A 144,179-nucleotide genomic window follows, 5' to 3' on the forward strand; every position below is an offset into this window, starting at 1 on the left:
GAGAATGCAGGAGGAGCCAGCACCTGATTTTCAAAACAACCACAATTATTTCCTCAAAAACAGGACCTGTACAGCCCAATTCAGGTTCTTTAATTTGTCAACAAATGATCTGAATAACATTGAATAGATAAATGTGTGTGAATGGGAATCCACCCAACCACTTATTTATTTATATATATATATATATTAAAAAAATACAATTCAAACACTTATGCATTTAAATTTTGCCGCATGCTACATGAAATTGTTTGTTAGTTAGCTATTGTAGCCTACCTATATAATGCACAACATTAATATATAGATATTATATACCCTTTCGATTTAGGCTTCCTCGGTTGACCTATTGGTAATTGATTGGTGCCATTTTTTAAATATTTTTTTTACTGTATTGAAAGAAATGAAAAGCCCAATTTACCAGAAGTGTTTAATAAGGGTTTTATTGTTTATTCCTCATCAGTACACTTTATGTCCGAGAGCTCATAGTAAAAGTTAAAATTCCTTCAAGTAGCAAACACCCAGCGTGGGTGTAACTCATTTCAAAACCTATCATTATTATAAAATTGATTGCACAAGTCATTTTGTCTCTCGGCTCAATTTACTCAAGTGTCAAATGGTGTATGTAGTTTTACACGCCTGAATACAATGCAGAGCTGCATGATAAAGAAAGCAGGTGTGTGTGTGTCCCACGCTGTCCTCCATGTAGTCCGTGCTCTCTACTTTTGACCACAGCCCTATGAGCCCCTATGGGCTCTGGTCAAAAGGTAGTGCGCTATTCAGATAATGTACCAGTGTTCATGAATGATGTTCATTTCAGATAATGGACCAGTGTTCATGAATGATGTTCATTTCAGATAATGGACCAGTGTTCATGAATGATGGATGTTCATTTCAGATAATGGACCAGTGTTCATGAATGATGTTCATTTCAGATAATGAATGATGTTCATTTCAGATAATGGACCAGTGTTCATGAATGATGGATGTTCATTTCAGATAATGGACCAGTGTTCATGAATGATGGATGTTCATTTCAGATAATGGACCAGTGTTCATGAATGATGGATGTTCATTTCAGATAATGGACCAGTGTTCATGAATGGATGTTCATTTCAGATAATGGACCAGTGTTCATGAATGATGTTCATTTCAGATAATGGACCAGTGTTCATGAATGATGTTCATTTCAGATAATGGACCAGTGATGAATGATGTTCATTTCAGATAATGGACCAGTGTTCATGAATGATGTTCATTTCAGATAATGGACCAGTGTTCATGAATGATGTTCATTTCAGATAATGGACCAGTGTTCATGAATGATGTTCATTTCAGATAATGGACCAGTGTTCATGAATGATGTTCATTTCAGATAATGGACCAGTGTTCATGAATGATGTTCATTTCAGATAATGGACCAGTGTTCATGAATGATGTTCATTTCAGATAATGGACCAGTGTTCATGAATGATGTTCATTTCAGATAATGGACCAGTGTTCATGAATGATGTTCATTTCAGATAATGGACCAGTGTTCATGAATGATTGATGTTCATTTCAGATAATGGACCAGTGTTCATGAATGATGGATGTTCATTTCAGATAATGGACCAGTGTTCATGAATGATGGATGTTCATTTCAGATAATGGACCAGTGTTCATGAATGATGTTCATTTCAGATAATGGACCAGTGTTCATGAATGATGGATGTTCATTTCAGATAATGGACCAGTGTTCATGAATGATGGATGTTCATTTCAGATAATGGACCAGTGTTCATGAATGATGGATGTTCATTTCAGATAATGGACCAGTGTTCATGAATGATGTTCATTTCAGATAATGGACCAGTGTTCATGAATGATGTTCATTTCAGATAATGGACCAGTGTTCATGAATGATGTTCATTTCAGATAATGGACCAGTGTTCATGAATGATGTTCATTTCAGATAATGGACCAGTGTTCATGAATGATGTTCATTTCAGATAATGGACCAGTGTTCATGACTAAACGTAACAATTCCCTTAATGTATTTGTCTGATTGTTTGTACATGTTATTACAATGGAACTGTGAATCTATATTTTTAGTTTAAAATAGATTCTCAACATTTTACCTGCTGCTACTTTGTTTTCACATTTTCATGTTGTCTAATATGAAAATCAAACCCGTACTCAAGAATAGATTATATTTATTCTTCAGTTGAACAGAATTCTGTATCGCCAATTTGTATTATTTTATTTGATGAATGCATTGTTACTTGATAATGCATTTAATAATGCACTACATTAACTATTCAGTTAACCCATAGCCTCTAGTTAGCTGCACAACATTAAGTTCAAAATGTATTTGTTTTCTTTTACAGTTGATTTTTAAAAGGGGCAATCTGCTGTTTCTAAATACATTGTTAGATTTAAATGAGTGTCAGCTGTTTCCAGACATCAAAATGAGTCTAATATTAAGATGAGTCCATGACATCTCATGTGATCTATTGTGATTTTTAGAGTGACCAATCACAGGAAATGTGAATTATTATGTGGATTATAATTAATGAACTTTTTTTTTTTCGTTGGGGGGGTTGATACATTTTTCGTTAGGGCAACTTGAGTCTGAAATTTCAAAGTGGAAATGACAAACTTTAGAAGCATTTTTAAAACGTTTGCATTTGCAGGAAAATTCTCAGCAACAAAAGAGTGATCAAATTAAGAGACTACATCTGTAGTTGATTGCCCAATGTTTGCCGTGATTTGAAAGTGTCATGCATTCTATATTACCACATTTTTCTTTGATTTTTAGTTTTGTACACAGAATTATTTGTAGCCTGGGTACCAGTCTGTTTGTACTAACATTCCACTCCTTTGTACTCCTTGTGGAATGTTGTAATGTTGGCATAAAACAGGTCTGGATTTCAGGATAATTTGTACTGTATTCCATATTCTTATGCTTTTGGTGTTTTAATCTTACAGCTCCTGCCATATATTTGAGTGTCTTCTAGCTTTATTTTATAGACCTGATTGCCATGGTGTACTGTTGTTACACAGCATCATAATCTGCTGTATATTGATAGTGTAGTTTTAATATTTCAATTTCTTGTTTGTTGTAACGCCTGTATTTTAACTTAGCACTTTGCTTTTATATTACTGGATATATATATATATATTACTTTTTTTGTCCTCCTGAACAGTATTTGATCAAACGAATGTTTATCTAGCTGATATTGCTGTCTTTTGACTGCTACAGTACTGAGTAACTTGGTCAAACTGCTACAGTACTGAGTAACTTGGTCAAACTGTGTTTACCTATGTTTCATGTCTCGTACCTCTTCTTCTATGGTCTAGAGACTCTAGAGGGAGAAATACACAGTCAAATACTTAAATAGAATACAGTAAAAACCTTCAATAGAATACAGTAAAAACCTTCAATAGAATACAGTAAAAACCTTCAATAGAATACAGTAAAAAACCTTCAATAGAATACAGTAAAAACCTTCAATAGAATACAGTAAAAAACCTTCAATAGAATACAGTAAAAAACCTTCAATAGAATACAGTAAAAAACCTTCAATAGAATACAGTAAAAAACCTTCAATAGAATACAGTAAAAAACCTTCAATAGAATACAGTAAAAAACCTTCAATAGAATACAGTTGAGAAAAAGAGAAGCATCAAGATGTTACATTTAATTTGGATATGACTATTTTTTTCTTTTATGTGTACAAAATAATACCTAAGGCTATCCTGTATTACATTAAATAATCACACTAAACATGACTCATGTTTCTGACTCATCCATTATTGTAAATGGTAATTTTAACGATCATTTAAAGGAAGTTGTTCACTATTTTACAACTAAACATCTATGGAAGTGATGGGTGGATGTGAGCACGAAATATACAATTTTATGAAAAACACAATTTTGACGGTTCATGACCACAAAAAAAATACAGTCCAAATCACCTGAAATCAACTCATATTTGGTTTGATTATACTTAAAGGTGATTTACAAAAAACGTGATCCCCCCCCATCACTTACATAGATTTGTAGCTAGCGTTGCTAAAGTTATCTGAAGTTTGTAATTCTGCGGCCCAACGCAGGTACAGGGAATCAACCATTTAATACAGACGGACATGGAACAGGAACAGCGTCTGGACAAAAACACGACAAACAATACTGGGAACAACACAGACATACAGGGAACAACACAGAGGAGTAGACATACTGGGAACAACACAGAGGAACAGACATACTGGGAACAACACAGAGGAACAGACATACAGGGAACAACACAGAGGAACAGACATACAGGGAACAACACAGAGGAACAGACATACAGGGAACAACACAGAGGAGTAGACATACAGGGAACAACACAGAGGGACAGACATACAGGGAACAACACAGAGGAGCAGACATACAGGGAACAACACAGAGGAGGAGACATACAGGGAACAACACAGAGGGACAGACATACAGGGAACAAAACAGAGGAGGAGACATACAGGGAACAAAACAGAGGAGGAGACATACAGGGAACAACACAGAGGAGCAGACATACAGGGAACAACACAGAGGAGGAGACATACAGGGAACAACACAGAGGGACAGACATACAGGGAACAACACAGAGGAGGAGACATACAGGGAACAACACAGAGGAGCAGACATACAGGGAACAACACAGAGGAGGAGACATACAGGGAACAACACAGAGGAGCAGACATACAGGGAACAACACAGAGGAGTAGACATACTGGGAACAACACAGAGGAACAGACATACTGGGAACAACACAGAGGAACAGACATACAGGGAACAACACAGAGGAACAGACATACAGGGAACAACACAGAGGAACAGACATACAGGGAACAACACAGAGGAGTAGACATACAGGGAACAACACAGAGGAGCAGACATACAGGGAACAACACAGACATACAGGGAACAACACAGAGGAACAGACATACAGGGAACAACACAGAGGAGTAGACATACAGGGAACAACACAGAGGAGTAGACATACAGGGAACAACACAGACATACAGGGAACAACACAAAGGAGTAGACATACAGGGAACAACACAGAGGAGTAGACATACAGGGAACAACACAGACATACAGGGAACAACACAGAGGAGTAGACATACAGGGAACAACACAGACATACAGGGAACAACACAGAGGAGGAGACATACAGGGAACAACACAGACATACAGGGAACAACACAGAGGAGTAGACATACAGGGAACAACACAGAGGAGTAGACATACAGGGAACAACACAGACATACAGGGAACAACACAGAGGAGTAGACATACAGGGAACAACACAGAGGAGTAGACATACAGGGAACAACACAGAGGAGTAGACATACAGGGAACAACACAGACATACAGGGAACAACACAGAGGAGTAGACATACAGGGAACAACACAGAGGAGTAGACATACAGGGAACAACACAGAGGAGTAGACATACAGGGAACAACACAGAGGAGTAGACATACAGGGAACAACACAGACATACAGGGAACAACACAGACATAATGGGAACAACACAGACATACAGGGAACAACACAGACATACAGGGAACAACACAGACATACAGGGAACAACACAGAGGAGTAGACATACAGGGAACAACACAGACATACAGGGAACAACACAGAGGAGCAGACATACAGGGAACAACACAGAAGGACAGACATACAGGGAACAACACAGACATACAGGGAACAACACAGAGGAGCAGGGAACAACAGAGGAACAGACATACAGGGAACAACACAGAGGAGTAGACATACAGGGAACAACACAGAGGAACAGATATATATATATAGATATACACGGGGGCAATCAACAGTGAGGGAGTCCAGGTGAGTCCAATGAGCGCATGTCACGTTCTGACCTTAGTTCCTTTGTTTTGTCTTTGTTTTAGTATTGTCAGGACGTGAGTTTGGGTGGGCAGTCTATGTTATTTTTTCTATAATTTGGGATTTCTGTGTTTGGCCTGGTATGGTTCTCAATCAGAGACAGCTGTCAATCGTTGTCCCCGATTGAGGACCATACTTAGGTAGCCTGGTTTCACCTTTGAGTTGTGGGTGATTATTTTCTGTTGTGTGTCTGTCACCTTTCAGAACTGTTTCGTTTCGTTCTCCTTTGTTATTTTGTTTACTGTTCTCGGTTTAATAAATATAATGATGGTCCTCACCTCATTCCAACGACGAGCGTCACAGCGCAGCTGCGCGTAATGAAGGTAACAGCTGCGTATAATGGGGAGGGCGCCAGGGAAGGGGAGCAGGCGTGACAGTAATGGCTGGCGCCCTCGAGAGCCAGGGAAGGGGAGCAGGCGTGACAGTAATAGCTGGCACCCTCGAGAGCCAGGGAAGGGGAGCAGGCGTGACAGTAATAGCTGGCGCCCTCGAGAGCCAGGGAAGGGGAGCAGGCGTGACAGTAATAGCTGGCGCCCTCGAGAGCCAGGGAAGGGGAGCAGGCGTGACAGTAATAGCTGGCGCCCTCGAGAGCCAGGGAAGGGGAGCAGGCGTGACAGTAATAGCTGGCGCCCTCGAGAGCCAGGGAAGGGGAGCAGGCGTGACAGTAATAGCTGGCGCCCTCGAGAGCCAGGGAAGGGGAGCAGGCGTGACAGTAATAGCTGGCGCCCTCGAGAGCCAGGGAAGGGGAGCAGGCGTTACAGTAATAGCTGGCGCCCTCGAGAGCCAGGGAAGGGGAGCAGGCGTTACAGTAATAGCTGGCGCCCTCGAGAGCCAGGGAAGGGGAGCGGGCGTGACAGTAATGGCTGGTACCCTCGAGACAATTCCTTCGACCCCATGGCTTGGTTTTTGCTCTGACATGCACTGTGGGACCTTATGTAGACAGGTGTGTGCCTTTTCAAATCATGTCCAATCAATTGAATTTACCACAGGTGGACTCCAATCAGGTTGTAGAAACATCAAGGATGATCAATGTCGTCGGAAAAGAAGGCTGCCGTTTTACGTGTCCCCAACCGATTGTGTTTTTTTGTTTGTTTATTTGCATTGTTTGTAACTTATTCTTTTACTTATTTTATACATAATGTTGCCGCTACTGTCTCTTATGACCGAAAATAACATCAGGACAGTGATTACTCACCACAAACTGGCAGAATCCTTTTTTTCCTTTAACGAGTCTGATGAGCCCGACGTGAATGATATACTGCTGTCCCGGGAACAGGCCCAGATCCCCGTGATTTGCGTGAAGAGGAGGCGGAGAAAAAGGGGCCAGAGGGCGGGCTGCCTTCTGAGGCGATTGAATAAACCTCCATTTCCTTCCATTCTGTTAGCAAACGTACAATCTTTGGAGAATAAAATCGATGACCTACAAGGAAGATTAAACTACAAACGGGACATTCAAAACTGTAATATCTTGTGCTTCACGGAGTCGTGGCTGAACGACGACAATATCAACATACAGCTGGCTGGTTATACGCCGTACCGGCAGGATAGAGCAGCGTCTGGTAAGACAAGGGGCGACGGACTATGTATTTTTGTAAATAACAGCTGGTGCACGATATCTAAGGAAGTCTCGAGCTATTGCTCGCCTGAGGTAGAGTATCTCATGATAAGCTGTAGACCACACTATCTACCGAGAGAGTTTTCATCTGTATTTTTCGTAGCTGTTTACATACCACCACAGTTGGCTGGCACTAAGACAGCATTGAATGAGCTGTATTCCGCCATAAGCAAACAAGAAAAGGCTCACCCAGAGGCGGCGCTCCTAGTAGCCTGGGGACTTTAATGCAGGGAAACATAAATCCGTTTGGCCTCATTTCTATCAACATGTCATCAGTTTTACATAATTTCTACCAGCATGTTAAATGTGCAACCAGAGGGGAAAAGAAACTCTGGACCACCTTTACTCCACACACAGAGACGCATACAAAGATCTCCCCTGCCCTCCATTTGGCAAATCTGACAATAATTCTATCCTTCTGATTCCTGCTTACAAGCAAAAATGAAATCAGGAAGAACCAGTGACTAGGTCTATTAAAACGTGGTCAGATGAAGCAGATGCTAAGCTACAGGACTGTTTTGCTAGAACAGACTGGAACATGTTCTGGGATTTATCTAATGGCATTGAGGAGGACACCACATCAGTCACTGGCTTCATCAATAAGTGCATCGATGACGTCCCCACCACAGTGACCTTACATACATACTCCAACCAGAAGTCATGGATTACAGGCAACATCCACACTGAGCTAAAGGCTCAGAGCTGCCGCTTTCAAGGAGCGGGAAACGTATAAGATCCAGCTATGCCCTCCGACAAACCATCAAACAGGCAAAGTGTCGATACAGGACTAAGGTCGAATCGTATTACACTGGCTCTGACGCTCGTCGAATGTGGCAGGGCTTGCAAACCATTATAGACTACAAAGGGAAGCACAGCCGAGAGCTGCCCAGTGACACGAGCCTACCAGACGAGCTAAATTAGGTCTATGCTCGCTTCGAGGCAAATGACACTGAAATATGCATGAGAGCACCAGCAGTTCCGGAAGACTGTGTGATCACGCTCTATTATTCTTATTCTTATCCATATCTTTTAAACTGCATTGTCTGTTAGGGGTCGTAAGTAAGCATTTCACTGTAAGGTCTACCTACACCTGTTGTATTCGGCACATGTGACTAATAAAATTTGATTTGATGATCAATGGAAACAGGATGCACCTGAACTCAATTTCGAGTCTCATAGCAAAGGGTCTGAATACTTATGTAAATAAGGCATTTCTATGATTTTTTATTTTTATTTTTACATTTCATGAAAAAAAATCTAAAAACCTGTTTTCGCTTTGTCATTATGTGTTATTGTGTGTAGATGAAGGGAAAACACAGAGGAGTAGACACAATGTGGAAAAAGGGAAGGGGTCTGACTACTTTCCGAATGCACTGGAGCATTTGAGAACGTCATGCCTACCGAATGCACTGAGGTAAACTGAATGTTTTTATCATTTAATTAAGACAATAATAAAGTGAAGTGTCAACCTGGGGTTTAATCATTAGTCCAGATAGTTGCAATTGCAACTAAACCGAGAGTTTCTATTGGAAATATTCAGGTAGGTCTCTCCCCGTTTCTTTCCGTTTAAGAAACGTTTTACAACGGAATCTGCGTAATGAATATGCCCCAGGCGTAAACGCAGCAGCTCCATTTGCATCTATATTTTCGCAACTCGTGATGAATGGCTACATTGTAACTGAAAACCTTTCCACCATATACCAACTGTTACTTTGTAATCTTTACCCAGTCTGTCCATAAATTAACTTGCATCATGGCACGAAGTCTTCTCACATGATAGCTTAATTGTTCATCAACGTGTGACTTGCATGCACTCTGATTTGCTGACTGGCAACTTGACTTCCTCTTAGTGAAACATCAACAAATGTTAACTAGGTTCCTCCTTCCTACTCACAGCTGCATCATGCGACTGCAGCCCACACAGATCACTTTATATAGACTGTTCAGACAGGTTTTTCTGTAGAATCGTCCTGGCCACTGCAGATATGAGGTCTGGAGGATTCGTTTCGGTATCCAGACCGGTCATAACGTCCATCGTTCTCATCTTATCGCTCTATTGTTTTCACGTGTTTGCGCTCAAGTCGCAACTTTTGACGAGGCATGGCGGGGTTACAGATCTCAATGCTCAGGACACCGTCATCAACTATGAGACATGCTATTTTGACCAGAAGGTACGTTTCTTTTCGCTATAATAATATCATAAAGTTATTGACGGCTGTCATGATGTCTGTCAACAATCACTGTCTAGACAAGGAACGAGACTAATCAGCTTTGTAGATTATCAGGACATTCAAGCTATAGTCTAAACAAATACACACTGCATGTTTAGTTTATCTGACAGATATGTTATGAGCTTTAAAACTTTAACAAGTTTTAATAATGTTATAACGGTTGAGTTGATGCATTTATTTACCTGTGCACCAATTTGTTCAGTTATGTATGTTTTTTTGCAATGATTATTCCAATTTAAACTGTCGTTCATTATTTTACAACTTAATGTTAGATGGCGTCTCACCCTGAAAACAGTCTATGGGCCAGGAGAAACTGTAGTGCATGGTTCCGTCTTTTTCAAACAGCCATGACAAACTTCAGCTAACTTTAGCTAACTACAAATCTATGGAAGTGATGGGGAAATGTGAGCATGAAATATAATCAAATTTCATGACAAACATGATTTTGACAATATTAAAAAGATAATGCCTAAATCACTTGAAATCAAATCACTTGTCACATGCTTCGGAAACAACAGGTATAGACTAACGCCCCATGTCCACCAAATGTATCAAACTCTTTGCGTTCCGGCGGAAGTCATTCATTTTTAAATGAGCAGTCCAACACTCTACGTTGGCGGTGCGTTCTGTGTACCTCATGCGTTCGATATTTTCAACACTTGCGTTGCTTTACCGTGCGGTGGTACAAACGGGAACATCAAATCAAATGTTATTGGTCACATACACATATTTAGCAGATGTTATTGCGGGTCTAGTGAAATGCTTGTGTTCCTAGCTCCAACAGTGCAGTAATATCTTAACAATTCACAACAATACACACAAATCTAAAGTAAAATAATGGAGTTAAGAAATATACATATATATTAGGACCAGCAATGTTGGAGTGACATTGACTAAAATACAGTAGAATAGAATACAGTACATACATATGAAATTAGTTAAGCAATATGTAAACATGATTAAAGTGACCAGTGGGGGGGGGCGCACAAAAAAACATTGGAATGGTGACATTTGCGAAATCGGTTTTCTATCGCTCATTTGCGCGTCACGTGACATCTTGAGCCAGATCCAACACGTGACCAAGCTGATGCCGTCTCCCAGGATGCATGTGGATGTTGCAGTCAGTCAGTCTTCTCAGAAAGACAGAGAGAGGTCTCTACAGGGCAGCGGGCTTTATGACTGTTCAAACGTCAGCCAAGGATACTTGCGAGGGTTTGAATGTTGAGGCCGTTCCACAACAAAAAAGGCTTGAGGTCCACAAAGTGGACACTTTTCATACGAATCATTTGATGAGCCTTTGAGTGATGCCCTGAAGAAGCTGGAGGTGGAAGTTTGTCAATGTCGTTGTTGATGCTGCAACCTCAGCCCTTCAGGAAAGATTTTCCATATTGGAAACTGTGGGAGAGAAGTTTGGAGTGCTGTCAACCTTCCAAAGTCTCTCAAATGAGGAGCAATGTGAGGCCCTTAGTTTGATACTGCACTATAAAGAACACTCAGACTTGGATGGCGGAGAGCTGGCACAGGAACTGAAGAACTCTCCGGAAGAACATCGGAAGACCATGACCCTGCTCGAGCTGCTGACATTTATACATGAAAGAGAGATCTCAGAAATGTATCCACATTTTGTGGACTGCTCTCAGAATTTCCTCTCAGAATAACTCTTCCGGTGACTGTAGCTGAAGCAGAGAGGAGCTTTTCAAAGCTGAAGCTCATCAAATCCTACCTGAGGTCCACCATGTCACAGGAACGCCTTAGTGGCCTTGCTGTCATCAGTATTAACCATGCAGTAGCTGGGCAGGTTTCTTGTGACGATGTAATTGATGACTTTGCATCAAGGATGGCAAGACAGGTCAGGGTTCAGATGGAAGTTGTGCAATTTAGTTTGTGTTTCTTCTTTTGAAGTGCAATAGTATAATAATCAGGCTCTCTTCTTTATAAGTGTGTTATTCTATTTGTATATAGAATATATATATATATAAGATTTATGCAATTTAGTTGTATTTATGTTTTAAAGGGGGAGTTCGCCCAGGGAGCCATACAAGCTAGTACCACCACTGTGTGACAGTGACTGACTAGCTTTGATGCACCTGTACTGACCTCACCTTCTCGATGATAGCGGGGCGAACAGGCAGTGGCTTGGGTGGTTGATGTCCTTGATGATCTTTTTGGCCTTCCTGTGACATCGAGTGGTGTAGGTGTCCTATCCTACACACACACACACACACACACACACACACACAAAGTCCAACGAGCTATCTTTTGAAAAGCGAAGTAAATGTGGGTTAGACATGCTTACTTACGGGTCCTTCCCAACAATGTAGATAGAAAATAATGATAAATAATATAAAAATAATAACACGAGGAGCTGTTAGCAGTTAAGAGAACTTGACTGGTAACCGAAAGGTCACTGGTTCGAATCCCAGAGCTGACTAGGTGAAAAATGTGTAGTTGTGCCCTTGAGCAAGGCACTTAAATCCTCTAAGTCGTTCTGGATAAGAGAGCATCTGCTGACTAAAATGTAAAATAAAAATCACAATGAGTACCGATAACTTGGCTATATACATGGGATACCAGTACTGAGTCGATGTGCAGGGGTACGAGGTAATAACTTGGCTATATACATGGGGTACCAGTACTGAGTCGATGTGCAGGGGTACGAGGTAATAACTTGGCTATATACATGGGGTACCAGTACTGAGTCGATGTGCAGGGGTACGAGGTAATAACTTGGCTATATACATGGGGTACCAGTACTGAGTCGATGTGCAGGGGTACGAGGTAATAACTTGGCTATATACATGGGGTACCAGTACTGAGTCGATGTGCAGGGGTACGAGGTAATAACTTGGCTATATACATGGGGTACCAGTACTGAGTCGATGTGCAGGGGTACGAGGTAATAACTTGGCTATATACATGGGGTACCGGTACTGAGTCGATGTGCAGGGGTACGAGGTAATAACTTGGCTATATACATGGGGTACCGGTACTGAGTCGATGTGCAGGGGTACGAGGTAATAACTTGGCTATATACATGGGGTACAGGTACTGAGTCGATGTGCAGGGGTACGAGGTAATAACTTGGCTATATACATGGGGTACCGGTACTGAGTCGATGTGCAGGGGTACGAGGTAATAACTTGGCTATATACATGGGGTACCGGTACTGAGTCGATGTGCAGGGGTACGAGGTAATAACTTGGCTATATACATGGGGTACCGGTACTGAGTCGATGTGCAGGGGTACGAGGTAATAACTTGGCTATATACATGGGGTACCGGTACTGAGTCGATGTGCAGGGGTACGAGGTAATAACTTGGCTATATACATGGGGTACCGGTACTGAGTCGATGTGCAGGGGTACGAGGTAATAACTTGGCTATATACATGGGGTACCGGTACTGAGTCGATGTGCAGGGGTACGAGGTAATAACTTGGCTATATACATGGGGTACCGGTACTGAGTCGATGTGCAGGGGTACGAGGTAATAGGGTACGAGGTAATAACTTGGCTATATACATGGGGTACCGGTACTGAGTCGATGTGCAGGGTACGAGGTAATAACTTGGCTATATACATGGGGTACCGGTACTGAGTCGATGTGCAGGGGTACGAGGTAATAACTTGGCTATATACATGGGGTACCGGTACTGAGTCGATGTGCAGGGGTACGAGGTAATAACTTGGCTATATACATGGGGTACCGGTACTGAGTCGATGTGCAGGGGTACGAGGTAATAACTTGGCTATATACATGGGGTACCGGTACTGAGTCGATGTGCAGGGGTACGAGGTAATAACTTGGCTATATACATGGGGTACCGGTACTGAGTCGATGTGCAGGGGTACGAGGTAATAACTTGGCTATATACATGGGGTACCGGTACTGAGTCGATGTGCAGGGGTACGAGGTAATAACTTGGCTATATACATGGGGTACCGGTACTGAGTCGATGTGCAGGGGTACGAGGTAATAACTTGGCTATATACATGGGGTACCGGTACTGAGTCGATGTGCAGGGGTACGAGGTAATAACTTGGCTATATACATGGGGTACCGGTACTGAGTCGATGTGCAGGGGTACGAGGTAATAACTTGGCTATATACATGGGGTACCGGTACTGAGTCGATGTGCAGGGGTACGAGGTAATAACTTGGCTATATACATGGGGTACCGGTACTGAGTCGATGTGCAGGGGTACGAGGTAATAACTTGGCTATATACATGGGGTACCGGTACTGAGTCGATGTGCAGGGGTACGAGGTAATAACTTGGCTATATACATGGGGTACCGGTACTGAGTCGATGTGCAGGGGTACGAGGTAATAACTTGGCTATATACATGGGGTACCGGTACTGAGTCGATGTGCAGGGGTACGAGGTAATAACTTGGCTATATACATGGGGTACCGGTACTGAGTCGATGTGCAGGGGTACGAGGTAATAACTTGGCTATATACATGGGGTACCGGTACTGAGTCGATGTGCAGGGGTACGAGGTAATAACTTGGCTATATACATGGGGTACCGGTACTGAGTCGATGTGCAGGGGTACGAGGTAATAACTTGGCTATATACATGGGGTACCGGTACTGAGTCGATGTGCAGGGGTACGAGGTAATAACTTGGCTATATACATGGGGTACCGGTACTGAGTCGATGTGCAGGGGTACGAGGTAATAACTTGGCTATATACATGGGGTACCGGTACTGAGTCGATGTGCAGGGGTACGAGGTAATAACTTGGCTATATACATGGGGTACCGGTACTGAGTCGATGTGCAGGGGTACGAGGTAATAACTTGGCTATATACATGGGGTACCGGTACTGAGTCGATGTGCAGGGGTACGAGGTAATAACTTGGCTATATACATGGGGTACCGGTACTGAGTCGATGTGCAGGGGTACGAGGTAATAACTTGGCTATATACATGGGGTACCGGTACTGAGTCGATGTGCAGGGGTACGAGGTAATAACTTGGCTATATACATGGGGTACCGGTACTGAGTCGATGTGCAGGGGTACGAGGTAATAACTTGGCTATATACATGGGGTACCGGTACTGAGTCGATGTGCAGGGGTACGAGGTAATAACTTGGCTATATACATGGGGTACCGGTACTGAGTCGATGTGCAGGGGTACGAGGTAATAACTTGGCTATATACATGGGGTACCGGTACTGAGTCGATGTGCAGGGGTACGAGGTAATAACTTGGCTATATACATGGGGTACCGGTACTGAGTCGATGTGCAGGGGTACGAGGTAATAACTTGGCTATATACATGGGGTACCGGTACTGAGTCGATGTGCAGGGGTACGAGGTAATAACTTGGCTATATACATGGGGTACCGGTACTGAGTCGATGTGCAGGGGTACGAGGTAATAACTTGGCTATATACATGGGGTACCGGTACTGAGTCGATGTGCAGGGGTACGAGGTAATAACTTGGCTATATACATGGGGTACCGGTACTGAGTCGATGTGCAGGGGTACGAGGTAATAACTTGGCTATATACATGGGGTACCGGTACTGAGTCGATGTGCAGGGGTACGAGGTAATAACTTGGCTATATACATGGGGTACCGGTACTGAGTCGATGTGCAGGGGTACGAGGTAATAACTTGGCTATATACATGGGGTACCGGTACTGAGTCGATGTGCAGGGGTACGAGGTAATAACTTGGCTATATACATGGGGTACCGGTACTGAGTCGATGTGCAGGGGTACGAGGTAATAACTTGGCTATATACATGGGGTACCGGTACTGAGTCGATGTGCAGGGGTACGAGGTAATAACTTGGCTATATACATGGGGTACCGGTACTGAGTCGATGTGCAGGGGTACGAGGTAATAACTTGGCTATATACATGGGGTACCGGTACTGAGTCGATGTGCAGGGGTACGAGGTAATAACTTGGCTATATACATGGGGTACCGGTACTGAGTCGATGTGCAGGGGTACGAGGTAATAACTTGGCTATATACATGGGGTACCGGTACTGAGTCGATGTGCAGGGGTACGAGGTAATAACTTGGCTATATACATGGGGTACCGGTACTGAGTCGATGTGCAGGGGTACGAGGTAATAACTTGGCTATATACATGGGGTACCGGTACTGAGTCGATGTGCAGGGGTACGAGGTAATAACTTGGCTATATACATGGGGTACCGGTACTGAGTCGATGTGCAGGGGTACGAGGTAATAACTTGGCTATATACATGGGGTACCGGTACTGAGTCGATGTGCAGGGGTACGAGGTAATAACTTGGCTATATACATGGGGTACCGGTACTGAGTCGATGTGCAGGGGTACGAGGTAATAACTTGGCTATATACATGGGGTACCGGTACTGAGTCGATGTGCAGGGGTACGAGGTAATAACTTGGCTATATACATGGGGTACCGGTACTGAGTCGATGTGCAGGGGTACGAGGTAATAACTTGGCTATATACATGGGGTACCGGTACTGAGTCGATGTGCAGGGGTACGAGGTAATAACTTGGCTATATACATGGGGTACCGGTACTGAGTCGATGTGCAGGGGTACGAGGTAATAACTTGGCTATATACATGGGGTACCGGTACTGAGTCGATGTGCAGGGGTACGAGGTAATAACTTGGCTATATACATGGGGTACCGGTACTGAGTCGATGTGCAGGGGTACGAGGTAATAACTTGGCTATATACATGGGGTACCGGTACTGAGTCGATGTGCAGGGGTACGAGGTAATAACTTGGCTATATACATGGGGTACCGGTACTGAGTCGATGTGCAGGGGTACGAGGTAATAACTTGGCTATATACATGGGGTACCGGTACTGAGTCGATGTGCAGGGGTACGAGGTAATAACTTGGCTATATACATGGGGTACCAGTACTGAGTCGATGTGCAGGGGTACGAGGTAATAACTTGGCTATATACATGGGGTACCAGTACTGAGTCGATGTGCAGGGGTACGAGGTAATAACTTGGCTATATACATGGGGTACCAGTACTGAGTCGATGTGCAGGGGTACGAGGTAATAACTTGGCTATATACATGGGGTACCAGTACTGAGTCGATGTGCAGGGGTACGAGGTAATAACTTGGCTATATACATGGGGTACCAGTACTGAGTCGATGTGCAGGGGTACGAGGTAATAACTTGGCTATATACATGGGGTACCAGTACTGAGTCGATGTGCAGGGGTACGAGGTAATAACTTGGCTATATACATGGGGTACCAGTACTGAGTCGATGTGCAGGGGTACGAGGTAATAACTTGGCTATATACATGGGGTACCAGTACTGAGTCGATGTGCAGGGGTACGAGGTAATAACTTGGCTATATACATGGGGTACCAGTACTGAGTCGATGTGCAGGGGTACGAGGTAATAACTTGGCTATATACATGGGGTACCAGTACTGAGTCGATGTGCAGGGGTACGAGGTAATAACTTGGCTATATACATGGGGTACCAGTACTGAGTCGATGTGCAGGGGTACGAGGTAATAACTTGGCTATATACATGGGGTACCAGTACTGAGTCGATGTGCAGGGGTACGAGGTAATAACTTGGCTATATACATGGGGTACCAGTACTGAGTCGATGTGCAGGGGTACGAGGTAATAACTTGGCTATATACATGGGGTACCAGTACTGAGTCGATGTGCAGGGGTACGAGGTAATAACTTGGCTATATACATGGGGTACCAGTACTGAGTCGATGTGCAGGGGTACGAGGTAATAACTTGGCTATATACATGGGGTACCAGTACTGAGTCGATGTGCAGGGGTACGAGGTAATAACTTGGCTATATACATGGGGTACCAGTACTGAGTCGATGTGCAGGGGTACGAGGTAATAACTTGGCTATATACATGGGGTACCAGTACTGAGTCGATGTGCAGGGGTACGAGGTAATAACTTGGCTATATACATGGGGTACCAGTACTGAGTCGATGTGCAGGGGTACGAGGTAATAACTTGGCTATATACATGGGGTACCAGTACTGAGTCGATGTGCAGGGGTACGAGGTAATAACTTGGCTATATACATGGGGTACCAGTACTGAGTCGATGTGCAGGGGTACGAGGTAATAACTTGGCTATATACATGGGGTACCAGTACTGAGTCGATGTGCAGGGGTACGAGGTAATAACTTGGCTATATACATGGGGTACCAGTACTGAGTCGATGTGCAGGGGTACGAGGTAATAACTTGGCTATATACATGGGGTACCAGTACTGAGTCGATGTGCAGGGGTACGAGGTAATAACTTGGCTATATACATGGGGTACCAGTACTGAGTCGATGTGCAGGGGTACGAGGTAATAACTTGGCTATATACATGGGGTACCAGTACTGAGTCGATGTGCAGGGGTACGAGGTAATAACTTGGCTATATACATGGGGTACCAGTACTGAGTCGATGTGCAGGGGTACGACGAGGTAATAACTGAGTCGATGTGCAGGGGTACGAGGCTATATACATGGGGTACCAGTACTGAGTCGATGTGCAGGGGTACGAGGTAATAACTTGGCTATATACATGGGGTACCAGTACTGAGTCGATGTGCAGGGGTACGAGGTAATAACTTGGCTATATACATGGGGTACCAGTACTGAGTCGATGTGCAGGGGTACGAGGTAATAACTTGGCTATATACATGGGGTACCAGTACTGAGTCGATGTGCAGGGGTACGAGGTAATAACTTGGCTATATACATGGGGTACCAGTACTGAGTCGATGTGCAGGGGTACGAGGTAATAACTTGGCTATATACATGGGGTACCAGTACTGAGTCGATGTGCAGGGGTACGAGGTAATAACTTGGCTATATACATGGGGTACCAGTACTGAGTCGATGTGCAGGGGTACGAGGTAATAACTTGGCTATATACATGGGGTACCAGTACTGAGTCGATGTGCAGGGGTACGAGGTAATAACTTGGCTATATACATGGGGTACCAGTACTGAGTCGATGTGCAGGGGTACGAGGTAATAACTTGGCTATATACATGGGGTACCAGTACTGAGTCGATGTGCAGGGGTACGAGGTAATAACTTGGCTATATACATGGGGTACCAGTACTGAGTCGATGTGCAGGGGTACGAGGTAATAACTTGGCTATATACATGGGGTACCAGTACTGAGTCGATGTGCAGGGGTACGAGGTAATAACTTGGCTATATACATGGGGTACCAGTACTGAGTCGATGTGCAGGGGTACGAGGTAATAACTTGGCTATATACATGGGGTACCAGTACTGAGTCGATGTGCAGGGGTACGAGGTAATAACTTGGCTATATACATGGGGTACCAGTACTGAGTCGATGTGCAGGGGTACGAGGTAATAACTTGGCTATATACATGGGGTACCAGTACTGAGTCGATGTGCAGGGGTACGAGGTAATAACTTGGCTATATACATGGGGTACCAGTACTGAGTCGATGTGCAGGGGTACGAGGTAATAACTTGGCTATATACATGGGGTACCAGTACTGAGTCGATGTGCAGGGGTACGAGGTAATAACTTGGCTATATACATGGGGTACCAGTACTGAGTCGATGTGCAGGGGTACGAGGTAATTGAGGTAGATAGATATGTTCATACATCTTGTTACGTTACAGCCTTATTCTAAAATGGATTAAATTGTTGTTTTTACTCATCAATCTACACACAATACCCCATAATGATGAAGCAAAAACAGGTTTTTAGAAATGTTTAGCAAATTTATAAAACCTTTAAAACTGAAATATCACAAAAGTATTCAGACCCTTTACTCAGTACTTTGTTGAAGCACCGTTGGCAGCGATTACAGCCTCAAGTCTTCTTTGGTATGACGCTACAAGGTTGGCACACCTGTATTTGAGGAGTTTCTCCCATTCTTCTCTGCGGATTCTCTCAAGCTCTGTCAGGTTGGATGGGGAGCATTGCTGCACAGATATTTTCAGGTCCCTCCAGAGATGTTAGATCGGGTTCAAGTCTGGGATCTGGCTGGGCCAAGGACATTCAGAGACTTGTCCCGAACCCACTCTTGCATTGTCTTGGCTGTGTGCTTAGGGTCGTTGTCCTGTTGGAAGGTGAACCCACTCTGTAGCAGGTTTTCATCAAGGATCTCTCAGTACTTTGCTCCGTTCATCTTTCCCTCGATCCTGACTAGTCTCCCAGTCCCTGCTGCTGAAAAAAATCCCAACAGTATGATGCTGCCACCACCATGCTTCACCGTAGGGATGGTGCCAGGTTTTCTTATGACGTGACGCTTGGCATTCAGGCCAAAGAGTTCAATCTTGGTTTCATCAGACCAGAGAATCTTGTTTCTCATGGTCTGAAAGTCCTTTAGGTGCCTTTTGGCAAACTCCAAGTAGGCTTACATGTGCCTTTGACTGAGGAGTGGCTTCCGTCTGGTTACTCTACCATAAAGGCCTGATTGGTGGAGTGCTGCAGAGATGGTTGTCCTTCTGTAATTTTCTCCCATCTCCACAGATTAACTCTGGAGCTCTGTCAGAGTGACCATCAGGTTCTTGGTCACGATTGCTCAGTTTGGTGGTTACGAACTTCTTCCATTTAAGAATGATGGAGGCCACTGTTTTCTTGGGGACCTTCAATGGTGCAGAAATATTTTGGTACCCTTTCCCAGATCTGTGCCTCGACACAATCCTGTCTCGGAGCTCTACGGACAATTCCTTTGACCTCACGGCTTGGCTTTTGCTCTGACATGCACTGTCAACGGTGGGACCTTATATAGACAGGTGTGTGCCTTTCCAAATCATGTCCAATCAATTAAATTTACCACAGGTGGACTCCAAGTTGTAGAAACATCTTCTGATCAATGGAAACAGGATTCACCTGAGCTCAATTTTGAGTCTCATAGCAAAGGGTCTGAATACTTATGTAAATAAGATATCACTGTTTAAAAAAAATGCAAACATTTCTAAAAACCTGTTTCCACTTTGTTATTAAGGGGTATTGTGTGTAGATTGATGATGATTTAAAAAAAAAAAAAAACATTTTAGAATAAGTCTGTAACGTAACAAAATGTGGGAAAAGTCAAGGGATCTGAATACTTTCCGAAGGCCCTGTATAGGTAGGGATAACGTAAATAGGCAACAGGATAGATAATAAACAGTAACAGCAGTCAAAATAGTTAGTGAAAAAAGGTTCAATGTAGATAGTCCGGGTAGCTATTGGTTAGCTATTTATCCCCACGTTATTGTGATTCTCCTAGTGTTTGAAAATCACATTTTTCTTTTTTTAATGTTTCAACTTTAGACAATGTCATCAGGTAGAACTTTTTGTACTTTTTAAAATATATTTTCACTCAAAACGTAGAAATCTGCAGTTTTCACTTTGTAGACACTGGGCATGAATAGACCTTCAGATACACAGAGATCAAACCCCATAATGACCTGTCATTGATTTAGGGAGGGAGGGAGAGAGGGGGGGAGGGAGGGAGGGAGAGAGAGAGAGATTTATCAGTCTTATGGCTTGGGGGGAAGAAGCTCTTCAGCATCCTGTTGGTTCCAGACTTGGTGCATCGGTACTGCTTGCCGTGCGGTAGCAAAGAGAACAGTCTATGACTTGGGTGACTGGAGTCTTTGACCATTGTTAGGGCCTTCCTCTGACACCGCCTGGTATAGAGGTCCTGGATGGCAGGGAGCCCCGGTGATGTACCCTCTGTACCGCCTGGTATAGAGGTCCTGGATGGCAGGGTGCCCCGGTGATGTACCCTCTGTACCGCCTGGTATAGAGGTCCTGGATGGCAGGGAGCCCCGGTGATGTACCCTCTGTACCGCCTGGTATAGAGGTCCTGGATGGCAGGGAGCCCCGGTGATGTACCCTCTGTACCGCCTGGTATAGAGGTCCTGGTTGGCAGGGTGCCCCGGTGATGTACCCTCTGTAGCGCCTGCCAGATCTCTGACCTCCCTGTCTCATCATTGTTGGTGATATGGCCTAGGGCTGTGGCGGTCACAAAATTTCATCAGCCATGATTGTCAACCAAATAACTGTCTTTCTCACTGTAATTGACCATTAATTAACACATTTTTCATCTCCTGGCTTCCACACAGTCTACAAGTCAAATCAAAATCAAATCAAATCTACCTGACATGATGACTCCTTGCTGTCCCCAGGCCACCTGGCCGTGCTGCTGCTCCAGTTTCAACTGTTCTGCCTTATTATTATTTGACCATGCTGGTCATCTATGAACATTTGAACATCTTGGCCATGTTCTGTTATAATCTCCACCCGGCACAGCCAGAAGAGGACTGGCCACCCCACATAGCCTGGTTCCTCTCTAGGTTTCTTCCTCGGTTTTGGCCTTTCTAGGGAGTTTTTCCTAGCCACCGTGCTTCTATACCTGCATTGCTTGCTGTTTGGGGTTTTAGGCTGGGTTTCTGTACAGCACTTTGAGATATCAGCTGATGTACGAAGGGCTATATAAATACATTTGATTTGATTTACTGTAGGTTCATCAGGTACCCAAACACACAGGCCTTTATAGCGCCGTCTCTCCCTCCTTCGAGTGTCAGGGATTTTTCTGCGGTGGCTCATTTCTGCTGAAGTTTGTAATAGCTTTTTAAAGGAAACTGAACCATGGATTACAGTTTCTCCTGGCCCATAGACTGTTTTCAGGGTGAGAAGCCATCTAACATCAAGTTGTAAAATAGTGAATTTAATGTCGATTTTTATAGTTGAATAATGATGTTCATTTCATGATTTGTAATTTATTCCTAAATAGAAATAACATCAACAAGGTATCAGGAAAAGTTATTTGTGTAAATTCTGTACTTCAACTGATACACCTGGTGCAGAATGTTTCATAAAATAATAATAATAGTTGAATGACTCCTCCACTTGAAATAGAATCATACTGGTTGGCACAGATAGTAAAACTACTGTAGCGACCCGCACAGACAGCTGTGTGTTATGTGTTTGGCTAGTAGCTGGTTGTGTTGTACTTACCAGTTCCCTGTGTTCGCGGGGTCCGACATGCCAATCAACCTGCTATCTGTCAATCACGGGAATGCCTGGAATGTTCTGATACCATCCTGGCGGTTGGCGGAGTGGCGTGGAGGTGGGTTGGGCAGGGGGGTTGGAGCATTGGAAGTTAAGACCAGGTTTAGCCTTTGTTCTCTCTCTTATGTCTGGCCTTCACAAGAGATGGTCAAGGTTGGCTTGTGGGGTATCTTTTATTGATTTGGCGTGAGCTACGGCCAAACAGTAGCCTGTGTAAAGTTGGGTTAATAAACCGTCAATAGATCCTTTACGATCTAGTCAGGTCATTACAATACATAATATTTCTATCTGCAGCAGAATGACTGTATATATGAACGGGAGCATTTGAGAAGGTCTTGCCTACCAAATGCACTGCGTATAACCAAATGAGTTACAGCATTTACAACGATCGTAAATTGACATGTTAACATGGTGTGTAATCACTAATCTAAGCAGACAAATTCAGGTTGGTCCCTCCCCGTTTCGGTTTGTTTGCTTCTGTTTAAGAAACGTTTTGCAACAGAATATGGGTGATGAATAAACCGCAGGTGACATCTGTTATTTTATACCGCAATAGTGTCAACACACAGCAGCTCCATTTGCAGCTATATTTTCGCAACTCGTGATGAATGGCTACATTGTAACTGAGAACCTTTCCACCATATACCAACTGTTACTTTGTAATCTTTACCCAGTCTGTCCATAAATGAGAACCTTTTCATCATATACCAACTGTTACTTTGTAATCTTTACCCAGTCTGTCCATAAATGAGAACCTTTCCACCATATACCAACTGTTACTTTGTAATCTTTACCCAGTCTGTCCATAAATGAGAACCTTTTCATCATATACCGACTGTTACTTTGTAATCTTTACCCAGTCTGTCCATAAATGAGAACCTTTTCATCATATACCAACTGTTACTTTGTAATCTTTACCCAGTCTGTCCATAAATGAGAACCTTTTCATCATATACCAACTGTTACTTTGTAATCTTTACCCAGTCTGTCCATAAATGAGAACCTTTTCATCATATACCAACTGTTACTTTGTAATCTTTACCCAGTCTGTCCATAAATGTTCCACCATATACCAACTGTTACTTTGTAATCTTTGCCCAGTCTGTCCATAAATGAGAACCTTTTCATCATATACCAACTGTTACTTTGTAATCTTTACCCAGTCTGTCCATAAATGAGAACCTTTTCATCATATACCAACTGTTACTTTGTAATCTTTACCCAGTCTGTCCATAAATGAGAACCTTTCCACCATATACCAACTGTTACTTTGTAATCTTTACCCAGTCTGTCCATAAATGAGAACCTTTCCACCATATACCAACTGTTACTTTGTAATCTTTGCCCAGTCTGTCCATAAATGAGAACCGTTCCACCATATACCAACTGTTACTTTGTAATCTTTGCCCAGTCTGTCCATAGATTAACTAGCATCATGGCACGAAGTCTTCTCACATGATAGCTTCATTTTATTTGAATTTTTAAAATATATTTGATATATATATATTTTCTAAAAGTTGTTATTTTTATTACCAATGTATACATACAATAAATACATAAATAGACACTGATAACATCTGCTACGGGGTAGAACAAATGACAGATTATACAAAGACCTTAAAAGGAACACACACATAGTGATTGTTTTCACAGCTTTGTGATTAGAAGAATGTAGAATGGTCTTAAGGTCTTAATGTACTGCTCCAATTCCTTATAGAAAAGACGGAAGAGTGTTTTTTTTTATGAGTGAATTTACATGTATTTTTCCATTAGCACAATTTAGATTTATGAGGTAAAATATTTTAAAACCGAGCAACATATTCTCCCATAAAAAAACTAGTCATCAAGAATATTAACAATTATAAAACTGTGAATATCTTTCCATAATTGTTTTACATGTAGACAATGCCAAAATAAATTGTTTCTGGCTGTTCAACACAAAAAGTACAATCAATGTTAATGTCTTTTTGGAGTTTCTTCGGGTAATGATTCGCAGGGTAATACTTATGGATCATTCTGAAAGAGACCTCTTTGACCTTGTTAACAAGCAGGTATCTGTGTGTGTAGCGGGTGTGAAACGGCTAGCTTAGTTAGCGGTGCGCGCTAAATAGCGTTTCAACCGGTGACGTCACTTGCTTTGAGACCTTGAAGTAGTAGTTCCCCTTTGCTCTGCAAGGGCTGCGGCTTTTGTGGAGCGATGAGTAACGATACTTTGAGGGTGACAGTTGTTGATGTGTGCAGAGGGTCCCTGGTTCGCGCCCTGGTATGGGCGAGGGGACGGTCTAAAGTTATACTGTTACATGTGGTAATAACCAGACTTTTTTCCCCAACAGATATTAGTGACCAATGTATTCCAGTAAGTTGTGACATAAGGAATGGATATAATCTCCCTTTGAAATAAAGCACGTATAGATCTGTTGTTCTGAGGGAGCGAGGAGAAACATATTTTCCCTATTGGAGAGTTAACTGGATTAAGGAGGGAAGGTCATCAAGGTGAGGTCTGGTTACACCTCTAAATAACATGAGAGTTCCAGATGGAATAGTATCAGAGACTATGGAGAACTCTCTAGGAGGGAAGGTCAACAAGGTGAGGTCTGGTTACACCTCTAAATAACATGAGTTCCAGATGGAATAGCATCAGAGACTATGGAGAACTCTCTAGGAGGGTAGGTCACCAAGGTGAGGTCTGGTTACACCTCTAAATAACATGAGAGTTCCAGATGGAACAGCATCAGAGACTATGGAGAACTCTCTAGGAGGGCAGGTCAACAAGGTGAGGTCTGGTTACACCTCTAAATAACATGAGTTCCAGATGGAACAGCATCAGAGACTATGGAGAACTCTCTGGGAGGGTAGGTCAACAAGGTGAGGTCTGGTTACACCTCTAAACAACATGAGAGTTCCAGATGGAATAGTATCAGAGACTATGGAGAACTCTCTAGGAGGGTAGGTCAACAAGGTGAGGTCTGGTTACACTCTGGGAGGGTAGGTCAACAAGGTGAGGTCTGGTTACACTCTGGGAGGGAAGGTCAACAAGGTGAGGTCTGGTTACACCTCTAAATAACATGAGAGTTCCAGATGGAATAGCATCAAAAACTATGGCCAACTCTCTAGGTGTTACAGGGATATTGTAACAAGTTAAAAATTCCTCATTATTGAGAAACAATCCTTCTACATTAAACAGTTGACTCACCAGCAGGATATGATTATTGAACCAGTTCGTAAAAATTAAAGTGGGGAAAAAACATGTTTATATAACAACGACCACGCTATGAATACTTGCCTATGAAAAGCAGATCATTGTGCAGGAATCTTATCAATGTTACATGATAGCTTCATTGTTCATCAATTTGCGACAAGCACGACATCACAGAGTTTCTAAACCCAGAAGCGTAACATCGCGAGATTTATGAGAACGCTTGTGAAACAGACCATGCTGGTGTTTGGGGTTTGAGAGGTCAATGAGAGAAGTGAAACAATTCGTCCTTAGTTGTTAATTTTCTCCTAATCTAAAGGCACAACTTACATTCGAGACAATTTCTTAAGTCGTTGAACATGTTATTACTCCAACCTCGTGAAAGTGATACACTGACACGTTTTAATTTTCGTTAAAAAAACAAATTTATATCGAAGGAGTGCCTTTGATTTTTGACGGCTTGCACATGCGCAGTTCATCGGGATACGAACGTCAGACGCAATGACGTCCTTTTACGCATGAGCATCGCCTAAAAGCCTTATAGGGGATTTCTATTGGAGAAACAGTTTTAGCCTCTCTTCATACTGTACTGTCTTTGCACTTTTGATTTGCTGACTGGCAACTTGACTTCCTCTTAGTGAAACATCAACAAATGTTAACTAGGTTCCTCCTTCCTACTCACAGCTGCATCATGCGACTGCAGCCCACACAGATCACTTTATATAGACTGTTCAGACAGGTTTTTCTGTAGAATCGTCCTGGCCACTGCAGATATGAGGTCTGGAGGATTCGTTTCGGTATCCAGACCGGTCATAACGTCCATCGTTCTCATCTTATCGCTCTATTGTTTTCACGTGTTTGCGCTCAAGTCGCAACTTTTGACGAGGCATGGCGGGGTTACAGATCTCAATGCTCAGGACACCGTCATCAACTATGAGACATGCTATTTTGACCAGAAGGTACGTTTCTTTTCGCTATAATAATATCATAAAGTTATTGACGGCTGTCATGATGTCTGTCAACAATCACTGTCTAGACAAGGAACGAGACTAATCAGCTTTGTAGATTATCAGGACATTCAAGCTATAGTCTAAACAAATACACACTGCATGTTTAGTTTATCTGACAGATATTTAAGAGCTTTAAAACTTTAACAAGTTTTAATAATGTTATAACGGTTGAGTTGATGCATTTATTTACCTGTGCACCAATTTGTTCAGTTATGTAGCTATGTTTTTTGCAATGATTATTCAGCCCAATTTAAAATGTCTAGATTTTAATAGTTATTTTTAGAGAATATATTATCTCATTCCACTATGGCCTTTGTCCACCAAGACATTGACATTTAAATAGCATTGTTTATATTGATGCTTGAAATTTAAATAGCATTGTTTATATTGATGCTTGTGGCCTAATTTACTATTGACCGTAGTTTTTATTTGTTTGTGGTGAACTGAAAACTGCTTCGCTGGCTTTCCTGTGAGGATTTCCTTAATTCTCTGTGTACTTTAAATCACTTCTAAACTGTTTGGGTATTGTGTCTGCAGACAATCAGCGTATCCGCTCTGCTTCCTGGTAGGACGGGAAAGCCATCAATACACTGGGCTGTTTTCCTGCCAACACAACTCAAACCCTGCTGGCATCCTGCCCAGAGGAACTGCAGTGTACTGCCATAAAAGTGAATTTAAAGTAGGCTACTATAGACTAAAGAACATCAAAGATCCTGGAGGTTACAGCTTTCCCCCAAAATTGCATGTGCTAAAGTTATAGGTAGCCTAGTGGTTAGAGCGTTGGATTAGTGACCGGAAGGTTGCAAGATCGAATCCCTATAGCTGACAAGGTACAAATCTGTCGTTCTGCCCCTGAACAAGGCAGTTAACCCACTGTTCCTAGGGCATCATTGTAAGTAAGAATTTGTTCTTAACTGACTTGCCTAGTTAAATAAAGATATAAAAATGATTTGAACTCTACATATCCACGTAGTTAGGTTGTCCATTATAGCTGTGGCTAGATAGCATTTTCAACTGTTTTGTTGATCGTTGTGATTCATGCGAGTTGAAATGCTTTCTTGTAACTCGTGATCTCAGAATTGCAACAAACATGTCATGATGCATTACAAATCAAATCAAGCTTTATTTATACAGTAGTAACTAAAGGCTGGGGCCATAGTAACTAAAGGCTGGGGCCATAGTAACTAAAGGCTGGGGCCATAGTAACTAAAGGCTGGGGCCATAGTAACTAAAGGCTGGGGCCATAGTAACTAAAGGCTGGGCCATAGTAACTAAAGGCTGGGGCCATAGTAACTAAAGGCTGGGGCCATAGTAACTAAAGGCTGGGGCCATAGTAACTAAAGGCTGGGGCCATAGTAACTAGAGGCTGGGGCCATAGTAACTAGAGGCTGGGGCCATAGTAACTAGAGGCTGGGGCCATAGTAACTAGAGGCTGGGGCCATAGTAACTAGAGGCTGGGGCCATAGTAACTAAAGAGGCTGGGGGCATAGTAACTAAAGGCTGGGGCCATAGTAACTAGAGGCTGGGGGCATAGTAACTAAAGGCTGGGGCCATAGTAACTAGAGGCTGGGGGCATAGTAACTAAAGGCTGGGGCCATAGTAACTAAAGGCTGGGGGCATAGTAACTAGAGACTGGGGCATAGTAACTAGAGGCTGGGCCATAGTAACTAAAGGCTGGGGCCATAGTAACTAGAGGCTGGGGCATAGTAACTAAAGGTTTGGGGCATAGTAACTAGAGACTGGGGGCATAGTATAGTAACTAGAGGCTGGGGGCATAGTAACTAGAGGCTGGGGGGCATAGTAACTAGAGGCTGGGGGCCATAGTAACTAGAGGCTGGGGCCATAGTAACTAGAGGCTGGGGCCATAGTAACTAAAGGCTGGGGGCATAGTAACTAAAGGCTGGGGTAATAGTAACTAGAGGCTGGGGGAATAGTAACTAGAGACTGGGGTAATAGTAACTAGAGACTGGGGTAATAGTAACTAGAGACTGGGGGCATAGTAACTAGAGACTGGGGGCATAGTAACTAGAGACTGGGGGCATAGTAACTAAAGGCTGGGGGCATAGTAACTAAAGGCTGGGGGTACTTCTACACCTGCATTGCTTGCTGTTTGGGGTTTTAGGCTGGGTTTCTGTACAGCACTTTGAGATATCAGCTGATGTACTAGAGGAAGGGCTATATAAATAAATTTGATTTGATTTGATTTGATTTGAATAGTAACTAGAGACTGGGGTAATAGTAACTAGAGACTGGGGTAATAGTAACTAGAGACTGGGGGCATAGTAACTAAAGGCTGGGGGCATAGTAACTAGAGACTGGGGACATAGTAACTAAAGGCTGGGGCCATAGTAACTAAATCCTGGGGATGCAAACTTGACAATATCACAACGACTTACAGGCAGTGCTTTACGAACAAGGCCAAACATTTATACAAAAGGAGGATGGGATGGCTGGCTGGTCTGAAGGGAATCAAGTGATCTAGCAGTTATCCAGGAAATCCCTTTGGCTTCTCTCTTCTCCTGGAACAAATGGATGAATGAATGGAGTCCTGTTTTTAGCATCACTTGTGAACTGTACGTTAACTACTGTCCTTTACCATCAGTACAGCAGTAGAGGCTGCTCAGGGGAGTGACCTTTACCATGAGTACAGCGGTAGAGGCTGCTCAGGGGAGTGACCTTTACCATGAGTACAGCAGTAGAGGCTGCTCAGGGGAGTGACCTTTACCATCAGTACAGCAGTGGAGGCTGCTCAGGGGAGTGACCTTTACCATGAGTACAGCAGTAGAGGCTGTCCTTTACCATGAGTACAGCGGTAGAGGCTGTCCTTTACCATGAGTACAGCGGTAGAGGCTGCTCAGGGGAGTGACGACTCACGATAACTACTGTCCTTTACCATGAGTACAGCAGTGGAGGCTGCTCAGGGGAGTGACCTTTACCATGAGTACAGCGGTAGAGGCTGTCCTTTACCATGAGTACAGCGGTAGAGGCTGTCCTTTACCATGAGTACAGCGGTAGAGGCTGCTCAGGGGAGTGACGGCTCACGATAACAGCTGGAACGGAGCGAATGGAATGGATTCAGAAACCATGTGTTCAATGTATTTGATACCATTCCACTGATTCCACTCCAGCCATTAACACAAGCCCATCCTCCCCAGTTAAGGTGGCACCAACCTCATGTGGACAACAGAGTGTGTATGTTCATCAGTTGTTTCCTACATTGGCTTTGAGTCATTTATTTTTTTGCCATTTTTTTCCATACTATAACATTTAGTTGTAAGTAATGTTTACCTCACTGCTTTTCAGAAGCTACAGATTTTTCAGCATTTGACTTGACATTGAATGTTTCAGCAGATGGCACCTAATGTGTTTCCTGTAACTAAATGCTACCAGCATCAACCACAAGGTGGCAGTATTAGGTTTGGTTGGAAGACATGGACATCGAAGCTATGAAGGTTTCAGTCCCCCTACCATATTATAAAACCAAAGCCTCCAGTCCAGATTGGCTTAACACTGAGTTAGAACCACTCGGCCAGAAGATCAGGTTATAGATTTTCAATCTATTTCCTAGAGTACCTTCTTGGCCAGAAGGTCAGGTTATAGATGTTCAATCTATTTCCTAGAGTACCTTCTTGGCCAGAAGATCAGGTTATAGATGTTCAATCTATTTCCTAGAGTACCTTCTTGGCCAGAAGGTCAGGTTATAGATGTTCAATCTATTTCCTAGAGTACCTTCTTGGCCAGAAGGTCAGGTTATAGATGTTCAATCTATTTCCTAGAGTACCTTCTTGAGTGATGTAAAACATATTTTTTGATCATCTAACAGAAGGGGAATTAATATGTAATTGACTTATTACAGAGAATATACTATTTACATATGAAATTGACAAATCATTTTGAGTCTGGATTGTAAATGTGGTTTTCCTGACACACTAGCCAAGCTGTGGAGAGGCTCCAGGAGTGGATGAATGAACACATTCAGGCCTGAAATCTTTTCCCTGTCATTGGCTCATAAAATTGGTGAATCCTTTTGTAGGCACTGGGAAGGGAGAAAGAGAGAGAGAGAGGGTGCAAACACAACAAAAACATTCTTTATCAAGTGTTGGGTGGGTTTCAAGTAGGGGACAACTCGTCTGTGGCCACACAGCGGTGGCATTAGGCTGGAGAGAAGGATGAGTCCCAAATAGTGTAGTGGACTGTATAGGGTTCGATTTGGGAGGCAGATGTGCTAGTGGAACTAATGTGGCATCCCTGGAACTGTCTCTCTCTGGGTTTTAATACAAATTGAGGCTAATTATCCTAGCGTCCTGCATTGGGGTTGTCACCGACTCACTGCACAGTACAAAGTAGTGTATGGCAGAAGGCCAGGGCCACAATGATCAGACCCTAGCGCAGGGACACGTTGGAGGGACAGAGAGGTCACCCTCTGGAGAAGGTGCTACTGTACCTTCTCTCACACTGGAACCTTTACAGGGTGTCTGTCAGAGGGGAACAAGAACCTTTACAGGGTGTCTGTCAGAGGGGAACAAGAACCTTTACGATGTGTCTGTCAGAGGGGAACAAGAACCTTTACAGGGTGTCTGTCAGAGGGGAACAAGAACCTTTACAGAACCTTTACAGGGTGTCTGTCAGAGGGGAACAAGAACCTTTACAATGTGTCTGTCAGAGGGGAACAAGAACCTTTACAGAACCTTTACAGGGTGTCTGTCAGAGGGGAACAAGAACCTTTACAGGGTGTCTGTCAGAGGGGAACAAGAACCTTTACAGGGTGTCTGTCAGAGGGGAACAAGAACCTTTACAGGGTGTCTGTCAGAGGGGAACAAGAACCTTTACAGAACCTTTACAGGGTGTCTGTCAGAGGGGAACAAGAACCTTTACAATGTGTCTGTCAGAGGGGAACAAGAACCTTTACAGAACCTTTACAGGGTGTCTGTCAGAGGGGAACAAGAACCTTTACAGGGTGTCTGTCAGAGGGGAACAAGAACCTTTACAGGGTGTCTGTCAGAGGGGAACAAGAACCTTTACAGGGTGTCTGTCAGAGGGGAACAAGAACCTTTACAGAACCTTTACAGGGTGTCTGTCAGAGGGGAACAAGAACCTTTACAGGGTGTCTGTCAGAGGGGAACATGAACCTTTACAATGTGTCTGTCAGAGGGGAACAAGAACCTTTACAGAACCTTTACAGTGTGTCTGTCAGAGGGGAACAAGAACCTTTACAATGTCTGTCAGAGGGGAACAAGAACCTTTACAGGGTGTCTGTCAGAGGGGAACAAGAACCTTTACAGAACCTTTACAGGGTGTCTGTCAGAGGGGAACAAGAACCTTTACAGAACCTTTACAGGGTGTCTGTCAGAGGGGAACAAGAACCTTTACAGGGTGTCTGTCAGAGGGGAACATGAACCTTTACAATGTGTCTGTCAGAGGGGAACAAGAACCTTTACAGAACCTTTACAGGGTGTCTGTCAGAGGGGAACAAGAACCTTTACAGGGTGTCTGTCAGAGGGGAACAAGAACCTTTACAGGGTGTCTGTCAGAGGGGAACAAGAACCTTTACAATGTGTCTGTCAGAGGGGAACAAGAACCTTTACAATGTGTCTGTCAGAGGGGAACAAGAACCTTTACAGAACCTTTACAGGGTGTCTGTCAGAGGGGAACAAGAACCTTTACAGGGTGTCTGTCAGAGGGGAACATGAACCTTTACAATGTGTCTGTCAGAGGGGAACAAGAACCTTTACAGAACCTTTACAGGGTGTCTGTCAGAGGGGAACAAGAACCTTTACAATGTGTCTGTCAGAGGGGAACAAGAACCTTTACAATGTGTCTGTCAGAGGGGAACAAGAACCTTTACAATGTGTCTGTCAGAGGGGAACAAGAACCTTTACAATGTGTCTGTCAGAGGGGAACAAGAACCTTTACAGAACCTTTACAGGGTGTCTGTCAGAGGGGAACAAGAACCTTTACAATGTGTCTGTCAGAGGGGAACAAGAACCTTTACAGAACCTTTACAGGGTGTCTGTCAGAGGGGAACAAGAACCTTTACAGGGTGTCTGTCAGAGGGGAACAAGAACCTTTACAGGGTGTCTGTCAGAGGGGAACAAGAACCTTTACAGAACCTTTACAGGGTGTCTGTCAGAGGGGAACAAGAACCTTTACAGGGTGTCTGTCAGAGGGGAACATGAACCTTTACAATGTGTCTGTCAGAGGGGAACAAGAACCTTTACAGAACCTTTACAGTGTGTCTGTCAGAGGGGAACAAGAACCTTTACAATGTGTCTGTCAGAGGGGAACAAGAACCTTTACAATGTGTCTGTCAGAGGGGAACAAGAACCTTTACAGAACCTTTACAGGGTGTCTGTCAGAGGGGAACAAGAACCTTTACAGAACCTTTACAGGGTGTCTGTCAGAGGGGAACAAGAACCTTTACAGGGTGTCTGTCAGAGGGGAACAAGAACCTTTACAATGTGTCTGTCAGAGGGGAACAAGAACCTTTACAATGTGTCTGTCAGAGGGGAACAAGAAGCTTTACAGAACCTTTACAGGGTGTCTGTCAGAGGGGAACAAGAACCTTTACAAGGTGTCTGTAAGAGGGGAACAAGAACCTTTACAATGTGTCTGTTAGAGGGGAACAAGAACCTTTACAATGTGTCTGTCAGAGGGGAACAAGAACCTTTACAGAACCTTTACAGGGTGTCTGTCAGAGGGGAACAAGAACCTTTACAATGTGTCTGTCAGAGGGGAACAAGAACCTTTACAATGTGTCTGTCAGAGGGGAACAAGAACCTTTACAATGTGTCTGTTAGAGGGGAACAAGAACCTTTACAATGTGTCTGTCAGAGGGGAACATGAACCTTTACAGAACCTTTACAGGGTGTCTGTCAGAGGGGAACAAGAACCTTTACAATGTGTCTGTCAGAGGGGAACAAGAACCTTTACAATGTGTCTGTCAGAGGGGAACATGAACCTTTACAGAACCTTTACAGGGTGTCTGTCAGAGGGGAACAAGAACCTTTACAATGTGGCTGTCAGAGGGGAAGAAGAACCTTTACAATGTGTCTGTCAGAGGGGAACAAGAACCTTTACAGAACCTTTACAGGGTGTCTGTCAGAGGGGAACAAGAACCTTTACAGTGTGTCTGTCAGAGGGGAACAAGAACCTTTACAGAACCTTTACAGGGTGTCTGTCAGAGGGGAACAAGAACCTTTACAGAACCTTTACAGGGTGTCTGTCAGAGGGGAACAAGAACCTTTACAATGTGTCTGTCAGAGGGGAACAAGAACCTTTACAGAACCTTTACAGGGTGTCTGTCAGAGGGGAACATGAACCTTTACAATGTGTCTGTCAGAGGGGAACAAGAACCTTTACAGAACCTTTACAGGGTGTCTGTCAGAGGGGAACAAGAACCTTTACAAGGTGTCTGTCAGAGGGAAACAAGAACCTTTACAGAACCTTTATAATGTGTCTGTCAGAGGGGAACAAGAACCTTTACAGGGTGTCTGTCAGAGGGGAACAAGAACCTTTACAGAACCTTTACATGGTGTCTGTCAGAGGGGAACAAGAACCTTTACAATGTGTCTGTCAGAGGGGAACAAGAACCTTTACAATGTGTCTGTCAGAGGGGAACAAGAACCTTTACAGGGTGTCTGTCAGAGGGGAACAAGAACCTTTACAGAACCTTTACAGGGTGTCTGTCAGAGGGGAACAAGAACCTTTACAGGGTGTCTGTTAGAGGGGAACAAGAACCTTTACAATGTGTCTGTCAGAGGGGAACATGAACCTTTACAGAACCTTTACAGGGTGTCTGTCAGAGGGGAACAAGAACCTTTACAATGTGGCTGTCAGAGGGGAAGAAGAACCTTTACAATGTGTGTGTCAGAGGGGAACAAGAACCTTTACAGAACCTTTACAGGGTGTCTGTCAGAGGGGAACAAGAACCTTTACAGTGTGTCTGTCAGAGGGGAACAAGAACCTTTACAGAACCTTTACAGGGTGTCTGTCAGAGGGGAACAAGAACCTTTACATGGTGTCTGTCAGAGGGGAACATGAACCTTTACAAGGTGTCTGTCAGAGGGGAACAAGAACCTTTACAGAACCTTTACATGGTGTCTGTCAGAGGGGAACAAGAACCTTTACAATGTGTCTGTCAGAGGGGAACAAGAACCTTTACAATGTGTCTGTCAGAGGGGAACAAGAACCTTTACAGAACCTTTACAGGGTGTCTGTCAGAGGGGAAATAGAACCGTTGGTTAGAGAGGATTGACAGACTGTTGAATCCCAGTTCCATTCCTCCGGACGTCAGAGACGCATTTTAACTGGCTCCATTTAGAGTTCATTTTCAGAGACCTTGAAATGAATTCGTAATACATTGATTCAATTTCTTCTCTTGAGCCTTCATCTCATCTCAAGCTAAATGTAAATGTCTTAGAGACTAGGTGTCATGCTGGTATATTTTATTCGGGAGACAGGCGCAGGAATGCGTGATAGGGATCTTTGTTTTACCCAACGTACGGCGTGTCGTGTGAAGGAAAGGGGACGAAGACCAGACAAACATGTAACAAAACCACAGGGTTGAAACCCAAAATAAAAGAGTACCTCGAATAAATAACACACGAGCACAACTATTATCGCACGGGTCGAGACCCGTAATCATCTGCGCAATCCACAGTGGCACGAAAGCCCAAAACACACAGCACAGGTACTCGCACGCACCAACGGACATAGTTACAATAATGGACAGTCCAATGGAAACCACAGGGCACCACTTATACAAGTACTAATCCGTGGGAATAGGGGACAGGTGTGTGTAATGAAAGTTCCCGGAGGGATCCGTGACAGTACCCCCAGGATCACAGGAACACAGTGCGGGTCGATCAGGACCCGATGCAGCTGCCGAAGTTGCGTCGTCGTGGAGACGGGCCATTCCCGCTGTCTCCCTCAGTGGTCGATTATTCTGTCACGCCGGTATAAATTATTCGGGAGACAGGCGCAGGAATACGTAATAGGATTTTTTTTATTGCGCCCAAAAAAAAGGCACGGGGACGAAGACCCAACAAACGCATAACAAAACCACAGGGTTGAAACCCAAACATAAGAGTGAGGTGCACCTCGAATAAGCACAAGCACACAATGAGTAACACACGGGACGAGACCCGTAATCATCTGCGCAATAGGTGCCAGGTGTGCGTGATGAACGTTCCGGAGGGATCCGTGACACTAGGTTGGGTTTAAAGTAGCAGCGTGTCATATTTTAGCCATCCTCTTGATTTCGTCATGTTTTTCTGATGTATGTCTCTGTCCTTACAGATCGATCACTTTGGTTTCCTGGAGGATGGCACCTTTAAGCAGAGATACCTGGTTAATAATGAACACTGGGATCAGAAGGGAGGGCCTATCTTGTTCTACACCGGCAATGAAGGAGACATTACGTGGTTCTGCAATAACACTGTAATAATTACCCTTCTCTGTTCTGTTCTGTATTCATCTTCTCTGTTCTGTATTCATCTTCTCTGTTCTGTATTCATCTTCTCTGTTCTGTATTCATCTTCTCTGTTCTGTATTCATCTTCTCTGTTCTCTTCTGTATTCATCTTCTCTGTTCTGTGTTCATCTTCTCTGTTCTGTATTCATCTTCTCTGTTCTGTGTTCATCTTCTCTGTTCTGTATTCATCTTCTCTGTTCTGTTCTGTGTTCATCTTCTCTGTTCTGTTCTGTGTTCATCTTCTCTGTTCTGTATTCATCTTCTCTGTTCTGTTCTGTGTTCATCTTCTCTGTTCTGTATTCATCTTCTCTGTTCTCTTCTGTATTCATCTTCTCTGTTCTGTATTCATCTTCTCTGTTCTGTTCTGTGTTCATCTTCTCTGTTCTGTATTCATCTTCTCTGTTCTCTTCTGTATTCATCTTCTCTGTTCTGTGTTCATCTTCTCTGTTCTGTGTTCATCTTCTCTGTTCTGTGTTCATCTTCTCTGTTCTGTGTTCATCTTCTCTGTTCTGTGTTCATCTTCTCTGTTCTGTGTTCATCTTCTCTGTTCTGTATTCATCTTCTCTGTTCTGTATTCATCTTCTCTGTTCTGTGTTCATCTTCTCTGTTCTGTATTCATCTTCTCTGTTCTGTATTCATCTTCTCTGTTCTGTATTCATCTTCTCTGTTCTCTTCTGTATTCATCTTCTCTCTTCTGTATTCATCTTCTCTGTTCTGTGTTCATCTTCTCTGTTCTGTGTTCATCTTCTCTGTTCTGTATTCATCTTCTCTGTTCTGTAATGTATTCATCTACCCAGCATGCCTTGCATCATTTGTTAGAATATTTTGCCTTGTACTTTCTGTCTGTAGGGTTTCATGTGGGACGTTGCAGAGGATCTGGGAGCCATGTTGGTGTTTGCAGAGCACCGTTACTATGGAGAATCCCTGCCGTTTGGACAAGACTCTTACAGTGTAAATGAACCGTTATGCTTTTGCACACACACACACACACACACACACACACACACACACGGTATATAACATTTTAAATTTGAGAAACAACGTTCTTTAAACATGCTTTGTCTTCACAAACAGGACACCAAGCACCTGAATTACCTGACGTCGGAGCAGGCGCTAGCTGACTTCTCTGTGCTGATCAGAGAACTGAAGAGGAAGGTGCTTGGAGCTCAGGAAAGTCCTGTGATCGCCATCGGAGGGTCCTACGGAGGGATGCTCTCTGCCTGGTTGAGAATGAAATACCCCAATGTTGTTGTTGGGTAAGAGATACTGTGTACAGGTCTTCATGGGGCCCTATTTTTATATTTTTATATAGTGAACTACTTTTGACCAGGGCTCATAGGGCAGTGGTCAAAAGTAAGTGTGCTTTATAGGGAATAGGGTGCTATTTGACTTGAGGAAAATCTCAGACTCAGACCGAAACGTCACTATTACAAGGTAAGGAGCTAAAAGGAGTTTAAAACTGTTCAGGCCTCTTTTTGTATTTTTTAAGAGATAAATACCCCCTAAATGTAGCTGTAAAGTGCAGAAATGTATTTTAGTGTCTTTGTGGTTAATACTGTGTTCTAACTGTCTCTCTGTGTGGTTAACAATGCATTCTAACTGTCTCTCTGTGTGGTTAACAATGCATTCTAACTGTCTCTCTGTGTGGTTAACAATGCATTCTAACTGTCTCTCTGTGTGGTTAACAATGCATTCTAACTGTCTCTCTGTGTGGTTAACAATGCATTCTAACTGTCTCTCTGTGTGGTTAACAATGCATTCTAACTGTCTCTCTGTGTGGTTAACAATGCATTCTAACTGTCTCTCTGTGTGGTTAACAATGCATTCTAACTGTCTCTCTGTGTGGTTAATGTGTTCTAACTGTCTCTCTGTGTGGTTAATACTGTGTTCTAACTCTCTCTGTGTGGTTAATGTGTTCTAACTGTCTCTGTGTGGTTAATACTGTGTTCTAACTCTCTCTGTGTGGTTAATGTGTTCTAACTGTCTCTCTGTGTGGTTAATACTGTGTTCTAACTCTCTCTGTGTGGTTAACAATGCATTCTAACTCTCTCTGTGTGGTTAATACTGTGTTCTAACTGTCTCTCTGTGTGGTTAACAATGCATTCTAACTGTCTCTCTGTGTGGTTAATGTGTTCTAACTGTCTCTCTGTGTGGTTAATACTGTGTTCTAACTCTCTCTGTGTACTCCAGAGCTCTGGCTGCCTCTGCTCCCATATGGCAGTTCCCTGACATGGTTCCATGTGGAGATTTCTATAAGATAGTCACCCAGGACTTCGCCAGGAGTGGACTGAACTGTGACATTAACATCAGGAGGTCCTGGAAGGCCATCGACAACATCACAGCAACTGGTAGGATGAATTAGCCTGTCTGAATGACAACATCACAGCAACTGGTAGGATGAATTAGCCTGTCTGAATGACAACATCACAGCAACTGGTAGGGTGAATTAGCCTGTCTGAATGACAACATCACAGCAACTGGTAGGGTGAATTAGCCTGTCTGAATGACAACATCACAGCAACTGGTAGGATGAATTAGTCTGTCTGAATGACAACATCACAGCAACTGGTAGGATGAATTAGCCTGTCTGAATGACAACATCACAGCAACTGGTAGGATGAATTAGCCTGTCTGAATGACAACATCACAGCAACTGGTAGGATGAATTAGCCTGTCTGAATGACAACATCACAGCAACTGGTAGGATGAATTAGCCTGTCTGAATGACAACATCACAGCAACTGGTAGGGTGAATTAGCCTGTCTGAATGACAACATCACAGCAACTGGTAGGATGAATTAGTCTGTCTGAATGACAACATCACAGCAACTGGTAGGGTGAATTAGCCTGTCTGAATGACAACATCACAGCAACTGGTAGGATGAATTAGCCTTTTTTCAAAGCTAGTTTAAAGCCTAGTTAACTCATGAGGACTATTTTCCTCATCTCTGTGCAGATGATGGCCTCCAATGGCTGTCCGGGGAGTTTAGCTTATGTTCCCCACTCAAGAAGACGGACTTGGACGGTTTTAAGGCCTGGCTCCAAGAGACCTGGGTGAATCTGGCCATGGTTGACTATCCTTACGAAGCTAACTTCCTCCAACCTCTCCCACGCTGGCCAATACAGGTACACACATATATATATATATATATATATCAAATTTCTATATCTTTGATAATAATGTATTAAATTGTATTACACAAGTAGAATAAGACATCTCCTAGTATTTTACATAGTAGCCCAATTGTTAATAATTTAATAGTTCATATTTTGTTTAGAAAAGGTTCAAACAAGGGAAGTGAAAAATCACATTAGCAACAAATATTATTTATTATTATTATTATTATTATTAATTATTATTATTGTCTTTCTACCTCACTGAATCCTTTCAACATGTACGACCCAATGAATGTACTGTTTCCAATGAGCTGTCTCTACTTCCTGTAGCTGCCACATCCTCTCTGTCTCTACTTCCTGTAGCTGCCACATCCTCTCTGTCTCTACTTCCTTTATCTGCCACATCCTCTCTGTCTCTACTTCCTTTATCTGCCACATCCTCTCTGTCTCTACTTCCTTTATCTGCCACATCCTCTCTGTCTCTACTTCCTTTAGCTGCTACATCCTCTCTGTCTCTACTTCCTGTAGCTGCCACATCCTCTCTATCTTTACTTCCTTTATCTGCCACATCCTCTCTGTCTCTACTTCCTTTATCTGCCACATCCTCTCTGTCTCTACTTCCTTTAGCTGCTCGGCCACATCCTCTCTGTCTCTACTTCCTTCAGCTGCTCTGCCACATCCTCTCTGTCTCTACTTCCTTTATCTGCCACATCCTCTCTGTCTCTACTTCCTTTATCTGCCACATCCTCTCTGTCTCTACTTCCTTTAGCTGCTCTGCCACATCCTCTCTGGCTCTACTTCCATTTATCTGCCTCATCCTCTCTGTCTCTACTTCCTTTAGCTGCTCTGCCACATCCTCTCTGGCTCTACTTCCTTTAGCTGCTCTGCCACATCCTCTCTGTCTCTACTTCTTTATCTGCTCTGCCACATCCTCTCTGTCTCTACTTCCTTTAGCTTCTCTGCCACAGCCTCTCTGTCTCTACTTCCTTTAGCTGCCACATCCTCTCTGGCTCTATTTCCTTTAGCTGCTCTGCCACATCCTCTCTGTCTCTACTTCCTTTATCTGCTCTGCCACATCCTCTCTGTCTCTACTTCCTTTAGCTGCTCTGCCACATCCTCTCTGTCTCTACTTCCTTCAGCTGCTCTGCCACATCCTCTCTGTCTCTACTTCCTTCAGCTGCTCTGCCACATCCTCTCTGTCTCTACTTCCTATAGCTTCTTTGCCACATCCTCTCTGTCTCTACTTCCTTTATCTGCCACATCCTCTCTGTCTCTACTTCCTTTAGCTGCTCTGCCACATCCTCTCTGTCTCTACTTCCTTCAGCTGCTCTGCCACATCCTCTCTGTCTCTACTTCCATCAGCTGCTCTGCCACATCCTCTCTGTCTCTACTTCCATCAGCTGCTCTGCCACATCCTCTCTGTCTCTACTTCCATCAGCTGCTCTGCCACATCCTCTCTGTCTCTACTTCCATCAGCTGCTCTGCCACATCCTCTCTGTCTCTATCCTTTAGCTGCTGCTCTGCCACATCCTCTCTGTCTCTACTTCCATCAGCTGCTCTGCTACATCCTCTCTGTCTCTACTTCCATCAGCTGCTCTGCCACATCCTCTCTGTCTCTACTTCCTTTAGCTGCCACATCCTCTCTGTCTCTACTTCCTTTATCTGCCACATCCTCTCTGTCTCTACTTCCTTTATCTGCTACATCCTCTGTCTCTACTTCCTTTAGCTGCTCTGCCACATCCTCTCTGTCTCTACTTCCATCAGCTGCTCTGCCACATCCTCTCTGTCTCTACTTCCTTCAGCTGCTCTGCCACATCCTCTCTGTCTCTACTTCCTTCAGCTGCTCTGCCACATCCTCTCTGTCTCTACTTCCTTTATCTGCTCTACCACAGCCTCTGTCTCTACTTCCTTTAGCTGCTCTGCCACATCCTCTCTTTCTCTACTTCCTTTAGCTGCTCTGCCACATCCTCTCTGTCTCTACTTCCTTTAGCTGCTCTGCCACATCCTCTCTGTCTCTACTTCCTTTAGCTGCTCTGCCACATCCTCTCTGGCTCTACTTCCTTCAGCTGCTCTGCCACATCCTCTATGTCTCTACTTCCTTTATCTGCCACATCCTCTCTGTCTCTACTTCCTTTAGCTGCTCTGCCACATCCTCTCTGTCTCTACTTCCTTTATCTGCCACATCCTCTCTGTCTCTACTTCCTTTAGCTGCCACATCCTCTCTCTACTTCCTTTAGCTGCTCTGCCACATCCTCTCTGACTTCTCTACTTCCTTCAGCTGCTCTGCCACATCCTCTCTGTCTCTACTTCCTTTAGCTGCCACATCCTCTCTGTCTCTACTTCCTTTAGCTGCTCTGCCACATCCTCTCTGGCTCTACTTCCTTCAGCTGCTCTGCCACATCCTCTATGTCTCTACTTCCTTTATCTGCCACATCCTCTCTGTCTCTACTTCCTTTAGCTGCTCTGCCACATCCTCTCTGTCTCTACTTCCTTTATCTGCCACATCCTCTCTGTCTCTACTTCCTTTAGCTGCCACATCTCTCTCTACTTCCTTTAGCTGCTCTGCCACATCCTCTCTCTCTACTTCCTTCAGCTGCTCTGCCACATCCTCTCTGTCTCTACTTCCTTTAGCTGCCACATCCTCTCTGTCTCTACTTCCTTTAGCTGCTCTGCCACATCCTCTCTGTCTCTACTTCCTTTAGCTGCCACATCCTCTCTGTCTCTACTTCCTTTAGCTGCTCTGCCACATCCTCTCTGTCTCTACTTCCTTTAGCTGCCACATCCTCTCTGTCTCTACTTCCTTTAGCTGCCACATCCTCTCTGTCTCTACTTCCTTTATCTGCCACATCCTCTCTGTCTACTTCCTTTAGCTGCTCTGCCACATCCTCTCTGTCTCTACTTCCTTTATCTGCCACATCCTCTCTGTCTCTACTTCCTTTAGCTGCTCTGCCACATCCTCTCTGTCTCTACTTCCTTTAGCTGCTCTGCCACAGCCTCTCTGTCTCTACTTCCTTTAGCTGCTCTGCCACATCCTCTCTGTCTCTACTTCCTTTAGCTGCTCTGCCACATCCTCTCTGTCTCTACTTCCTTTAGCTGCTCTGCCACATCCTCTCTGGCTCTACTTCCTTTAGCTGCTCTGCCACAGCCTCTCTGTCTCTACTTCCTTTAGCTGCTCTGCCACATCCTCTCTGGCTCTACTTCCTTTAGCTGCTCTGCCACATCCTCTCTGTCTCTACTTCCTTTAGCTGCTCTGCCACATCCTCTCTGGCTCTACTTCCTTTATCTGCTCTGCCACATCCTGCCACATCCTCTCTGTCTCTACTTCCTTTAGCTGCCACATCCTCTCTGTCTCTACTTCCTTTAGCTGCTCTGCCACATCCTCTCTGTCTCTACTTCCTTTAGCTGCTCTGCCACATCCTCTCTGTCTCTACTTCCTTTAGCTGCTCTGCCACATCCTCTCTGTCTCTACTTCCTTTAGCTGCCACATCCTTTCTCTGTTTCTACTTCCTTTAGCTGCTCTGCCACATCCTCTCTGTCTCTACTTCCTTTAGCTGCTCTGCCACAGTCTCTCTGTCTCTACTTCCTTTAGCTGCTCTGCCACATCCTCTCTGTTTCTACTTCCTTCAGCTGCTCTACCACAGCCTCTCTGTCTCTACTTCCTTTAGCTGCCACATCCTCTCTGTCTCTACTTCCTTTAGCTGCTCTGCCACATCCTCTCTGTCTCTACTTCCTTTAGCTGCTCTGCCACATCCTCTCTGTCTCTACTTCCTTTAGCTGCCACATCCTCTCTGTCTCTACTTCCTTTAGCTCACATCCTCTCTGTCTCTACTTCCTTTAGCTGCTCTACCACAGCCTCTCTGTCTCTACTTCCTTTAGCTGCTCTGCCACATCCCTCTTCTCTACTTCCTTTAGCTGCTCTGCCACATCCTCTCTGTCTCTACTTCCTTTAGCTGCCACATCCTCTCTGTCTCTACTTCCTTTAGCTGCTCTGCCACATCCTCTCTATCTCTACTTCCTTTAGCTGCTCTGCCACATCCTCTCTTTCTCTACTTCCTTTAGCTGCTCTGCCACATCCTCTCTGTCTCTACTTCCTTTAGCTGCCACATCCTCTCTGTCTCTACTTCCTTTAGCTGCTCTGCCACATCCTCTCTGTCTCTACTTCCTTTAGCTGCTCTGCCACATCCTCTCTGTCTCTACTTCCTTTAGCTGCTCTGCCACATCCTCTCTGTCTCTACTTCCTTTCTGCCAAATCCTCTCTGTCTCTACTTCCTTTAGCTGCCACATCCTCTCTGTCTCTACTTCCTTTAGCTGCCACATCCTCTCTGTCTCTACTTCCTTTAGCTGCTCTGCTACATCCTCTGTCTCTACTTCCTTTAGCTGCTCTGCCACATCCTCTCTGTCTCTACTTCCTTTAGCTGCCACATCCTCTCTGTCTCTACTTCCTTTAGCTGCCACATCCTCTCTGACTCTACTTCCTTTAGCTGCTCTGCCACATCCTCTCTGTCTCTACTTCCTTTATCTGCTCTGCCACATCCTCTCTGTCTCTACTTCCTTTAGCTGCTCTGCCACATCCTCTCTGTCTCTACTTCCTTTAGCTGCTCTGCCACATCCTCTCTGTCTCTACTTCCTTTAGCTGCCACATCCTCTCTGTCTCTACTTCCTTTCTGCCACATCCTCTCTGTCTCTACTTCCTTTATCTGCCACATCCTCTCTGTCTCTACTTCCTTTAGCTGCCACATCCTCTCTGTCTCTACTTCCTTTAGCTGCTCTGCTACATCCTCTCTGTCTCTACTTCCTTTGTCTGCCACATCCTCTCTGTCTCTACTTCCTTTAGCTGCCACAACCTCTCTGTCTCTACTTCCTTTATCTGCCACATCCTCTCTGTCTCTACTTCATTTAGCTGCTCTGCCACATCCTCTCTGTCTCTACTTCCTTCAGCTGCTCTGCCACATCCTCTCTGTCTCTACTTCCTTTAGCTGCTCTGCCACATCCTCTCTGTCTCTACTTCCTTTAGCTGCTCTGCCACATCCTCTCTGTCTCTACTTCCTTTAGCTGCCACATCCTCTCTGTCTCTACTTCCTTTAGCTGCTCTGCCACATCCTCTCTGTCTCTACTTCCTTCAGCTGCTCTGCCACATCCTCTCTGTCTCTACTTCCTTTAGCTGCTCTGCCACATCCTCTCTGTCTCTACTTCCTTTAGCTGCTCTGCCACATCCTCTCTGTCTCTACTTCCTTTAGCTGCCACATGCTCTCTGTCTCTACTTCCTTTAGCTGCTCTGCTACATCCTCTCTGTCTCTACTTCCTTTATCTGCCACATCCTCTCTGTCTCTACTTCCTTTATCTGCCACATCCTCTCTGTCTCTACTTCCTTTAGCTGCTCTGCCACATCCTCTCTGTCTCTACTTCCTACAGCTGCTCTGCTACATCCTCTCTGTCTCTACTTCCTTTAGCTGCCACATCCTCTCTGTCTCTACTTCCTTTAGCTGCTCTGCCACATCCTCTCTATCTCTACTTCCTTTAGCTGCTACATCCTCTCTGTCTCTACTTCCTTTAGCTGCTACATCCTCTCTGTCTCTACTTCCTTTAGCTGCCACATCCTCTCTGTCTCTACTTCCTTTAGCTGCTCTGCCACATCCTCTCTGTCTCTACTTCCTTTAGCTGCTCTGCCACATCCTCTCTGTCTCTACTTCCTTTAGCTGTCACATCCTCTCTGTCTCTACTTCATTTATCTGCCACATCCTCTCTGTCTCTACTTCCTTTAGCTGCTCTGCCACATCCTCTCTGTCTCTACTTCCTTTAGCTGCTCTGCCACATCCTCTCTGTCTCTACTTCCTTTAGCTGCTCTGCCACATCCTCTCTGTCTCTACTTCCTTTAGCTGCTCTGCCACATCCTCTCTGTCTCTACTTCCTTTAGCTGCTCTGCCACATCCTCTCTGGCTCTACTTCCTTTAGCTGCCACATCCTCTCTGGCTCTACTTCCTTTATCTGCTACATCCTCTCTGTCTCTACTTCCTTTATCTGCTCTACCACATCCTCTCTGTCTCTACTTCCTTTAGCTGCCACATCCTCTCTGTCTCTACTTCCTTTAGCTGCTCTGCCACATCCTCTCTGTCTCTACTTCCTTCAGCTGCTCTGCCACATCCTCTCTGTCTCTACTTCCTTCAGCTGCTCTGCCACATCCTCTCTGTCTCTACTTCCTTCAGCTGCTCTGCCACATCCTCTCTGTCTCTACTTCCTTCAGCTGCTCTGCCACATCCTCTCTGTCTCTACTTCCTTTAGCTGCTCTGCCACATCCTCTCTGTCTCTACTTCCTTTAGCTGCTCTACCACAGCCTCTCTGTCTCTACTTCCTATAGCTTCTTTGCCACAGCCTCTCTGTCTCTACTTCCTTTAGCTGCCACATCCTCTGTCTCTACTTCCTTTATCTGCTCTACCACATCCTCTCTGTCTCTACTTCCTTTAGCTGCTCTGCCACATCCTCTCTGTCTCTACTTCCTTAGCTAGCTGCCACATCCTCTCTGTCTCTACTTCCTTTAGCTGCCACATCCTCTCTGTCTCTACTTCCTTTAGCTGCTCTGCCACATCCTCTCTGTCTCTACTTCCTTCAGCTGCTCTGCCACATCCTCTCTGGCTCTACTTCATTTAGCTGCTCTACCACAGCCTCTCTGTCTCTACTTCTTTTAGCTGCTCTGCCACATCCTCTCTGTCTCTACTTCCTTTAGCTGCTCTACCACAGCCTCTCTGTCTCTACTTCCTTTAGCTGCTCTGCCACATCCTCTCTTTCTCTACTTCCTTTAGCTGCTCTGCCACATCCTCTCTTTCTCTACTTCCTTTAGCTGCTCTGCCACATCCTCTCTGTCTCTACTTCCTTTAGCTGCTCTGCCACATCCTCTCTGTCTCTACTTCCTTTAGCTGCTCTGCCACATCCTCTCTGTCTCTACTTCCTTTAGCTGCCACATCCTCTCTGTCTCTACTTCCTTTAGCTGCTCTGCCACATCCTCTCTGTCTCTACTTCCTTTAGCTGCTCTGCTACATCCTCTCTGTCTCTACTTCCTTTAGCTGCTCTGCCACATCCTCTCTGTCTCTACTTCCTTTAGCTGCTCTGCCACATCCTCTCTGTCTCTACTTCATTTATCTGCCACATCCTCTCTGTCTCTACTTCCTTTAGCTGCTCTGCCACATCCTCTCTGGCTCTACTTCCTTTAGCTGCCACATCTTCTCTGGCTCTACTTCCTTTATCTGCTACATCCTCTCTGTCTCTACTTCCTTTATCTGCTCTACCACATCATCTCTGTCTCTACTTCCTTTAGCTGCCACATCCTCTCTGTCTCTACTTCCTTTAGCTGCTCTGCCACATCCTCTCTGTCTCTACTTCCTTCAGCTGCTCTGCCACATCCTCTCTGTCTCTACTTCCTTCAGCTGCTCTGCCACATCCTCTCTGTCTCTACTTCCTTCAGCTGCTCTGCCACTTCCTCTCTGTCTCTACTTCCTTCAGCTGCTTGCCACATCCTCTCTGTCTCTACTTCCTTTTGCTGCTCTGCCACATCCTCTCTGTCTCTACTTCCTTTAGCTGCTCTGCCACATCCTCTCTGTCTCTACTTCCTTTAGCTGCTCTGCCACATCCTCTCTGTCTCTACTTCCTTTAGCTGCCACATCCTCTCTGTCTCTACTTCCTTTAGCTGCTCTGCCACAGCCTCTCTGTCTCTACTTCATTTATCTGCCACATCCTCTCTGTCTCTACTTCCTTTAGCTGCTCTGCCACATCCTCTCTGTCTCTACTTCCTTTAGCTGCTCTACTACAGCCTCTCTGTCTCTACTTCCTATAGCTTCTCTGCTACATCCTCTCTGTCTCTACTTCCTTTAGCTGCTCTACCACAGCCTCTCTGTCTCTACTTCCTATAGCTTCTCTGCCACAACCTCTCTGTCTCTACTTCCTTTATCTGCTACATCCTCTCTGTCTCTACTTCCTTTATCTGCCACATCCTCTCTGTTTCTACTTCCTTCAGCTGCTCTACCACAGCCTCTCTGTCTCTACTTCCTTTAGCTGCCACATCCTCTCTGTCTCTACTTCCTTTAGCTGCTACATCCTCTCTGTCTCTACTTCCTTTAGCTGCCACATCCTCTCTGTCTCTACTTCCTTTATCTGCCACATCCTCTCTGTCTCTACTTCCTTTAGCTGCCACATCCTCTCTGTCTCTACTTCCTTTATCTGCCACATCCTCTCTGTCTCTACTTCCTTTATCTGCCACATCCTCTCTGTCTCTACTTCCTTTAGCTGCTCTGCCACATCCTCTCTGTCTCTACTTCCTTTAGCTGCTCTGCCACATCCTCTCTGTCTCTACTTCCTTTAGCTGCTCTGCCACATCCTCTCTGTCTCTACTTCCTTTAGCTGCTCTGTCACATCCTCTCTGTCTCTACTTCCTTTATCTGCTCTGCCACATCCTCTCTGTCTCTACTTCCTTTAGCTGCTCTGCCACATCCTCTCTCTCTACTTCCTTTAGCTGCTCTGCCACATCCTCTCTGGCTCTACTTCCTTTAGCTGCTCTGCCACATCCTCTCTGTCTCTACTTCCTTTAGCTGCTCTGCCACATCCTCTCTGTCTCTACTTCCTTTAGCTGTCACATCCTCTCTGTCTCTACTTCATTTATCTGCCATATCCTCTGTCTCTACTTCCTTTAGCTGCTCTGCCACATGCTCTCTGTCTCTACTTCCTTTAGCTGCCACATCCTCTCTGTCTCTACTTCCTTTAGCTGCTCTGCCACATCCTCTCTCTCTACTTCCTTTAGCTGCTCTGCCACATCCTCTCTGGCTCTACTTCCTTTAGCTGCTCTGCCACATCCTCTCTGTCTCTACTTCCTTTAGCTGCTCTGCCACATCCTCTCTGTCTCTACTTCCTTTATCTGCCACATCCTCTCTGTCTCTACTTCATTTATCTGCCACATCCTCTCTGTCTCTACTTCCTTTAGCTGCTCTGCCACATCCTCTCTGTCTCTACTTGCTTTATCTGCTCTGCCACATCCTCTCTGTCTCTACTTCCTGTAGCTGCCACATCCTCTCTGTCTCTACTTCCTTTAGCTGCCACATCCTCTCTGGCTCTACTTCCTTTATCTGCTCTGCCACATCCTCTCTGTCTCTACTTCCTTTAGCTGCCACATCCTCTCTGTCTCTACTTCCTTTAGCTGCCACATCCTCTCTGTCTCTACTTCCTTTAGCTGCTCTGCCACATCCTCTCTGTCTCTACTTCCTTTAGCTGCTCTGCCACATCCTCTCTGTCTCTACTTCCTTTAGCTGCCACATCCTCTCTGTCTCTACTTCCTTTAGCTGCTCTGCCACATCCTCTCTGTCTCTACTTCCTTTATCTGCCTCATCCTCTCTGTCTCTACTTCATTTATCTGCCACATCCTCTCTGTCTCTACTTCCTTTAGCTGTCACATCCTCTCTGTCTCTACTTCATTTATCTGCCACATCCTCTCTGTCTCTACTTGCTTTATCTGCTCTGCCACATCCTCTCTGTCTCTACTTCCTGTAGCTGCCACATCCTCTCTGTCTCTACTTCCTTTAGCTGCTCTGCCACATCCTCTCTGTCTCTACTTCCTTTATCTGCTACATCCTCTCTGTCTCTACTTCCTTTATCTGCTCTGCCACATCATCTCTGTCTCTACTTCCTTTAGCTGCTCTGCCACATCCTCTCTGTCTCTACTTCCTTTAGCTGCTCTGCCACATCCTCTCTGTCTCTACTTCCTTTAGCTGCCACATCCTCTCTGTCTCTACTTCCTTTAGCTGCTCTGCCACATCCTCTCTCTACTTCCTTTAGCTGCTCTGCCACATCCTCTCTGTCTCTACTTCCTTTAGCTGCTCTGCCACATCCTCTCTGTCTCTACTTCCTTCAGCTGCTCTGCAACATCCTCTCTGTCTCTACTTCCTTCAGCTGCTCTGCCACATCCTCTCTGTCTCTACTTCCTTCAGCTGCTCTGCCACAGCCTCTCTGTCTCTACTTCCTTTAGCTGCTCTGCCACATCCTCTCTGTCTCTACTTCTGTCTCTACTTCCTTTAGCTGCTCTGCCACAGCCTCTCTGTCTCTGATTCAAATGGTTGTGTCAATCAGTCTTGTTGTGTTTCAAGGTGTCGTCTTTTTTTTCTTCTTTTCTTATTATTTTGTTTATTACATCTGTCAATTAACTGCATTAATATTCATGGTAAATTTACAGTACTATGTACCGGTAATATGTACAGGTACTATGTAACAGTACTCTGTAACAGTACTCTGTGACAGTACTATGTAACAGTACTATGTACCAGTAATATGTACCAGTAATATGTGACAGTACTATGTACCAGTACTATGTACCAGTACTATGCGACAGTACTATGTGACAGTACTATGTACCAGTACTATGTGACAGTACTATGTACCAGTACTATGTGACAGTACTATGTACCAGTACTCTGTGGCAGTACTATGTACCAGTACTCTGTGGCAGTACTATGTACCAGTACTATGTGACAGTACTATGTGACAGTACTATGTGACAGTACTATGTACCAGTAATATGTACCAGTACTATGTGACAGTACTCTGTACCAGTACTCTGTGACAGTACTATGTACCAGTACTATGTACCAGTACTATGTACAAGTACTATGTACCAGTACTATGTACAAGTACTATGTACCAGTACTATGTACCAGTACGATGTGACAGTACTCTGTGACAGTACTCTGTGACAGTACTATGTACCAGTACTCTGTGGCAGTATTATGTACAAGTATTATGTACCAGTACTATGTACCAGTACTATGTACCAGTAATATGTACCAGTACTATGTGACAGTACTCTGTACCAGTACTCTGTGACAGCACAACGCACCAGTACTATGTACCAGTAATATGTACCAGTACCATGTGACAGTACTCTGTGACAGTACTATGTACCAGTACTATGTACCGGTAATATGTACCAGTACTATGTACCAGTACTATGTACCGGTACTCTGTGACAGTACTATGTACCGGTGCTCTGTGACAGTACTATGTACCAGTACTATGTACCAGTACTCTGTGACAGTACTCTGTGACAGTACTATGTACCGGTAATATGTACCAGTACTATGTACCGGTAATATGTACCAGTACTATGTACCGGTACTATGTACCAGTACTATGTACCGGTAATATGTACCAGTACTATGCACAGGTAATATGTACCAGTACTATGTACCAGTACTATGTGCCAGTACTACGTACCGGTACTATGTACCAGTACTATGTACCTGTACTGTGTACCAGTGCTATGTACCAGTACTATGTACCGGTAATATGTATCGGTACTATGTACCCGTAATATGTACCAGTAATATGTACCAGTACTATGTACCGGTAATATGTACCAGTACTATGTACCGGTAATATGTACCAGTACTATGTACCGGTACTATGTAATTTGATGATATCAGCTGTATACTTTCTACTTGTTAAAGCTGCAATATGGCACTTTTTTGGGCAACCCGTCCAAATTCACATAGAAATGTGAGTTATAGATCTGTCATTCTCATTGAAAGCCAGTCTAAGAAGCAGTAGATCTGTTCCTATTTTTAAATGTTGTTTTTTGCCTCTTTTACTTCAAACAGCTGGATATATCATATTTTTGATTATGGAAAATATATACCATAGGACCATTTGACCATATGTTCCGGCCCCCTGACCATCCACTCAAGAAAACATGTAGGGTGTTATAGAAGGCTGAAGGACTCAGTGATCCCTGGACTGTAGAGGCTGTTATAGAAGGCTGAAGGACTCAGTGATCCCTGGACTGTAGAGGCTGTTATAGAAGGCTGAAGGACTCAGTGATCCCTGGACTGTAGAGGCTGTTATAGAAGGTTGAAGGACTCAGTGATCCCTGGAATGTAGAGGCTGTTATAGAAGGCTGAAGGACTCAGTGATCCCTGGACTGTAGAGGCTGTTATAGAAGGCTGAAGGACTCAGTGATCCCTGGAATGTAGAGGCTGTTATCGAAGGCTGAAGGACTCCGTGATCCCTGGACTGTAGAGGCTGTTATAGAAGGCTGAAGGACTCAGTGATCCCTGGACTGTAGAGGCTGTTATAGAAGGTTGAAGGACTCTGACCCATCATTCTTTGTACCAGCTCCTCTGACACGTCACATCCCCAACCAAGGCAGCACCATTGACTCTAAACCCTAAACCCTGCTAGTGCTTGCTCACCCTCCTGGGGTGCTCCAACCATTCTGTGAGTTATATGAGATGTCCACTGTTCTGTTACTTTTTCATTAGTAGAAATATATCAACTTTAAAAAATAAATTGTGGTCCTCATCGATATATATAAATCCTAAATCCCCTAGTGGTGCAGCAGGTTAACAGACACGGAGAAGCTAAATGGACATTTGGAGCCGTTGTGGCTCAGTGCCTGTAATGTATGCCTGCCTTATGGGTGGTTTAAGCGGTTTAGCCAGTGAGCTTTTTTAATGACAAAGCTAATGTGATTATGTGAGTGACTGTGGGAAGGGAGTATTGAGGGTTTAAAGGGGGGAAATCTGTTGGCAAAGAGGAATGTAGGAGACTAATCCTATCTGAAAAGTAGAGAGGAGATGCTTCAGAGCTGGACGGTTTTTCTTTTTTCGTGGTATAAATCTGCGGTTCAGACATGCCTGTTGCTCTACCCCTCCTTCTCATATATCCATCGACCTCCTCCCCCTTCCTCCTCAACCTCCTCCCTCCTCAACCTCCCCCTCCTCCCCCCTCCCCCCTCCTCCTCCTTCCTCCTCCACCTCCTCCCCCTCCTCCTCCTTCCTCCTCCATCTCCTCCCCCCCTCCTCCTCCTCCTCCTCCTCCTCCTCCTCCTCTCCCTTCCTCCTCAACCTCCTCCCCCTCCTCCCCTAGCCCGCCTGTAGACAAAAGCCTCAGTAACAGCCTCCATTCTGCCAGAACTCCAGTCCAACGTCCTAACAAGCAGCCACAGTCTCTCCAGCAGCCTTTACAAAGACTGACAGAACAAAAACAGCTAGCAGACAGAACAGGACAGGCAGCAAACTCTGCTGCTACCATGACAACTACCAATACAGTAACTATGTCTGAAAGCAAACCACGAACGATGAAAAACAAAACAAAAAAATCCCATTTTAAATGTATCTCAACTGCAGTAATTGTCACTATAGATGAAACAGTCACTTTTTTGTAAAGTTGAGAAGTTGTCCTGGTAGGGTGAGAATGAGGCGGAAACCAGGTCGATAAATCTTTTAACAACTAAGTATGTCTCCTCGCTATGCTAAGCGCAGAGCTATACATTTAAATGAAGCCTTTAGTTTCATTCCACTCAATTTCATATGTAAATTAGACACTACTATTTTTTTAAGTGAAATGTTTTGAGAGAGAGAGAGAGAGAGAGAGAGAGAGAGAGAGAGATGTTTGTTTTGTAAACAAAGTGCTTTAAAATGTTACCTCTGAAAAAAAACTCTTACTTATTACCTAGTATTACTGTTTAATTAGCGGGAAAAGCATTTTCACTCTGCCGTTGTCAGACGTATTAATTCATTAGTAATTGTTCCATGTTTGTGCCTTGTGTGACGAACACGGACCCAAAAAATCCTGTATTTACTATACTGAGACAATAATTGTAATTTCTAAGCCCAAACTATCTGCCAACTTTAAAAACTAATCTCTACATCCGTGATATCTTTTGTTGTTTTGTTCCCAGGTGGTGTGCAAACACCTTAGCTTTGACCCCAGCAGTGTGTCAGACTACCAGCTGTTAGGGGGTATCTCTGAAGCTGCTAGAGTCTACTACAACTACACAGGAAACTGTCCTTGTCTCAACACCTCCTCTACGGCTACAGGGAACCTGGGCTTCATCGGCTGGTACTACCAGGTAACACAAACTCACAGGTTGTTTCTGAGATGGCACCCTATTCCCTATATAGAGCTCTTGTCAAAGGTAGTGCTCTAATTAGGGAAGAGGGCTCTGGATAAGTAGTGCTCTATAATTAGGGAATAGGCCTCTGGTCAGGTAGTGCTCTAATTAGGGAATAGGCCTCTGGTCAGGTAGTGCTCTAATTAGGGAATAGGGCTCTGGTCAGGTAGTGCTCTATAATTAGGGAATAGGGCTCTGGTCAGGTAGTGCTCTGTAATTAGGGAATAGGGCTCTGGTCAGGTAGTGCTCTGTAATTAGGGAATAGGGCTCTGGTCAGGTAGTGCTCTAATTAGGGAATAGGCCTCTGGTCAGGTAGTGCTCTAATTAGGGAATAGGGCTCTGGTCAGGTAGTGCTCTGTAATTAGGGAATAGGGCTCTGGTCAGGTAGTGCTCTATAATTAGGGAATAGGGCTCTGGTCAGGTAGTGCTCTGTAATTAGGGAATAGGGCTCTGGTCAGGTAGTGCTCTATAATTAGGGAATAGGCCTCTGGTCAGGTAGTGCTCTAATTAGGGAATAGGCCTCTGGTCAGGTAGTGCTCTAATTAGGGAATAGGCCTCTGGTCAGGTAGTGCTCTAATTAGGGAATAGGCCTCTGGTCAGGTAGTGCTCTGTAAAGAGCTAGACTCAGCAACAGGTGGGGGGAGAGGTGTAAATTCACCAGGAATTTAGCTAAAAATGTGTTTCATTTAGGAAATCTGCTCCCAAGTATTCCCACGGATAAAAAAAGAGATGTGATCATGTTTCAATGAGTACGTTTACATGGACAGTAGTACTTGGTTATGAAACTGGTTACGGCATTAGTTATGGCAGAAGGCTGAGTATGGCATTAGTTATGGCAGAAGGCTGAGTATGGCATTAGTTATGGCAGAAGGCTGGTATGGCATTAGTTATGGCAGAAGGCTGAGTATGGCATTAGTTATGGCAGAAGGCTGAGGCATTAGTTATGGCAGAAGGCTGAGTATGGCATTAGTTATGGCAGAAGGCTGAGTATGGCATTAGTTATGGCAGAAGGCTGAGTATGGCATTAGTTATGGCAGAAGGCTGAGTATGGCATTAGTTATGGCAGAAGGCTGAGTATGGCATTAGTTATGGCAGAAGGGAGTATGGCATTAGTTATGGCAGAAGGCTGAGTATGGCATTAGTTATGGCAGAAGGCTGAGTATGGCATTAGTGGCAGAAGGCTGAGTACGGCATTAGTTATGGCAGAAGGCTGAGTATGGCATTAGTTATGGCAGAAGGCTGGTATGGCATTAGTTATGGCAGAAGGCTGAGTATGGCATTAGTTATGGCAGAAGGCTGAGTATGGCATTAGTTATGGCAGAAGGCTGAGTATGGCATTAGTTATGGCAGAAGGCTGAGTATGGCATTAGTTATGGCAGAAGGCTGAGTATGGCATTAGTTATGGCAGAAGGCTGAGTATGGCATTAGTTATGGCAGAAGGCTGAGTATGGCATTAGTTATGGCAGAAGGCTGAGTATGGCATTAGTTATGGCAGAAGGCTGAGTATGGCATTAGTTATGGCAGAAGGCTGAGTACGGCATTAGTTATGGCAGAAGGCTGAGTATGGCATTAGTTATGGCAGAAGGCTGAGTATGGCATTAGTTATGGCAGAAGGCTGAGTATGGCATTAGTTATGGCAGAAGGCTGAGTATGGCATTAGTTATGGCAGAAGGCTGAGTATGGCATTAGTTATGGCAGAAGGCTGAGTATGGCATTAGTTATGGCAGAAGGCTGAGTATGGCATTAGTTATGGCAGAAGGCTGAGTATGGCATTAGTTATGGCAGAAGGCTGAGTATGGCATTAGTCATGTAAACACCATCCTCTGCTCATCTTAACCGGTGTACGGTCAACATCTATAGGAGTAGTTCCCTACCCCTGGAATAGAGAATAGTAGTTCCCTACCCCTGGAATAGAGAATAGTAGTTCCCTACCCCTGGGATAGAGAATAGTAGTTCCCTACCCCTGGGATAGAGAATAGTAGTTCCCTACCCCTGGGATAGAGAATAGTAGTTCCCTACCCCTGGAATAGAGAATAGTAGTTCCCTACCCCTGGGATAGAGAATAGTAGTTCCCTACCCCTGGAATAGAGAACAGTAGTTCCCTACCCCTGGAATAGAGAATAGTAGTTCCCTACCCCTGGAATAGAGAATAGTAGTTCCTACCCCTGGAATAGAGAATAGTAGTTCCCTACCCCTGGAATAGAGAATAGTAGTTCCTACCCCTGGAATAGAGAATAGTAGTTCCCTACCCCTGGAATAGAGAATAGTAGTTCCCTACCCCTGGGATAGAGAATAGTAGTTCCCTACCCCTGGAATAGAGAATAGTAGTTCCCTACCCCTGGAATAGAGAATAGTAGTTCCCTACCCCTTGAATAGAGAATAGTAGTTCCCTACCCCTGGGATAGAGAATAGTAGTTCCCTACCCCTGGAATAGAGAATAGTAGTTCCCTACCCCTGGAATAGAGAATAGTAGTTCCCTACCCCTGGAATAGAGAATAGTAGTTCCCTACCCCTGGGATAGAGAACAGTAGTTCCCTACCCCTGGGATAGAGAACAGTAGTTCCCTACCCTGGGATAGAGAATAGTAGTTCCCTACCCCTGGAATAGAGAATAGTAGTTCCTACCCCTGGAATAGAGAATAGTAGTTCCTACCCCTGGAATAGAGAATAGTAGTTCCCTACCCCTGGGATAGAGAACAGTAGTTCCCTACCCCTGGGATAGAGAATAGTAGTTCCTACCCCTGGGATAGAGAATAGTAGTTCCCTACCCCTGGGATAGAGAATAGTAGTTCCCTACCCCTGGAATAGAGAATAGTAGTTCCTACCCCTGGAATAGAGAATAGTAGTTCCCTACCCCTGGAATAGAGAATAGTAGTTCCCTACCCCTGGAATAGAGAATAGTAGTTCCCTACCCCTGGAATAGAGAATAGTAGTTCCCTACCCCTGGAATAGAGAATAGTAGTTCCCTACCCCTGGAATAGAGAATAGTAGTTCCCTACCCCTGGAATAGAGAATAGTAGTTCCCTACCCCTGGAATAGAGAATAGTAGTTCCCTACCCCTGGAATAGAGAATAGTAGTTCCCTACCCCTGGAATAGAGAATAGTAGTTCCCTACCCCTGGAATAGAGAATAGTAGTTCCCTACCCCTGGAATAGAGAATAGTAGTACCTACCCCTGGGATAGAGAATGTAGAATAGAGAATAGTAGTTCCCTACCCCTAGAGAATAGTAGACCCCTGGAATAGAGAATAGTAGTTTCCTACCCTTGGAATAGAGAATAGTAGGTCCTACCCCTGGGATAGAGAATAGTAGTTCCCTACCCCTGGGATAGAGAATAGCAGTCCCTACCCCTGGAATAGAGAATAGTAGTTCCCTACCCCTGGAATAGAGAATAGTAGGTCCTACCCCTGGAATAGAGAATAGTATAGTCCTCTATATGGAGAATGTTAGTCTGGTCCTCTATATGGACCCTCTAGTCTGGTCCTCTAGTCTGGTCCTCTATATGGACCCTGTAGTCTGGTCCTCTAGTCTGGTCCTCTATATGGACCCTCTAGTCTGGTCCTCTATATGGACCCTCTAGTCTGGCCCTCTAGTCTGGTCCTCTATATGGACCCTCTAGTCTGGTCCTCTAGTCTGGTCCTCTATATGGACCCTGTTAGTCTGGTCCTCTATATGGACCCTCTAGTCTGGCCCTCTAGTCTGGCCCTCTAGTCTGGTCCTCTATATGGACCCTCTAGTCTGGTCCTCTATATGGAACCTCTAGTCTGGTCCTCTAGTCTGGTCCTCTAGTCTGGTCCTCTATATGGACCCTCTAGTCTGGTCCTCTATATGGACCCTCTAGTCTAGTCCTCTAGTCTGGTCCTCTATATGGAACCTCTAGTCTGGTCCTCTAGTCTGGTCCTCTATATGGACCCTGTTAGCCTGGTCCTCTAGTCTGGTCCTCTAGTCTGGTCCTCTAGTCTGGCCTCTATATGGACCCTGTTAGTCTGGTCCTCTAGTCTGGTCCTCTAGTCTGGTCCTCTAGTCTGGTCCTCTAGTCTGGTCCTCAAGCCTGGTCCTCAAGCCTGGTCCTCTATATGGACCCTGTTAGCCTGGTCCTCTTGTCTGGTCCTCTAGTCTGGTCCTCTATATGGACCCTGTTAGCCTGGTCCTAGTCTGGTCCTCTAGTCTGGTCCTCTAGTCTGGTCCTCTAGTCTGGTCCTCTATATGGACCCTGTTAGTCTGGTCCTCTAGTCTGGTCCTCTAGTCTGGTCCTCTAGTCTGGTCCTCTAGTCTGGTCCTCTAGTCTGGTCCTCAAGCCTGGTCCTCTAGCCTGGTCCTCTATATGGACCCTGTTAGCCTGGTCCTCTAGTCTGGTCCTCTAGTCTGGTCCTCTATATGGACCCTGTAGTCTGGTCCTCTAGTCTGGACCTCTATATGGGACCTCTAGTCTGGTCCTCTATATGGACCCTCTAGTCTGGTCCTCTAGTCTGGTCCTCTATATGGACCCTCTAGTCTGGTCCTCTAGTCTGGTCCTCTAGTCTGGTCCTCTATATGGACCCTGTAGTCTGGTCCTCTATATGGACCCTGTTAGCCTGGTCCTCTAGTCTGGTCCTCTAGTCTGGTCCTCTAGTCTGGTCCTCTAGTCTGGTCCTCTATATGGACCCTCTAGTCTGGTCCTCTAGTCTGGTCCTCTAGTCTGGTCCTCTAGTCTGGTCCTCTAGTCTGGTCCTCTAGTCTGGTCCTCAATGGCCTGGTCCTCTAGCCTGGTCCTCTATATGGACCCTGTTAGCCTGGTCCTCTAGTCTGGTCCTCTTGTCTGGTCCTCTAGTCTGGTCCTCTATATGGACCCTGTTAGCCTGGCCCTCTAGTCTGGCCCTCTAGTCTGGTCCTCTAGTCTGGTCCTCTAGTCTGGTCCTCTATATGGACCCTCTAGTCTGGTACTCTAGTCTGGCCCTCTAGTCTGGTTCTCTATATGGACCCTGTTAGTCTGGTCCTCTAGTCTGGTCCTCTAGTCTGGTCCTCTATATGGACCCTGTAGTCTGGTCCTCTATATGGACCCTGTAGTCTGGTCCTCTAGTATGGACCCTATAGTGGGTCCTCTAGTCTGGTCCTCTATATGGACCCTCTAGTCTGGTCCTCTAGTCTGGTCCTCTATATGGACCCTCTAGTCTGGTCCTCTAGTCTGGTCCTCTATATGGGTCCTCTAGTCTGGTCCTCTATATGGACCCTCTAGTCTGTCCTCTAGTCTGGTCCTCTATATGGAACCTCTAGTCTGGTCCTCTAGTCTGGTCCTCTATATGGAACATCTAGTCTGGTCCTCTAGTCTGGTCCTCTATATGGACCCTGTTAGCCTGGTCCTCTAGTATGGTCCTCTAGTCTGGTCCTCTATATGGACCCTGTTAGTCTGGTCCTCTAGTCTGGTCCTCAAGCCTGGTCCTCAAGCCTGGTCCTCTAGCCTGGTCCTCTATATGGACCCTGTAGTCTGGTCCTCTAGTCTGGACCTCTATATGGGACCTCTAGTCTGGTCCTCTATATGGACCCTCTAGTCTGGTCCTCTAGTCTGGTCCTCTATATGGACCCTGTAGTCTGGGTCTCTATATGGACCCTGTAGTCTGGTCCTCTATATGGACCCTGTAGTCTGGTCCTCTAGTCTGGTCCTCTAAATGGACCCTGTAGTCTGGTCCTCTAGTCTGGTCCTCGAGTCTGGTCCTCTATATGGACCCTGTTAGCCTGGTCCTCTAGATGGACCTTGTTAGCCTATGCAGTAAAATGTTTAGATGTCTGAAGAGCAGTAGGTCACCTTGGTTTCAGTCCTTAACAGCTCCTTTCCTCCTCTTCCTCCCCCAGGCGTGTACAGAGATGGTGATGCCACTCTGCACTGATGGGGTGCAGGACATGTTTGAGCCCCAGGACTGGAACTTCCAGGCCTTCTCAGATGAGTGCAACTCCCTGTTCGGGGTTCGTCCTCGGGCTGACTGGGCAGCGACCGTCTACGGAGGACTGGACATCGCGTCTCACAGCAACATCATCTTCAGGTAAACTAACACCTGCTGATTTTACTGAGCGAGGGACAGAAGATTTACCTGTGACCATGTAACTGGAGATTGCGACTGAAATTGTTCCCCGGACACGTCAATCTAACTTGGACCATGCCTTAGTACAGCCCTCGTCATGTGTTATTCACGGTAATCAACAGGTTCTCATGTCTTAATGCTTAAATAATACACTGTTACCCAATATAGGTTCAGCCATCTTAATTTATACACTGTTACCCAATAGAGGTTCAGCCATCTTAATTAAAACACTGTTACCCAATAGAGGTTCAGCCATCTTAATTAAAACACTGTTACCCAATAGAGGTTCAGCCATCTTAATTAAAACACTGTTACCCAATAGAGGTTTAGTCATCTTAAATAATACACTGTTAGCCAGAGGTTCAGTCATCTTAAATAATACCCTGCTGTTCTCTGGATCCAGGATGCTGATTGGACAAGCAGCATTCCAAGCCGTGCTGTTTTGGCCGTTACATGAGCACTATGCCAGTAAACAGTTTCCATCTGAAATGATCACTGCGCCTCCATAAGAATATCATGGTCATAGATGTGGTGAAGGAGTCAGTGGAACGAAGACATTCCATTGTCCAGACGTTCCATTGACCAGACGTTCCATTGTCCAGACGTTCCATTGACCAGACGTTCCATTGTCCAGATGTTCCATTGACCAGATGTTCCATTGACCAGATGTTCCATTGTCCAGACTCTCCATTGATCAGACGTTCCATTGACCAGACGTTCCATTGTCCAGACTCTCCATTGTCCAGACTCTCCATTGTCCAGACTCTCCATTGACCAGACGTTCCATTGACCAGACGTTCCATTGACCAGACGTTCCATTGACCAGACGTTCCATTGACCAGACGTTCCATTGACCAGACGTTCCATGGATCAGACGTTCCATGGATCAGGCGTTCCATGGATCAGACGTTCCATGGATCAGACGTTCCATTGTCCAGACGTTCCATTGTCCAGACGTTCCATTGACCAGACGTTCCATTGACCAGACGTTCCATTGACCAGACGTTCCATTGACCAGACGTTCCATGGACCAGACGTTCCATGGATCAGACGTTCCATGGATCAGACGTTCCATGGTCCAGACGTTCCATGGATCAGACGTTCCATGGATCAGACGTTCCATTGTCCAGACGTTCCATTGTCCAGACGTTCCATTGTCCAGACGTTCCATTGTCCAGACGTTCCATTGTCCAGACGTTCCATTGTCCAGACGTTCCATTGTCCAGACGTTCCATTGACCAGACGTTCCATTGACCAGATTGGCTCACATTCAACAAATCTGATCTAACAAAGTGGATATTCGTCATATGCTACATGATTTGTGTAGTGTAACAGGCCCACAATATGGTTACTTAAGTCCGATTTGGATATACAGTTGAAGTCGGAAGTTTACGTACACTTAGGTTGGAGTCATTAAAACTCGTATTTCAACCACTCCACAAATTTCTTCTTAACAAACTATAGTTTTGGCAAGTCGGTTAGGACATCTACTTTGTAATCTACTTGTACACAAGTAATTTTTCCAACAATTGTTTACAGACTGATTATTTCACTTATCATTCACTATCACAATTCCAGTGGGTCAGAAGTGGCAGCATCATGTTGTGGGGGTGCTTTGCTGCAGGAGGGACTGGTGCACTTCACAAAATAGATGGCGAAAATGATGTGGATATATTGAAGCAACATCTGAAGACATCAGTCAGGAAGTTAAAGCTTGGTCACAAATGTGTCTTCCAAATGGACAATGACCCCAAGCATCCTTCCAAAGTTGTGGCAAAATGGCTTAAGGATAACAAAGTCAAGGTATTGGAGTGGCCATCACAAAGCTCTGACCTCAATCCTATAGACAATTTATGGGCAGAACTGAAAAAGCGTGTGCGAGCAAGGAGGCCTACAAACCTGACTCAGTTACACCAGCTCTGTCAGGAGGAATGGGCCAAAACTCACCCAATTTATTGTGGGAAGCTTGTGGAAAGCAACCTGAAACATTTGACCCAAGTTAAACAATTTAAAGGCAATGCTACCAAATACTAATTATGTGTATGTAAACTTCTGACCCACTGGGAATGTGATGAAAGAAATAAAAGCTGAAATAAATCATTCTCCACTATCATTCTGACAATTCACATTGTTAAATAAAGTGGTGATCCTAACTGACCTAAAACAGGGAATATTTACTGGAATTAAATGTCAGGAATTGTGAATAACTGAGTTGAAATGTATTTGACTGAGTTGTATGTAAACTTCTGACTTAAACCGTTTTTGCTGCATAACAGCTCCAAATCAAATTTTATTACTGATAAAACAGTTGTAGTAGACCTCACATTGAAATGCTTACAAGCCTCTAACCAACGAAGCTGTTTAAAAAAAATACGAATAAGAAATAAAAGTAACAAGTAATTAAAGAGCGGTAGCAAAATAACAATAGTGAGACTAAAAACAGACTATATACAGAGGAAGTGGCTGCTAAATGCTAACTCCCCTCCGCGTAAGCTGGTTAGTATAGCTAGCATACAGAAATCAGTGGTGGTAGTCAGTCGTTTTTTAACTGTAATGCCTTTGTTTGGTGACGATAACATACATGTGTTTGGGTTGACATCCATACAAGCATTACACTCTGATTTTAACCTCAACATAATGTGAAATACACATATACACAATATTCTAAATGTAGGCTAATTTGGGTCGGGGGGAATAAGGAGATTCGGTATCATTCTCCCACAGTATCTTTCCCCCATGCGTTTCCATGGCAATTCCATTGTTTTGATTTACCACATCTACAGTATGTTGCTGTCTGAATCCTCTCGGGTGTTTATCTCAACTCACACATTATTTCCCCTGGCTTCCAGTCGAGTATTTAGTTTGGTACAGCGGGGGTTAATATAAACATTTAGTTTGGTACAGTGGGGGTTAATATAAACCTAGCATTTAGTTTGGTACAGCGGGGGTTAATATAAGCATTTAGTTTGGTACAGCGGGGGTTAATATAAACCTAGCATTTAGTTTGGTACAGCGGGGGTTAATATAAGCATTTAGTTTGGTACAGCGGGGGTTAATATAGCATTTAGTTTGGTACAGCGGGGGTTAATATAAGCATTTAGTTTGGTACAGCAGGGTTTAATATAGTATTTAGTTTGGTACAGCGGGGGTTAATATAAACCCAGCATTTAGTTTGGTACAGCGGGGTTAATTTCAGCATTTAGTTTGGTACAGCGGGGTTAATATCAGCATTTAGTTTGGTACAGCGGGGTTTATATAAACATTTAGTTTGGTACAGTGGGGGTTAATATAAACATTTAGTTTGGTACAGCGGGGGTTAATATAAACCCAGCATTTAGTTTGGTACAGTGGGGGTTTATATAAACATTTAGTTTGGTACAGTGGGGGTTAATATAAACCTAGCATTTAGTTTGGTACAGCAGGGTTAAAATAAGCTTAGCATTTAGTTTGGTACAGCGGGGGTTAATATAAGCATTTAGTTTGGTACAGCGGGGGTTAATATAAGCATTTAGTTTGGTACAGCGGGGGTTAATTTAACATTTAGTTTGGTACAGCGGGGGTTAATATAAACCTCGCTGTCTGACCTCGGAAACAATGTTTAACTTTTGAATTTCGATATCTGTACCATACATAGAATGAATGAATGGTTCCCAGACACGACAACTTTTTCCTGAGCCAGTCGAAATCACACATCGTCATTATCATGGACATATCCAAGTAAATGCCAATAGAAAAAAATGGCTCAAAGAAAGGAAAATGCAGCTAGTGTTGTGTAATTCCAGTTATTTTAATATGTTGGCAACAGTTTTAGGCACACGTCGGGCCAAACATTTAAGGCTATCACGTCGGGCCGAAGAAGGCCATTTTCCTGTGACTCTATTCATGATACAGCACTGCCTCTTACCTGTGACCTTATTCATGATACAGCACTGCCTCTTACCTGTGACTGTATTAATGCTACAGCACTGCCTCTTACCTGTATTCATGATGCAGCACTGCCTCTTACCTGTGACCTTATTCATGATACAGCACTGCCTCTTACCTGTGACTGTATTCATGATACAGCACTGCCTCTTATCTGTGACTGTATTCATGATACAGCACTGCCTCTTACCTGTGACTGTATTCATGATACAGCACTGCCTCTTACCTGTGACTCTATTCATGATACAGCACTGCCTCTTACCTGTGACTGTATTCATGATACAGCACTGCCTCTTACCTGTGACTGTATTCATGATACAGCACTGCCTCTTACCTGTGACTGTATTCATGATACAGCACTGCCTCTTACCTGTGACTGTATTCATGATACAGCACTGCCTCTTACCTGTGACTGTATTCATGATACAGCACTGCCTCTTACCTGTGACTCTATTCATGATGCAGCACTGCCTCTTACCTGTGACTGTATTCATGATACAGCACTGCCTCTTACCTGTGACTCTATTCATGATACAGCACTGCCTCTTACCTGTGACTGTATTCATGATACAGCACTGCCTCTTACCTGTGACTGTATTCATGATACAGCACTGCCTCTTACCTGGGACTCTATTCACGATGCAGCACTGCCTCTTACCTGTGACTGTATTCATGATACAGCACTGCCTCTTACCTGTGACTGTATTCATGATACAGCACTGCCTCTTACCTGTGACTGTATTCATGATACAGCACTGCCTCTTACCTGTGACTGTATTCATGATACAGCACTGCCTCTTACCTGTGACTGTATTCATGATACAGCACTGCCTCTTACCTGTGACTGTATTCATGATACAGCACTGCCTCTTACCTGTGACTGTATTCATGATACAGCACTGCCTCTTACCTGTATTCATGATACAGCACTGCCTCTTACCTGTGACCTTATTCATGATGCAGCACTGCCTCTTACCTGTGACTGTATTCATGATACAGCACTGCCTCTTACCTGTGACTGTATTCATGCTACAGCACTGCCTCTTACCTGTGACTGTATTCATGATACAGCACTGCCTCTTACCTGTGACTCTATTAATGCTACAGCACTGCCTCTTACCTGTGACTGTATTCATGATACAGCACTGCCTCTTACCTGTGACTGTATTCATGATACAGCACTACCTCTTACCTGTGACTGTATTAATGCTACAGCACTGCCTCTTACCTGTATTATAGTATTGTAGGTTAAGCCTGATGTTATTCCATGTAGGTTAAGCCTGATGTTATTCCATGTAGGTTAAGCCTGATGTTTTTCCATGTAGGTTAAGCCTGATGTCATTCCATGTAGGTTAAGCCTGATGTTATTCCATGTAGGTTAAGCCTGATGTTATTCCATGTAGGTTAAGCCTGATGTTATTCCATGTAGGTTAAGCCTGATGTTATTCCATGTAGGTTAAGCCTGATGTTATTCCATGTAGGTTAAGCCTGATGTTTTTCCATGTAGGTTAAGCCTGATGTTTTTCCATGTAGGTTAAGCCTGATGTTATTCCATGTAGGTTAAGCCTGATGTTTTTCCATGTAGGTTAAGCCTGATGTTATTCCATGTAGGTTAAGCCTGATGTTATTCCATGTAGGTTAAGCCTGATGTTATTCCATGTAGGTTAAGCCTGAAGTTTTTCCATGTAGGTTAAGCCTGATGTTATTCCATGTAGGTTAAGCCTGATGTTATTCCATGTTAACTCTGCTTCACCGTTTGATCCTCCTTCCTTATGCGATTGGTTGATCCCTCTCCTCTAAACTCTTACAGTAACGGCGGACTGGACCCGTGGTCAAGTGGTGGGGTGACCCGAAACATCTCGGACTCGGTGGTTGCCATAGTGATACCTGACGGAGCTCACCACCTGGACCTACGCTACAACAACGAGTATGACCCTCACACCGTCCTCTCAGCCCGCATCCAGGAGGTGGAATACTTCAAACTGTGGATCACACAGGCCAGGAAACTACAAATACCAGGTTAAATCAGTCTGAACAACAACTGCAAGGCTAAATCATTCTGAACTACAACTACCAGGTTAAATCACTCTGAACTACACTTCCCATGCTAAGTCACTCTGAACTACAACTACCAAGCTAAATCACTCTGGATTACAACTCCCATGCTAAGTCACTCTGAACTACAACTACCAAGCTAAATCACTCTGGATTACAACTCCCATGCTAAGTCACTCTGAACTACAACTCCCAGGTTAAATCACTCTGAACTACAATTACTAAATCAAGCAGAACTAAAACTGCCAGACTAAATCACTCTGAACTTAAACACCTAGGGTTAGCCTGAAATGTCACCCTATTCCCTATATAGTGCACTACTTTTATCCAGGACCCCCTAGGACTCTGGTCATAAGTAGGGCACTAGATGCAGCCCCAGCCTCTCAAACTACCTGAAGCTGAAAGACCATAGCATATAACATGTGGCTTTGTTGCAATGCCCTCTCTAGCATACTACTAAGAAGGGAGCAATGTACTGAACGTGTATTCTAAGTGATATGCTAGTGTGGACATTGAAACTAAGGCTTTTGTTTGCATCCCAAAAGTGACCCTATTCCCTATATAGTGCACTACTTTTGACCAGAGCCCATATCGACCCTGTTTAAAAAGGAGTGCACTATGTAGGGAATAGGATGCCATATAATACCAATGTTCTCTACCACGAGAATGTACTGATGTATGTTCAGTGGAATATTGTTTTTCAGATGTGTTGAGTTTAAGGAAGATCTACTTACACCAATAATCAGGTTTAGTTAAGTAACTATTTCAATGTTGATTTGTTGATTTCAATGATTGTTTACAGTGTTCTCTGTTTCGTGCCAAAGTCTCTTTTTTTTTAACGAGTGTCAGAAAGGGCTAGAATATCAAATGTTAAAAACAAAAGAAATATTTTCTTAATTTGAAAATTAAAGACATTTTCACATAACACCAGATTAGATCATTCAGTTACAGTATTTATGAATTGTGTTTAATTGAAGTTTGATAGCTTACACAAACTGTACATCAGAACAACAATTGTGTTTATTGGATAATTAGTACAAAAAAAATATTTATTTAACAACTCTCAGGAAAAACGTATGCTTTTTTTGTTGTTAGTGTTTACAATTCGTTGTAATTGACCATTTCTGTTAATGGATAAAACAATTGATAACATTCACTTGTAGTTTTTATACTACGGCCTGAGTTGTATTTGGTCCAGAAATTGACCCATATTTAACCACGGCAGCAGAAGGGCTGGACCCAGCAGTGTCTCTCAATGTCGTGTTAACATGTTTCATTGACTTTAATGGTTGTGGCTGTTCAGTAATATCCCTTTAATGGCTGCGGCTGTTCAGTAATATCCCTTTAATGGCTGCGGCTGTTCAGTAATATCCCTTTAATGGCTGCGGCTGTTCAGTAATATCCCTTTAATGGCTGCGGCTGTTAAGTAATATCCCTTTAATGGCTGTGGCTGTTCAGTAATATCCCTTTAATGGTTATGGCTGTTCAGTAATATCCCTTTAATGGCTGCGGCTGTTCAGTAATATCCCTTTAATGGCTGTGGCTGTTCAGTAATATCCCTTTAATGGTTATGGTTGTTCAGTAATATCCCTTTAATGGCTGTGGCTGTTCAGTAATATCCCTTTAATGGTTATGGCTGTTCAGTAATATCCCTTTAATGGCTGTGGCTGTTCAGTAATATCCCTTTAATGGTTATGGCTGTTCAGTAATATCCCTTTAATGGCTGTGGCTGTTCAGTAATATCCCTTTAATGGCTGCGGCTGTTCAGTAATATCCCTTTAATGGCTGTGGCTGTTCAGTAATATCCCTTTAATGGCTGTGGCTGTTCAGTAATATCCTTTAATGGCTGTGGCTGTTCAGTAATATCCCTTTAATGGCTGCGGCTGTTCAGTAATATCCCTTTAATGGCTGTGGCTGTTCAGTAATATCCCTTTAATGGTTATGGTTGTTCAGTAATATCCCTTTAATGGCTGTGGCTGTTCAGTAATATCCCTTTAATGGTTATGGCTGTTCAGTAATATCCCTTTAATGGCTGCGGCTGTTCAGTAATATCCCTTTAATGGCTGCGGCTGTTCAGTAATATCCCTTTAATGGCTGTGGCTGTTAAGTAATATCCCTTTAATGGCTGCGGCTGTTCAGTAATATCCCTTTAATGGCTGTGGCTGTTCAGTAATATCCCTTTAATGGCTGCGGCTGTTCAGTAATATCCCTTTAATGGCTGCGGCTGTTCAGTAATATCCCTTTAATGGCTATGGCTGTTCAGTAATATCCCTTTAATGGCTGTGGCTGTTCAGTAATATCCCTTTAATGGCTGCGGCTGTTCAGTAATATCCCTTTAATGGCTGTGGCTGTTAAGTAATATCCCTTTAATGGCTGCGGCTGTTCAGTAATATCCCTTTAATGGCTGTGGCTGTTCAGTAATATCCCTTTAATGGCTGTGGCTGTTCAGTAATATCCCTTTAATGGTTATGGCTGTTCAGTAATATCCCTTTAATGGCTGTGGCTGTTCAGTAATATCCCTTTAATGGCTGTGGCTGTTCAGTAATATCCCTTTAATGGCTGCGGCTGTTCAGTAATATCCCTTTAATGGCTGTGGCTGTTCAGTAATATCCCTTTAATGGTTATGGCTGTTCAGTAATATCCCTTTAATGGCTGTGGCTGTTCAGTAATATCCCTTTAATGGTTATGGTTGTTCAGTAATATCCCTTTAATGGTTATGGTTGTTCAGTAATATCCCTTTAATGGCTGTGGCTGTTAAGTAATATCCCTTTAATGGCTGCGGCTGTTCAGTAATATCCCTTTAATGGTTATGGTTGTTCAGTAATATCCCTTTAATGGCTGTGGCTGTTAAGTAATATCCCTTTAATGGCTGCGGCTGTTCAGTAATATCCCTTTAATGGCTGTGGCTGTTCAGTAATATCCCTTTAATGGCTGTGGCTGTTCAGTAATATCCCTTTAATGGTTATGGCTGTTCAGTAATATCCCTTTAATGGCTGTGGCTGTTCAGTAATATCCCTTTAATGGCTGTGGCTGTTCAGTAATATCCCTTTAATGGCTGTGGCTGTTAAGTATTATCCCTTTAATGGCTGTGGCTGTTAAGTAATATCCCTTTAATGGCTGCGGCTGTTCAGTAATATCCCTTTAATGGCTGTGGCTGTTCAGTAATATCCCTTTAATGGTTGTGGCTGTTCAGTAATATCCCTTTAATGGCTGTGGCTGTTCAGTAATATCCCTTTAATGGCTGTGGCTGTTAAGTAATATCCCTTTAATGGCTGTGGCTGTTAAGTAATATCCCTTTAATGGCTGTGGCTGTTCAGTAATATCCCTTTAATGGCTGTGGCTGTTAAGTAATATCCCTTTAATGGCTGCGGCTGTTCAGTAATATCCCTTTAATGGCTGTGGCTTTTAAGTAATATCCCTTTAATGGCTGTGGCTGTTAAGTAATATCCCTTTAATGGCTGTGGCTGTTAAGTAATATCCCTTTAATGGCTGTGGCTGTTCAGTAATATCCCTTTAGTGTCTTACTGCTATTGTCATGTGTTGTTCCCAGATTAAAAGTTGTTATTTTGATACTGTTTTTGTCTATCTTGTCAACTCTAAACGGAATACTTGCTAAATAAATAATGTGTATTCTACACTGAACATTCGAAAAGATATTGACATTTGATGGACGAGTCATTGGCGTGACAATCATTCATATGTAAACATGCTGAACATCAAAGGGCTGCTTCTATAATCTATATATTCATCCTGTCACACTGAGCGTTCCCTTTAACACTGAGCGTTCCCCGTCACACTGAGCGTTCCCTTTAACACTGAGCGTTCCCCGTCACACTGAGCGTTCCCTTTAACACTGAGTGTTCCCTTTAACACTGAGCATTCCCCGTCACACTGAGCGTTCCCCGTCACACTGAGCGTTCCCCGTCACACTGAGCGTTCCCCGTCACACTGAGCGTTCCCCGTCACACTGAGCGTTCCCCGTCACACTGAGCGTTCCCCTTAACACTGAGCGTTCCCCTTAACACTGAGCGTTCCCCTTAACACTGAGCGTTCCCTTTAACACTGAGCGTTCCCTTTAACACTGAGCGTTCCCTTTAACACTGAGCGTTCACTGTCACACTGAGCGTTCCCTGTCACACTGAGCGTTCCCTGTCACACTGAGCGTTCCCTTTAACACCGAGCGTTCCCTTTAACACTGAGCGTTCCCTGTCACACTGAGCGTTCCCTGTCACACTGAGCGTTCCCTGTCACACGGAGCGTTCCCTGTCACACGGAGCGTTCCCTTTAACACTGAGCGTTCCCTGTCACACTGAGCGTTCCCTGTCACACTGAGCGTTCCCTGTCACACGGAGCGTTCCCTGTCACATGGAGAGTTCCCTTCAACACTGAGCGTTCCCTTTAACACTGAGCGTTCCCTTTAACACTGAGCGTTCCCTTTAACACTGAGCGTTCCCTTTAACACTGAGCGTTCCCCTTAACACTGAGCGTTCCCTTTAACACTGAGCGTTCCCCTTAACACTGAGCGTTCCCCTTAACACTGAGCGTTCCCTTTAACACTGAGCGTTCCCTTTAACACTGAGCGTTCCCTGTCACACTGAGCGTTCCCTTTAACACTGAGCGTTCCCTTTAACACTGAGCGTTCCCTGTCACACTGAGCGTTCCCTGTCACACTGAGCGTTCCCTTTAACACTGAGCGTTCCCTTTAACACTGAGCGTTCCCTGTCACACTGAGCGTTCCCTTTAACACTGAGCGTTCCCTGTCACACTGAGCGTTCCCTGTCACACTGAGCGTTCCCTTTAACACTGAGCGTTCCCTTTAACACTGAGCGTTCCCTGTCACACTAAGCGTTCCCTTTAACACTGAGCGTTCCCTGTCACACTGAGCGTTCCCTGTCACACTGAGCGTTCCCTGTCACACGGAGCGTTCCCTGTCACACGGAGCGTTCCCTTCAACACTGAGCGTTCCCCGTCACACTGAGCGTTCCCCGTCACACTGAGCGTTCCCTTTAACACTGAGCGTTCCCTTTAACACTGAGCGTTCCCTTTAACACTGAGCTTTCCCGTCACACTGAGCTTTCCCCGTCACACTGAGCGTTCCCCGTCACACTGAGCGTTCCCCGTCACACTGAGCGTTCCCCGTCACACTGAGCGTTCCCCGTCACACTGAGCGTTCCCTTTAACACTGAGCGTTCCCCTTAACACTGAGCGTTCCCCGTCACACTGAGCGTTCCCCGTCACACTGAGCGTTCCCTTTAACACTGAGCGTTCTCTGTCACACTGAGCGTTCCCTTTAACACTGAGCGTTCCCTTTAACACTGAGCGTTCCCCTTAACACTGAGCGTTCCCTTTAACACTGAGCGTTCCCTGTCACACTGAGCGTTCCCTGTCACACTGAGCGTTCCCTTTAACACTGAGCGTTCCCTTTAACACTGAGCGTTCCCTGTCACACTGAGCGTTCCCTTTAACACTGAGCGTTCCCTGTCACACTGAGCGTTCCCTGTCACACGGAGCGTTCCCTGTCACACGGAGCGTTCCCTGTCACACGGAGCGTTCCCTTCAACACTGAGCGTTCCCCGTCACACTGAGCGTTCCCCGTCACACTGAGCGTTCCCCGTCACACTGAGCGTTCCCGTCACACTGAGCGTTCCCTTTAACACTGAGCGTTCCCTTTAACACTGAGCGTTCCCTTTAACACTTAGCGTTCCCTTTAACACTGAGCGTTCCCTATAACACTGAGCGTTCCCGTCACACTGAGCGTTCCCCGTCACACTGAGCGTTCCCCGTCACACTGAGCGTTCCCGTCACACTGAGCGTTCCCCGTCACACTGAGCGTTCCCCGTCACACTGAGCGTTCCCGTCACACTGAGCGTTCCCGTCACACTGAGCGTTCCCGTCACACTGAGCGTTCCCTTTAACACTGAGCGTTCCCCGTCACACTGAGCGTTCCCCGTCACACTGAGCGTTCCCCGTCACACTGAGCGTTCCCTTTAACACTGAGCGTTCTCTGTCACACTGAGCGTTCCCTTTAACACTGAGCGTTCCCCTTAACACTGAGCGTTCCCTTTAACACTGAGCGTTCCCTGTCACACTGAGCGTTCCCTTTAACACTGAGCGTTCCCTTTAACACTGAGAGTTCCCTTTAACACTGAGATTTCCCTTTAACACTGAGAGTTCCCTTTAACACTGAGCATTCCCCGCCACACTGAGCGTTCCCGGCCACACTGAGCGTTCCCGCCCACACTGAGCGTTCTCTGTCACACGGAGCGTTCCCCGTCACACTGAGCGTTCCCCGCCACACTGAGAGTTCCCCGCCACACTGAGCGTTCCCCGCCACACTGAGCGTTCCCCGCCACACTGAGCGTTCCCGGCCACACTGAGCGTTCCCGGCCACACTGAGCGTTCCCGGCCACACTGAGCGTTCTCTGTCACACGGAGCGTTCCCCGTCACACGGAGCGTTCCCCGCCACACTGAGCGTTCCCGGCCACACTGAGCGTTCCCTTTAACACTGAGCGTTCCCTGTCACATTGAGCGTTCCCCGTCACACTGAGCGTTCCCCGTCACACTGAGCGTTCCCTTTAACACTGAGCGTTCCCTGTCACATTGAGCGTTCCCTTTAACACTGAGCGTTCCCCGTCACACTGAGCGTTCCCTTTAACACTGAGCGTTCCCTGTCACATTGAGCGTTCCCTTTAACACTGAGCATTCCCGTCACACTGAGCGTTCCCCGTCACACTGAGCGTTCCCCGTCACACTGAGCATTCCCGTCACACTGAGCGTTCCCCGTCACACTGAGCGTTCCCCGTCACACTGAGCGTTCCCGCCCACACTGAGCGTTCTCTGTCACACGGAGCGTTCCCCGTCACACTGAGCGTTCCCCGTCACACTGAGCGTTCCCCGCCACACTGAGCGTTCCCGGCCACACTGAGCGTTCCCGGCCACACTGAGCGTTCCCGGCCACACTGAGCGTTCCCGGCCACACTGAGCGTTCCCGGCCACACTGAGCGTTCCCGGCCACACTGAGCGTTCTCTGTCACACGGAGCGTTCCCCGTCACACGGAGCGTTCCCCGCCACACTGAGCGTTCCCGGCCACACTGAGCGTTCCCTTTAACACTGAGCGTTCCCTGTCACATTGAGCGTTCCCCGTCACACTGAGCGTTCCCTTTCACACTGAGCGTTCCCCCGTCACACTGAGCGTTCCCTTTAACACTGAGCGTTCCCTGTCACATTGAGCGTTCCCTTTAACACTGAGCATTCCCCGTCACACTGAGCGTTCCCCGTCACACTGAGCGTTCCCCGTCACACTGAGCGTTCCCGCCCACACTGAGCGTTCTCTGTCACACGGAGCGTTCCCCGTCACACTGAGCGTTCCCCGTCACACTGAGAGTTCCCCGCCACACTGAGAGTTCCCCGCCACACTGAGCGTTCCCCGCCACACTGAGCGTTCCCGGCCACACTGAGCGTTCCCGGCCACACTGAGCGTTCCCGGCCACACTGAGCGTTCCCGGCCACACTGAGCGTTCCCGGCCACACTGAGCGTTCCCGGCCACACTGAGCGTTCCCGGCCACACTGAGCGTTCTCTGTCACACGGAGCGTTCCCCGTCACACGGAGCGTTCCCTTTAACACTGAGCGTTCCCTGTCACATTGAGCGTTCCCTTTAACACTGAGCGTTCCCCGTCACACTGAGCGTTCCCCGTCACACTGAGCGTTCCCCTTAACACTGAGCGTTCCCCTTAACACTGAGCGTTCCCCTTAACACTGAGCGTTCCCCTTAACACTGAGCGTTCCCTTTAACACTGAGCGTTCCCTTTAACACTGAGCGTTCCCTTTAACACTGAGCGTTCCCTTTAACACTGAGCGTTCCCTGTCACACTGAGCGTTCCCTGTCACACGGAGCGTTCCCTGTCACACGGAGAGTTCCCTTCAACACTGAGCGTTCCCTTTAACACTGAGCGTTCCCTTTAACACTGAGCGTTCCCTGTCACACTGAGCGTTCCCTTTAACACTGAGCGTTCCCTTTAACACTGAGCGTTCCCTTTAACACTGAGCGTTCCCCTTAACACTGAGCGTTCCCCTTAACACTGAGCGTTCCCCTTAACACTGAGCGTTCCCTTTAACACTGAGCGTTCCCTTTAACACTGAGCGTTCCCTTTAACACTGAGCGTTCCCTGTCACACTGAGCGTTCCCTTTAACACTGAGCGTTCCCTGTCACACTGAGCGTTCCCTGTCACACTGAGCGTTCCCTGTCACACTGAGCGTTCCCTTTAACACTGAGCGTTCCCTTTAACACTGAGCGTTCCCTTTCACACTGAGCGTTCCCTTTAACACTGAGCGTTCACTGTCACACTGAGCGTTCCCTGTCACACTGAGCGTTCCCTTTAACACTGAGCGTTCCCTTTCACACTGAGCGTTCCCTGTCACACTGAGCGTTCCCTTTAACACTGAGCGTTCCCTTTCACACTGAGCGTTCCCTGTCACACGGAGCGTTCCCTGTCACACGGAGCGTTCCCTGTCACACGGAGCGTTCCCTGTCACACTGAGCGTTCCCCGTCACACTGAGCGTTCCCTTTCACACTGAGCGTTCCCTTTAACACTTAGCGTTCCCTTTAACACTGAGCGTTCCCTTTAACACTGAGCTTTCCCTATAACACTGAGCTTTCCCGTCACACTGAGCGTTCCCGTCACACTGAGCGTTCCCCGTCACACTGAGCGTTCCCGTCACACTGAGCGTTCCCCGTCACACTGAGCGTTCCCTTTAACACTGAGCGTTCCCTTTAACACTGAGCGTTCCCCTTAACACTGAGCGTTCCCCGTCACACTGAGCGTTCCCCGTCACACTGAGCGTTCCCTTTAACACTGAGCGTTCTCTGTCACACTGAGCGTTCCCTTTAACACTGAGCCTTCCCTTTAACACTGAGCGTTCCCCTTAACACTGAGCGTTCCCTTTAACACTGAGCGTTCCCTGTCACACTGAGCGTTCCCTTTAACACTGAGCGTTCCCTGTCACACTGAGCGTTCCCTGTCACACTGAGCGTTCCCTGTCACACTGAGCGTTCCCTGTCACACTGAGCGTTCCCTTTAACACTGAGCGTTCTCTGTCACACTGAGCGTTCCCTTTAACACTGAGCGTTCCCTTTAACACTGAGAGTTCCCTTTAACACTGAGAGTTCCCTTTAACACTGAGCGTTCCCCGCCACACTGAGCGTTCCCGGCCACACTGAGCGTTCCCGCCCACACTGAGCGTTCCCGCCCACACTGAGCGTTCTCTGTCACACTGAGCGTTCCCCGTCACACTGAGAGTTCCCCGCCACACTGAGCGTTCCCCGCCACACTGAGCGTTCCCCGCCACACTGAGCGTTCCCGGCCACACTGAGCGTTCCCGCCCACACTGAGCGTTCCCGCCCACACTGAGCGTTCCCCGTCACACTGAGCGTTCCCCGTCACACTGAGAGTTCCCCGCCACACTGAGCGTTCCCCGCCACACTGAGCGTTCCCCGCCACACTGAGCGTTCCCGGCCACACTGAGCGTTCCCGGCCACACTGAGCGTTCCCGGCCACACTGAGCGTTCCCGGCCACACTGAGCGTTCCCGGCCACACTGAGCGTTCCCGGCCACACTGAGCGTTCCCGGCCACACTGAGCGTTCCCGGCCACACTGAGCGTTCCCGGCCACACTGAGCGTTCTCTGTCACACGGAGCGTTCCCCGTCACACGGAGCGTTCCCGCCACACTGAGCGTTCCCGGCCACACTGAGCGTTCCCGGCCACACTGAGCGTTCCCGGCCACACTGAGCGTTCCTTTAACACTGAGCGTTCCCTTTAACACTGAGCGTTCCCTTTAACACTGAGCGTTCCCTTTAACACTGAGCGTTCCCTTTAACACTGAGCGTTCCCTTTAACACTGAGCGTTCCCTTTAACACTGAGCGTTCCCTTTAACACTGAGCGTTGCCCGTCACACTGAGCGTTCCCCGTCACACTGAGCGTTCCCCGTCACACTGAGCGTTCCCCGTCACACTGAGCGTTCCCCGTCACACTGAGCAGGTGTATCCAGGTAAAAGTTATGATCCCTTATTGATGTCACTTCAATCAGTGTAGATGAAGGGGAGGAGGCAGGCTAAAGAAGGATTTTTAAGCCTTGAGACAATTGAGACATGGATTGTGTCTGTGTGTCGTTCAGATGGTGAACGGGCAAGACAAAATATTTAAGTGCCTTTAAACAGGGTATGGTAGTAGGTGCCAGGCGCACCGGTTTGTGTCAAGAACTGCAACGCTGCTGGGGTTTTCACATTCAACAGTTTCCTGTGTGTATCAAGAATGTTCCACCACCCAAAGAACATCCAGCCAACTTGACACAACTGTGGGTAAGCATTGGAGTCAACATGGTCCAGAATCACTGTGGAACTGCTTTCGACACCTTGTAGAGTCCATGACCCGATGAATCGAGGCTGTTCTGTGAGGGCAAAAGGGGGGAGGGGGGTGCAACTCAATATTAGGAAAGTGTTCCTAATGTTTTGTTCGCTCAGTGTATATATTCATTATGTTGCCAATCACAGCAGTAGCATGTGGTTGTGATTTAATAATAACGCATAGAAAGCCAAATCGGAGGAGACCAATAACGGTGCTGGTGGGAGGTGATCGAGGTTGGTGGGGTAAAGTCACAGGCTTGCATCCCAATTGGTACCCTATTGCCTATATAGTGCACGACTTTTAGACCAGGACTCAAGTTGTACACTCTATATAGGCAATAGGGTACCATTTGGGATGCAGGGATTGGTGGGTGTGTTGACCCTAACCCCATGTGGACCAGCCTGTGGGATTCCCCCTGGAACAGATCCATACAGCTGGGAACCTCAAAGCTTTTTAAATTGCTGTACCTAGACGGGCCATGGTCCCCCGTCAGTTAACCCCTGCTAGCAATATTATTACTACTGCACATTCGGGGCCAGAGAGGGTGGGATGGAGGGAGGGCCTTGGTTTGCAGGAGGGAGGGAGGGCTAGGGTGGGAACGAGGGAGGGAGGGAGGGAACGAGGGTGGGAACGAGGGAGGGCTAGGGTGAGAACGAGGGAGGGAGGGCTAGGGTGGGAATGAGGGAGGGAGGGAAGGCCATGGTAGGAAGGAGGGAGGGAAGGCCATGGTAGGAAGGAGGGAGGGAAGGAGGGAGGGAGGGCTAGAAGCAGGGAGGGCTAGAAGCAGGGAGGGCTAGGGTGGAAAGGAGAGAGGGAGGGAGGGCTAGGGGTGGGAAGGAGGGAGGGAGGGAAGGCCATGGTAAGAAGGAGGGAGGGAGGGCCAGGGTGGGAAGGAGGGAGGGAGAGAGGGCTAGGGTGGGAAGGAGGGAGGGCCAGGGTGGGAAGGAGGGAGTGAGGGCTAGAAGCAGGGAGGGCTAGGGTGGGAAGGAGGGAGGGAGGGCCAGGGTGGGAAGGAGGGAGGGAGGGCTAGAAGCAGGGAGGGCTAGGGTGGGAAGGAGGGAGGGCCAGGGTGGGAAGGAGGGAGTGAGGGCTAGAAGCAGGGAGGGCTAGGGTGGGAAGGAGGGAGGGAGGGCCAGGGTGGGAAGGAGGGAGGGAGGGCTAGAAGCAGGGAGGGCTAGGGTGGGAAGCAGGGAGGGCCAGGGTGGGAAGGAGGGAGGGAGGGCTAGAAGCAGGGAGGGCTAGGGTGGGAAGGAGGGAGGGCTAGGGTGGGAAGGAGAGAGGGCTAGGGTGGGAAGGAGAGAGGGCTAGGGTGGGAAGGAGGGAGGGCTAGGGTGGGAAGGAGAGAGGGCCAGGGTGGGAAGGAGGGAGGGCTAGGGTGGGAAGGAGGGAGGGAGGGAGGGCTAGGTTGGGAAGGAGAGAGGGCCAGGGTGGGAAGAAGAGAGGGCTAGGAGGGAGGGCTAGGGTGGGAAGGAGGGAGGGAGGGCTAGGGTGGGAAGGAGGGAGGGAGGGCCAGGGTGGGAAGGAGGGAGGGAGGGCTAGGGTGGGAAGGAGAGAGGGCCAGGGTGGGAAGGAGGGAGGGAGGGCTAGGGTTGGAAGGAGGGAGGGCTAGGGTGGGAAGGAGAGAGGGCTAGGGTGGGAAAGAGGGAGGGCTAGGGTGGGAAGGAGGGAGGGCTAGGGTGGAAAGGAGAGAGGGCTAGGGTGGAAAGGGGAGAGGGCCAGGGTGGGAAGGAGAGAGGGCCAGGGTGGGAAGGAGAGAGGGCCAGGGTGGGAAGGAGGGAGGGCTAGGGTGGGAAGGAGGGAGGGAGGGAGGGCTAGGTTGGGAAGGAGAGAGGGCCAGGGTGGGAAGGAGAGAGGGCTAGGAGGGAGGGCTAGGGTGGGAAGGAGGGAGGGCTAGGGTGGGAAGGAGGGAGGGAGGGCTAGGGTAGGAAGGAGGGAGGGAGGGCTAGGGTGGGAAGGAGAGAGGGCCAGGGTGGGAAGGAGGGAGGGCCAGGGAGGGAGGGAGGGCTAGGGTGGGAAGGAGGGAGGGAGGGCTAGGGTGGGATACAGAGGGAGGGAAGGTTAGGAGAGAGGTAGGAGGTACAGAGGGAGGGAAGGTTAGGAGAGAGGCAGGGGGTACAGAAAGGGGGGAAGGAGAGAGTCAGGGGGTACAGAGGGAGAGAAGGTTAGGAGAGAGGCAGGGGGTACAGAGGGAGGGAAGGTTAGGAGAGGCAGGGGGTACAGAGGTAGAGCAGGTTAGGAGAGGCAGGGGTACAGAGGTAGAGCAGGTTAGGAGAGGCAGGGGGTACAGAGGTAGAGCAGGTTAGGAGAGGCAGGGGGTACAGAGGTAGAGCAGGTTAGGAGAGAGTCAGGGGGTACAGAGGGAGGGAAGGTTAGGAGAGGCAGGGGGTACAGAGGTAGAGCAGGTTAGGAGAGAGGCAGGGGGTACAGAGGGAGGGAAGGTTAGGAGAGAGGCAGGGGGTACAGAGGGAGGGAAGGTTAGGAGAGGCAGGGGGTACAGAGGTAGAGAAGGTTAGGAGAGAGGCAGGGGGTACAGAGGGAGGGAAGGTTAGGAGAGGCAGGGGGTACAGAGGGAGGGAAGGTTAGGAGAGGCAGGGGGTACAGAGGTAGAGCAGGTTAGGAGAGGCAGGGGGTACAGAGGTAGAGCAGGTTAGGAGAGAGGCAGGGGGTACAGAGGGAGGGAAGGTTAGGAGAGGCAGGGGGTACAGAGGTAGAGCAGGTTAGGAGAGGCAGGGGGTACAGAGGTAGAGCAGGTTAGGAGAGGCAGGGGGTACAGAGGGAGGGAAGGTTAGGAGATGCAGGGGGTACAGAGGGAGGGAAGGTTAGGAGAGGCAGGGGGTACAGAGGTAGAGCAGGTTAGGAGAGGCAGGGGGTACAGAGGGAGGGAAGGTTAGGAGATGCAGGGGGTACAGAGGGAGGGAAGGTTAGGAGAGGCAGGGGGTACAGAGGGAGGGAAGGTTAGGAGAGGCAGGGGGTACAGAGGTAGAGCAGGTTAGGAGAGGCAGGGGGTACAGAGGTAGAGCAGGTTAGGAGAGTAGGAGAGGCAGGGGTTACAGAGGTAGAGCAGGTTAGGAGAGGCAGGGGGTACAGAGGTAGAGCAGGTTAGGAGAGAGGCAGGGGGTACAGAGGGTTTTGATGGGTTTTTGCGGTTCACAGTAAAGTCACTGCTCTCAGTCTTCCTTTGTTGTTACACACAACAGACCTTGTAGTTGAGAACATGGGTCAACATTCACAGCGACCAGCAATATCAGTGGTACCAACTTGGTTTCATTTGGAGTCTTCTTTTGTGATGGTTTTCTACATTATTTAGTTGGAAAAGTATCCTGAACCTGTCAGTTATTGTGGTGTTCTATAAGGAGGTTCATGTATTGTGTTCTATAAGGAGGGTTGTATAAGGAGGGTTCATGTATTGTGTAGTAGACCTCACAGTGAAATGCTGAATACAACAGGTGTAGTAGACCTTACAGTGAAATGCTGAATACAACAGGTGTAGTAGACCTCACAGTGAAATGCTGAATACAACAGGTGTAGTAGACCTCACAGTGAAATGCTGAATACAACAGGTGTAGTAGACCTCACAGTGAAATGCTGAATACAACAGATGTAGTAGACCTCACAGTGAAATGCTGAATACAACAGATGTAGTAGACCTGACAGTGAAATGCTGAATACAACAGGTGTAGTAGACCTTACAGTGAAATGCTGAATACAACAGGTGTAGTAGACCTGACAGTGAAATGCTGAATACAACAGGTGTAGTAGACCTTACAGTGAAATGCTGAATACAACAGGTGTAGTAGACCTGACAGTGAAATGCTGAATACAACAGGTGTAGTAGACCTTACAGTGAAATGCTGAATACAACAGGTGTAGTAGACCTTACAGTGAAATGCTGAATACAACAGGTGTAGTAGACCTTACAGTGAAATGCTGAATACAACAGGTGTAGTAGACCTTACAGTGAAATGCTGAATACAACAGGTGTAGTAGACCTCACAGTGAAATGCTGAATACAACAGGTGTAGTAGACCTTACAGTGAAATGCTGAATACAACAGGTGTAGTAGACCTTACAGTGAAATGCTGTATATACAGGGGGTACAGAGTCAATGTGGAGGCTATATACAGGGGGTACAGAGTCCATGTGGAGTCTATATACAGGGGGTACAGAGTCAATGTCGAGTCTATATACAGGGGGTACAGAGTCAATGTGGAGTCTATATACAGGGGGGTACAGAGTCCATGTGGAGTCTATATACAGGGGGTACAGAGTCAATGTGGAGTCTATATACAGGGGGTACTGGTACAGAGTCAATGTGGAGTCTATATACAGGGGGTACAGAGTCAATGTGGAGTCTATATACAGGGGGGTACAGAGTCAATGTGGAGTCTATATACAGGGGGTACAGAGTCAATGTGGAGTCTATATACAGGGGGGTACAGAGTCAATGTGGAGTCTATATACAGGGGTACTGGTACAGAGTCAATGTGGAGTCTATATACAGGGGGGGGTACAGAGTCAATGTGGAGTCTATATACAGGGGGGGGTACCGGTACAGAGTCAATGTGGAGGCTATATACAGGGGGTACAGAGTCAATGTGGAGTCTATATACAGGGGGGGGTACTGGTACAGAGTCAATGTGGAGTCTATATACAGGGGGTACAGAGTCAATGTGGAGGCTATATACAGGGGGGGTACAGAGTCAATGTGGAGTCTATATACAGGGGGTACAGAGTCAATGTGGAGTCTATATACAGGGGGTACAGAGTCAATGTGGAGTCTATATACAGGGGGTACAGAGTCAATGTGGAGGCTATATACAGGGGGTACAGAGTCAATGTGGAGGCTATATACATGGGGGGGGGGGTACAGAGTCAATGTGGAGTCTATATACAGGGGGTACAGAGTCAATGTGGAGTATATATACAGGGGGTACAGAGTCAATGTGGAGTCTATATACAGGGGGTACAGAGTCAATGTGGAGTCTATATACAGGGGGTACAGAGTCAATGTGGAGGCTATATACAGGGGGGACAGAGTCCATGTGGAGTCTATATACAGGGGGTACAGAGTCAATGTGGAGTCTATATACAGGGGGTACAGAGTCAATGTGGAGTCTATATACAGGGGGTACAGAGTCCATGTGGAGTCTATATACAGGGGGTACAGAGTCCATGTGGAGTCTATATACAGGGGGTACAGAGTCAATGTGGAGTCTATATACAGGGGGTACAGAGTCAATGTGGAGTCTATATACAGGGGGGTACAGAGTCCATGTGGAGTCTATATACATGGGGGTACAGAGTCAATGTGGAGTCTATATACAGGGGGTACAGAGTCAATGTGGAGTCTATATACAGGGGGTACAGAGTCAATGTGGAGTCTATATACAGGGGGTACTGGTACAGAGTCCATGTGGAGTCTATATACAGGGGGGGTACAGAGTCAATGTGGAGTCTATATACAGGGGGGTACAGAGTCAATGTGGAGTCTATATACAGGGGGGTACAGAGTCAATGTGGAGTCTATATACAGGGGGGTACAGAGTCCATGTGGAGTCTATATACAGGGTACTGGTACAGGTACAGAGTCCATGTGGAGTCTATATACAGGGGGTACAGAGTCAATGTACAGAGTCTATATACAGGGGGTACAGAGTCAATGTGGAGTCTATATACAGGGGGTACCGGTACAGAGTCAATGTGGAGGCTATATACAGGGGGTACTGGTACAGAGTCAATGTGGAGGCTATATACAGGGGGTACCGGTACAGAGTCAATGTGGACAGAGTCAGTGTAGGCTATATACAGGGGGTACTGGTACAGAGTCAATGTGGAGGCTATATACAGGGGGTACTGGTACAAGGGAGTGTGTGGAGGCTATATACAGGGGGGGGTACTGGTACAGAGTCAATGTGGAGGCTATGTACAGGGGGTACCGGTACAGAGTCAATGTGGAGGCTATATACAGGGGGTACTGGTACAGAGTCAATGTGGAGGCTATATACAGGGGGTACCGGTACAGAGTGAATGTGGAGGCTATATACAGGGGTACTGGTACAGAGTGAATGTGGAGGCTATATACAGGGGTACTGGTACAGAGTCAATGTGGAGGCTATATACAGGGGGTACAGAGTCAAGGGGTGGAGTCTATATACAGGGGTACCGGTACAGAGTCAGTGTGGAGGCTATATACAGGGTGTACCGGTACAGAGTCAATGTGGAGGCTATATACAGGGGGTACCGGTACAGAGTCAGTGTGGAGGCTATATACAGGGGGTACCGGTACTGAGTCAGTGTGGAGGCTATATACAGGGGGTACAGAGTCAATGTGGAGTCTATATACAGGGGGTACCGGTACAGAGTCAGTGTGGAGGCTATATACAGGGTGTACCGGTACAGAGTCAGTGTGGAGGCTATATACATGTGGGGGGTACAGAGTCAATGTGGAGGCTATATACAGGGGTACCGGTACAGAGTCAGTGTGGAGGCTATATACAGGGGGTACAGAGTCAATGTGGAGTCTATATACAGGGGGTACCGGTACAGAGTCAGTGTGGAGGCTATATACAGGGTGTACCGGTACAGAGTCAATGTGGAGGCTATATACAGGGGATACCGGTACAGAGTCAATGTGGAGGCTATATACAGGGGGTACCGGTACAGAGTCAATGTGCGGGATTACCGGTTTGTTGAGGTAATTGAGGTATATACAGTGGGGCAAAAAAGTATTTAGTCAGCCACCAATTGTGCAAGTTCTCTCACTAAAAAAGATGAGGCCTGTAATTGTATATTGTAAGTGAGAATTTTTTTCTCCAGAAAATCACATTGTAGGATTTTTAATGAATTTATTTGAAAATTATGGTGGAAAATAAGTATTTGGTCAATAACAAAAGTTTATCTCAATACTTTGTTATATACCCTTTGTTGGTAATGACAGAGGTCAAACGTTTTCTGTAAGTCCTCACAAGGTTTTCACACACTGTTGCTGGTATTTTGGCCCATTCCTCCATGCAGATCTCCTCTAGAGCAGTGATGTTTTGAGGCTGTTGCTGGGCAACACGGACTTTCAACTCCCTCCAAAGATTTTCTATGGGGTTGAGATCTGGAGACTGGCTCGGCCACTCCAGGACCTTGAAATGCTTCTTATGAAGCCACTCCTTCATTACCCGGGCGGTGTGTTTGGGATCATTGTCATGCTGAAAGACCCAGCCACGTTTCATCTTCAATGCCCTTGCTGATGGAAGGAGGTTTTCACTCAAAATCTCACGATACATGGCCCCATTCATTCTTTCCTTTACACTGATCAGTCGTCCTGGTCCCTTTGCAGAAAAACAGCCCCAGAGCATGATGTTTCCACCCCCATGCTTCACAGTAGGTATGGTGTTCTTTGGATGCAACTCAGCATTCTTTGTCCTCCAAACACGACGAGTTGAGTTTTTACCAAAAAGTTCTATTTTGGTTTCATCTGACCATATGACATTCTCTCAATCTTCTTCTGGATCATCCAAATGCTCTCTAGCAAACTTCAGACGGGCCTGGACATGTACTGGCTTAAACAGGGGGACACGCCTGGCACTGCAGGATTTGAGTCCCTGGCGGCGTAGTGTGTTACTGATGGTAGGCTTTGTTACTTTGGTCCCAGCTCTCTGCAGGTCATTCACTAGGTCCCCCCGTGTGGTTCTGGGATTTTTGCTCACCGTTCTTGTGATCATTTTGACCCCACGGGGTGAGATGTTGCGTGGAGCCCCAGATCGAGGGAGATTATCAGTGGTCTTGCATGTCTTCCATTTCCTAATATTTGCTCCCACAGCTGATTTCTTCAAACCAAGCTGCTTACCTATTGCAGATTCAGTCTTCCCAGCCTGGTGCGGGTCTACAATTTTGTTTCTGGTGTCCTTTGACAGCTCTTTGGTCTTGGCCATAGTGGAGTTTGGAGTGTGACTGTTTGAGGTTGTGGACAAGTGTCTTTTATACTGATAACAAGTTCAAACAGGTGCCATTAATACAGGTAATGAGTGGAGGACAGAGGAGCCTCTTAAGGAAGAAGTTACAGGTCTGTGAGAGCCAGAAATCTTGCTTGTTTGTAGGTGACCAAATACTTATTTTCCACCATAATTTGCAAATAAATAAATAAAAAATCCGACAATGTGATTTTCTGGATTTTTTTTCTTCTCATTTTGTCTGTCAGAGTTGAAGTGTACCTATGATAAAAATTACAGGCCTCTCTCATCTTTTTAAGTGGGAGAACTTGCACAATTGGTGGCTGACTAAATACTTTTTTGCCCTACTGTATGTACATGTAGTTAGAGTTATTGAAGTTACTTATGCATAGATAATTACAGAGAGTAGCAGCAGCGTAAAGGTGGGGGGGGAAGGAAAATAGTCTGGGCAGCCATCTTATTAGATGTTCAGGAGTCTTATGGCTTGGGGGTAGAAGCTGTTTAGAAGCCTCTTGGACCTAGACTTGGTGCTCCGGTACCGCTTGCCATGCGGTAGCAGAGAGAACAGTCTATGACGAGCGTGGCTGGAGTCTTTGACAATTGTTAGGGCCTTCCTCTGACACCGCCTTGTGTTGAGGTCCTGGGTGGCAGCAAGCTTGGCCCCAGTGATGGGCTGTACGCACTCGCCTCGAACGAGTAGTTGCCATACCAGGCAGTGATGCAACCAGGATGCTCTCGATGGTGCAGCTGTAGAACCTTTTGAGGATCTGAGGACCCATGACAAATGTTTTCATGTTAATTTGTTGTTGATGTGGACGCCAAGGAACTTGAAGCTCTCAACCTGCTCCACTACAGCCCCGTCAATGAGAATGGGGGCGTGCTCGGCCCTCCTTTTCCTGTAGTCCACAATCATCTCCTTAGTCTTGATGCTTGTTCTGATTGGATCTAGGGGGGTGGAGCTATGTGGGTGTTGACTATCACCGGTTAGCGCTGGTTCTGATCGGATCTAGGGGGGTGGAGCTATGTGGGTGTCGACTGTCAACGGTTAGCGCTGGTTCTGATCGGATCTAGGCCCTTATCTCACTTGTCCGACTATCAGAGGTCCCTTGTAAAGAAACCTCCGCAGTCTTTCTTCGACAAGGTTTGCTACATTATTTAGTTGGAATTTTTTGGTGAGAGCTTGATATTTAGTATGTTGTTAATCAGTGTATTGATAGACGCAAAGCCAGACTTCCATGCCATTTTGTCCAAATCTCAGACGTCCCTCCCTGGTATTGAAACCCATCTCAGAAATAACCTAACCACAGGCGAGGAGGTCCCCTAGCTCCCCTTGCTAACAGATCCTTAGCTTTTCTCCTCTGAACAGCAACTCACAGTCATTAATTTGGGCTGACCCTTTTCTGTTGCCCCTGACACTCCCATCAATCAACTGTGTTCTTAGTGTGGGCCTGACCTTTGGGCTCTGAGTGTGTCATAGAGCAGGCAGGGACCACCCACTACTGGGAGGAGATTAGGGCTATGGGTGTCGCATCACATCGCCCTGAGGAGGGCTTGGTGGGGAGGGGGTCAGGGTGGGTACCTGGGGGATATTGTTGGGTGGGGTGGTTGCTGAGTAAGTACATTCCAGGGGAAGAGCCGACATCCAGACAAGCGAGTCTTGCTCACCTGTGGGCTAGTTAGTAGCAATGGAATAGGGTTGAATTCATCCAATGTTTCCCCTGTTTGTCAGTTTTATTCGCAGGGTTTGGTGAATGTTCACCTTGATATAGTAGTTTTGTTTTGGTAGATTTTTCGGTGTTATTACATATTATTGCTGTTTCCATGTCAAATCAAACACAATTTTATCGGTTACATACACATGGTTAGCAGATGTTGATGCTAGCGTAGCGAAATGCTTGTGCTTCTAGTTCCGACAGTGCAGTAATATCTAACAATTTCACAACAACTACCTAATACACACAAATGTAAAGGGGTGAATGAGAATATGTACATAAAAATATATGGATGAGCGATGGCCGTGCGGCATAGGCAAGATGCAGTAGATGGTATAGAGTACAGTATATACATATGAGATGAGTAATGTAGGTTATGTAAACATATGAAGTGGCATTGTTTAAAGTGACTAGTGATGCATTTATTACTTCCAATTTCTTATTATTAAAGTGGCTAGAGTTGAGTCAGTATGTTGGAAGCAGCCACTCAATGTGGGGAGGCAGGGTAGCCTAGTGGTTAGAGTGTTGGACTAGTGACCGGAAGGTTCCGGTCACTAGTTCAAACCCCCGAGCTGACAAGGTACAAATCTGTCGTTCTGCTCCTGAACAGGCAGTTAACCAACCCACTGTTCCTAGGCCGTCATTGAAAATAAGAATTTGTTCTTAACTAACTTCCCTAGTTAAATAAATAAAAAATAAAAAAATGTTAGTGAGGGCTGTTTAACAGTCTGATGGCCTTGAGATCGAAGCTGTTTAACAGTCTGATGGCCTTGAGATCGAAGCTGTTTTTCAGTCTCTCGGTCCCAGCTTTGATGATCTTTATGGCCTTCCTGTGACATCGGGTGGTGTAGGTGTCCTGGAGGGCAGGTAGTTTGCCCCCGGTGATGCGTTGTGCAGACCTCACTACCCTCTGGAGAGCCTTACGGTTGTGGGCGGTGCAGTTGCCGTACCAGGCGGTGATACAGCCCGCCAGGATGCTCTCGATTGTGCATCTGTGAAAGTTTGTCAGGGTGACAAGCCAAATATCTTCAGCCTCCTGAGGTTGAAGAGGCGGTGTTGCGCCACGCTGTCTGTGTGGGTGGACCATTTCAGTTTGTCCGTGATGTGTACGCAGAGGAACTTAAAACTTGCTACCCTCTCCACTACTGTTCCATCGATGTGGATAGGGGGGGGGCTCCCTCTGCTGTTTCCTGAAGTCCACAATCATCTCCTTAGTTTTGTTGACATTGAGTGTGAGGTTATTTTCCTGACACCACACTCTGAGGGCCCTCACCTCCTCCCTGTAGGCCGTCTTGTCGTTGTTGGTAATCAAGCCTACTACTGTAGTATTGTCTGCAAACTTGATGATTGAGTTGGAGGCGTGCTTGGCCACGCAGTCATGGGTGAACAGGGAGTACAGGAGAGGGCTGAAAACGCACCCTTGTGGGGCCCCAGTGTTGAGGTGGAGATGTTGTTTCCTACACTCACCACCGGGAGCGGCCCGTCAGAAAGTCCAGGACCCAGAAAGTCCAGGACCCAGTTGCACAGGGCGGGCAAATTGGAGTGGGTCTAGGGTGTCAGGTAGGGTTGAGGTGATTTGATCAATCCACGGTTTCTGGTTGGGGAAGGTTTTAATCGTCACAGTGGATAAAACATCACTGATCCACTTGCTAATAAACTCTCTCACTGAACCAGCGTATACATCAGTGTTGTTGTCTGAGGCTGTCCAGAACATATCCCAGTCCACGTGATCAAAGCAATCTTGGATAACAGACTGTTTCTATGTAATAACACTAACAGACTGTTTCTATGTACTAACACTAACAGACTGTTTCTATGTAATAACAGACTGTTTCTATGTAATAACACTAACAGACTGTTTCTATGTAATAACAGACTGTTTCTATGTAATAACACTGACAGACTGTTTCTATGTAATAGACTGTTTCTATGTAATAACACTAACAGACTGTTTCTATGTAATAACAGACTGTTTCTATGTAATAGACTGTTTCTATGTACTAACACTAACAGACTGTTTCTATGTAATAACAGACTGTTTCTATGTAATAACACTAACAGACTGTTTCTATGTCATAACACTAACAGACTGTTTCTATGTAATAACACTGACAGACTGTTTCTATGTAATAACAGACTGTTTCTATGTAATAACAGACTGTTTCTATGTAATAACACTAACAAACAGACTGTTTCTATGTAATAACAGACTGTTTCTATGTAATAACACTGACAGACTGTTTCTATGTAATAACACTAACAAACAGACTGTTTCTATGTTTTTTATTTTATTTTTTATTTCACCTTTATTTAACCAGGTAGGCCAGTTGAGAACAAGTTCTCATTTGCAACTGCGACCTGGCCAAGATAAAGCATAGCAGTGTGAGCAGACAACACAGAGTTACACATGGAATAAACAATTAACAAGTCAATAACACAGTAGAAAACAAAGGGGGGAGTCTATATACAATGTGTGCAAAAGGCATGAGGAGGTAGGCGAATAATTACAATTTTGCAGATTAACACTGGAGTGATAAATGATCAGATGGTCATGTACAGGTAGAGATATTGGTGTGCAAAAGAGCAAGTAAATAAATAAAAACAGTATGGGGATGAGGTAGGTGAAAATGGGTGGGCTATTTACCAATAGACTATGTACAGCAGCAGCGATCGGTTAGCTGCTCAGATAGCTGATGTTTGAAGTTGGTGAGGGAGATAAAAGTCTCCAACTTCAGCGATTTTTGCAATTCGTTCCAGTCACAGGCAGCAGAGTACTGGAACGAAAGGCGGCCAAATGAGGTGTTGGCTTTAGGGATGATCAGTGAGATACACCTGCTGGAGCGCGTGCTACGGATGGGTGTTGCCATCGTGACCAGTGAACTGAGATAAGGCGGAGCTTTACCTAGCATGGACTTGTAGATGACCTGGAGCCAGTGGGTCTGGCGACGAATATGTAATGAGGGCCAGCCGACTAGAGCATACAGGTCACAGTGGTGGGTGGTATAAGGTGCTTTAGTGACAAAACGGATGGCACTGTGATAGACTGCATCCAGTTTGCTGAGTAGAGTGTTGGAAGCCATTTTGTAGATGACATCGCCGAAGTCGAGGATCGGAAGGATAGTCAGTTTTACTAGGGTAAGCTTGGCGGCGTGAGTGAAGGAGGCTTTGTTGCGGAATAGAAAGCCGACTCTTGATTTGATTTTCGATTGGAGATGTTTGATATGAGTCTGGAAGGAGAGTTTGCAGTCTAGCCAGACACCTAGGTACTTATAGATGTCCACATATTCAAGGTCGGAACCATCCAGGGTGGTGATGCTAGTCGGGCATGCGGGTGCAGGCAGCGATCGGTTGAAAAGCATGCATTTGGTTTTACTAGCGTTTAAGAGCAGTTGGAGGCCACGGAAGGAGTGTTGTATGGCATTGAAGCTTGTTTGGAGGTTAGATAGCACAGTGTCCAATGACGGGCCGAAAGTATATAGAATGGTGTCGTCTGCGTAGAGGTGGATCAGGGAATCGCCCGCAGCAAGAGCAACATCATTGATATATACAGAGAAAAGAGTCGGCCCGAGAATTGAACCCTGTGGCACCCCCATAGAGACTGCCAGAGGACCGGACAGCATGCCCTCCGATTTGACACACTGAACTCTGTCTGCAAAGTAATTGGTGAACCAGGCAAGGCAGTCATCCGAAAAACCGAGGCTACTGAGTCTGCCGATAAGAATATGGTGATTGACAGAGTCGAAAGCCTTGGCTAGGTCAATGAAGACGGCTGCACAGTACTGTCTTTTATCGATGGCGGTTATGATATCGTTTAGTACCTTGAGTGTGGCTGAGGTGCATCCGTGACCGGCTCGGAAACCAGATTGCACAGCGGAGAAGGTACGGTGGGATTCGAGATGGTCAATGACCTGTTTGTTGACTTGGCTTTCGAAGACCTTAGATACGCAGGGCAGGATGGATATAGGTCTGTAACAGTTTGGGTCCAGGGTGTCTCCCCCTTTGAAGAGGGGGATGACTGCGGCAGCTTTCCAATCCTTGGGGATCTCAGACGATATGAAAGAGAGGTTGAACAGGCTGGTAATAGGGGTTGCAACAATGGCGGCGGAAAGTTTCAGAAATAGGGGGTCCAGATTGTCAAGCCCAGCTGATTTGTACGGGTCCAGGTTTTGCAGCTCTTTCAGAACATCTGCTATCTGGATTTGGGTAAAGGAGAACCTGGAGAGGCTTGGGCGAGGAGCTGCCGGGGGCAGAGCTGTTGGCCGAGGTTGGAGTAGCCAGGCGGAAGGCATGGCCAGCCGTTGAGAAATGCTTATTGAAGTTTTCGATAATCATGGATTTATCGGTGGTGACCGTGTTACCTAGCCTCAGTGCAGTGGGCAGCTGGGAGGAGGTGCTCTTGTTCTCCATGGACTTTACAGTGTCCCAGAACTTTTTGGAGTTGGAGCTACAGGATGCAAACTTCTGCCTGAAGAAGCTGGCCTTAGCTTTCCTGACTGACTGCGTGTATTGGTTCCGGACTTCCCTGAACAGTTGCATATCCCGGGGACTATTCGATGCTATTGCAGTCCGCCACAGGATGTTTTTGTGCTGGTCGAGGGCAGTCAGGTCTGGGGTGAACCAAGGACTGTATCTGTTCTTAGTTCTGCATTTTTGAACGGAGCATGCTTATCTAAAATGGTGAGGAAGTTACTTTTAAAGAATGACCAGGCATCCTCAACTGACGGGATGAGGTCAATGTCCTTCCAGGATACCCGGGCCAAGTCGATTAGAAAGGCCTGCTCACAGAAGTGTTTTAGGGAGCGTTTGACAGTGATGAGGGGTGGTCGTTTGACTGCGGCTCCGTAGCGGATACAGGCAATGAGGCAGTGATCGCTGAGATTCTGGTTGAAGACAGCGGAGGTGTATTTGGAGGGCCAGTTGGTCAGGATGACGTCTATGAGGGTGCCCTTGTTTACAGAGTTAGGGTTGTACCTGGTGGGTTCCTTGATGATTTGTGTGAGATTGAGGGCATCTAGCTTAGATTGTAGGACTGGCGGGGTGTTAAGCATATCCCAGTTTAGGTCACCTAACAGAACAAACTCTGAGGCTAGATGGGGGCGATCAATTCACAAATGGTGTCCAGGGCACAGCTGGGGGCTGAGGGGGTCGGTAGCAGGCGGCAACAGTGAGAGACTTATTTCTGGAGAGAGTAATTTTCAAAATTAGTAGTTCGAACTGTTTGGGTATGGACCTGGAAAGTATGACATTACTTTGCAGGCTATCTCTGCAGTAGACTGCAACTCCTCCCCCTTTAGCAGTTCTATCTTGACGGAAGATGTTATAGTTGGGTATGGAAATCTCTGAATTTTTGGTGGCCTTCCTGAGCCAGGATTCAGACACAGCAAGGACATCAGGGTTAGCAGAGTGTGCTAGAGCAGTGAGTAAAACAAACTTAGGGAGGAGGCTTCTGATGTTGACATGCATGAAACCAAGGCTTTTCGATCACAGAAGTCAACAAATGAGGGTGCCTGGGGACATGCAGGGCCTGGGTTTACCTCCACATCACCCGCGGAACAGAGAAGGAGTAGTATGAGGGTGCGGCTAAAGGCTATCAAAACTGGTCGCCTAGAGCGTTGGGGACAGAGAATAAGAGGAGCAGGTTTCTGGGCATGGTAGAATATATTCAGGGCATAATGCGCAGACAGGGGTATGGTGGGGTGCGGGTACAGCGGGGGTAAGCCCAGGCACTGGGTGATGATGAGAGAGGTTGTGTCTCTGGACATGCTGGTTGTAATGGGTGAGGTCACCGCATGTGTGGGAGGTGGGACAAAGGAGTTATCAGGGGTATGAAGAGTAGAACTAGGGGCTCCATTGTGAACTAGAACAATGATAACTAACCTGAGCAACAGTATACAAGGCATATTGACATTTGAGAGAGACATACAGCGAGGCATACAGTAATCACAGGTGTTGAATTGGGAAAGCTAGCTTAAACAGTAGGTGAGACAACAGCTAATCAGCTAGCACAACAACAGCAGGTAAAATGGCGTTGACTAGGCAACGGGGCCGACAGATAAAACATGTAATAACAGACTGTTTCTATGTAATAACAGACTGTTTCTATGTAATAACAGACTGTTTCTATGTAATAACACTGACAGACTGTTTCTATGTAATAACACTGACAGACTGTTTCTATGTAATAACAGACTGTTTCTATGTAATAACAGACTTAACAGACTGTTTCTATGTAATAACAGACTGTTTCTATGTAATAACAGACTGTTTCTATGTAATAACACTGACAGACTGTTTCTATGTAATAACACTAACAGACTGTTTCTATGTAATAACAGACTGTTTCTATGTAGTAACACTAACAGACTGTTTCTATGTAATAACAGACTGTTTCTATGTAATAACAGACTGTTTCTATGTAATAACAGATTGTTTCTATGTAATAACAGACTGTTTCTATGTAATAACAGACTGTTTCTATGTAATAACAGACTGTTTCTATGTAATAACACTGACAGACTGTTTCTATGTAGTAACACTAACAGACTGTTTCTATGTAATAACAGACTGTTTCTATGTAGTAACACTAACAGACTGTTTCTATGTAATAACAGATTGTTTCTATGTAGTAACACTAACAGACTGTTTCTATGTAATAACAGAACAGACTGTTTCTATGTAATAACAGACTGTTTCTATGTAATAACAGATTGTTTATGTAATAACAGACTGTTTCTATGTAATAACAGACTGTTTCTATGTAATAACAGACTGTTTCTATGTAATAACAGACTGTTTCTATGTAATAACACTAACAGACTTTCTATGTAATAACAGACTGTTTCTATGTAATAACACTAACAGACTGTTTCTATGTAATAACAGACTGTTTCTATGTAATAACAGACTGTTTCTATGTAGTAACACTAACAGACTGTTTCTATGTAATAACAGACTGTTTCTATGTAATAACAGACTGTTTCTATGTAATAACAGACTGTTTATGTAATAACAGACTGTTTCTATGTAATAACAGACTGTTTCTATGTAATAACAGACTGTTTCTATGTAATAACAGACTGTTTCTATGTAATAACACTAACAGACTTTCTATGTAATAACAGACTGTTTCTATGTAATAACACTAACAGACTGTTTCTATGTAATAACAGACTGTTTCTATGTAATAACAGACTGTTTCTATGTAATAACAGACTGTTAAGTCACTGTGCATCAAAATAAGTAATCACTAAGTATTTGTGTCCTCCATACAGTAAATGCGGGTTACTAGGCAGTCCTGCATCTCAGCAAGTTAACAATCAATCTCCTTGGTCTCTTTTCTTTAATGTGTGTTTTTCCTGCCAGCCCAGCCCCTCTCATCCTCTCTCCTTTAACGTGTCTATAGAGTATGGGTTCTGGAATCAGAGCTTCAGGCCGGGAGCTCTGAATGACCGGCCAGAACAAAAACCAAGGCTTGGGAGTTAGACGGCGGAGGAGGGTGGGGGGGTATATCCTCCCTCCGCAACGGTTGTCCCAAATGACACCCTAGATAGTGCACTACAAAGTTGTTGGCATTGTTGTCTGATGTTTGATAGAAGTGCTAGAAAAAAGAACCAGAGAGTGGATCCATGAATGTGGATACTGTATGTGACCTAATTATCATGTCATATTCACTTATTTCTGTTGCCTCTTTTTCTCGCCTGCTGCTGTCGACATTTAAGAATAGAGGTGCGAGATGCTATGAATATCTCTTTTAAATACCCTGCTTTTGTTGTAAAGAGAGAGAGAAAAGAAAGAGAGTGGGGAGGAGGGGGAGAGGAGGAAAAGAGAGAGAGGGGAGGAGGAGGGGGAGAGGAGGAAGAGATGGAGTGGAGAGAAGAGGGAGAGACCAAGTGGAGTTAGAGAGAGAGTGGAGAGAGAGAGTGGAGAGAGAGAGTGGAGAGAGAGAGGGAGGGAGAGAAGAGGGAGAGAGACAGAGAGAGAGTGGAGAGGAGAGAGAGAGGGAGAGAAGAGACAGAGAGGGAGAGAAGAGAGAGAGAGAGTGGAGAGAGAGAAGAGGGAGAGAGAGTGGAGAGAGGGAGAGAGAGAGGGAGAGGGAGGGAGGGAGAGAGAGGGAGAGACAGAGAGAGAGACTGTCCCCCTTTTGGAGAGAGAGAGAGAGGAGAGAGACAGAGAGAGAGTGGAGAGAGGGAGGGAGAGAAGAGGAGAGAGGGAGAGAGAAGAGAGAGAGAGAGAGAGAAGAGGGAGAGACCAAGTGGAGTTAGAGAGAGAGTGGAGAGAGAGTGGAGAGCGAGAGAGAGAGGGAGAGAGGGAGAGGAGAGAGAGGGAGAGAGACAGAGAGAGAGTGGAGAGAGAGAGGGAGAGAAGAGACAGAGGGAGAGAAGAGACAGAGAGAGAGTGGAGAGAGAGAGAGAAGAGGGAGAGAGAGCTGGAGAGAGGGAGAGAGAAGAGGGAGAGAGGGAGGGAGAGAAGAGGGAGAGAGACAGAGAGAGAGTGGAGAGAGAGAGAGAAGAGGGAGAGAGAGTGAGAGAGAGAGAGGAGAGAGAGAAGAGGAGAGAGAGAAGAGCGAGACAGAGAGAGAGAGAAGAGGGAGAGAGAGAGAGGAGAGAGAGGAGAGAGAGAGAAGAGAGAGAGAGAGAAGAGAGAGAGAGAGAAGAGGGAGAGCGAGAGAGTGGATAGAGGGAGAGCGAGAGAGAGAGAAGAGGTAGAGCGAGAGAGTGGATAGAGGGAGAGAGAGAGAGTGGAGAGAGAAGAGGGAGAGAGAACACCCCCATAAAGGCCCGAAGAGAAAAGCTTGTTTTTTTTTACAGAAGCTCTACGTTGTCCTGTTTATTGTGCTTCCATGTCAGCAGTTATTCTGAGCGTCTCATTCAGACCGGGTGTTGGGGCCACAGATAATTAGATCAGTACTATCACTTTCACTGTCCCCCCTTTTCCCCGTCCGCACCAATTTACATGAGAATAACAGTTTCTCGATGGACCCTTCTTCTTTCAAAGAGCTCAGAACCTCTCTCTCTCCCTCCTCTCCGTCTCCCAGCTCTAAATGATTCACTGCCTTAAAATGCACTTTCAAGAAAAGGGAAAAAGAAAGAATCCATTCTTGGGAATTCTGTTGCAAGGACCAAAAACAGCTATACCAACTGAGCCTCAGACCAGGCTGAGAGGAGAGAGGAGAGAGCTGAGAGGAGAGAGCTGAGAGGAGAGAGCTGAGAGGAGAGAGCTGAGAGGAGAGAGCTGAGAGGAGAGAGCTGAGAGGAGAGAGCTGAGAGGAGAGAGGAGAGAGCTGAGAGGAGAGAGCTGAGAGGAGAGAGGAGAGAGCTGAGAGGAGAGAGCTGAGAGCTGAGAGGAGAGAGCTGAGAGGAGAGAGCTGAGAGGAGAGAGCTGAGAGGAGAGAGCTGAGAGGAGAGAGGAGAGAGCTGAGAGGAGAGAGTTCCGAGAGTGTAGGCTGTAAAATGCAATAACATAAACCAGATTTCCAACATTATTTCATAAAAGCCCAAATGATTTAAAGGGGCAGTGCAGTTAAAAAATAAAATGTTAGAATTGTATTTCCACACTATGAGGTGAAATAACACATTGTGAAAGTGATAATAGTGGCCTTTTTGTTAAAATAAGCCTGGAATTTCAGCCTGTTCAAGTGGAAGGTTTGGCCCACATCATGACGTCTCTATGATCTGTTTATAATAGACCAATGACTGTTCTTCTGGGTAAGTGGGTGGGCTCTAGACCATCCTATCAGCCAATCAAGGCAGTGTATGGAAATATCTTCAAAATAGGTACATCCCTTTTTTTTTACTGTGTGAATAATCTATCCTCCATCTTCTCTCTCTCACCAGCCCTGATACTATGTCCTCCATCTTCTCTCTCTCACCAGTCCTGATACTATGTCCTCCATCTTCTCTCTCTCACCAGCCCTGATACTATGTCCTCCATCTTCCCTCTCTCACCAGTCCTGATACTATGTCCTCCATCTTCCCTCTCTCACCAGTCCTGATACTATGTCCTCCATCTTCCCTCTCTCACCAGTCCTGATACTATGTCCTCCATCTTCCCTCTCTCACCAGCCCTGATACTATTTCCTCCATCTTCCCTCTCTCACCAGTCCTGATACTATGTCCTCCATCTTCCCTCTCTCACCAGTCCTGATACTATGTCCTCCATCTTCTCTCTCTCACCAGTCCTGATACTATGTCCTCCATCTTCTCTCTCTCACCAGTCCTGATACTATGTCCTCCATCTTCCCTCTCTCACCAGTCCTGATACTGTCCTCCATCTTCTCTCTCTCACCAGTCCTGATACTGTCCTCCATCTTCTCTCTCTCACCAGTCCTGATACTATTTCCTCCATCTTCCCTCTCTCACCAGTCCTGATACTATGTCCTCCATCTTCTCTCCTCTCTCACCAGCTCTGATACTATGTCCTCCATCTTCTCTCTCTCACCAGCTCTGATACTATGTCCTCCATCTTCCCTCTCTCACCAGCTCTGATACTATGCCTCCATCTTCTCTCTCTCACCAGCTCTGATACTATGTCCTCCATCACCAGCCCTGATATGTCCTCCATCTTCTCTCTCTCACCAGCTCTGATACTATGTCCTCCATCTTCTCTCTCTCACCAGTCCTGATACTATGTCCTCCATCTTCTCTCTCTCACCAGCCCTGATACTATGTCCTCCATCTTCTTCCTCTCTCTCTCCAGCTCTGATACTATGTCCTCCATCTTTCTCTCTCTCACCAGTCCTGATACTATGTCCTCCATCTTCCCTCTCTCACCAGTCCTGATACTATTTCCTCCATCTTCTCTCTCTCACCAGTCCTGATACTATTTCCTCCATCTTCCCTCTCTCACCAGTCCTGATACTATTTCCTCCATCTTCCCTCTCTCACCAGTCCTGATACTATTTCCTCCATCTTCCCTCTCTCACCAGTCCTGATACTATTTCCTCCATCTTCCCTCTCTCACCAGTCCTGATACTGTCCTCCATCTTCTCTCTCTCATCAGTCCTGATACTATGTCCTCCATCCAGTCCTATGTATGCTTCCCTCTCTCACCAGCCCTGATACTATGTCCTCCATCTTCTCTCTCTCACCAGCTCTGATACTATGTCCTCCATCTTCTCTCTCTCACCAGCTCTGATACTATGTCCTCCATCTTCTCTCTCTCACCAGTCCTGATACTATTTCCTCCATCTTCCCTCCCTCACCAGCCCTGATACTATGTCCTCCATCTTCCCTCTCTCACCAGTCCTGATACTATTTCCTCCATCCAGTCCTATGTATTCTTCCCTCTCTCACCAGCCCTGATACTATGTCCTCCATCTTCTCTCTCTCACCAGCTCTGATACTATGTCCTCCATCTTCTCTCTCTCACCAGCCCTGATACTACTATTTCCTCCATCCAGTCCTATGTATTCTTCCCTCTCTCACCAGCTCTGATACTATGTCCTCCATCTTCTCTCTCTCACCAGCTCTGATACTATGTCCTCCATCTTTCTCTCTCACCAGCTCTGATACTATGTCCTCCATCTTCTCTCTCTCACCAGCTCTGATACTATGTCCTCCATCTTCTCTCTCTCACCAGCTCTGATACTATGTCCTCCATCTTCTCTCTCTCACCAGCCCTGATACTATTTCCTCCATCCAGTCCTATGTATTCTTCCCTCTCTCACCAGCTCTGATACTATGTCCTCCATCTTCTCTCTCTCACCAGCCCTGATACTATGTCCTCCATCTTCTCTCTCTCACCAGCTCTGATACTATTTCCTCCATCTTCTCTCTCTCACCAGCCCTGATACTATTTCCTCCATCCAGTCCTATGTATTCTTCCCTCTCTCACCAGCTCTGATACTATGTCCTCCATCTTCTCTCTCTCACCAGCTCTGATACTATGTCCTCCATCTTCTCTCTCTCACCAGCTCTGATACTATTTCCTCCATCTTCTCTCTCTCACCAGCTCTGATACTATGTCCTCCATCTTCTCTCTCTCACCAGCTCTGATACTATGTCCTCCATCTTCTCTCTCTCACCAGCCCTGATACTATTTCCTCCATCCAGTCCTATGTATTCTTCCCTCTCTCACCAGCTCTGATACTATGTCCTCCATCTTCTCTCTCTCACCAGCTCTGATACTATGTCCTCCATCTTCTCTCTCTCACCAGCTCTGATACTATGTCCTCCATCTCTCACCAGCTTCTCTCTCTCACCAGCTCTGATACTATGTCCTCCATCTTCTCTCTCTCACCAGCTCTGATACTATGTCCTCCATCTTCTCTCTCTCACCAGCCCTGATACTATTTCCTCCATCCAGTCCTATGTATTCTTCCCTCTCTCACCAGCTCTGATACTATGTCCTCCATCTTCTCTCTCTCACCAGCCCTGATACTATGTCCTCCATCTTCTCTCTCTCACCAGCTCTGATACTATTTCCTCCATCTTCTCTCTCTCACCAGCCCTGATACTATTTCCTCCATCCAGTCCTATGTATTCTTCCCTCTCTCACCAGCCCTGATACTATGTCCTCCATCTTCTCTCTCTCACCAGCTCTGATACTATGTCCTCCATCTTCTCTCTCTCACCAGCTCTGATACTATGTCCTCCATCTTCTCTCTCTCACCAGCTCTGATACTATGTCCTCCATCTTCTCTCTCTCACCAGCTCTGATACTATGTCCTCCATCTTCTCTCTCTCACCAGCTCTGATACTATGTCCTCCATCTTCTCTCTCTCACCAGTCCTGATACTATTTCCTCCATCTTCCCTCTCTCACCAGCCCTGATACTATGTCCTCCATCTTCCCTCTCTCACCAGCCCTGATACTATGTCCTCCATCTTCCCTCCCTCACCAGCCCTGATACTATGTCCTCCATCTTCCCTCTCTCACCAGTCCTGATACTATTTCCTCCATCCAGTCCTATGTATTCTTCCCTCTCTCACCAGCCCTGATACTATGTCCTCCATCCAGTCCTATGTATTCTTCCCTCTCTCACCAGCCCTGATACTATGTCCTCCATCTTCTCTCTCACCAGCTCTGATACTATTTCCTCCATCTTCTCTCTCTCACCAGCTCTGATACTATGTCCTCCATCTTCTCTCTCTCACCAGCTCTGATACTATGTCCTCCATCTTCTCTCTCTCACCAGCTCTGATACTATGTCCTCCATCTTCTCTCTCTCACCAGCTCTGATACTATGTCCTCCATCTTCTCTCTCTCACCAGCCCTGATACTATGTCCTCCATCTTCTCTCTCTCACCAGCTCTGATACTATTTCCTCCATCTTCTCTCTCTCACCAGCCCTGATACTATTTCCTCCATCCAGTCCTATGTATTCTTCCCTCTCTCACCAGCTCTGATACTATGTCCTCCATCTTCTCTCTCTCACCAGCTCTGATACTATGTCCTCCATCTTCTCTCTCTCACCAGCCCTGATACTATTTCCTCCATCCAGTCCTATGTATTCTTATTCTTCCCTCTCTCACCAGCTCTGATACTATGTCCTCCATCTTCTCTCTCTCACCAGCCCTGATACTATGTCCTCCATCTTCTCTCTCTCACCAGCTCTGATACTATTTCCTCCATCTTCTCTCTCTCACCAGCCCTGATACTATTTCCTCCATCCAGTCCTATGTATTCTTCCCTCTCTCACCAGCTCTGATACTATGTCCTCCATCTTCTCTCTCTCACCAGCCCTGATACTATGTCCTCCATCTTCCCTCTCTCACCAGTCCTGATACTATTTCCTCCATCCAGTCCTATGTATTCTTCCCTCTCTCACCAGCCCTGATACTATGTCCTCCATCTTCTCTCTCTCACCAGCTCTGATACTATGTCCTCCATCTTCTCTCTCTCACCAGCTCTGATACTATGTCCTCCATCTTCTCTCTCTCACCAGCTCTGATACTATGTCCTCCATCTTCTCTCTCTCTCACCAGCCCTGATACTATGTCCTCCATCCAGTCCTATGTATTCTTCCCTCTCTCACCAGCCCTGATACTATGTCCTCCATCCAGTCCTATGTATTCTTCCCTCTCTCACCAGCCCTGATACTATGTCCTCCATCTTCTCTCTCTCACCAGTCCTGATACTATTTCCTCCATCTTCTCTCTCTCACCAGCCCTGATACTATGTCCTCCATCTTCTCTCTCTCACCAGCTCTGATACTATGTCCTCCATCTTCTCTCTCTCTCACCAGCTCTGATACTATGTCCTCCATCCAGTCCTATGTATTCTTCCCTCTCTCACCAGCCCTGATACTATGTCCTCCATCCAGTCCTATGTATTCTTCCCTCTCTCACCAGCCCTGATACTATGTCCTCCATCCAGTCCTATGTATTCTTCCCTCTCTCACCAGCCCTGATACTATGTCCTCCATCCAGTCCTATGTATTCTTCCCTCTCTCACCAGCTCTGATACTATGTCCTCCATCTTCTCTCTCTCACCAGCCCTGATACTATTTCCTCCATCCAGTCCTATGTATTCTTCTCTCTCTCACCAGTCCTCATACTATTTCCTCCATCTTCCCTCTCTCACCAGCTCTGATACTATGTCCTCCATCTTCTCTCTCTCACCAGCCCTGATACTATGTCCTCCATCTTCCCTCTCTCACCAGCCCTGATACTATGTACTCCATCTTCCCTCTCTCACCAGCCCTGATACTATGTCCTCCATCTTCCCTCTCTCACCAGCCCTGATACTATGTCCTCCATCTTCTCTCTCTCACCAGCTCTGATACTATTCCTCCATCTTCTCTCTCTCACCAGCTCCTGATACTATTTCCTCCATCTTCTCTCTCTCACCAGCCCTGATACTATGTCCTCCATCCAGTCCATCTTCCCTCTCTCACCAGCCCTGATACTATGTCCTCCATCCAGTCCTATGTATTCTTCCCTCTCTCACCAGCCCTGATACTATGTCCTCCATCTTCCCTCTCTCACCAGCTCTGATACTATTTCCTCCATCCAGTCCTATGTATTCTTCCCTCTCTCACCAGCCCTGATACTATGTCCTCCATCTTCTCTCTCTCACCAGCCCTGATACTATGTCCTCCATCTTCCCTCTCTCACCAGCCCTGATACTATGTCCTCCATCCAGTCCTATGTATTCTTCCCTCTCTCACCAGCCCTGATACTATGTCCTCCATCCAGTCCTATGTATTTTTCCCTCTCTCACCAGCTCTGATACTATGTCCTCCTTTCAGCCCCCACTTAAATCAGGATCAAGCTTTGGCACAGTGAAACTCCCAGGCAGACCTAGAACCCATACTGCACCTCCCAGTGTGTTCTGGGTATTCACTATTCACCGTTAGCCAAGAGACTTCCCGTAAAAGTATTATTGTCTACAGCGGTAAAAGCAGACGCAGTAAGCAGACGCAGTAAGCAGACGCAGTAAGCAGGGTACAGCAAGCAGTTTCATACCAGGGTTGTATTTCTTAAGGTCAACATTTCTTCTTCACCGAGCCTGAACCAACACTTTATTTTCCCCTTTTAATTTAACAGCCAGCTTTTCCAGTTAAATCGACTGTTCATTATTGAGAGGGGGGGGTATTTTACTGTGGGGCTGTGAGGTGCACTTTAATGAATCCCTGGTACAAAGCTCCCTTTCAGAGGCTGGGGGAGAATAGAGGCTCTTTAGACTCCGTAGGGCTGTATGTCAAAGACCCGGCTATAATAGTTGTCAGGACCGAGCAAAAATTCCCACTGCTCTGGGAATTCACCAACATGACCATGCACCAACAAGAAATCAACTTCCAACTTTAGTTCCACGAGCAGATTAAGACACAGAACAAGCAGGAAGGTTATCTTAAGTAGTAGAGTTATATTTGGGAATTGATCCCAGATACTATAAAGATACATGTTAGGGCACCAGGATTAGTTATAATTGATCCCAGATACTATAGAGATACAATTGATCCCAGATACTATAGAGATACATGTTTGGGCACCAGGATTAGTTATAATTGATCCCAGATACTATAGAGATACATGTTTGGGCACCAGGATTAGTTATAATTGATCCCAGATACTATAGAGATACAATTGATCCCAGATACTATAGAGATACATGTTTGGGCACCAGGATTAGTTATAATTGATCCCAGATACTATAGAGATACATGTTTGGGCACCAGGATTAGTTATAATTGATCCCAGATACTATAGAGATACATGTTTGGGCACCAGGATTAGTTATAATTGATCCCAGATACTATAGAGATACAATTGATCGCAGATACTATAAAGATACATGTTTGGGCACCAGGATTAGTTATAATTGATCCCAGATACTATAGAGATACAATTGATCCCAGATACTATAGAGATACCTGTTTGGGAACCAGGATTTCCCCATGGAGAAAAAGCCTTTCTGAAAAGATAATAGTAAACGGTAGGGTCTTGATGACATAGTTTGGTGTGTTCTCGGTGTGTGATGAGATGGTAGAAGTAGCAAGTCCTGCCTGTAAACCCAACAATCAAGCTGGTATGAATAAAGACATGGAAATAATGTAAATATATATATATATATATATATATATATATTATATATATTATATATATATTTTTTTTTAAGAGCACAAGATAAATAATGTATACATAACACAGGGACAATGTTTTTTTAGAAATGAAATCTTTTACATTTTAACTATTATAAAACAACATAAGAACTAATTTCCAAAGAATTACATTGCTCTGAAAGTGATATTCTAGTTTCACCTCCATAGTAGCCCAACATATTCAAGTTTTATAAGACCGGTTTGGGTTCACAGCACACATAAACACTGAAAGGAGGAGGAAGAGGGATCCAACCAACCCTACCACTGGCTATTGTCTTGAGACACAGCGGGGAAGCTCAGACAAATCTCTCTTAGTTGCAGGTGGTCAGGCGTAAGCAAAGAGTTAAGTCCCGGGGTCTCTCTGCCCCTCCCCTTTGATGTTCTGACATCATCTAGCCCCGCCCCCTGAAAGATCTCTCTCTCTCTCTCTCTCTCTCTCTCGGTCAGATTTTCTTCTCCACAAACAACAAGTGTCTGTTCCCTCAGTTCAGTCTCTGTTCTGTTCTACTGTGGAGAGGAGAGGAGTTCACAGGAGTTGCATGTCCAAGCCTCACAACTAGCTTAAGGACCAAGGGGTTTGGACCAACCCTATGAGCAAAAAGACGCTGAAAAGACATATCTTTGGTTGAAAAGACGTTGAGAATACATATTCTCAACCATTTTTTGCACACTGGGAAGCTACCCTGGGACTAGTCTCTTGTGACAGTCTGAAATCGAATATCTGATTTGCTTCTTGTAGGTGCCAACATTACCCAGACACAGGACAAGAAGACATGCTGTGACGAGGAAGAGGCTCTTTATATTTTGGATTAGCAGCAGTAGCTGGGAGCAGCAGCAGTGGATGCTGAGGGCGAGGCCACTGAGGCCACAGTGTTTAGAAACAGAATTGTAATGGCTGTTCAAACTGCAATCATGAACTCTCCGTTCGTAAACTTCTGTTTCCCTGGGTCGGTCATGATGGAGTATGACATGGGTCAGAGCCTGGACGGGAGTCCACTGGAGGAGAGTGAGGAGAGAGGAGAATACAGGGAAACTACCAGGAATCTGCTCAGCTTCATAGACTCGGCCTCCAGCAACATCAAACTGGCTTTGGACAAGCCAGTCAAGTCCAAAAGGAAAGTCAACCACCGCAAGTACCTGCAGAAGCAGATCAAGAGATGTACAGGCTTCATCAGTCCAACAGGGAACCCAGCAGCAGCTCCAGGGGCCAACAAGAGAAAAGGCTCTGGCTTTCCCACCCAGACCCAGACCCAGATCCAGCCTCAGACCCAGCTTCAGACCCAGCCCAGCCCATTCCAGCAAGGCAAACCCGTCCACAAGCGAGACGGGCTACAGGCCAACCTCCAGACCAAGAGCCTGGCTGCCCTCTTTAACTCTGTCAAGGAGCCTGTCAAGGGGGAGAGAGCCAAGAAGCCTCCCCTGAGGCACCGTAACCTTCCCCCATCCTTTTTCACTGAGCCGGCCAACACGACCACCACCTCTCGAGTCACGTCCACCTCGGGCATGTTCCTGGGTGATCTGGAACGGGGAGGGGGGAACCCGGACTTCTTTGACCTGCTGGGGCCGGACTACAGTAACATGCTCAGTGATCAGGACGTGTTTCAGACTCGCGGCCTGCCCAGTAGGATCATCGACCAGGACATGTTTCAGACTCGGGGCCTGCCCAGTAGGATCCTCCAGCACCAGCAGACTCAGGACATAACAGACCAGGTATCGCCCTACGACCCTCACCATCTAGTGGGAGGATTCTTGTATACAGAGCCTTGGAGTACCTCTTCTCCTTCTAAGAAGGCAGGGGAGGGCGTACGGACGGGCCCAGCAACACAGACACCCCTGTACTGCCAATCAGGAGAGGGCGTACGGACGGGCCCAGGAACACAGACACCCCTGTACTGTCACTCTGTGTCTGACTCCTCTGCGACAGGGTCTACAGAGGATAGTAACTCACTGTGCACTCTGGCCTTTCCCAACTTCTTCCCAGACTGCTCTGTGTCTCAGGTCTCATATGGTCTGAGTTGTGGTGGCTACAACACAAAGGGTTTCTCTTCTCTCTGATAAGACATCGCTTCCCTGTCTGAGACTACAAGTTGAGTAGTTCTGGTCCAAAATGTTAGTGTGACTTGCTATTGACCAGAGCTACAGATTGAGATACTGTCTAATCTAATCATATTTGTAACGTACACCTTTTCCAGCAGGTATAAAAAGTGCAGTGAAATACTTGTGTGTTAGAGCTCCCTTGACAACGCAGAACATTTCATCAATAATCATGTAATAACAAGTAGTAGAAGTAATAGACCAGGTAGTATGCATATTGATCATGTAGGTATTTACAAATATAAAGTGGGTAGTGGAATTAATAGTATATAATAAAACAGTAGCATTGACTGTGTGTGTGTGTGTGTGTGTGTGTGTGTGTGTGTGTGTGTGTGTGTGTGTATATATGTGTGTGTGTGTGTGGACATAGAGCCACCAGAAGTCCCCACAGAATAGTAAACAAACAAAAGGTTGACCAACTCGGGACATTTTGCTGGTCCCCACAAGGAAAAATTATATTATTAAGGATGGAATTAGGTTAAGGGGTTAGGGGTTAGGTTTAGGGTTAAGGGGTTAGGGGGGTTAGGTTTAGGGTTAAGGGGGTTAGGTTTAGGGTTAAGGGGGTTAGGTTTAGGGTTAAGGGGGTAGGGTTTAGGGTTAAGGGGTTAGGGGTTAGGTTTAGGGTTAAGGGGTTAGGTTTAGGGTTAGGTTTAGGGTTAAGGTTATGTTTTGGGGGTAGGGGTTAGGGTTTAGGTTTAGGGTTAAGATTATGTTTTGGGGGTAGGGGTTAGGTTTATGTTTTGGGGTTAGGGTTAAGGGGTTCGGGTAAGGTTTAGGGTTGTTATGTTTTGGGGTTAGGGTAAGGTTTAGGGTTGTTATGTTTTGGGGTTAGGGTAAGGTTTAGGGTTGTTATGTTTTGGGGTGGTTTATGTTTTGGGGTTAGGGTAAGGTTTAGGGTTGTTATGTTTTGGGGTTAGGGGTTAAGAGGTTTATGTTTTGGGGTTAGGGTTAAGGGGTTAGGGTAAGGTTTAGGGTTGTTAGGTTTTGAGGTTAGAATAAGGTTTAGGATTAGGGGTTAGGGTTAGGTGTTAGGGTAAGGTTTAGGGGTTAGGGTAAGGTTTAGGGTTAGGGAAAATGTGATTTAAATGGGAATCAATTGTGTCTCTCCACAAGGTTAGTAAAACAAGACTGTGTGCTTGTGTGTCTGTTTGTTTGTGTGTAAGGGTTGATTGTGTTGGTAGTCAGTGCAAATTATATCTATGGTGCATATAGTCTCTTAGATGCAGATCTGTGCAGGGAGACGGCTAGGTTGAACTTTTCAGCAGTCTGGTGGCCTGGTGGTAGAAGCTGTCTCTGAGCCTGTTGGTCCGAGACATGACACTCCGACACCGCTTGCTAGATGGTAAACAGTCCTTGGCGATCTTTCAGTGTGGTGAATAAGAATAAATGTATAGATTTGGTTCTCTCATGTACTCTAATGCTCATAAAAGTGAAAGTTAATTCACCCCTAATGAAAAAACGTTGTATTACCCATGCCAGTCAATTTCAATATGTGTTTTGATTTGATTTAATTCATGCTCACAGTGGACAAGACTGACGACAAGACGATACTTTAAAAACACCAGATATTTTTTTTCAAGATATTACGTTCAATTAAATGAGTCCAAGATGATAAGAATCCAGTTTTAAAGTCACATCTGATTATTAAACAGTGTCACAAAGCCCTTGAACATGTTGAACATCTTTGTAATTATTACAAAGATCTTAACTTGAATCAGAACACTCTGAAAAGTGGTTGATAAGTGTTCTGACATTTTGGTCAAAGCCAATTCATTTCCTTTTGAGGTTCAAGATGACCATCACCAGGTTGTCTACAGTATTCAAACCTCTGGTTGATGACCATCACCAGGTAGTCTACAGTATTCAAACCTCTGGTTGATGACCATCACCAGGTCGTCTACAGTATTCAAACCTCTGGTTGATGACCATCACCAGGTAGTCTACAGTATTCAAACCTCTGGTTGATGACCATCACCAGGTAGTCTACAGTATTCAAACCTCTGGTTGATGACCATCACCAGGTCGTCTACAGTATTCAAACCTCTGGTTGATGACCATCACCAGGTAGTCTACAGTATTCAAACCTCTGGTTGATGACCATCACCAGGTAGTCTACAGTATTCAAACCTCTGGTTGATGACCATCACCAGGTAGTCTACAGTATTCAAACCTCTGGTTGATGACCATCACCAGGTCGTCTACAGTATTCAAACCTCTGGTTGATGACCATCACCAGGTCGTCTACAGTATTCAAACCTCTGGTTGATGACCATCACCAGGTCGTCTACAGTATTCAAACCTCTGGTTGATGACCATCACCAGGTAGTCTACAGTATTCAAACCTCTGGTTGATGACCATCACCAGGTAGTCTACAGTATTCAAACCTCTGGTTGATGACCATCACCAGGTAGTCTACAGTATTCAAACCTCTGGTTGATGACCATCACCAGGCAGTCTACAGTATTCAAACCTCTGGTTGATGACCATCACCAGGTAGTCTACAGTATTCAAACCTCTGGTTGATGACCATCACCAGGTCGTCTACAGTATTCAAACCTCTGGTTGATGACCATCACCAGGTCGTCTACAGTATTCAAACCTCTGGTTGATGACCATCACCAGGTCGTCTACAGTATTCAAACCTCTGGTTGATGACCATCACCAGGTCGTCTACAGTATTCAAACCTCTGGTTGATGACCATCACCAGGTCGTCTACAGTATTCAAACCTCTGGTTGATGACATAACAAATGATAAAAAACAATGAAAGGGGTGACGTCTCTGTTTCAAACTATCGTTGGTTTAAGTGAGAGAAAAGAATGGTAGCTATTTGGCGTTCCCCATTCTGCTAGATCCCTCTATGGTTGTCCTTCATTGGTACAGTCACTCTGGCTAGTTGTTTTCTGTGTGCAGACAGACTAGTTAGTGTGAGAGTTGAGTGATTCGCAAATAGGTTAAATTAGTCAACACTGTGAATATACCGTGAAGTGTTGAAATACTAGAATCACCACACTTCTTAATGAAAACAGACTATGTTTTACAAGATGTAATTTAAAAAATTTTTTAACCTTTATTTAACCAGGCAAGTCAGTTAAGACCACTAGGCTACAAATCTAACCACTAGGCTACCCTGCCACCTTTTAACCACTAGGCTACCCTGACTCTAACCACTAGGCTAGCCACCTCTACACTCTAACCACTAGGCTACCCTGGGTCTAACCACTAGGCTACCCTGTCTAACCACTAGGGGCAGCTACCCTGCCACCTCTACACTCTAACCACTAGGCTAGCCACCTCTACACTCTAACCACTAGGCTACCCTGCCACCTCTACACTCTAACCACTAGGCTACCCTGTCACACTCTAACCACTAGGCTACCCTGGGCTACCCTGCCACCTCTACACTCTAACCACTAGGCTACCCTGCCACCTCAACCTAACCACTAGGCTACCCTGCCGCCTCTACCTCTAACCACAACCCTGCCGCCTCTACACTCTAACCACTAGGCTACCCTGCCACCTCTACACTCTAACCACTAGGCTACCCTGCCACCTCTACACTCTAACCACTAGGCTACCCTGCCACCTCTACACTCTAACCACTAGGCTACCCTGCCACCTCTACACTCTAACCCTAGGCCTCTACACTCTAACCACTAGGCTACCCTGCCGCCTCTACACTCTAACCACTAGGCTACCCTGCCTACCTCTACACTCTAACCACTAGGCCACCCTGCCGCCTCTACACTCTAACCACTAGGAACCCTGCCACCTCTACACTCTAACCACTAGGCTACCCTGCCACCTCTACACTCTCTAACCACTAGGCTACCCTGCTAGGCTACCCTCTACACTCTAACCAACTAGGCTACCCTAGGCCACCCTGCCTCTACACTCTAACCACTAGGAACCCGTAACCACTTACCCTGACTCTAACGACAAAATAAAGGTGGTACCTTTATTAGTACACTGCCAACCAAGTGTCCTTTTATTGATTTCTACATTATTTGCTGTCAGAACAAATACACTGCCAGAAGTGTCCTTTTATTGATTTCTACATTATTTGCTGTCAGAACAAATTAAGTTAATTGAGCATCACAGTTGTTGGAAAAACAGTGTATCTTGTGAATAAAATACAAAATACATTTGAAAGATTTTGAAACACAATTTCATGTAAAGTTAAAGACTTAGGGCCTAACCATAACTCGACGTGATGACTTGCTTTTCTTCAAGATAGGTGTACGATATTGTTTTTCAGCTATCATTTACCCACATGTACAAAAGGTATCAAGATTCGTTTTTGCTTTTTAGATAATGATGAATGGATAGGGGAGGGGGGGGTGACCTGATCCTAGATCAGCCCTCTTACCCTGAGAAACTTTATCAAGAAAGTCCCTGAACCATAGAGACTGCGACAATACCCCCCTCTACTGGCCGCACAAGGCTAGTGTGGATTTAACACTCTTTTTACTTTCTAACACGGATGCCAGTCAAGACGAACTCGGATGCCAGTCAAGTCGAACACGGATGCCAGTCAAGTCGAACACGGATGCCAGTCAAGACGAACACGGATGCCAGTCAAGACGAACACGGATGCCAGTCAAGACGAACACGGATGCCAGTCAAGACGAACACGGATGCCAGTCAAGACGAACACGGATGCCAGTCAAGACGAACTCGGATGCCAGTCAACACGAACACGGATGCCAGTCAAGACGAACACGGATGCCAGTCAAGACGAACACGGATGCCAGAACACGGATCAAGACGGATGCCAGTCAACACGGATGCCAGTCAAGACGAACACGGATGCCAGTCAAGACGAACACGGATGCCAGTCAAGACGAACACGGATGCCAGTCAAGACGAACACGGATGCCAGTCAAGACGAACACGGATGCCAGTCAAGACGAACACGGTGCCAGTCGGATGCCAGTCAAGACGAACACGGATGCCAGTCAAGACGGATGCCAGTCAAGACGAACACGGATGCCAGTCAAGACGAACACGGATGCCAGTCAAGACGAACACGGATGCCAGTCAAGACGAACACGGATGCCAGTCAAGACGAACACGGATGCCAGTCAAGACGAACACGGATGCCAGTCAAGACGAACACGGATGCCAGTCAAGACGAACACGGATGCCAGTCAAGACGAACGGATGCCAGTCGGATGCCAGTCAAGACGAACTCGGATGCCAGTCAAGACGAACACGGATGCCAGTCAAGACGAACACGGATGCCAGTCAAGACGAACACGGATGCCAGTCAAGACGAACACGATGCCAGTCACGAACTCGGTGCCACACGGATGCCAGTCAAGACGGAACACGGGATGCCAGTCAAGACGAACACGGATGCCAGTCAAGACGAACTCGGATGCCAGTCAAGACGAACACGGGTGCCAGTCAAAGACGGGTGCCGTCAACACGGGTGCCAGTCAAGACGAACACGGGTGCCAGTCAAGACGAACACGGGTGCCAGTCAAGACGAACACGGATGCCAGTCAAGACGAACACGGATGCAAGTCAAGATGCCAGTCAAACTCGGATGCCAGTCAACACGAACACGGATGCCAGTCAAGACGAACACGGATGCCAGTCAAGACGAACACGGATGCCAGTCAAGACGAACACGGATGCCAGTCAAGACGAACACGGATGCCAGTCAAGACGAACACGGATGCCAGTCAAGACGAACACGGATGCCAGTCAAGACGAACACGGATGCCAGTCAAGACGAACACGGATGCCAGTCAAGACGAACTCGGATGCCAGTCAAGATGCCAGTCAACACGGATGCCAGTCAAGACGAACACGGATGCCAGTCAAGACGAACACGAACACGGATGCCAGTCAAGACGAACACGAACACGGATGCCAGTCAATGCCAGTCGAACACGGATGCCAGTCAAGACGAACACGGATGCCAGTCAAGACGAACACGGATGCCAGTCAAGACGAACACGGATGCCAGTCAAGACGAACAGTGTATAGTATAGTATGCTAGTCTTTTTCTGAATCTCTGAACAACAAAGTTTAAATGTAGGAAGGCATCTCTTTATTGCGATCAGAAATATTATGACTAGATGACTGCCGGTTCTAAACGTAGGAGGACACGGTGACTGCCGGTCCTAAACGTAGGAGGACGCGGTGACTGCCGGTCCTAAACGTAGGAGGACGCGGTGACTGCCGGTCCTAAACGTAGGAGGACACGGTGACTGCCGGTCCTAAACGTAGGAGGACGCGGTGACTGCCGGTCCTAAACGTAGGAGGACGCGGTGACTGCCGGTCCTAAACGTAGGAGGACGCAGTGACTGCCGGTCCTAAACGTAGGAGGACGCGGTGACTGCCGGTCCTAAACGTAGGAGGACGCGGTGACTGCCGGTCCTAAACGTAGGAGGACGCGGTGACTGCCGGTCCTAAACGTAGGAGGACGCGGTGACTGCCGGTCCTAAACGTAGGAGGACGCGGTGACTGCCGGTCCTAAACGTAGGAGGACACGGTGACTGACATGAACATAGGAGGACACGGTGACTGCCGGTTCTAAATGTAGGAGGACACGGTGACTGCCGGTTCCAAACATAGGAGGACATGGTGACTGCCGGTTCTAAACGTAGGAGAACATGGTGACTGCCGGTTCTAAACGTAGGAGGCCAAATATCTACCAACACCTGTCTAGTTAGTATCAACACTCTGCTATGTTATATCTACCAACACCTGTCTAGTTAGTATCAACACTCTGCTATGTTATATCTACCAACACCTGTCTAGTATCAACACTCTGCTATGTTATATCTACCAACACCTGTCTAGTTAGTATCAACACTCTGCTATGTTATATCTACCAACACCTGTCTAGTTACACTCTGCCACTAGATGGCAGCGTTGCCACTCCAAACCAGACGGTTTCAGTCACTCATGTAGAATCATCTTCAACATCATTGAGGAAAATGGATGCATTTTTATCACTTAAATCAGAGAGATATATAGGTTGTCTACCCGTTTTGAAAATACAATGTGACCAATTGAGTCATTGTAATTAAATGAATAAATGGCTTAATGATCCAGCCTGTATCACATCCGGCCGTGATTGGGAGTCCCATAGGGTGGCACACAACTGGCCCAGCGTCGTCCGGGTTTGGCCTGGGAATAGGCCGTCAATTGTAAATACATTTAAAAAAATGTTTTACTGACCTCGTTAAATAAAAGTTTTAAATGTAAAATAATGTGAATAAAATAAAAACCTGTGTGTGTTTTTCGTCTTTCAGCCAGATTTGGGGCGATGTTCAATCTGTATTGCTGAAGCGTTACAGATGGCACGATAGACATGTAAGGTCATTCCCCATTGAGCTGACATCTGCAGTGTTTACCGTGAGTGCCGTCTCTGCTAACAGGGAACATTGCTTTAACACTGAGCCTCCGTGGTACAGATTGAATAGGGCTCTAAAATTGATGCCTGCTGAGTAGCTTACGATGCGTACTCACATAAAGCTTGTTATGATGGGCTACTACATTTAGTGTGATGGGGGGGGGGGTTACTACATTTAGTGTAATGGGAGGGGGTTACTACATTTAGTGTGATGGGGAGTTACTACATTTAGTGTAATGGGAGGGGTTACTACATTTAGTGTGATGGGGGAGTTACTACATTTAGTGTAATGGGGGAGGGGTTACTACATTTAGTGTAATGGGGGAGTTACTACATTTAGTGTAATGGGGAGGGGTTACTACATTTAGTGTAATGGGGGAGGGGTTACTACATTTAGTGTGATGGGGGGGGGTTACTACATTTAGTGTAATGGGGGGGTTACTACATTTAGTGAAATGGGGAGGGGTTACTACATTTAGTGTAATGGGGGGGGTTACTACATTTAGTGTAATGGGGGAGGGGTTACTACATTTAGTGTAATGGGGAGGGGTTACTACATTTAGTGTAATGGGGGAGGGGGTGTAATGGGGGAGGGGTTACTACATTTAGTGTAATGGGGGAGGGGTTACTACATTTAGTGTAATGGGGGAGGGGTTACTACATTTAGTGTAATGGGGGAGGGGTTACTACATTTAGTGTAATGGGAGGGGTTACTACATTTAGTGGGATGGGGGGGTTACTACATTTAGTGTAATGGGGGAGGGGTTACTACATTTAGTGTAATGGGGAGGGGTTACTACATTTAGTGTAATGGGGGATGGGGGGGGTTACTACATTTAGTGTAATGGGGGGGGGTTACTACATTTAGTGTAATGGGGGAGGGGTTACTACATTTAGTGTAATGGGGGGTTACTACATTTAGTGGATGGGGGGTTACTACATTTAGTGTAATGGGAGGGGTTACTACATTTAGTGTAATGGGGGGTTGGATTTAGTGTAATGGGGGGGGTTACTACATTTAGTGTGATGGGGGGGGTTACTACATTTAGTGTAATGGGGGGGGTTACTACATTTAGTGTAATGGGGGAGGGGTTACTACATTTAGTGTAATGGGGGGGGGGAGTGGGTTACTACATTTAGTGTGATGGGGGTTACTACATTTAGTGTAATGGGGGAGGGGTTACTACATTTAGTGAAATGGGGGAGGGGTTACTACATTTAGTGTGATAGGAGGGGTTACTACATTTAGTGTGATAGGAGGGGTTACTACATTTAGTGTGATGGGGAGGGTTACTACATTTAGTGTGATGGGGATGGGGTTACTACATTTAGTGTAATGGGGAGGGGTTACTACATTTAGTGTGATAGGGGGAGGGGTTACTACATTTAGTGTAATGGGGGGGGTTACTACATTTAGTGTAATGGGGGAGGGGTTACTACATTTAGTGTAATGGGGGAGGGGTTACTACATTTAGTGTAATGGGGGAGGGGTTACTACATTTAGTGTGATGGGGGAGGGGTTACTACATTTAGTGTGATGGGGGGGGGTTACTACATTTAGTGTGATGGGGGGTTACTACATTTAGTGTAATGGGGGAGGGGTTACTACATTTAGTGTAATGGGGGGGGGGTTACTACATTTAGTGTAATGGGGGAGGGGTTACTACATTTAGTGTAATGGGGGGGGGGTTACTACATTTAGTGTAATGGGGGAGGGGTTACTACATTTAGTGTAATGGGGGGAGGGGGATGGGGGGGGTTACTACATTTAGTGTAATGGGGGGGGTTACTACATTTAGTGTAATGGGGAGGGGTTACTACATTTAGTGTAATGGGGGAGGGGTTACTACATTTAGTGTAATGGGGGACTACATTTAGTGTGATGGGGGGTTACTACATTTAGTGTAATGGGGGGGGTTACTACATTTAGTGTAATGGGGGGGAGGAGTTACTACATTTAGTGTAATGGGGGAGGGGTTACTACATTTAGTGTAATGGGGGGAGGGTTACTACATTTAGTGTAATGGGGGAGGGGTTACTACATTTAGTGTAATGGGGGAGGGGTTACTACATTTAGTGTAATGGGGAGGGGGGATGGGGGGGTTACTACATTTAGTGTAATGGGGGAGGGGTTACTACATTTAGTGTAATGGGGGAGGGGTTACTACATTTAGTGTAATGGGGGAGGGGTTACTACATTTAGTGTAATAGGTAATGGGGGAGGGGTTACTACATTTAGTGTAATGGGGGGGGTTACTACATTTAGTGTGATGGGGGGGGTTACTACATTTAGTGTGATGGGGGGGGTTACTACATTTAGTGTAATGGGGGAGGGGTTACTACATTTAGTGTAATGGGGGAGGGGTTACTACATTTAGTGTAATGGGGGAGGGTTACTACATTTAGTGTGATGGGGGGGTTACTACATTTAGTGTAATGGGGGAGGGGTTACTACATTTAGTGAAATGGACATTTAGTGTAATGGGGGTTACTACATTTAGTGTGATAGGATGGGGTTACTACATTTACTGGGGGAGGGGTTACTACATTTAGTGTAATGGGGGGGGTTACTACATTTAGTGTAATGGGGGGGTTACTACATTTAGTGTGATGGGGGGATGGGGGTTACTACATTTAGTGTAATGGGGGAGGGGTTACTACATTTAGTGTAATGGGGGGGGTTACTACATTTAGTGTAATGGGGGAGGGGTTACTACATTTAGTGTAATGGGGGAGGGGTTACTACATTTAGTGTAATGGGGGAGGGTTACTACATTTAGTGTAATGGGGGGGGGTTACTACATTTAGTGTAATGGGGGAGGGTTACTACATTTAGTGTGATGGGGGAGGGGTTACTACATTTAGTGTAATGGGGGAGGGTTACTACATTTAGTGTGATGGGGGGGGGTTACTACATTTAGTGTAATGGGGAGGAGTTACTACATTTAGTGTAATGGGGGGGGGTTACTACATTTAGTGTAATGGGGGAGGGTTACTACATTTAGTGTAATGGGGGAGGGGTTACTACATTTAGTGGATGGGGGGGTTACTACATTTAGTGTGGGGGGAGGGGTTACTACATTTAGTGTAATGGGGAGGGGTTACTACATTTAGTGTAATGGGGGATGGGGGGGGTTACTACATTTAGTGTAATGGGGGAGGGGTTACTACATTTAGTGTAATGGGGGAGGGGTTACTACATTTAGTGTAATGGGGGAGGGGTTACTACATTTAGTGTAATGGGGGGGGGTTACTACATTTTAGTGTAATGGGGGAGGGGTTACTACATTTAGTGTAATGGGGGGGGAGTGGGGTTACTACATTTAGTGTAATGGGGGAGGGGTTACTACATTTAGTGTAATGGGGGAGGGGTTACTACATTTAGTGTAATGGGGGAGGGGTTACTACATTTAGTGTAATGGGGGGGAGGGGTTACTACATTTAGTGTAATGGGGGGGGAGGGGTTACTACATTTAGTGTAATGGGGGAGGGGTTACTACATTTAGTGTAATGGGGGGGGAGGGGTTACTACATTTAGTGTAATGGGGGGGGTTACTACATTTAGTGGATGGGGAGGGGTTACTACATTTAGTGTGATGGGGAGGGGTTACTACATTTAGTGTGATGGGGGTTACTACTACATTTAGTGTGATGGGGAGGGGTTACTACATTTAGTGTAATGGGGGAGGGGTTACTACATTTAGTGTAATGGGGGGGGTTACTACATTTAGTGTGTACTACATTTAGTGTAATGGGGGGGGGGTTACTACATTTAGTGTAATGGGGAGGGGTTACTACATTTAGTGTAATGGGGGAGGGGTTACTACATTTAGTGTAATGGGGGAGGGGTTACTACATTTAGTGTAATGGGGGAGGGGTTACTACATTTAGTGTAATGGGGGAGGGGTTACTACATTTAGTGTAATGGGGGGGGGAGGGGTTACTACATTTAGTGATGGGGGGGGGTTACTACATTTAGTGTAAATTTGAAATGGGGGAGGGGTTACTACATTTAGTGTAATGGGGGAGGGGTTACTACATTTAGTGTAATGGGGGAGGAGTTACTACATTTAGTGTAATGGGGGAGGGGTTACTACATTTAGTGTAATGGGGGAGGGTTACTACATTTAGTGTAATGGGGGGGGTTACTACATTTAGTGTAATGGGGGAGGGGTTACTACATTTAGTGTAATGGGGGATGGGGGGTTACTACATTTAGTGTAATGGGGGGGTTACTACATTTAGTGTAATGGGGAGGGGTTACTACATTTAGTGTAATGGGGGAGGGGTTACTACATTTAGTGTAATGGGGAGGGGTTACTACATTTAGTGTAATGGGGGGGGAGGGGTTACTACATTTAGTGTAATGGGGGAGGGGTTACTACATTTAGTGTAATAATGGGGGAGGGGTTACTACATTTAGTGTAATGGGGGGGGGTTACTACATTTAGTGTAATGGGGGAGGGGTTACTACATTTAGTGTAATGGGGGAGGGGGGGATGGGGGGGGTTACTACATTTAGTGTAATGGGGGAGGGGTTACTACATTTAGTGTAATGGGGGGGGGTTACTACATTTAGTGTAATGGGGGAGGGGTTACTACATTTAGTGTAATGGGAGGGGTTACTACATTTAGTGTAATGGGGGGTTACTACATTTAGTGTAATAGGGGTTACTACATTTAGGTAATGGGGGAGGGGTTACTACATTTAGTGTGAACATTTAGTGGGGGGGTTACTACATTTAGTGTAATGGGGGGTTACTACATTTAGTGTGATGGGGGGGGAGGGGTTACTACATTTAGTGTAATGGGGGGGATGGGGGGGTTACTACATTTAGTGTAATGGGGGAGGGGTTACTACATTTAGTGTAATGGGGGAGGGGTTACTACATTTAGTGTAATGGGGGAGGGGTTACTACATTTAGTGTAATGGGGGAGGGGTTACTACATTTAGTGTAATGGGGGGGGTTACTACATTTAGTGTAATGGGGGAGGGTTACTACATTTAGTGTAATGGGGAGGGGTTACTACATTTAGTGTAATGGGGGGGGGGTTACTACATTTAGTGTGATGGGGGGTTACTACATTTAGTGTGATGGGGGGGGTTACTACATTTAGTGTAATGGGGGGGGTTACATTTAGTGTAATGGGGAGGGGTTACTACATTTAGTGTAATGGGGGAGGGGTTACTACATTTAGTGTAATGGGGGAGGGGTTACTACATTTAGTGTAATGGGGGAGGGGTTACTACATTTAGTGTAATGGGGGGGGATGGGGGGGTTACTACATTTAGTGTAATGGGGTTACTACATTTAGGGATGGGGTTACTACATTTAGTGTAATGGGGGGGGTTACTACATTTAGTGTAATGGGGGTAATGGGGGGGGTTACTACATTTAGTGTAATGGGGGAGGGGTTACTACATTTAGTGTAATGGGGGAGGGGTTACTACATTTAGTGTAATGGGGGAGGGGTTACTACATTTAGTGTAATGGGGGTAATGAGGGGTTACTACATTTAGGTAAGTTACTACATTTAGTGTAATGGGGGGGGGAGGGGTTACTACATTTAGTGTAATGGGGAGGGGTTACTACATTTAGTGTAATGGGGGAGGGGTTACTACATTTAGTGTAATGGGGAGGGGTTACTACATTTAGTGTAATGGGGAGGGGTTGGGGGAGGGGTTACTACATTTAGTGTAATGGGGGAGGGTTACTACATTTAGTGTAATGGGGGAGGGGTTACTACATTTAGTGTAATGGGGAGGGGTTACTACATTTAGTGTGATGGGGGGGGTTACTACATTTAGTGTGATGGGGGGGGTTACTACATTTAGTGTAATGGGGGAGGGGTTACTACATTTTTAGTGGGGGAGGGGTTACTACATTTAGTGTAATGGGGGAGGGGTTACTACATTTAGTGTGATGGGGGGGGTTACTACATTTAGTGTAATGGGGAGGGGTTACTACATTTAGTGTAATGGGGGAGGGGTTACTACATTTAGTGTAATGGGGGGGGTTACTACATTTAGTGTGATAGGAGGGGTTACTACATTTAGTGTGATGGGGGAGGGGTTACTACATTTAGTGTAATGGGGGAGGAGTTACTACATTTAGTGTAATGGGGGAGGGTTACTACATTTAGTGTAATGGGAGGGGTTACTACATTTAGTGTGATGGGGGGGGGGATGGGGGGGTTACTACATTTAGTGTGATGGGGGGGGGTTACTACATTTAGTGTAATGGGGGAGGGGTTACTACATTTAGTGTAATGGGGGAGGGGTTACTACATTTAGTGTAATGGGGGGGGTTACTACATTTAGTGTAATGGGGGAGGGGTTACTACATTTAGGGATGGGGGGGTTACTACATTTAGTGTAATGGGGGAGGGGTTACTACATTTAGTGATGGGGGTTACTACATTTAGTGTAATGTTACTACATTTAGTGTAATGGGGGGGGGTTACTACATTTAGTGTAATGGGGGGGGTTACTACATTTAGTGTAATGGGGGAGGGGTTACTACATTTAGTGTAATGGGGGAGGGGTTACTACATTTAGTGTAATGGGGGAGGGGTTACTACATTTAGTGTAATGGGGGAGGGGGGTGGGGTTACTACATTTAGTGTAATGGGGGAGGGGTTACTACATTTAGTGTAATGGGGGAGGGGTTACTACATTTAGTGTAATGGGGTTACTACATTTAGTGGATGGGGTTACTACATTTAGTGTAATGGGGGAGGGGTTACTACATTTAGTGTAATGGGGGAGGGGTTACTACATTTTGGGAGGGTTACTACATTTAGTGTAATGGGGGTGTAATGGGGAGGGTTACTACATTTAGTGTAATGGGGAGGAGTTACTACATTTTTACATTTAGTGGGGGGGGGTTACTACATTTAGTGTAATGGGGGGGAGGGGTTACTACATTTAGTGTAATGGGGGAGGGGTTACTACATTTAGTGTAATGGGGGAGGGGTTACTACATTTAGTGTAATGGGGGAGGGGTTACTACATTTAGTGTAATGGGGGAGGGGTTACTACATTTAGTGTAATGGGGGGGAGGGGTTACTACATTTAGTGTAATGGGGGAGGGGTTACTACATTTTTAGTGTAATTTAGTGGGGGAGGGGTTACTACATTTAGTGTAATGGGGGAGGGGTTACTACATTTAGTGTAATGGGGGAGGGGTTACTACATTTAGTGTAATGGGGGGGGGAGGGGTTACTACATTTAGTGTGATGGGGGGTTACTACATTTAGTGTAATGGGGGGGGGTTACTACATTTAGTGTAATGGGGGTTACTACATTTAGTGTAATGGGGGAGGGGTTACTACATTTAGTGTAATGGGGGAGGGGTTACTACATTTAGTGTAATGGGGGAGGGGTTACTACATTTAGTGTGATGGGGGGGGTTACTACATTTAGTGTAATGGGGGAGGGGTTACTACATTTAGTGAAATGGAGGGATGGGGGGGGTTACTACATTTAGTGTAATGGGGGAGGGGTTACTACATTTAGTGTGATAGGAGGGGTTACTACATTTAGTGTGATGGGGAGGAGTTACTACATTTAGTGTGATGGGGAGGAGTTACTACATTTAGTGTGGGGGGTTACTACATTTAGTGTAATGGGGGAGGGGTTACTACATTTAGTGTAATGGGGGAGGGGTTACTACATTTAGTGTAATGGGGAGGGTTACTACATTTAGTGTAATGGGGGGGGGTTACTACATTTAGTGTAATGGGGGGGGAGGGGTTACTACATTTAGTGTGATGGGGGGGAGGAGTTACTACATTTAGTGTGATGGGGGAGGGGTTACTACATTTAGTGTGATGGGGAGGGGTTACTACATTTAGTGGGGGTTACTACATTTAGTGTTATGGGGGGGGTTACTACATTTAGTGTAATGGGGGAGGGGTTACTACATTTAGTGTAATAGTGGGGAGGGGTTACTACATTTAGTGTAATGGGGGGAGGGGTTACTACATTTAGTGTAATGGGGGAGGGGTTACTACATTTAGTGTAATGGGGGAGGGGTTACTACATTTAGTGTAATGGGGGAGGGGTTACTACATTTAGTGTAATGGGGGAGGGGTTACTACATTTAGTGTAATGGGGGAGGGGTTACTACATTTAGTGTAATGGGGGAGGGGTTACTACATTTAGTGTAATGGGGGAGGGGTTACTACATTTAGTGTAATGGGGGGGGGAGGGGTTACTACATTTAGTGTAATGGGGGAGGGGTTACTACATTTAGTGTAATGGGGGAGGGGTTACTACATTTAGTGTAATGGGGGAGGGGTTACTACATTTAGTGTAATGGGGGAGGGGGGAGGGGTTACTACATTTAGTGTAATGGGGAGGGGTTACTACATTTAGTGTAATGGGACTACAGGGGTTACTACATTTAGTGTAATGGGGGAGGTTACTACATTTAGTGTAATGGGGGAGGGGTTACTACATTTAGTGTAATGGGGGGAGGTTACTACATTTAGTGTAATGGGGGGTTTACATTTAGTGTAATGGGGGGGTTACTACATTTAGTGTAATGGGGAGGGGTTACTACATTTAGTGTAATGGGAGGGGTTACTACATTTAGTGTGATGGGGGTTACTACATTTAGTGTGATGGGGGTTACTACATTTAGTGTAATGGGGGGTTACTACATTTACATTTACATTTAGTGTAATGGGAGGGGTTACTACATTTAGTGTAATGGGAGGGGCTACTACATTTAGTGTGATGGGGGGGGGTTACTGCATTTAGTGTGATGGGGGTTACTACATTTTAGTGTAATGGGGGAGGGGTTACTACATTTAGTGTAATGGGGGAGGGGTTACTACATTTAGTGTAATGGGGGAGGGGTTACTACATTTAGTGTAATGGGGGAGGGGTTACTACATTTAGTGTAATGGGAGGGGTTACTACATTTAGTGTAATGGGTTACTACATTTAGTGGAGGGGGGAGGGGTTACTACATTTAGTGTAATGGGGGAGGGGTTACTACATTTAGTGTAATGGGGGAGGGGTTACTACATTTAGTGTAATGGGGGAGGGGTTACTACATTTAGTGTAATGGGGGAGGGGTTACTACATTTAGTGTAATGGGGGGAGGGGTTACTACATTTAGTGTAATGGGGGAGGGGTTACTACATTTAGTGTAATGGGGGAGGGGTTACTACATTTAGTGTAATGGGGGAGGGGTTACTACATTTAGTGTAATGGGGGAGGGGTTACTACATTAAGTGTAATGGGGGAGGGGTTACTACATTTAGTGTAATGGGGGAGGGGTTACTACATTTAGTGTAATGGGGGAGGGGTTACTACATTTAGTGTAATGGGGGATGGGGGGGGTTACTACATTTAGTGTAATGGGGGAGGGGTTACTACATTTAGTGTAATGGGGGAGGGGTTACTACATTTAGTGTAATAGGGGGGGGGTTACTACATTTAGTGTAATGGGGGAGGGGTTACTACATTTAGTGTAATGGGGGAGGGGTTACTACATTTAGTGTAATGGGGAGGGGTTACTACATTTAGTGTAATGGGGGAGGGGTTACTACATTTAGTGTAATAGGGGGAGGGGTTACTACATTTAGTGTAATGGGGGGAGGGGTTACTACATTTAGTGTAATGGGGGAGTGGGTTACTACATTTAGTGTAATGGGGGGGTTACTACATTTAGTGTAATGGGAGGGGTTACTACATTTAGTGTAATGGGGGGAGGTTACTACATTTAGTGTAATGGGAGGGGTTACTACATTTAGTGTAATGGGGGAGGGGTTACTACATTTAGTGTAATGGGGGAGGGGTTACTACATTTAGTGTAATTTAGTGGGGGAGGTTACTACATTTAGTGTAATGGGAGGGGTTACTACATTTAGTGTGATGGGGGGGTTACTACATTTAGTGTGATGGGGGTTACTACATTTAGTGTAATGGGGGGTTACTACATTTAGTGTAATGGGAGGGGCTACTACATTTAGTGTAATGGGAGGGGGGTTACTACATTTAGTGTGATGGGGGGGGTTACTGCATTTAGTGTGATGGGGGTTACTACATTTTAGTGTAATGGGGGAGGGGTTACTACATTTAGTGTAATGGGGGAGGGGTTACTACATTTAGTGTAATGGGGGGAGGGGTTACTACATTTAGTGTAATGGGGGGAGGGGTTACTACATTTAGTGTAATGGGAGGGGTTACTACATTTAGTGTAATGTAATGGGGGAGGGGTTACTACATTTAGTGTAATGGGGGAGGGGTTACTACATTTAGTGTAATGGGGGAGGGGTTACTACATTTAGTATAATGGGGGAGGGGTTACTACATTTAGTGTGATGGGGGTTACTACATTTAGTGTGATGGGGGTTACTACATTTAGTGTGATGGGGGTTACTACATTTAGTGTGATGGGGGTTACTACATTTAGTGTGATGGGGTTTACTACATTTAGTGTAATGGGGGTTACTACATTTAGTGTAATGGGAGGGGCTACTGCATTTAGTGTAATGGGGGGGGTTACTGCATTTAGTGTAATGGGGGGAGGAGTTACTACATTTAGTGTAATGGGGAGGAGTTACTACATTTAGTGTAATGGGGAGGAGTTACTACATTTAGTGTAATGGGGGAGGAGTTACTACATTTAGTGTAATGGGGGAGGAGTTACTACATTTAGTGTAATGGGGGAGGAGTTACTGCATTTAGTGTAATGGGGGAGGAGTTACTACATTTAGTGTAATGGGGGAGGAGTTACTACATTTAGTGTAATGGGGGAGGAGTTACTACATTTAGTGTAATGGGGGAGGAGTTACTACATTTAGTGTAATGGGGGGAGGAGTTACTACATTTAGTTTAAAGCGTGGGCTAATACACACACACAGGCACACACACACAAATGTGCATGATCAGATGAGTGCAGCCTACAGATAAAGTGGTAAACACGAGCCAATATGGTGGTGTATCAGACAAACCAAAACAATATCTTGGCACGTGCACGGTAAACAGACAGAGATAATCTGTTTTATCGCCGAGCAGACACAGTCTGATGGTGGCAGATATCTATTGGACACACAACAGTATCGTACAGTGATGTGTTGAGTATCGCAGTGCCATTGTTTGTCAAAGAGATTACCAAGATTTCCATTGGCACAGACTGGAATACCAAAAGCCAGATATGCAAGTGAGCAAGAAGATGAGGTAGGTACAGCAGGAGGCTTGTTGCATTGCGATGTGTATGCATGTAACCTTTATTTAACTAGACGACTCAGCTAAGAACAAATTCTTCTCTACAATGGACGGCCCAAACCCGGGAGACGCTGGGCCAATGGTGCGCCGGGCCAATGGTGCTCCCAATCACGGCCGGATGTGATACAGCCTGGAATCGTACCAGGGACTGTAGTGACGCCTCTTGCGCTGAGATGCAGTGCCATAGACCCCTGTGGCACTCTGGAGCATGTACCGGGTGGGATGTGAACCTGCAGAACAGTGGATGTGTCCAGGTGGGATGTGAACCTGCAGAACAGTGGATGTGTCCAGGTGGGATGTGAACCTGCAGAACAGTGGATGTGTCCAGGTGGGATGTGAACCTGCAGAGCAGTGGATGTGTCCGGGTGGGATGTGAACCTGCAGAACAGTGGATGTGTCCAGGTGGGATGTGAACCTGCAGAGCAGTGGATGTGTCCAGGTGGGATGTGAACCTGCAGAACAGTGGATGTGTCCAGGTGGGATGTGAACCTGCAGAACAGTGGATGTGTCCAGGTGGGATGTGAACCTGCAGAACAGTGGATGTGTCCAGGTGGGATGTGAACCTGCAGAGCAGTGGATGTGTCCAGGTGGGATGTGAACCTATATTTGTATTTGTAATGCATCCCCATTAGCTGCTGCCAAGGTACAACAGGGGAGAAGTATGTCAAATCAAATCAAATCGAATGGTATTGGTCACATACACCATGGCTAGCAGATGTTAATGCTAGTGTAGCGAAATGCTTGTGCTTCTAGTTCCGACCATGCAGTAATATCTAACAATTCCCCAACAACTACCTTATACACACAAATCTAAAGGGATGAATGAGAATATGTACATAAAGATCTATGGATGAGCGATGGCCGTGCGGCATAGGCAAGATGCAACAGATGGTATAGAGTACAGTATATACATATGAGATGAGTAATGTAGGGTATGTAAACATTATATTAAGTGCCATTGTTTAAAGTGGCTAGTGATACATTTATTACATCCAATTATTAATTATTAAAGTGGCTGGAGTTGAGTCAGTATGTTGGCAGCAGCCACTCAATGTTAGTGATGGCTGTTTAACAGTCTGATGGCCTTGAGAGAGAAGCTGTTTTTCAGTCTCTCGGTCCCAGCTTTGATGCACCTGTACTGACCTCACCTTCTGGATGATAGCGGGGTGAACAGGCAGTGGCTCGGGTGGTTGTTGTCCTTGATGATCTTTTTGGCCTTCCTGTGACATCGGGTACTGTAGGTGTCCTGGAGGTGTAATGATTCTCGTTGGTGGAAGGAGAGGAGGACCAAAATGCAGCGTGGTAAGTGTTCGTCATATTTTCATTGAAAAAACTGAACACTACACAAAGTAACAACGAAGAGAAAACGAAACAGTTCTGCCAGGTGAACAGACACTAAACAGAAATTAAACACCCACAACCAAAATGTGGAAAACAGGCTACCTAAGTATGATTCTCAATCAGAGACAAGGAACGACACCTGCCTCCGATTGAGAACCCTACTAGGCCAAACACATAGAAATATAACAACATAGAAAAAAGAACATAGACTATCCACCCCAACTCACGCCCTGACCAACCTAACACAAAGACATAAAAAAGGAACTAAGGTCAGAACATGACAGGAGGGCAGGTAGTTTCCTCCCGGTGATGCGTTGTGCAGACCTCACTCCCCTCTGGAGAGCCTTACGGTTGTGGGCGGAGCAGTTGCCGTACCAGGCGGTGATACAGCCCGACAGGATGCTCTCAATTGTGCATCTGTAAAAGTTAATGAGTGTTTTAGGTGACAATACAAATTTCTTCAGCCTCCTGAGGTTGAAGAGGCGCTGTTGCACCTTCTTCACCATGTTGTCTGTGTGGGTGGACCATTTCAGTTTGTCCATGATGTGTACGCCGAGGAACTTAAAACTTTCCACCTTCTCCACTACTGTCCAGTTGATGTGGATAGGGGGGTGCTCCCTCTGCTGTTTCCTAAAGTCCACGATCATCTCCTTTTAATTTGTTGACGTTGAGTGTGAGGATATTTTCCTGACATCACACTCCAAGGACCCTCACCTCCTCCCTGTAGGCCGTCTCGTCGTTGTTGGTAATCAAGCCTACCACTGTTGTGTCGTCTGCAAACTTGATGATTGAGTTGGAGGCGTACATGGTCACGCAGTCGTGGGTGAACAGGGAGTACAGGAGAGGGTTGAGAACGTACCCTTGTGGGGCCCCAGTGTTGAGGATCAGCGGAGTAGAGATGTTGGTTCCTACCCTCCCTCACCACCTGGGGGCGGCTCGTCAGAAAGTCCAGGACCCAGTTGCACAGGGTGGTGTCGAGACCCAGGGGTCTCCAGCTTGATGACATGTTTGGAGGGGACTATGGTGTTAGCATTCTTACATAGGTATTCCTCTTGTCCAGATGGGTTAGGGCAGTGGGTTAGGGCAGTGTGATAGGGCAGTGTGATTGTGAGTGTGATTGCGTCGTCTGTGGACCTATTTGGGGTGGTAGGCAAATTGGAGTGGGTCTAGGGTATCAGGTAGGGTGGAGGTGGAGGTGATATGATCCTTGACTAGTCTCTCAAAGCACTTCATGATGACATTAGTGAATGCTATGGGGCGATAGTCGTTTATCTCAGTTACCTTAGCTTTCTTGGGGACAAGAACAATGGTGGCCCTCTTGAAGCATGTTGGAACAGCAGACTGGTATAGGGATTGATTGAAGATGTCCATAAACACACCAGCCAGCTGGTCTGCGCATGCTCTGAGGACGCTGAGGATGCCATCTGGGCCAGCAGCCCTGCGAGGGTTAACACGTTTAAATGTTCTACTCACATTGGCCATGGTGAAGGAAAGCCCACAGGCATTGGTAGCAGGCCGTGTTGTATTGTCCTCAAAGCGAGCAAAGAAGTTTAATTGTCTGGGAGCAAGAGATGTCCGTGACAGGGCTGGGTTTCTTTTTGTAATCCGTGATTGACTGTAGACCCTGCCATATATGTCTTGTGTTTGAGCCGTTGAATTGCAACTCTACTTTGTCTCTATACTGACGCTTAGCCTGTATGATTGTCTTGCAGAGGGAATAGCTACACTGTTTGTATTCGGTCATGTTTCCGGTTGCCTTGCCATGATTAAACGCAGTGGTTTGGGCTTTTGGTTTTGCGTGAATGCTGCCATCAATCCACGGTTTCTGGTTGGGGAAGGTTTTAATAGTCACCGTGGATAAAACATCTCCGATCCACTTGCTAATAAACTCACTCACAGAATCAGCGTATACATCAATGTTGTTGTCTGAGGCGATCTGGAACATATCCCAGTACACGTGATCAAAGCAATCTTGAAGTGTGGAATCAGATTGGTCAGACCAGTGTTGAACAGACCTGAGCATGTGCGTTTCCTGTTTTAGTTTCTGTCTATAGGCTGGGAGCAACAAAATGGAGTCATGGTCAGATTTCCCGAAAGGAGGGCAGGGGAGTGCTTTGTGTGCATCGCGGACGTTAGAGTAGCAATGATCCAGAATGCTGCCTGTCTATGATAAGGCGCTGCTCTACCTTCTTGACACCACAGTCAACAGGTCCTACAGGCCCTAGTTTTGTCGCACCTGGACAACTCCACAATCCACACTGACTGAATATAAAATGACAATGCTTGTCTTTCATAATTTGGTCAGATATACTTGGATGTGTAGTGTCAGCATTTGTTGCTGGCATGTCATGCCTAAATGTGCTAATCTGCTAATCTTGCCAATGAAAAATACTTAAAATATTTGGCAGTTGGTTTTGCGTCTGATTCAATGAATGATGGAGCTGAGTTTGCCTTTTTTCCCAGAATTTCATATAATATAATGCTCCTCATAACACACCACAGACCAGCAGCTTCTGGTTGCTCCTCACTACACCACAGACCAGCAGCGTCTGGTTGCTCCTCATTACACACCACAGACCAGCAGCGTCTGGTTGCTCCTCATAACACACCACAGACCAGCAGCGTCTGGTTGCTCTTCATAACACACCACAGACCAGCAGCGTCTGGTTGCTCCTCATTAAACACCACAGACCAGCAGCATCTGGTTGCTCCTCATTACACACCACAGACCAGCAGCGTCTGGTTGCTCCTCATTACTCACCACAGACCAGCAGCATCTGGTTGCCTCTCCTCATTACACACCACAGACCAGCAGCGTCTGGTTGCTCCTCATTACACACCACAGACCAGCAGCGTCTGGTTGCTCCTCATTACACACCACAGACCAACAAATATTCATCAAGAACATAGGAATCCTTACAAAACTTATTGTATGACCTCTTATACACTATATTAGGCCTAGCCTGACCTCTTATACACTATATTAGAACCAGCCTGACCTCTTATACATTATATTAGACCCAGCCTGACCTCTTATACACTATATTAGACCCAGCCTGACCTCTTATACATTATATTAGACCCAGCCTGACCTCTTATACACTATATTAGACCCAGCCTGACCTCTTATACACTATATTAGGCCCAGCCTGACCTCTTACACACTATATTAGGCCCAGCCTGACCTCTTACACACTATATTAGGCCCAGTCTGACCTCTTATACACTATATTAGGCCCAGCCTGACCTCTTGTACACTATATTAGGCCCAGCCTGACCTCTTATACACTATATTAGGCCCAGCCTGACCTCTTATACACTATATTAGGCCCAGCCTGACCTCTTATACACTATATTAGGCCCAGCCTGAACTCTTATACACTATATTAGGCCCAGTCTGACCTCTTATACACTATATTAGGCCCAGCCTGACCTCTTATACACTATATTAGGCCCAGCCTGACCTCTTATACACTATATTAGGCCCAGCCTGACCTCTTATACACTATATTAGGCCCAGCCTGAACTCTTATACACTATATTAGGCCCAGCCTGACCTCTTATACACTATATTAGGCCCAGCCTGACCACTTATACACTATATTAGAACCAGCCTGACCTCTTATACACTATATTAGGCCCAGCCTGACCTCTTATACACTATATTAGGCCCAGCCTGACCACTTATACACTATATTAGAACCAGCCTGACCTCTTATACACTATATTAGGCCCAGCCTGACCTCTTATACACTATATTAGGCCCAGCCTTTGGAACTTGAGTTTTCCTAGATATGGCTATTATATTGTGATCACTACATCCGATGAATCTGGATACTGCTTTAAAGCACATTTCTGCAGCAATAGTAAAGATGTGATCAATACATGTTGATGATTTCATTCCTGTGCTGTTTGTAACTACCCTGGTAGGTTGACTGATAACCTGAACCAGGTTGCAGGCATTGGTTACAGTTTGAAGCTTTTTCCTTGAGTGGGCAGCTTGATGAAAGACAGGCAATATTTAAATCACCCAGAAAATATACCTCTCTGTTGATATCACATACATTATCAAGCATTTCACACATTATCCAGATACTGACTGTCACTTGGTGGTCTATAGCAGCTTCCCACCAGAATGGGCTTTAGGTGAGGCAGATGGACCTGTAGCCATATTACTTCAACAGTATTTAACCTCTTATGGTATAGGAGATGCTTGCGTCCCACTTGGCCAGAACCAGGGAAAATGCAGCGCGGCAAATTCAAATAAATTGATATAAAATCAAACTTTCATTAAATCACACATGTAAGATACTCAATTAAAGCTACACTGAATCCAGCCAACATGTCAGATTTTAAAAAGGCTTTTCGGCGAAAGCATAAGAAGCTATTATCTGATGATAGCACAACAGTAAACAAAGAGGGTAGCATATTTCAACCCTGCAGGCGCTACACAAAACGCAGAAATAAAATATAAAACATGCCTTACCTTTGATGAGCTTCTTTTGTTGGCACTCCAATACAGTGGGGCAAAAAGTTTTTAGTCAGCCACCAATTGTGTAAGTTCTCCGACTTAAAAGATGAGAGAGGCCTGTAATTTTCATCATAGGTACACTTCAACTATGACAGACAAAATGAGAAGAAAAATCCAGAAAATCACATTGTAGGATTTTTAATGAATTTTATATCCTTGTGTTAAATGTGTCAAATGTGTTAAAGACATTGTGTATTTCCCATCAGGTCTCCAGTCCGTATCATCCAGAGAGTCAAGGGGCTCTAGAACGCTGGCATCAGACGCTGAAAGCAATACTACGCAAGTATTGTATGGATACCAGTACTGATTGGGATGAGGGGGTGCCCTTTGTCCTATTTGCTATAAGGGAAACGATACAAGAGTCCTTAGGGTTCAGCCCTGCTGACCTTGTGTTTGGACACACCCCACGGGGTCCGCTGAAAGTTTTGAAGGAGCATATCTTATCTCCTACACCCAGTCGCACATCCATCTTGAAACAAATGTACAACCAGAACCGCCGCCTTATGCGGTGGGCTCTGATTGTACAAGGATATAATGTACAGATCGCTTATGTGAAGGGCTCGGCGAATGTGGTTGCTGACGCTCTATCACGGGTTTACTAACTGGGGATGCGTTGGCTTTTGTTATTGCAAAACTACGTTTGCAATTTTTGTGGTGGGCGTGTTACGTTCCCCAGATTATGTGTTGTAGTTTGTGTATTTACATGTGTTTATTTCAGGAAATGGCTTCCTGAAATCCCTCAAGCAGCTGATTGGTCAACTCCAGGGCTAATTGGAGAGCTGACCCCGCCCCCTCGTCAAGACACAGCTGTCTGCAATTACCCATTCATTCAGAAACTATATATAAAGCCAGTGTTCTGTTCAGGAGAGAGATTTTGGAGGTAGGGATTGCTGAGAGAGATTTTGCTAGAGGTTGATTTTCTGGGAGGTCATTGCAGAGATTTTGCTAGAGAGATTTGCGAGAGACTTTGGAGGTAGGGATTACTGAGAGAGATTTTGCTAGAGGTTGATTTTGCTGGGAGTTCATTGCTGGGAAGTGGTATGTTCTGTGAGTTTGTTGCTCATGTAGAGCTTATTTGATGTCCTTTGTTTCTTAGTTTGTTTGTGAAATTGTATAATATTCTGTTTCATTTGTTCCCAGGGGAGAAGGGGAAGGCACCTAGGGAGTGCTTAGGCAAGAGGCCCGCGGGCATACATATACCCGTAGTATATTCATTGTCTATGCACAATAGGTAAGACCTGGGCGGACCACCCCCTGTATTTTGGTTAGGGCACCAGGTGGTGCTAAATTAGGTAAGTAGTGGGTAGGCAGGTAAGATAGGAGAGGGGGGGCTTTGAGATTTACTTTCTTTGCTTTGGTTCCGTCCAGCCCCTTTTTCCCATATTACCGTGTAAAGGAATAAAGTCCTTGTAAACGGCACCACATTCTGTCAGTTGTCATCCTTACTCACGCCTACAGTCCATAACTCTTTCACTTCACGGAGAGCTTAGTTGTAGCAGGGTGTTGCGTTCCCTCTTCATAGAGGCGTGCGTAACAGGGAGCAATTTCCAAATGCCTGAAGGTACCACATTCATCTGTACAAACAATAGTACGCAAGTATAAACACCATGGGACCACGCAGCTGTCATACCGCTCAGGAAGGAGATGTGTTCTGTCTCCTAGAGATCAACATACTTTGGTGCGAAAAGTGCAAATCAATCCCAGAAAAACAGCAAAGGACCTTGTGCAGATTCTTGAGGAAACAGGTACAAAAGTATCTATATCCACAGTAAAACGAGTCCTATATCGACATAACCTGAAAGGCCGCTCAGAAAGGAAGAAGCCACTGCTCCAAAACCACCATAAAAAAGCCAGACTACGGTTTGCAACTGCACATGGGGACAAAGATCATACTTTTAGGAGAAATGTCCTCTGGTCTGATGAAACAAAAATAGAACTGTTTGGCCATAATGACCATCGTTATGTTTGGAGGGAAAAGGGGGAGGCTTGCAAGCCGAAGAACACCATCCCAACCCTGAAGCACTGGGGGGGCAGCATCATGTTGTAGGGGTGCTTTACTGCAGGAGGGACTGGTGCACTTCACAAAATAAATGGCATCATGAGGAAGGGAAAATTATGTGGATATAGTGAAGCAACATCTCAAGACATCAGTCAAGAAGTTAAAGCTTGGTCGCAAATGGGTCTTCCAAATGAACAATGACCCCAAGCATACTTCCAAAGTTGTGGCAAAATGGCTTAAGGACAACAAAGTCAAGGTATTGAAGTGACCATCACAAAGCCCTGACCTCAATCCCGTAGAAAAGTTGTAGGCATAACTGAAAAAGCGTGTGCGAGCAAGGAGGCCTAAGGCGTGTGCGAGCAAGGAGGCCTACAAACCTGACTCAGTTACACCAGCTCTGTCAGGAGGAATGGGCCAAAATTCACCCAATTCATCCAGCGCCGCCTGAGCTACCCGTCTGCCCAACGCCATCAGAGTCTCCCGTCTGCCCTGAGCCGCCAGTGCCACCAGTCTGCCAGGATCCGCCAGTCAGCCAGGATCCGCCAGTCAGCCAGGATCCGCCAGAGCCGCCAGTCAGCCAGGATCTGCCAGAGTCGTCAGTCTGTCCCGAGCTGCCCCTCTGTCCTGAGCTGCCCCTCAGTCCAGTGGGTTCATTTAGAAGGGTCGCCGTGGTTAGGAGGCCACGGAAGCTGACAATGGGGCGGACTAAGATTGTAGGTTCAGGTTTTGCGGCCGGAGTCCGCACCTTGGGGGGGGATTCTGTGTTTGGGCTACCTAAATATGGTTCTCAATCAGAGGCAGGTGTTAGTCATTGTCTCTGATTGGGAGCCATATTTAGGTAGCCTGTTTGGTGTTGGGGTTTGTGGGTGATTGTTCCTGTCTTTGTGTTTGTTACACCAGATAGGGCTGTTTTCGGTTTTTCACGGTTTCTTGTTTTTGTATATTGTTCATTTATCATCTTTATTAAAGACGTATCACAATAACCACGCTGCGTTTTGGTCCGCCTCTCCTTCAACAGAAGAAAGCCATGACACTCGTGTTCTTTATGTTATTGCAGGGTGAGCTGTTCACATTAGGACAGTGTCAAGCAGTTAGGACAGTGTAAAGCTGTAGCAGAGTTAAGACAGTGTAAAGCAGAGTTAGGACAGTGTAAAGCTGTAGCAGAGTTAAGACAGTGTAAAGCAGAGTTAGGACAGTGTAAAGCTGTAGCAGAGTTAAGACAGTGTAAAGCAGAGTTAGGACAGTGTAAAGCTGTAGCAGAGTTAAGACAGTGTAAAGTAGAGTTAGGACAGTGTAAAGTAGAGTTAGGACAGTGTAAAGTAGAGTTAGGACAGTGTAAAGTAGAGTTAGGACAGTGTAAAGTAGAGTTAGGACAGTGTAAAGTAGAGTTAGGACAGTGTAAAGTAGAGTTAGGACAGTGTGAAGTAGAGTTAGGACAGTGTAAAGTAGAGTTAGGACAGTGTAAAGCTGTAGCAGATTTAGGACCGTGTAAAGCAGAGTTAGGACGGTGTAAAGCAGTAGCAGAGTTAGGACAGTGTAAAGCTGTAGCAGAGTTAGGACAGTGTAAAGCAGTAGCAGAGTTAGGACAGTGTAAAGCTCAGGCAGAGTTAGGACAGTGTAAAGCTGTAGCAGAGTTAGGACAGTGTAAAGCTGTAGCAGAGTTAGGACACTGTAAAGCAGAGTTAGGACAGTGTAAAGCAGTAGCAGAGTTAGGACAGTGTAAATCAGAGTTAGGACAGTGTAAAGATGTAGCAGAGTTAGGACAGTGTACAGCAGAGTTAGGACAGTGTAAATCAGTAGCAGAGTTAGGACAGTGTAAAGCAGTAGCAGAGTTAGGACAGTGTAAAGCTGTAGCAGAGTTAGGACACTGTAAAGCAGAGTTAGGACAGTGTAAATCAGAGTTAGGACAGTGTAAAGATGTAGCAGAGTTAGGACAGTGTACAGCAGAGTTCGGACAGTGTAAAGCTGTAGCAGAGTTAGGACAGTGTAAAGCAGTAGCAGAGTTAGGACAGTGTAAATCAGAGTTAGTACAGTGTAAAGATGTAGCAGAGTTAGGACAGTGTACAGCAGAGTTAGGACAGTGTAAAGCAGTAGCAGAGTTAGGACAGTGTAAAGCTGTAGCAGAGGCTCAGTTGGGAGACACTTTGCATGTCGCAGGTTTTTGCACTGGATTATCTAGAAGAAAAAGAAACGCACACCTATTTAGACGAGGTGCTGGCTAGCGGTGCTGGCTAGAGGTGCTGGCTAGAGGTGCTGGCTAGCGGTGCTGGCTAGAGGTGCTGGCTAGCGGTGCTGGCTAGCGGTGCTGGCTAGAGGTGCTGGCTAGAGGTGCTGGCTAGAGGTGCTGGCTAGCGGTGCTGGCTAGCGGTGCTGGCTAGCGGTGCTGGCTAGCGGTGCTGGCTAGAGGTGCTGGCTAGAGGTGCTGGCTAGAGGTGCTGGCTAGCGGTGCTGGCTAGCGGTGCTGGCTAGCGGTTCTGGCTAGAGGTGCTGGCTAGCGGTGCTGGCTAGCGGTGCTGGCTAGAGGTGCTGGCTAGAGGTGCTGGCTAGAGGTGCTGGCTAGCGGTGCTGGCTAGCGGTGCTGGCTAGAGGTGCTGGCTAGCGGTGCTGGCTAGCGGTGCTGGCTAGAGGTGCTGGCTAGAGGTGCTGGCTAGCGGTGCTGGCTAGAGGTGCTGGCTAGCGGTTCTGGCTAGAGGTGCTGGCTAGCGGTGCTGGGCGGTGCTGGCTAGAGGTGCTGGCTAGAGGTGCTGGCTAGAGGTGCTGGCTAGAGGTGCTGGCTAGCGGTGCTGGCTAGAGGTGCTGGCTCGCGGTGCTGGCTAGCGGTGCTGGCTAGCGGTGCTGGCTAGAGGTGCTGGCTAGCGGTGCTGGCTAGCGGTGCTGGCTAGAGGTGCTGGCTAGAGGTGCTGGCTAGAGGTGCTGGCTAGCGGAGTTGAAAACTTGAAAATTAAAGAGAGCCGCACACTCTAGGAGCTCAGATGCAAAAATTGAATTACCAACGTTTCAACAGCCAAGCTGTCTTCATCAGGGTATAATCACAAACACTGCGGAATGACTCGTTTGGCCGAGAATCAAAGAAAGTTCAAGGAGAGGGGCTACAAGAATGATCAGATTAATATTGCCATTGAGAAAATTCTAAACAAAACTAGACATCACCTTTTTCAGGTCAGTCTCGCAAAAAGACGCATTCTTGTGTTCTAACTACCCGCTACTCAAAGCGCTCTGAACAAATTAAGGGAATTGTTCACAAACATTGGCACATCCTACAATCCGATGATAGTCTCGGTAATGTGTTTTCAGACCTTCCCTTGGTCGTATTCTAGCGGGGCAGAAATCTCAGAGACCAATTGGTACACTCTGATTTACCAACCCAAGATATTCCTGAACAACGTCTATTTGTGCCCCTACTGGATGGAAAGTACAAGTGTAATGGCTGTGCTCAATGCAATGGCACTTATAAATGTAGATCCTTCAAACACCCACAAACAGGGAAATCGATCCCAATCAAAGGTGTTATTACGTGCTCCACTAAGGCAGTTATTTATCTTATAACTTGTCCTTGTGGTAAAAAATGATGTGGGTAAAAGTGTGAATTAAAAGTTCGTATCTCAGAGCATCGTAGCACCATTAGGTGTAAAAACTTTACTTATCCAGTTGCGGCCCACTTCTTGGAGGCAGGCCACTCGATTTCGTCTCTGCGTTATATTGGCATCGAACATGTCACCCTCCCTAGGAGAGGGGGTGACCTTGATAATTTATTGTTAAAACGAGAGGCTGCCTGGATCTTTAATTTAAAGACCCTTGCTCCCTTCGATCTCAACGTAGACTTTGATCTGAAGCCATTCTTGTGATTATTGTGACTTTGCCATTGTAATTGTTTGTAAGCTTGTGTAGTCTAAAATGAATCAATGACCTGTATGCTATCCATTTGTTGTTTGTATGCTGTTCTTTGTATGCCATTTTAATATTTGAGAATTAACCAATGATATTAGGCCACTCTTGGCCATGATTACAGACACCTGTGTGTCTTTTGACACTCTATAAACGAGTCATCCCGCAGTGTTTGTGATTATACCCTGATGAAGACAGCTTGGCTGTCAAAAACATTGGTAAAAAATGTTGTTTTGCTACGAGAGCGTGCGGCTCTCTTTTATTTAGAAGTTAGACATTTACCAACAACAGGAACAGGAAACGGGCTGCCGAGTGGCACAGCGGTCTAAGGCACCGCATCTCAGTGCTAGAGGCGTCACTACAGACACCCTGGTTCGATTCCAGGCCGTGTCACTACTGGCCGTGATTGGGAGTCCCACAGGGCGGCCCACAATTGGCACAGCGTCGTCCGGGGTTTGGCCGGGGGTAGGCCGTCTTTGTAAATAAGAATTTGTTCTTTACTGATTGCCTAGATTAAATAAAGGTTAAATAAAAAATATATATAATCCAAAAAATGATTGACATGTTTTGACTGGTTACATTAATTTACATTACATTCAGTTACATTACATTAGGTTACATTACATTCAGTTACATTATAAATCAAATCAAATGTATTTATATAGCCCTTCGTACATCAGCTGATATCTCAAAGTGCTGTACAGAAACCCAGCCTAAAACCCCAAACAGCAAGCAATGCAGGTGTAGAAGCACGGTGGCTAGGAAAAACTCCCTAGAAAGGCCAAAACCTAGGAAGAAACCTAGAGAGGAACCAGGCTATGAGGGGTGGCCAGTCCTCTTCTGGCTGTGCCAGGTGAAGATTATAACAGAACATGGCCAAGATGTTCAAATGTTCATAAATGACCAGCATGGGCAAATAATAATAATCACAGTAGTTGTCGAGAATGCAGCAAGTCAGCACCTCGGGAGTAAATGTCAGTTGGCTTTTCATAGCCAACCATTAAGACTATCTCCACCACTCCTGCTGTCTCTAGACAGACAGAAACTAAAACAAGAAGCTCCCACGCTGAGGTCTGTCCAACGCTGGTCCGACCAAGCTGATTCCACACTCCAAGACTGCTTCCATCACGTGGACTGGGATATGTTTCGTATTGCGTCAGATAACAACATTGACGAATACGCTGATTCGGTGTGCGAGTTCATTAGAACGTGCGTTGAAGATGTCGTTCCCATAGCAACGATTAAAACATTCCCTAACCAGAAACCGTGGATTGATGGCAGCATTCGCATGAAACTGAAAGCGCGAACCACTGCTTTTAATCAGGGCAAGGTGACTGGTAACATGACTGAAAACAAACAGTGCAGCTATTCCCTCCGCAAGGCTATCAAACAAGCTAAGCGTCAGTACAGAGACAAAGTAGAATCTCAATTCAACGGCTCAGACGCAAGAAGTATGTGGCAGGGTCTACAGTAAATCACGGACTACAAGAAGAAAACCAGCCCAGTCACGGACCAGGATGTCTTGCTCCCAGGCAGACTAAATAACTTTTTTGCCCGCTTTGAGGACAATACAGTCCCACTGACACGGCCTGCAACGAAAACATGCGAACTCTCCTTCACTGCAGCCGAGGTGAGTAAAACATTTAAACGTGTTAACCCTCGCAAGGCTGCAGGCCCAGACGGCATCCCCAGCCGCGCCCTCAGAGCATGCGCAGACCAGCTGGCCGGTGTGTTCACGGACATATTCAATCAATCCCTATACCAGTCTGCTGTTCCCACATGCTTCAAGAGGGCCACCATTGTTCCTGTTCCCAAGAAAGCTAAGGTAACTGAGCTAAACGACTACCGCCCCGTAGCACTCACTTCCGTCATCATGAAGTGCTTTGAGAGACTAGTCAAGGACCATATAACCTCCACCCTACCTGACACCCTAGACCCACTCCAATTTGCTTACCGCCCAAATAGGTCCACAGACGATGCAATCTCAACCACACTGCACACTGCCCTAACCCATCTGGACAAGAGGAATACCTATGTGAGAATGCTGTTCATCGACTACAGCTCGGCATTCAACTCCATAGTACCCTCCAAGCTCGTCATCAAGCTCGAGACCCTGGGTCTCGACCCTGCCCTGTGCAACTGGGTACTGGACTTCCTGACGGGCCGCCGCCAGGTGGTGAGGGTAGGCAACAACATCTCCACCTCGCTGATCCTCAACACTGGGGCCCCACAAGGGTGCGTTCTGATCCCTCTCCTGTACTCCCGGTTCACCCACGACTGCGTGGCCACGCACGCCTCCAACTCAATCATTAAGTTTGCGGACGACACAACAGTGGTAGGCTTGATTACCAACAACGACGAGACGGCCTACAGGGAGGAGGTGAGGGCCCTCGGAGTGTGGTGTCAGGAAAATAACCTCACACTCAACGTCAACAAAACTAAGGAGATGATTGTGGACTTCAGGAAACAGCAGAGGGAACACCCCCTATCCACATCGATGGAACAGTAGTGGAGAGGGTAGTAAGTTTTAAGTTCCTCGGCATACACATCACAGACAAACTGAATTGGTCCACTCACACAGACAGCATCGTGAAGAAGGCGCAGCAGCGCCTCTTCAACCTCAGGAGGCTGAAGAAATTCGGCTTGTCACCAAAAGCACTCACAAACTTCTACAGATGCACAATCGAGAGCATCCTGGCGGGCTGTATCACCGCCTGGTACGGCAACTGCTCCGCCCACAACCGTAAGGCTCTCCAGAGGGTAGTGAGGTCTGCACAACGCATCACCGGGGCAAACTACCTGCCCTCCAGGACACCTACACCACCCGATGTTACAGGAAGGCCATAAAGATCATCAAGGACAACAACCACCCGAGCCACTGCCTGTTCACCCCGCTATCATCCAGAAGGCGAGGTCAGTACAGGTGCATCAAAGCTGGGACCGAGAGACTGAAAAACAGCTTCTATCTCAAGGCCATCAGACTGTTAAACAGCCACCACTAACATTGAGTGGCTACTGCCAACACACTGTCAATGACACTGACTCTACTCCAGCCACTTTAATAATGGGAATTGATGGGAAATGATGTAAAATATATCACTAGCCACTTTAAACAATGCTACCTAATATAATGTTTACATACCCTACATTATTCATCTCATATGTATACGTATATACTGTACTCTATATCATCGACTGCATCCTTATGTAATACATGTATCACTAGCCACTTTAACTATGCCACTTGGTTTACATACTCATCTCATATGTATATACTGTACTCGATACCATCTACTGTATCTTGCCTAAGCTGCTCTGTACCATCACTCATTCATATATCTTTATGTACATATTCTTTATCCCCTTACACTGTGTATAAGACAGTAGTTTTGGAATTGTTAGTTAGATTACTTGCTCGTTATTACTGCATTGTCGGAACTAGAAGCACAAGCATTTCGCTACACTCGCATTAACATCTGCTAACCATGTGTATGTGACAAAGAAAATTTGATTTGATTTGATTTGACAGTTGAAAACATTATATTAAGTTAAATTACATTCAGTTAAATGACAGTTGGTTGCAAACAGCTATAGAATGTTAATTTATTTTTCTGTGTGGGTGTGTGTACATGCAGGAAAACCTAGACACACATACTTGTGACTGTGTGAAATGAATGTGTGTTTGTTTACTTTGTGATAACAATAACAAGCTGTCAGTTGACATGAATCATCTCCAGATCAAAGAGGTGTGTAGCTTCAGATTCTTTAAGTACAGCAGATGCCTCTGAAATTGACTGACACAAATCTCTCATGCAAATCCCATGAATAAATCTCATTGTAAAAGCCATTCCCAGCCCGGCTGACGGATCCCTTCACTCTATACCAGCAGCCTGTGTCACACGCTGCAAATCCCTATCACAATCCAACCTCTCAATACAACACACACACACACACACAGACACAGACACACACACACACACACACACACACACACACACACACACACACACACACACACACACACACACACACACACACACACACACTCACAGCTGCCTTGCATTGTATATTAAGATAACAAATCAATGAAAATGTTTACAGGAAGTAACTCCGGGGTTACAATAGTAAAGAAACTGTAAGAACCCCTATCCTACTTACGCCTTAAAGGCCCAGTGTCGTCAAATATGGGATTTGCCTGTGTTTTAGATTTCCACACTGGGGTTGGAATAATACTGTGAACTTGTGAAAAGGATGCTAATGTCCTTATAGCGTAGGAGCTGGTTGTCCTTATAGTGGTAGAGCTGTTTGTCCTTTATAGTGTAGGAGCTGTTAGTCCTTATAGTGTAGGAGCTGTTAGTCCTTATAGTGTAAGAGCTGTTAGTCCTTATAGTGTAAGAGCTGTTAGTCCTTATAGTGTAAGAGCTGTTTGTCCTTATAGTGTAAGAGCTGTTAGTCCTTATAGCGTAGGAGCTGTTAGTCCTTATAGTGGTAGAGCTGTTAGTCCTTATAGTGGTAGAGCTGTTTGTCCTTATAGTGGTAGAGCTGTTTGTCCTTATAGTGGTACAGCTGTTTGTCCTTATAGTGGTACAGCTGTTTGTCCTTATAGTGTAGGAGCTGTTAGTCCTTATAGTGGTAGAGCTGTTAGTCCTTATAGTGTAGGAGCTGTTAGTCCTTATAGTGGTAGAGCTGTTTGTCCTTATAGTGTAGGAGCTGTTAGTCCTTATAGTGTAGGAGCTGGTTGTCCTTATAGTGGTAGAGCTGTTTGTCCTTATAGTGTAGGAGCTGTTAGTCCTTATAGTGGTAGAGCTGTTAGTCCTTATAGTGTAGGAGCTGTTAGTCCTTATAGTGGTAGAGCTGTTTGTTCTTTATAGTGGTACAGCTGTTTGTCCTTATAGTGGTAGAGCTGTTAGTCCTTATAGTGTAGGAGCTGTGTGTCCTTATAGTGGTAGAGCTGTTTGTCCTTATAGTGGTAGAGCTGTTTGTCTTTATAGTGGTAGAGCTGTTTGTTCTTTATAGTGGTAGAGCTGTATGTCCTCATAGTGGTAGAGCTGTTTGTCCTTATAGCATAGGAGCTGTTTGTCCTTATAGTGGTAGAGCTGTTTGTCCTTATAGTGGTAGAGCTGTTTGTTCTTTATAGTGGTAGAGCTGTTAGTCCTTATAGCGTAGGAGCTGTATGTCCTTATAGTGTAAGAACTGTTAGTCCTTATGGTGTAAGAGCTGATAGTCCTTATAGTGTAAGAGCTGTTTGTCCTTATAGTGTAAGAGCTGTTTGTCCTTATAGTGTAAGAGCTGTTTGAAAGATTTCCTGAAATTGCAGTTAGTTTAATAGACCAATAAGAAAGAGTTCCAAACCTCTCTGCCAATAACAGCAGGTTTTCAACTCAGGCCACTCCCAGACAGTCCTAGCTTGATAAAATAAGCTTTTTTTTTTAAATGTTTAATACTATTTGAATTGAAAACAATAACAGTAAGTTACTTAAAATTGATTTGATATTGTGATAAAAATGACTGCATTGGAACTTTCAATGTAATTTAATCTCTTTCCAATTCTACTTTAGATATATTATATCCACAATGGAATGTACACTGTTCAGTTCAATAAAACACACTGGTCCCAAAGCAACAAAAAATAAAAAATAAATACATGGTAGTTGTGGCTCTCAGGTGATGAAATGAACAGAAACTATTGGTTGCGTTCCACCTAAAACCATATGTCCTATACAGTACACTGTAAAGGAAATTGAATGATATTGCTTGGAATGCCCACCAGGTCACCTGCAGGCCCAATAGATATCACATCCTACCAGTAGGCCCAATAGATATCACATCCTACCTGTAGGCCCAATAGATATCACATCCTACCAGTAGGCCCAATAGATATCACATCCTACCTGTAGGCCCAATAGATATCACATCCTACCAGTAGGCCCAATAGATATCACATCCTACCTGTAGGCCCAATAGATATCACATCCTACCAGTAGGCCCAATAGATATCACATCCTACCTGTAGGCCCAATAGATATCACATCCTACCTGTAGGCCCAATAGATATCACATCCTACCTGTAGGCCCAATAGATATCACATCCTACCAGTAGGCCCAATAGATATCACATCCTACCTGTAGGCCCGATAGATATCACATCCTACCAGTAGGCCCAGTAGATATCACATCCTACCTGTTGGCCCAGTAGATATCACAATCCTACCTGTAGGCCCAATAGATATCACATCCTACCAGTAGGCCCAATAGATATCACATCCTACCTGTAGGCCCAATAGATATCACATCCTACCTGTAGGCCCAATAGATATCACATCCTACCAGTAGGCCCAATAGATATCACATCCTACCAGTAGGCCCAGTAGATATCACATCCTACCTGTAGGCCCAATAGATATCACAATCCTACCTGTAGGCCCAATAGATATCACATCCTACCAGTAGGCCCAATAGATATCACATCCTACCTGTAGGCCCGATAGATATCACATCCTACCAGTAGGCCCAATAGATATCACATCCTACCTGTAGGCCCAATAGATATCACATCCTACCAGTAGGCCCAATAGATATCACATCCTACCTGTAGGCCCGATAGATATCACATCCTACCTGTAGGCCCAATAGATATCATATCCTACCTGTAGGCCCAATATATATCACATCCTACCTGTAGGCCCAATAAATATCACATCCTCCCTGTAGGCCCAATAGATATCACATCCTCCCTGTAGGCCCAATATATATCACATCCTACCTGTAGGCCCAATAAATATCACATCCTCCCTGTAGGCCCAATATATATCACATCCTACCTGTAGGCCCAATAAATATCACATCCTCCCTGTAGGCCCAATAAATATCACATCCTCCCTGTAGGCCCAATAGATATCACATCCTACCTGTAGGCCCAAAATATATCACATGCTACCTGTAGGCCCAATAGATATCACATCCTCCCTGTAGGGCCAATAGATATCATATCCTACCTGTAGGCCCAATAGATATCACATCCTACCTGTAGGCCCAATAGATATCACATGTTACCTGTAGGCCCAATAGATATCACATCCTACCTGTAGGCCCAATAGATATCATGTGCTACCTGTAGGCCCAATAGATATCACATCCTACCAGTAGGCCCAATAGATATCACATCCTACCAGTAGGCCCAATAGATATCACACCCTACCTTTAGGCCCAATAGATATCACATGTTACCTCTAGGCCCAATAGATATCACATCCTACCTCTAGGCCCAATAGATATCACATGCTACCTCTAGGCCCAATAGATATCACATCCTACCTCTAGGCCCAATAGATATCGACCAGGATTACGTCTTTCCCGAAGAAGATCCTTTGTTCTGACCACCACCCAGGACACAGGATCTAATCCCAGAAGCCGACCCAAAACAACATTGCCGTAGGAGAGGTAGACGGAGCAGCTTCCTGGTCAGACTTTGAAGGCATGCACATTGCCCACCGCTCCCGAGTATATTACTCGCCAATGTCCAGTCTCTGGACATTTCACGGAAACATGGCTCTCTCGGGATATGTTGTCAGAGTCGGTAAAGCCACCGGGTTTCTCCATGCGTCGTGCCAACAGAAACAAACATCGCTCTGGTAAGAAGGAGAGTGGGGGTGTACGCTTCGTGATTAACGACTCGTGGTGTAATCATAACAACATACAGGAACTCAAGTCCTTTTGTTCACCTGACCTAGAATTCCTTACAATCAAATGCTGACCACATTATCTCCCAAGAGAATTCTCTTAGATTATAGTCATAGCCATGTGTATCTCCCCACAAGCAGATACCTCGACGGACCTCAAGGAATTTGACTGGACCATATGTAAACTGGAAACCATATATCCTGAGGCTGCTTTTATTGTAGCTGGGGATTTTAACAAAACTCATTTGAGAACAAGGCTCCCTAAATTCTGTCAGCACATTGACTGTAGCACTCGCACTGGCAATACACTGGACCACTGCTACTCTAACTTCCGCAATGCATACAAGGCCCTCTCCTGCCCTCCCTTTGGGAAAATCCAACCACGACTCCATTTTCCTTCTGTCATCCTATAGGCAGAAACTCAAAAAGGATGTACCCGTGACTAGAACCATTCAACGCTGGTCTGAACAGCGCCTCTTCAACCTCAGGAGGCTGAAGAAATTTGGCTTGTCACCTAAAACCCTCACAATATTTTACAGATGCACAATTGAGAACATCCTGTCGGGCTATATCACCGCCTGGTACAGAAACTGCTCCGCCCTCAACCGCAAAGCTCTCCAGAGGGTGGTGGAGTCTGCACAATGCATCACCGGAGGCACGCTGCCTGCCTTCCAGGACACCTACCCCACCCGATTTCACAGGAAGGCCAAATAGATCATCAAGGACAACATCCACCCGAGCCACTGCCTGTTCACCCCGCTACCATCCAGAAGGCGAGGTCAGTACAGGTGCATCAAAGCTGGGACCGGGAGACTGAAAAACAGCTTCTATCTCAAAGCCATCAGACTGTTAAATGGCCATCACTAACACAGAGAGGCTGCTGCATACATACAGACTCAAATCATTGGCCACTTTAATAAATGGTTCACTAGTCACTTTAAATAATGGCACTTTAATAATGTTTAGATATCTTACATTACTCATCTCATATGTATATACTGTATTTTACACCATCTATTGCATCTTGCCGCGGCTGCTCGGCCATCGCTCATCCTTATATTGAAATGTACATATTCTTTTTCCATCCTTTTACATTTGTGTGTGTATAAGGTAGTTGTTGTGGAATTTTTAGATTTTTTTTTTACTTGTTAGATATTACTGCACTGTCAGAACTAGAAGCACAAGCATTTCACTACGCTCACATTAACATCTGCTAACCATGTGCATATGTGACCAATAAAATGTGATTTGATGTTACCTGTCTGCCCTATAGATAGCCCAATAGATATGATGTCCCTTTGAAAAGTTAGTATTTATATACAGGACGTGTGTAGTTGTATCAGTGGAAAAACATCTGTTTGAACGTAGCAGAATATATTTGTACAAAGCGTATCAACGTTCTCCCACAGCTATTAATCATTCTCTCTTCCCCCAAGGGACAATGGCTGATTCCCTAATGGTACCCTATTCCTTTCCTAGTGCCGTACTTTTGACCAGGGTCAATAGGGCTCTGTTCGAAAGTAGTGCACTATGAAGGGATTAGGTTGCCATTTGGGATGTACAAGGATAGGGCTCTGTTTCGAAAGTAGTGCACTATGAAGGGATTAGGTTGCCATTTGGGATGTACAAGGATAGGGCTCTGTTTGAAAGTAGTGCACTATGAAGGGATTAGGTTGCCATTTGGGATGTACAAGGATAGGGCTCTGTTTCGAAAGTAGTGCACTATGAAGGGATTAGGTTGCCATTTGGGATGTACAAGGATAGGGCTCTGTTTGAAAGTAGTGCACTATGAAGGGATTAGGTTGCCATTTGGGATGTACAAGGATAGGGCTCTGTTTCGAAAGTAGTGCACTATGAAGGGATTAGGTTG

At 45.7% G+C, this 144,179-nt stretch overlaps 3 protein-coding genes across 4 annotated transcripts in view; all 3 read left to right on the top strand.

The window, feature by feature from the left end:
- Nucleotides 1-576, top strand: part of rab30 (RAB30, member RAS oncogene family) — a 9,203-nt gene extending 8,627 nt beyond the window's left edge. For both annotated transcript variants that reach the window (XM_042296530.1, XM_042296531.1), the window contains one exon: nucleotides 1-576. This exon is cut by the window's left edge and continues 938 nt beyond it. The gene's annotated coding sequence lies outside the window, so the exon portion shown is untranslated.
- Nucleotides 577-26,617: 26,041 nt separating this feature from the next.
- On the top strand, nucleotides 26,618-69,207 carry LOC112265996 (prolylcarboxypeptidase (angiotensinase C)). The gene is made up of 9 exons (XM_042296532.1): nucleotides 26,618-26,968; nucleotides 36,317-36,457; nucleotides 37,340-37,441; nucleotides 37,565-37,746; nucleotides 38,681-38,838; nucleotides 39,447-39,616; nucleotides 53,316-53,486; nucleotides 59,356-59,543; nucleotides 65,317-69,207. The coding sequence occupies exons 1-9, from the start codon at nucleotides 26,783-26,785 to the stop codon at nucleotides 65,528-65,530; spliced, it is 1,512 nt and encodes a 503-aa protein (XP_042152466.1). The 5' UTR covers nucleotides 26,618-26,782; the 3' UTR covers nucleotides 65,531-69,207.
- A 32,987-nt stretch (nucleotides 69,208-102,194) lies between these two features.
- LOC112239298 (protein FAM181B) lies at nucleotides 102,195-104,738 on the top strand. The gene has a single exon (XM_024407779.2). The coding sequence runs from the start codon at nucleotides 103,055-103,057 to the stop codon at nucleotides 104,216-104,218; it is 1,164 nt and encodes a 387-aa protein (XP_024263547.2). The 5' UTR covers nucleotides 102,195-103,054; the 3' UTR covers nucleotides 104,219-104,738.
- The last annotated feature ends 39,441 nt before the right edge of the window (nucleotides 104,739-144,179 follow it).

This window comes from Oncorhynchus tshawytscha, linkage group LG13, assembly GCF_018296145.1.
Source record: "Oncorhynchus tshawytscha isolate Ot180627B linkage group LG13, Otsh_v2.0, whole genome shotgun sequence".
NCBI lineage: Eukaryota > Metazoa > Chordata > Actinopteri > Salmoniformes > Salmonidae > Oncorhynchus > Oncorhynchus tshawytscha.

Coding starts and splice junctions, on each gene's coding strand:
- LOC112239298 (XM_024407779.2), top strand. CDS start 103,055: ATGGCTGTTCAAACTGCAATCATGAACTCTCCGTTCGTAAACTTCTGT.
- LOC112265996 (XM_042296532.1), top strand. CDS start 26,783: ATGAGGTCTGGAGGATTCGTTTCGGTATCCAGACCGGTCATAACGTCC. Junction 37,442..37,564: donor TTGGACAAGACTCTTACAGT/GTAAATGAACCG, acceptor CTTCACAAACAG/GACACCAAGCACCTGAATTA. Junction 38,839..39,446: donor CGACAACATCACAGCAACTG/GTAGGATGAATT, acceptor ATCTCTGTGCAG/ATGATGGCCTCCAATGGCTG.